A 121,068-nucleotide genomic window follows, 5' to 3' on the forward strand; every position below is an offset into this window, starting at 1 on the left:
TTGTTTCTAACTTATTATATAAAATGACTTCAGTTTTTCCTATTTCAAACTTTCCTATTTCAATCACATCTTCAATCTCAAACTCCATTGTCCCTATAAAGCTGTAAAAAAAAAAAAAATGACTGAAGAAAAAAAAACTCATCCCAATATCACCGAAAAGCTTAAGATAGTGAGAATTGAGAACGAAGGTGATGACAGATTAGTGTCAGAGAAAATGCTCAGGAAAAAAAAAACAGTTGTGCAGTTCACTCACGTGTTCGGTATTGTACGCTGTCCTAGAGCCTGCCCTCTGCCTGAGTGCCCTGAAGCACAGCAGATCAGAATATTCGTCTGAAAGAAAAATTGAAGGGTCAGGAGTAACGGCTGTCTGCTTCAATACAGCAGTCAGGATGAGGAAGTACTGCAGGCTGCCAACCGCTGTGCTGTATGTGCCGTTTCACTCTCTCTCATACAGAGAGGAAGAGAGGGACGTTTTTCTCCTCACAGTTTTTCCAAACTTTTTCTTACTCGTGAAAAACCCACAGCAAGAAAGGGAGAATGGACAAGGACTGGAGGAACAGATCTCCAACATATGGCTTTGAGACTACTGGGCCATGCGCTGTCTGAATAAGGGTAACATTTTTATTAGATCACACAGCCCAAAACGCTGTTGTTAGACATGCAGGTGTCTGCACTTTCTTCTCAGGACAGTTGTTTGCAATTTCATTTAACCTAGGACCACGTGTGTCTGTGGTTTGTGGGCGGGACACAAGTGTTCCATTGTATTCTTAAATTAAAAACCACAGCCGTGTCAAGCAAGTACTTGTGCCGCTTAGGTGAAATGTTTGCGCACTATGTCCGATAATGTCTGTCTAGTTAAATTAAACTGAAAAGATTGATTTATGACATTGTTGTGAGCTCTTTATTTCCAAAGTGATCTGTAGGCTGTTTGGGCATAAACAACGAACACCACCAACACTGACAAAGCCAGTCTTTGTCTGAGAAACACGTCCTAATGTGAGGGTGGATCATTTGTGGAGGGGTCTGCATTTTATGCGCTACCATACTGGTCTAATTTGGATCCCACAACGTATGGCATGCCAAGGCCATAGAGCATGTGGGTAGAAAGTGTACTACACTGGTCCGGGATGAAACAGGCTTCAGTTTGTGGCAAGTGGTAAACTGAGGAACTTGGCCTGACCACACCCATACACCACCACAAAAACAGCTTTTTTAAATGGACGCTGCAAAGGGTTGATAAATAGTTCAGAATGCTTTTCCAGGCACCGCATGCTGTCCCACCCTGCCGACAGATTTCGTGTGCGATTAGACGTATGCTGCATGCTTTCGACTACACTGATTCTGTAATGTTGCCACTGGCGGACACTACTGTATGTTATAACCTTGCTAAATGCTGTCAAAATGTGATTTTTCACTGCCAATGGTTCCAGTTTGTATGGCAACTACCATGACCACAGAAAATACTTGTTTCTAATGTTTAGAAGGTCTCTGTAGAAATGATCTATCATAAATCTCCAAACATAGTTCTAGAAAAAAAAACTGTTTTGATTTTTTTTTTCTATAATGAAAATGGAACGCATTCTGTTGAGACAGGCCTACAGTAAACAAATGTGACTTTGTTTTCTGTTCCAGTCTACCTGTGATGCTGGACAAACATACCTGAGAGCATATTTTTAAAATCAAGTGTTGTGAGCTTGCTGAAGAGGTGAAAATTTCCTGCAATAGCTGTCGAGACATGTCATTCAAAAGCATGCTAGATTACTTTTCCACCACCATGAGGTTGGTGCTAGATGAAAAGTAAGGGGATCAGTTGACCAGACAAACTTCTGGGAGTCACCAGTTCAGCCAAAAGTACATCCCTATTCCATTGGTAAGTGGCCATACAGTAGTTGAACAAAAACACAGTGCAAGGTGTCCAAATATAGAACATGGACTGGGAGGAAAAGCGAAGAACCACTAGAGACCAGTAATGACCAGCATACTGACCATTTCTCAGCCATAAAAACAGCCAATTTAGGTATGAGGACATTTCTAAGAATTTCCAACTGGAATAAGCTTCTATACTGCCAACATCCTTTGTATAAATTAAAACTGAACACTTGCTGAAAGGGTGAATAAGGAAACAGCAGACCCCTGGAGTAGAGTATGAAACAGGCAAAACATTAATAAATAATGATGGAACATAAAGCCATGTGGCTGGATGCTAACTAGGTGAGGTGGCAGCCGGCACGCTGAAGGACCTAAGCGCCGCCTGCTTCTTATTCTCTTCCTTTTTCCTTCACAGGAAAAAGCACTGAGTCAGTCTCTCCACATAGACACAACACGATTCGGAAAGGATGTGAAAACACATGTAAAATGTGCAATGATGCCATGATAGTGAGTGTGTGGCTTAAAATACTGCTTTTTCCATGATCACTGAAAGTAGAGGCCACTCTTATTATACAGTCCCCACCAAATTAAGATTCATTTGTAAACTGTTGGATTACAAATGTAATGTCAAGCTACACTTTTGTTACAAAAGCTACACCATTCATTTTATACTAACTGTGGAACATTAAAGGTCCCAAGACATGGTGCTCTTTGGATGCTTTTATATAGACCTTAGTGGTCCCCTAATACTGTATCTGAAGTCTCTTTTATATAGACCTTAGTGGTCCCCTAATACTGTATCTGAAGTCTCTTTTATATAGACCTTAGTGGTCCCCTAATACTGTATCTGAAGTATCTTTTATATAGACCTTAGTGGTCCCCTAAACTGTATCTGAAGTCTCTTTTATATAGACCTTAGTGGTCCCCTAATACTGTATCTGAAGTCTCTTTTATATAGACCTTAGTGGTCCCCTAATACTGTATCTGAAGTCTCTTTTATATAGGCCTTAGTGGTCCCCTAATACTGTATCTGAAGTCTCTTTTATATAGACCAAAGTGGTCCCCTAATACTGTATCTGAAGTCTCTTTTATATAGGCCTTAGTGGTCTCCTAATACTGTATCTGAAGTCTCTTTTATATAGGCCTAGTGGTCCCCTAATACTGTATCTGAAGTCTCTTTTATATAGGCCTTAGTGGTCCCCTAATACTGTATCTGAAGTCTCTTTTATATAGACCTTAGTGGTCCCCTAATACTGTATCTGAAGACTCTTTTATATACACCTTAGTGGTCCCCTAATACTGTATCTGAAGTCTCTTTTATATAGACCTTAGTGGTCCCCTAATACTGTATCTGAAGTCTCTTTTATATAGACCTTAGTGGTCCCCTAATACTGTATCTGAAGTCTCTTTTACATAGACCTTAGTGGTCCCCTAATACTGTATCTGAAGTCTCTTTTACATAGACCTTAGTGGTCCCCTAATACTGTATCTGAAGTCTCTTTTATATAGACCTTAGTGGTCCCCTAATACTGTATCTGAAGTCTCTTTTACATAGACCTTAGTGGTCCCCTAATACTGTATCTGAAGTCTCTTTTATATAGACCTTAGTGGTCCCCTAATATTGTATCTGAAGTCTCTTTTACATAGACCTTAGTGGTCCCCTAATACTGTATCTGAAGTCTCTTTTACATAGACCTTAGTGGTCCCCTGATACTGTATCTGAAGTCTCTTTTACATAGACCTTAGTGGTGCCCTAATACTGTATCTGAAGTCTCTTTTACATAGACCTTAGTGGTGCCCTAATACTGTATCTGAAGTCTCTTTTACATAGACCTTAGTGGTGCCCTAATACTGTATCTGAAGTCTCTTTTCCGAAATTCAGCCTTGGGGCAGAATTACAGCCACTAGAGCCAGTCCCACAATAAGCTTTCCTTAGTAGGTGCCGTTTCTGTGTCTGCAGCTATTAAGGAGGAGGGGGGGAGGGGGGCAAGGTGGAGTGTGAGGGTGTGGCCTTGACGAACTGCCACTTTGCTCGTTTGAAAGCCATGGTGTCTCTCTCTCATGGGTGGGCCAAATTCTCTGGGCGGGCAAAGCAGAGAAAGGGGAGGTAACCTTGCTCCCTATGACCTCATAAGGAGAAGATTCCAGATCGGCCCATCTGAGCTTTCATTTTCTCAAAAGGCAGAGCAGGATACCCAGGGCTCGCTTTACACCTGACACCATTTCTAGCCACTGGGGGACCATAGGCAGGCTGGGGGAACTCATATTAATGTTAAAAAACCTCATAAAAGTGAAATTTTCATGCCATGGGACCTTTAAGTCAGCTGCAAACATCTTTGAAGATCTAGCAGTTCATTGATGTTTTGGCTCCAGTCTAATACTATTTGCTCTTGAGCACTGGACTTTAAAGCTTCATCCATTAACACTTCGGTGAACTAAAGGCCTCTGGTTGTGAATCCTGATTTTTTTTGTGAAACTCAAAATAAGGAAAGATTCAATAAAGGTGTTTTTGTTTACAGTCACAGTAGGCACTTTCATTTGAAAAATGGATCTCTGAGAGGATAAAGTTGTGCACTGAGCATGATAGCTTTGATGAGAGACTTTCACGATAACCTGCTATTTTACATTTTAAAACGTATACAAAATGAAGATGAACTGGCTAAGCCAAACAAGATTTCATTCAACTGTTCTGTTTTTCCTGCTCTGCATCAAGACAATTTAAAGATGGATTAATATGAGAGTGCAGAATTTATTTTAATCTACGACAAACTTACATAATGAACTACATCTGGCTACCAACCATAGTGTGTCGAAATACTGCCAATAAATGTCTTCCAGCCACAAGCAGCTATTATCTTTGCTTCTGTTTCTGTTGGTGTTTATTTTGATATGTTGCTACTGCTGCTACTGATATCACCTTCCCATAATAGCAGCTGCACATCTGATCAACATCTGCATGACAGATAATGTGAGTCCAGGCCAGATTACTGTTGCTACATAAACATATAGTGTACTGTACGATCAACACTTTACTTAATATCGGTCTTACCTGACACAATATGTGTAATGCATGCATGCATTAAATGTATTAATTGTGTCTGACTACGTCGACAGCTCTGAAGCATCTGTACAGCACCTGGGTCTAAGAAAGCGGTGTGTGCAAAGTCATTATCTCAGCTAAAATGAAACAGGAAGTGTGTGGGATTAGTCTGTAGCCCATGCTGTGAGACAGTCTCTGCTCTCCCTATGGTTTTCCCCTTTAGTCTGAAGGGATCTGAAACTAGTACGCAACAGGGCACAAACCTCCTTCCCAAAAGCGGTATCGGCGAAGTTGCAGCCTAATTTGGCACACAAAACAATGCAGCAAATGTGTGACATTTTCTGCAGTCAGTAGCAATTTGTGAGAGATGAATGTGAGCAAAGCCAAGATGCCAAACACACTAGAACGCCTACAGTTGTACAAATATTAACAGACTTTAAATGGTTCAAATTGCACTCCTGGGCATAGAGAACCCTAAACCTACAGCTAGGAAGCAATATTTCATAAGTGGTTTGTATTCTTGTACGTATTGTGTTTCAGGCTATTGACTATTGTGCCAGCTGCCTTTGTGCGGAGACTTTGATGTAAATTATTGCTAGAGTGAGTAAAGCAAGAACCATATCAAGCCTTCTAGTACAACACTATATTTTCTTAACCAAAACACAGAAAAAAAACTACGTCGCAGTTTTTGAATATGAAATGGCCCAAAGAGTAGAGCTGCTGCTTACATCAGCATCTTTTAGTTCAAGAAGAGATGAGAAGAACACAGAGTTAGTGAGGAAAGTGCTGAGTTGAGTATTTCCTTTGATCTGGATATAGACATTGGCTGGCCTTTGGGCCTATACAGCAGGGGTTCTTAAACTTTCAAAATAATAAGTGCTTACTATGAGATCCTGGCTTATTAAATGTGACAGTTCATATCCAAAAAGAGATTAAGACATGTTATACAATATTCACACTTCAAAACTTTGTCATGATATTTTGATCAGTATTTAGAATTTAGTAGTTATGCAATTTCATTCACATTGTGTTCATACATTTAACTTTTAAAACAAACAAACTCTATACAAATAAACAGCTTAAGTCTAAAGTTTCTAAAACACATTTTAAAGTAAAATGACTCACGCGCATCATAATTATGGCTATTAGCCAATATTTGTAATTAGTGTACATATACAGTAGTATAGTATCATTTAAATTAATTAGCCAAAATCCAAAGTAGTTATACTGTAGTAGTTATAGTGTGTAATAAGGGCTGCAACTGATTATTTTCATTATTGATTAATCTGCCAATTATGTTATCGATTAATCGTTCTGTCTAGAAAATGTCAGAATATAAAGAAAATGTCCTTTATAGTTTCATACATCCTAAGGTGATGTCTTTAAATGTCTTTCTTCATCTCATGTATGGCAAAAAAAGTACAAAACCTTCACATTTAGTTTTTGAACTTTTGCTGTTGGATGATATTACTGAATCCTGTGGAATTCATTATCTCGATAGACATAAACAAAATGAATCCCTTCATAAAAACTGGCTAAGCATGCACGTTCTGATCTATTTGGCCCAATCTAAACACGGAATTACTGAACTTTGCCATCCCGCAGCAGTTACAGCAATCCACTACTCCCCAACAAAACTGCTCTGTCCTGGATTCACGAGGCATAAAGTAGTAGGAGCTGATATAGATACAGCCCTTATGCATATTTCATCTGCTTCATCCTCTGTTTCATCTTTCTCAGAGCCGGGCTCCCTCGAGGGCCAAACTTCCTGCTCTGATGGTGTCAAAGTTCTTGTCTGATAAACAGTCAGAGCCAGATTGCAAAAAACTTCAGCTGCTTTCCTGTCTGGCTACTTGTACAGCAAGTGGGCGGATTCCATAGAAACACTAGCATAGAATCCATGAGAACTGCTAAGGGAATAAAAAGACCATTTAACAGAGCCCAGTGATTTTCCACAATGGAACATCATAGTATTGTGCTACTGAGTAGAATTACTGTCCAAACTAAAAGAACTGAGCGGCGAGCGATCCCTGCTCTGTGCCTTTTGAGTTTGCAACAGGACACAGACATGTGGCATGAGAGCTATTTGATGTGCGCTGTGGGTGTGCTCAATGTAACCTGTATGATGAGAGACCACAAAGACATCAAATACGTCAAACCTTCAGAAAGAAAGACACTCCCAACGTATGTGTACACGTCACACACGTAAACTCGCTCGTCCTGTTCACCTGGATGGGATAACTCAATAATATCAAATCATCTGTCTCATCCGTGTCTTACTTATCACCCTTCTACAAGACACTGTTCTTGCTCTTAGGCTAAAGTGGAAGCAAAAAGAAGCCTGACATTCATATTAAGAAAAGCCATATTTCTGCTTTACCTCAGACGTGGCCCAGATGACCCATTTACTGAAACACTAGCATTCCTTGGAGCCAGTGAGCTAGACTGTGATGCTTGTCAAGTATGCAGTCTGTTTCCTGGACGTTCTTGAACTAAAAAAAGAGCAAGAGGAAAAAGATGCTTGGCGATGCCTTCCTTCACAGCTAATCTAGGCTAAACACCTCTCATACAGAAAACATTGCTGTGCCACTGTGGTGTGTTTCTGTACTGGCCTTTTGATAGATGACGCTTTAAACTGAGTGGAGATAGCTTGGCAATGCTGTGGAGGCTGAGAGCCATCTGTGCCTTTGCAAGGAAAAAGCATTGAGTTAAAATATCACACGCTAACAGCATACTGGGAGGCCTCCTATTCTATCAGAAATAGGGGCGCTTTTATTTATTCAACTGACTGAATGCCACAGCAGTGCTTAATCCTGCTCCAATCGGTCCATCTCCTCTTATCTCCTCAATTTAAGCATCCTCCACTGCAATAAAGGACGTGCCACTCCAACTGTATGTGGACCAGACCTCGCCTCTTGAGGACAGATAACAACTCTTTCTTCTCGAATCACAGAGTGCTTTTCCCTGAATGTGTGTATAAGAGACTGGGTAAGACAAATGTGTTACTCACCATATTATTATTTTCCTAAGATCCCCATGCTGAATAGGGTGAAAGCTAAAGCTAATGCTGTTACAAACAAGAGGGTCAACATTCACACCTATAAAGGCTTAATAAAGTTAGGTTAGATAGAGACAAACAAGAGTGCTCTGGCAAAAAAAACAACTCACAAATCCATTATTTAAGCTACTGTATATGCATGAAGTGCTTTAGCTGTTGTGTTTCATAAACAATACCCAGTCAGCGCATCTTTTTGGTACCATCAACAACCGACCAAGCAACGACATACATATATACATACATATATATATATATATATATATATATATATATATATATACATATATACATACATATATACATATATACATATATACATATATACATACATATATATATATATATATATATATATATATATATATATATATATATATATATACACACTACCAGTCAAAAGTTTGGGGTCACTTAGACATTTCCACTCCATTACAGACAGAATACCAGCTGAGATCAGTTGCATTGTTTTTGTTAACCAGTGCAGCAGTTTTCAGATTACATTATGTGCTTACATAATTGCAAAAGGGTTCTCGACTGTTGTAGAAAGAAGTGGCTGATCTTTAAAGCGCCCATATTATGCTCATTTTCAGGTTCATAACTGTATTTTAAGGTTGTACCAGAATAGGTTTACATGGTTTAATTTTCAAAAAACACCATATTTTTGTTGTACTGCACAGCTCTCTCTCTCTCACTGCTGTAGATCCTCTTTTCACCTGGTCTCTGTTTTAGCTACAGAGTGAGACCTCTTTTCTTCTTCTGTACTATCTTTGATAGCACTCGCGTATGCGCAGTAGCTCAGATGTAGATCATGTCAGCTAGCTAACTCTAGAGACAGTAAAAGAAAGGCTGTTTCTCCAACTTCGGTCAGTTACAAGGCAGGATTAGCTGGGAGACTTCTAAATGAGGGCGCACATGTAAGTAGTTCTTTTGTAGATTATGGTGAACTTGTGTGTGTTGTAGCACTGCTTTGCTATTGAGAACGAGGTAGCATGCTAGCTCGTTTCGGATTGTGACGTCACAAGCCGGACCGATTTTGACCAGCTCACCAGGAGACTAAAGGCAGGACATATTCAGAAACTGTATCTCACTCAAAACAGCATGGATGGATTTTTTCAAAGTTTGTATGTGTGTGGAAGCACCAGAGACACAAAATAACACCCCAAATCCCAGAAAAAAAGTGGGGGGTTTTCATAATATGGGCACTTTAATGCAATATCTACATTGCCAATTATCAGCAACCATTCATCCAATGTTCCAGAATCACATTCTGTTTACTAATCTGATATCATTTTAAAAGGCTAACTGAGAAAACATTGTAGAACCCTTTTTGCAATTATGTAAGCACATAATGTCATCTGAAAACTGCTGCACTGGTTAAAAAAAACAATGCAACTGATCTCAGCTGGTATTCTGTCTATAATGGAGTGGAATGGAAATTTCTAAATGACCCCACATTTTGGACCGCTAGTGTATATGTATTATACATTATCTATTTACCTCTCACTTTGAATCAATACAAGAGATAGTGGGCGTAGTTTACATTTGATTCTTTAAAAAAAATACAATAGGCACATTCAAGGAGAAAACTTGCATCTTAAGCAACACTTTGCCCCTTAATTCCTAATGGCTTTACCTGATAATGTATGCCAGGAAAATTGTTGCTAAGTTGATCCCCTTATGAACCAGGACACACTCTGTGCACTTGTTGACCTGCACAGGCTTCCAAAACGGCTCTGCTTTGACAAAGCCAACAGGAAATTGAAATTTACTCGTGAGTTTGTTTAGCGATAAAGACATTTTACCTCAAACTTCTGCAAATAAAGATTGCTTGTCATGCCTAATAATGAAAAATCACAAAGCTTATAAATGAGGCCATTTCTACTGTGAAGAGACCTGCAGAATATTTTGGACACAAAATTCTAAACACAGAATTGGAACATAACACTGATTGACAGCTCATTAGAAGCCAACACTTACACTACACAGCAACAGCTGGACTTGATGAACTTAGCCCACAGGTTGAAATTGGAACAGCTCAGCAGCCTCCACGATCCTAATTAAAGTGTCTTAATGAAGATGGGCATCTCACCTATGGGTCCTTGTGGCCAAAGTTTCATGCAATCTAAGTCTGGATCAACGACAGAAAATGCTGAAAATGCCACGTTTTGAAGAAAATTTGGATCGTGAAACAAGGCAGGCCTGCTTGGTTCTTTCGGGGAAGAATATGTTTACGGCATTTACTCTCTTATTGGGACATTTTGAGACCGATTGGGCATGGATTTGCTATGGACAAAATACACACGGCGATACACTTGTAAAAGCAAATTACGTTTAACCATGTATCTAGCTAATTTAAATAGCTTGCATTACTGTATTGTGCAAACAGGTAACTTAATTTAATATTTCATGTGGCGTCTTTTGTGGGGTGCAAATGCACCACCAAAACAAGTTCCTTCCCGAGAACATTTTGCAGAGCCACCGGCTGAATCTCACTTGCATCCACGGTTCCTCCACTTTCTTCCCTTCCTCGCGTCTTAGTCCGCCCCACTGAGGAAGCATGGGAGAGACGGAAGGAAATCATGAGAGGAGAGATGAAAGGAGGAAATGTGTTTTAGAGGGATTAGACGTCCTTTCCTCTGAAACGTCACATAAATTTGTCAGCTGTAGAAGCAGGGTCAGCAACGCCTTTCGGCTGCATGGCTTCCGGGAAGGCTGCTCTCGTGTATTCTCGCTCATAGCTCCTTGGAGATCCCTCACAAAGATAGTGGGCCTGGTTTACATCTGATTCTTTGAATAAATGTGCTTGATCCTCGCGCCTCGGAGCAGGAATAAGAGCTTTGAGACGGCCTTCACGAAGGACGGACAGAACAACTTCCGGTTCAACCGAGGAGCTATCAAATAAGAGAATTGAGATTCAACCACCGTCTCTGCATCCAGAGCTTAGTGCCGCCCAAGACCATTGTGATTGGTTTAAAGAAATGAAAACAACACATAGCGGGGTTTTTTTCCTATCCCAGAATGTACAGTATGTGTGGAGGAGGCAGACCTTACTCCACAGCGCTGTGGAGATAGGTCTGGCAATGCAAGAATAATGCAAGCTCAACTTGGTGATCGTCATTTTTTCAGTCAAAGTAAGGATTTATATAAGTCTAAAGTCTTGATTTCATCTTAAATGAAAAATAAATAAATACCTGATCACTATTTCTTTGACTAAATAAATTAAAAAGGTATGTCCACATATGAGGACATGGAAATTGCAGACTGTATCTCTACGCAGCTTTTAGACTAGTCATAAGCACATTTCTTGTTGGTTATATTGGGGTACTGGTGGTCCCCATGCCTGTGTGTCTTTGGTTCGAGCCAACAAGTCATTATTATAGTGGTATCTCCTTGGTGGTATAGAGAGTAACTAAGAAGTGAATTCATTCATCTGAGCATCGGAAGGAAGCAGTGAGCATCTGATGTACATGGTAGAGGACTACATCACTGCAGTATCTGCTTTTCACCCTTATCACTCTTCTAACAGCTGGACAAGGTCACTGTAAGTGTTCTTACCCCACCCCCACCCGACTCATTTCATATGTCAGTTACAGCATGTGGATAAAAGACCATTTTCTACTCACATTCCCTTTGCGTGTAGTTAAAAAAGTGAATCCAGGACACCAGCACTGGTAGGAGATATTCCTGAGTGTGTTGGACCGCAATGAGGAGACCATGAATATCCTTTAGATTGGTCATACATTCATATATACATTTACTTCTTCCCGTTGAACAGAATGGTCAAGGAGAGATCACCAGGGATCATTTTCTGTCTAACAAAAACAAGCTATATACCACCGCTGGCTGTATAACTGGATATGGGTGATCCCCACACAACCTCTGGCTATAAATAGCAAGCCAATGATAGGAACTGCATGGCTAATGAGTTGAACAGAGGATGAGAGCAGCTATAGAAAAAAAAACGAGGGAGATCCACTGCTTCAGGCTCTGCAAGGACATGCTAAGTATGAGTCCAGGCAAGAGAGGCTAATGACCAACACAAAGTCATGAAATCAATAACAAATTCAAACAGACCGATTGCAAATTTAGCAATCCTATTAGTTGTTGTCAGATGGGTTTCCTAGCTTCCATTACTTACAACAGACATCATTCATAGACACAGAAAAGACAGGAGCCTCTTCACACAACACCTACCAGTAAATGTCAAAAACAGATGTATCCACTTTGCGTAGTGCTATCGTTTGACTTCCGACCATTACACCGATACAGGACCAGCCTCCCTTGGTGTTTTTTGTGTCTAGCACAGCCTGTCCTGAAGCCAAAGACAGATTTCCAACTATTTCCCCTTCTTGGACAGCTAACCATGAGAAAAACAAAGGGTATAATTACCTACAAACAACATTCACATTGACTGCCTCATAAATGACTGGTGCACTGCTCATATTTGAACTATCCCGTCTCCTGGCATAATCAAAAGGAACAGAAGAAAGTGAAAGCTGTCATTTGTTGCCCATGTGGTTTCTCTCAAAGGACCAATGCATGTACCACTGCAAGGCTGGCCTCTTCTATAAACACAAGGCTACAACGTAAGCTCTGCAATTGGGATATTCTACAACTTTACTTTACCCTTTTGTCCTTATTGCAATGTCCAATTATGCTGCACAGCAAGCTATGAAAATAGAAAAGGTTTATGATTCAAGCATCACTAGATAGTGGGCTGTACACTTTGGTAGCCTAATGTAGGTTACAAGTAAATGTTACATGGCAAGAGTAGAATTACTAATTACAAGAATTACTATTATTATTATTATTATTATTATTATTATTATTATTATTACTATTATTACTATTATGTTGTATTAAGCATTAAGAACCTATTAAACAGAACATAAACAACATTTCACAAATAACTACATCAAACACAACAATGCCTTTGAATGCTTCACATGGCACTGATCTAATCAGGAACAAATGGCTGGCTGATCATGTGAAGAAAAACTGCTTGGAGCGCACTGAAGTGGCTCCAAAGGCAACTTGGCAATGGCAATAAATGGGAAATGTACATAAAAAAAACAAAGCAGTACAGCTGGAAAAATGTATTGTACATTCCTGGGTTTCTTTTAAAAGGAAAGTACGATAACCTCTATGAAGAAGCTAAAGGTGCTAAACAGCGCCTAGCTACTGTACATAGAGATCTAAGAAGCAAACTTTCATTGATTCAAATGCTTGTAAGATATTGTTAAAAGAAGGAGTTCAGGGCCACACTTACCCCTGGGGGCCACACGGTCATGTGCTCTGTATTTCCGGGGAGAATTTGGGGCTTTTAGCAACCTGAGGGGAATTGAAATTTACATTTGACTACTTTTAGGCCAACAAAATAATAAAATAATGAATGAATGAATAAATAAATAAAAGCCACAGCATTTCTCCTTTTAGATATGTATTCCTGGATGTGTGGATAAGGCTTTGAAGCAGCATTTCATCTTGGAAAATACGATTTAAAGAAAATATAACGGGCAAAATCAAAAATAAATCACAGACTTTCATTTTAGTTTCTGGATTTTCTAAGGGTGGTTGTGTGTAAGCTGCAGTATCTTCGCTGACCTCTCAGATAGATGGACATGTCCCTCCACACAGGTGGACATTCATAGAGTTTTCAGGTAAAAGACCACACTAACAAAAATCCCTTGGCAACGAAACACTATCATTAGGCTATATTAAGACTTTTATTAAGTTAATTGTAGTGGAATATGAGTTGATCCAATAAAAGGAATGTTTATAAAAGCAGATGGGGAGTATATGATCGAGAAAGAATCCTGTTGAACTCACGACTTCGCACGGTGCAACGTTAGCAAGTAAACTGGAAAAAAAAGCCATGTAAAATGAAAATAATTGTCCTGTATCCGCCAGTGACAATTCCACTTATTTGCTTTTAACATCACAGTCATAACAGTGACACACTTGTGAAAACAACCTCTCCTTTGGCTAATTTTATGACAGACGTTGTCGTATCAGGAAAGACACGTCTGCTTCAGAATGACTAGTCGTTAAATTAAAGGAACAGAGACGTTTACTGTGACTGTTTAATGTTGCTAAAAAGCAAGCGGTCATCAAAGTCAGTTGAGCGACTCTCTCTCTCTTCCACAGCTTGGTCAATGTCCACTGACAGCAGCGTTCGACGGTAAAGTTTACACATTTCAACTCAGCAGACTGGTGAAAAGGTGAACAATGCTAGACTGTCAGAAAGAAACGAGTATTATCCACTAGCGTTATCTCACCTGTTCAGTATTGCGGCAGTGCTGCTGTTGTTTGTTCAGGATGCTGCTGCTGCTGCTGCTGCCGCGGACACGCGAGTCATGAGTGTCACCGCAAACCGGACTGTGCTGTTACCCGGTAGGTGGAGCGCGTGAAGCCATGTTTGGCGCAGTGCTCGGGAAGATTTCTGGGACATGTAGTCTTTCTTTTGATTAACGCAATTCCATTTACTTAACGTAAATAGGATGGATACGCAAATCTCTGACACAGCTGCAACAGAAAATTATAGGCTACATTTAGGCTGAACAAATGATGATTTATTTATATGATTCATTAGGGATACGATGTATTTTCTCAGATTTAAAATCCATTAAACCAAGCCCTAGGTGGAAACACATGTACAGCGCAAAACAACTCAGCTACACACCCGTTATCATAAGGTTTCAACAAAACAAGCAGCTGCCAGTCACACTGGCAGGTTGACTTTGTGTCGAATGTGCTGACACGAATTATAAAACAAAAACAAATGAGAGAATAAAACCTAACGCATTACAGTATATATGTTTTCTGCTGCTGTTCATTATTATGTGTATATGTATCTGTATATGGTCATATTATTTCCGTTTTCCGACATCAACAGACGTTACAAAATGTAACGAATCTGCGCCCGCTCGTCTTTGACTACATTTACCTACAGCACTGTGTCATTGACAAACATGGCTGCCTCCACGGGTGCTGCAAACTCTGCTGCCTCCGACTTACAAGGTCCAGCTTCGGCTGGTTCGAGTATGGACAGCCCACCGATTCAATACAGTATGATTCTGGACCATCTTATCGGGGACAAGCGGCCCGTAAAGGAGCTGAGCCCCGGCGTTATGGGGGGGCTGCCGGTGCCTTTTAAAAGCGACGAGCAGAAGATGATCGAGAGGGGAATGGAGAGCTGCGCCTTCAAGTCGGTGCTGGCCTGTGTGGGAGGTAACACTAACATTATAAATACGTGTTGTTTTGTGTGTGTGTGTGTGTGTGTGTGTGTGTGTGTGTGTGTGTGTGTGTGTGTGTGTGTGTGTGTGTGTGTGTGTGTGTGTGTGTGTGTGTGTGTGTGTGTGTGTGTGAGACTATATTTGTGGGGTCCAACAACCGAGAGTCCAGTATACTTGCGTGGTCCCGACAGCTTTGTGGGTCCAAAATGCTGGACCCCACAACTTTAAAGGGCTGTTTGAGGGTTAAGACTTGGTTGTAGGATTAGGGATAGAATTAGGTTATAGTAAGGGTTAAGGTTAGGCATTTAGTTGTGATGGTTAGGGTAAGGGGCTAGGGAATGCATTATGTCAATGACGGGTCCACACAAAGATAGTGCCACAAACCGTGTGTGTGTGTGTGTGTGTGTGTGTGTGTGTGTGTGTGTGTGTGTGTGTGTGTGTGTGTGTGTGTGTGTGTGTGTCTTAAGGGCAGTAATATTTCTCAAATCAGTGGAGAGTAGCTCAACAGTATGCATTCATATGCGTTTATTCCTCAAGTCTGTAAATATTGTTGTGATTTATTGTGCAGACACTCATGTTGGTGTTTTTTGTTCTCCACAGGGTTTGTCCTCGGAGGAGCTTTTGGTGTTTTCACTGCTGGCATCGATACCAATGTTGGCTTCGACCCCAAAGACCCTCTGAAAACTCCAACAGCACGAGAAGTCCTCAAAGACATGGGCCAGAGGGGGATGTCGTACGCCAAGAACTTTGCCATTGTGGGCGCCATGTTCTCCTGCACAGAGTGCATCATAGAATCAGTATGTGACTCACACCACTTCTCTTTATTATCTTTTCATCATGTGGGGCTAGTGGTGGTGGGGTGACACATACTGATGTTGGATATAACCACACAGCTTCATAAGCTCCGATAAATCAAGACTTTGGAATCTGGTGAATATGATTTTACACGCCACTCGGCTGTGTGCTAAGATTTTTAAGGATTAAATCAAATTATATCCCATTGAATTCTTTTTAAATTGCTCTACAAGAATACTAAATTGAGCAGAATGTCTGGCAGGAGCTCAAAACAAATGAATAAATGAGTTCAGATGGGGAATAGACAAAATAATGTAAACGCTTAGTGTACAAGAATTTAAACTCAATCTTAATAACTTAGGTATCTTATTTACAATTACAAACTGCAACAAGGCTGCGTCACATTAGTCTTGATGGGAGCTTTTAGAGTTACATGATTTTACCAACGCAGCACACCCAAATACATAATTTGTGGTCAAATTATAGGGGAATTAGTAAAAAACGCTGCAGAATTATTTCATGTGTCACTGTGAAGGTTGATAAATGATAAGTGATCCACCTTTGCTGATGTTTGTAACTGTGATTACTCACTCATCTTTTAGGAATTGTACATATGATTTTTTGACTTGAGAGCATTATATTTATTTGCTTTATGTTGTAAAAATGCACAGGGATAACGTAACAAGGCTTCATGTATTCTTTGGCTTCTCTGATGGCACTCGGACAGAAATTATAAAGAACAGAAAAAGAGTATTTAAGGAAATGCTAATCGCCATATTGTTTTTGTAGAGATATTTTGGGAACAGCATGGTAGTTGTGTTCTGCTTTTTTAACCTCCTCAAAATAGTCTGATAGCGCCCTCTGGTGTTAAATTGCTGTTTAAGATTTTCCAAGTGATGTGCTGAAAAAAACACCATTGATCCAAATGATTACAGTTCAGATATAACATTATGCTAACTGGTAATTCTAATTGACACACACACACACACACACACCACTCCCCTCTCCATTTTATGTGCACAACAAATGTAACTTATTTCTTGTGTCTGTTTTCCATTTGTAGCACAGAGGTAAATCTGACTGGAAGAACGCAGTGTACAGCGGTTGTGTTACTGGAGGAGCCATTGGACTTCGTGGTATGTAACCTGGTATATTATATATTTTATGTTTTAAGTTAAAGGTAGTATATTTCTTGTGTCCTTAAATGTATTTTTTTTGTTTTGTAGCTGGTATGAAGGCTGGGGTGCTGGGATGTGGAGGCTTTGCTGCATTCTCAGCTGCCATTGAATATTATTTACGGTGAACCACTAAAGACTGGCGCTATGGACTTAATCGATGCACATGTGGACGAGCCCTGTGAGAAATCCAACCTGCACATGGAGGACTGCTGCAAAAGCAGAACAGATGTATTTGGTGGAAGTGACAGGTTCCCGTTTGTGTACAGTGGGCTGAAAAAGACCTGTATGTATTTTCCAGCGACTCACTTTTGCCATCTGGACATTTTGAGCAAAGCAAAACAACTTCACGTGGACAATCTCCAAAAACTGTACAGAGTGGATCTGCTTCGGTGTTGAATATATAATGAGAAGGAAATGTTGAACACAATGCACCTTCACTCTGAGTCATGACCACATTCCAAATCAGACTCAGATGAACGCTGTTCTTGGCTCTACTCAACTAATCCACATCATAATTATTTATATTAAACATGTTTTTTGTTAACTTGTTCAGAGGATTTTTTTCTTTAAGTTTACAAGTGTCGATGACCATTAAATCTTGCCTTTTAATTATAGTCTTGTTCCTCATTTGGATTTATGTAAATACGTTTATTTTATAATTTATACACAATTCACAGACCATTTCCCCCCATGACTGATGTCCCAGGCCTTACATCAGGAGGACCAACAGAGCCTTTACAGAGCTATATATATATACATACATACATAGACAGTCAAGCCCGAAATTATTCATACCCCTGGCAAATTCTGACTTAAAGTTACTTTTATTCGACCAGCAAGTCTTTTGTTTGACCGGAAATGACACAGGCTTCTCCCAAAAGATAATAATACGATGTACAAGAGGCATCATTTGTGGAAAAAAAAAAAAAATTACACATCTTTTATTTACATTTGAGCAAAAAGTGGCATGTCCAAATTATTCATACCCTTCTCAATAATCAACAGAAAAGCCTTTATTGGCTATTACAGCACTCAAACGCTTCCTATAATTGTTGACCAGCTTTTTGCATGTCTCCACTGGTATTTTTGCCCATTCATCTTTAGCGATGAGCTCCAACTCTTTCAGGTTGGAGAGTCTCCTTGCCATCACCCTGATCTTTAGCTCCCTCCACAGATTCTCAATTGGATTTAAGTCAGGACTCTGGCTGGACCACTGCAAAACGTTAATGTTTGTCTGCTAACCATTTCTTCACCACTTCCGCAGTGTGTTTTGGGTCGTTGTCGTGCTGAAATGTCCACTGGTGCCCAAGGCCAAGTTCCTCTGCAGACTCCCTGATGTTGTAGAGAATTTTGATGTATTGCTCCTTTTTCATGGTGCCGTTTACTGTGATTATGTCCCCTGGTCCACCAGCTGAAAAACACCCCCAAAACATTAGGTTCCCACCACCATGTTTGACAGTGGGGATGGTGTTCTTAGGGTTGAAGGCTTCTCCTTTTTTATGCCAAATGAAGGCTACATCATTGTGGCCAAACAATTCAATTTTTGTTTCATCTGACCATAAAACAGAAGACCAGAAGTCTTCTTCTTTGTCCAGGTGAGCATTTGCAAAGGCCAAGCGGGCTTTTGTGTGCCTTATCTGGAGAAGTGGTGTCCTCCTTGGTCTGCGTCCATGGGACCCAGCGGTGTGTAGAGTCCGTTGGACTGTCTGCCTTGAGATGTTGCCACCAGCAGAGTCCAGATTCTTCAGGATGGCCTTGGTGGTGATCTTTTGATTCTTTTTTACCTCTCTCACTATCCTCCTGGCCAGCACAGGTGTCACTTTTGGCTTCCGACCACGTCCTCTGAGATTTTTCACAGTGCGGAGCGTCTTGTATTTTTTTAATAATACTTTGCACTGTAGCCACTGAAACTTCAAAACATTTAGATATCGTCTTATAGCCCTTTCCTGACTTACGAGCAGCCACAATGCACAGCCGCAGGTCCTCACTGAGCTCCTTTGTCTTAGCTATGACTGTCCACAAAGCAACAGCAGAGAGCTTCTGTTTTTCTCCTGTTGACTTGATTAAAACAGCTGTTCCCAATGAATCGGGGTAATTAGGATGCTTTACAACAACTTGGACTATTTGGAATTATCTTTTGGGAGAAGCCTGTGTCATTTCCGGTCAAACAAAAGACTTGCTGGTTGAGTAAAAGTAACTTTAAGTCAGAATTTGCCAGGGGTATGAATAATTTCGGGCTTGACTGTGTGTACATATATATATATACATATTTGGAGCAGGTGTTTTCCATACATTATGAGTACAACCCAGAAAAAAATCCCATTTTGTTCTAAATACAATTTTTTTTAAACTAGGTGAAGCAAGTAGTTATAGATAATATAGATAGCAGCATAGATAACATGTAACTTTTTGAATATCATTAAACAAATTCAGTTCAGAGTATTCATTATTTCTGTTATAGGTTATAGTTTGCATAGACTGAAGAAACAACACAAACCTGCTCATTGATATCAGAATACTGAAAAAGGGAGCCTTCATGCTATATTTTTGATTGGAACATTTAATATGAAACGTGCACACACAAACACACTCTCTGTCTACAAACGTGTCAGTGTTTTACTATCAAAATGTTTATGTTAATGGAGACATATGCTCATTTTCAGGTTCAGGCTTATATTTTGTGTTTCTATTATAGCATGTATACTTGCTTTAAAGGTCCCATGGCATGAAAATGTCACTTTATGAGTTTTTTTTACATAAATATGAGTTCCCCCAGCCTGCCTATGGTCCCCCAGTGGCTAGAAGGCCACACCCCCACCCTCCAACTTGCCCCTCTCTACTCCTCAATAGCTACAGACACAGAAACGGCACATACTAAGGAAAGCTCATTGTGGGACTGGCTCTAGTGGCTGTAATTCTGCCCCAAGGCTGAATTTCAGGAAATAGACTTCAGATACAGTATTAGAGGACCACTAAGGTCTATATAAAAGAGACTTCAGATACAGTATTAGGGGACCACTAAGGCCTATATAAAAGAGACTTCAGATACAGTATTAGGGGACCACTAAGGTCTATATTAAAGAGACTTCAGATACAGTATTAGGGGACCACTAAGGTCTATATAAAAGAGACTTCAGATACAGTATTAGGGGACCACTAAGGTCTATATAAAAGAGACTTCAGATACAGTATTAGAGGACCACTAAGGTCTATATAAAAGAGACTTCAGATACAGTATTAGGGGACCACTAAGGTCTATATTAAAGAGACTTCAGATACAGTATTAGGGGACCACTAAGGTCTATATAAAAGAGACTTCAGATACAGTATTAGGGGACCAGTATAAGGTCTATATAAAAGCATCCAAAGAGCACCATGTCATGGGACCTTTAATGTTTCAAAAGAAACATTGTTTTCATATTTATATGAGAACATCATACTGTCTGTTTGAATATAATTTTTTTTTATTCATGCTCCGTTTTAGCGCCTGTCTCCCAAAAAGCCCATATATATCCTTGTGTCTGATCTTATTTGATTTGATAGAGAGAGAAAGCGATGGTGGGGGGAGCGGAAGGGTTATGTATCTGTGTCCAGGGGCCCATTGTAAAATAATAATCTGCCTATGCCCAGTACTAATATAATAATAATATACTTACAATATAAGTAGTTTCTCTTTTCCTCTTAAATAACACACAGGTAGCTACAAGTAGGAACTGGTATTTTATATGTACTGTTACAGCTGTAAGCAGTCCAAAAAAATGGAGCCACGACGGACTAAACACTGAGAGATGAAAAACACTGTGACATGCTTAAGATCCAATTTCAATATTTTTTTCCTCCCCACGTAAAATACAACTAGTACTGCATTTACCAAAATACCATATAACTTTGCGATGCAAATAAGTGCGTCAGTGCGGTCAACAGAAAGTGTTCACTCCCAGGCTCACCCCGTCTCTGTCAAAGCCCAAATCCAGGTGATCAGCTCTAACCTCGGGGAACACGCCCACCATATCAGTGCATAATCTAATAATCAATGAATAATATAATAATCAATGAATAGTATAAATGAGGCCATCAACATAAACATACAGGAGAAACATGTAGCTCCTACATGTACTGTTTCTTACGATGATACTACACTGTAAGTTAAGAGGACTAACACGGTAAATGTCTGGAAATTACATTATAAGTTGTGGGCTGTATTATAAAGCGTAAGTAAAGATGTATTGTTAAAGATTGGGATGTGTAAAAAAAAGATATAGGAATTTTGCTAGGGTGACCATTTTTATCAGGTTGACACGTCCCGCGACAGATAAGAGAAGCACCCCCCCCCCCCCACCCCCCCTTACCTACTACTGCTACCATTATTACCAGATGCTTCCTTATAACTGTATCCTGTCATTAACACCACTATGTTGGGTAAAATGCACAAAGAAGAATATGTGTCCACAACTCATTTGCATGCCAATTCTCACCCACCCACCCCCTTTGCACATCCCTGCTTGTAGCACACAAACATACATAGTTTGTTTCGCCAATGAAAGATTATTTGCAATAACCTTATTTTTAGAGTAGGCCATATTAGGAATTTTATCGCAATATTAATCGTGTAGTAGGCTAGAGTAGGCTATAGGCCTATACGGTCACTATAAAGTCAATGTGGATTTATAGGAGTAGGCCTATTTATCATAAGGCTACTGCTCCACAAGTTTTATCAGGCTGAGCATAATATTAGTATTATTAGTAATGTATACTGACTGTATGGTTCCTGGGCTTATATACTAAGTCTAGTGTGGATGGGTTATTATTCGGTTTGATATAGATAGACAGAAACGAAGAAGATAGAAAAAAAAAATTAGTAAATGTGTGTGTGTATGCACGTATGTATGCATCTGTGTTTATGGGAGTGTAGTATAGGTAGATATACGGTATGTAAACATGTCTAAATAAGTGAAGCATCAAACTGTTTTGTATTTAACTAAAGGATAAAAATAGAAAAAGGGGGTAGGACCAGAAAAGTTTTTTATGAACTTCTTCCTACTCCTTTTTGAACATGGGAATTTCTTATTTGAATCACTTACAATAATTTTTGAAGATTGTGCTGAGATGTACATGTCCTTATTTAGTTATTTAAATTTTAATTATATATATATATATATATATATATATATATATATATATATATATATATATATATATATATTTACATGTTCAAAATAAACTACTACTACTACAATAATAATAATAATAATAATAATAACATATCCACCGGTGGTCTCACAGTGGTCTTTTTGAGGAAACGGTGTCGGTGTATCTCAGCCCCTCTCTCAGTGGGTTTGCCCGTTTTATGACAAGTAGCAGTTGTATATATCAGCTGGGAGCCTGGAGCTGCGGTCTCACTCGGGTCTACCGTGCTGGAGGAATGGCAGGCTGGGGAGGCTTCTTCGTGTCTCTCCTCAACTACAAGACAGAGAAATACGTGATCGCCGAAAACAGGAAAATCGGGATATTATTTAGACTCTATCAACTGGCCGTGCTGGGATACATAATCGGGTGAGGTGCAATGCATGGCCTCTCTCTTCTCTCCTTTAGGCATGTAATAAAGTCACCTTTTAGAAAGTGATTCACACAGTTAAAAATAGCTGAGCTGGCTGAAAAGGGTTGACTTTGTGACTGTTAAAGTGGCAGCGCCGCAGAGTTTTTAACTTTAAAAACAAATGTGTCTCAGGAAGAGTTATTGGTTGGTTAGCCTAATTAATGTGTCAAATTGGTGTAGAGAGAGCCGGGAAGTTATCTCACTGAGCGATGTCACGCAGATGTAGCCTACGTAAGGGGATAAATGATGAAAAGGGAGCAGGTGACTGGGACAGCCGGTGCGAGGCTTGATAGTTTCTGGTTTGACCTTTGAAACTGAATTGTTTGTGAAAGTTATTTCAAACAAGCAAGATGGTAAATGTAGTGTCTGCAGTGTGGTGATAAAGTCCTCTATAAAGCTCTATGGCATGTAGCCTAGGCCAGTGGTTCCCACTTCCCACCCCTGAGGTACAAACTTAAGATATGAAACTTGAAGGGTTAAAGACAGTGTTGCCAACAGGGACGTAGAGCGCCCTCTGGTGGACAAACTATGCAAAGCCAACGCTCATAACATGGTTGAAAGGTGTTTCATCCGTTTAAATTTAATTTTTTGAAATATTCATTTATCGGCCATTATAAATGCCGATGCCAATAGTTTGGAAAATGCCTAATATCGGCCCACCGATAAATCGGTCGGACTCTAGTTACTACTACTTAGAATGAAGCTGAATATTTGACAGTTTAGCCACTAACTTTGCTTTTACTGTGAACAACAATTACAACCATTTATCCAGTACTTATAACTAATCATTTGAACTGTTTAGCCATTACTTTTAGCCACCTGTTAAAACATAATTCTGTGCTCGCTTGCTAACTAGTTTTCTCTTACATAACTGCAACATGTAGAGTTCAGGTGTTACACTTGACTTAATGTCAATATGTGGATATATTGTTTTTGATCACATCATAATTTCAAATTTTTCAAATTGCAGTAGTTGGATACAATCTTTCCATGTACCCCCTGGCAACTGCATTAGTACCCCCTGGGGTACACGTACCCCTGGTTGGGAATCACTGGCCTAGGCTACTGTACCTTATGTTCATATACACTACTTTTATTGCCATGTTATGTTTCTGACACTTTTGCTCTTTTACTACTTTATGCTACTGTCACCTTTAGATGTGTGTATATGCAAAATAGTTCAATAACGTTCCAGTAGAGAGATGCATGAAATGTCAAGGATACATTTACACATTAACATTACCGCTTTCATCTGCCATGCTGGTGAACTCACTTAATGACAGTTGTCAATAATGTGTGTGCTGTTAACTCCGGACCACATGGTCACAAACAGGCTCCTCAACAAGAAGGGATAGCATATGCTATACTGATGCATCATCGCACCCATGTTGATCATCAAAAATGTCCAGATAACTAAACCAAAATAAATTATGAGGTTTCAATGAATGTCTCAGGTGGGTGTTTGTGGTGAGGAAAGGTTACCAGGAGAGAGAAGAGGCCATCCAGTCCTCAGTCATCACCAAGCTGAAAGGTGTGACACTGACCAACAGCTCAGAGACAGGGCTTCACCTGTGGGGTGCTGAGGATTATGTCATACCCCCAAATGTGAGTCTATCTATCTATCTATCTATCTATCTATCTATCTATCTATCTATCTATCTATCTATCTATCTATCTATCTATCTATCTATCTATCTATAAAAAAGGGAATCTTCTTGCAGAATACCAATATCTATGTCAGAGCATTCCCCAATTACTCTCCTGTCATGGGAGATTATGAGGCTAATGAGTATCTGCTTTAGTGGATATCATTAGCCTCAGCATCTGTCTCAACAGATTTAACAATATTGAACTTCTCAGGGGTGTAATTTGTTTAACCTTTTGCTTCTCAGTCTCACTGTCTGGACCTAATTTCATTTTGTAGGGTGAGCAGGTGTTCTTCGTAGTAACAAATTACATTGAGACCCCCAATCAGAGGCTGGGGTTCTGCGCTGAGGTGAGTATACACAAGACGGCAAATGTCATTATTGGCTTTTAATTGTGTTTTGTTTTTTTCCTCCATCCTAATATGTAAAAATGACTGTGCCAGATTACCATGTCCACACGATTGCATTTTCATATCTCACAGAGTTTCAAGGTGCCAAATGGACGATGTCAAAGTCATGATGACTGCGTGGAGGGGGAGACTGTCATAGCTGGTCATGGTGAAGATCATTCATTGCACTCAACTCAAAATCTGAATAGTTTTTAAATGTTAGCCTCAATTACAGGTTTACATAATATTCATCTGTGGCTTGAACTCTTTCATATTGGTCAGTGACTATCTTAAAACAATACTTTTCACATAGACCATATGAATCGCTAATGTCATGGTTTGGCTACTACTCCAAAGTCAATGCTATCAAAAAGTTATAAAATAAAAAAAAATGTTTAGAACAATATTTTCACTCAGATGAATATAATACGTTACACAAAATACCAAAAGTATTCCAATGTGTCTTATTTTAGCATAAACTCTCTTTTAAGCTCCACCCAGCCAAGAATCTTTGCTCTCTTCGTCAGGAATAAAGACCGGCTTGTGTTTAAACAGCACTGGGACCTGTGAGATTCGTGGCTGGTGTCCTGTTGAACACAGCAAGAGACCCATGTGAGACCCCTCCTCTCTTGCAGAACTTTGGAAATGTGCCATTTTGTGCTACTACACTGACACTCACCCTGATCCTTCACAGGGACCGAGATATTTCACAAGTTCTATTTATTACTAATGCAGCCTGTCAGCTCCACTTGGTTTGGTTTTATTCACACAGCTGCCTGTCTCTTTCACTTCCAGAGAGCCCTTACTGAGCGAGGCAGAAAACTTCACCATCTACATCAAGAATTTCATCCGGTTTCCAAAGTTTGAATTCTCTAAGTAAGTGTTGCTGATTGCTGGTGTGCCTATAGTGTTCAAGGCATTGTGACATACGTAGATCACTGAGTGAGCTGAAGGGGGATATACATATCCTAATGGCTGCTTTGAATAGCTTTACGGTGCAGAGAGCCTTCTATTTATACCAGCCTGTGCACTCAGCGAGACAGTGAAACAGTCATCTGAGACGTCCTTGACAGCGGGCCTTCCCCCCTGGACAGGTGTCCGATCAGACGGGGCTAGCCCATGGAGCTGTACTGCTGCCCTCTAGATTTCTAGGTTTCTTTATTTAAAAGGGACAATGCACATTAATCAACATGAGCACAAAGTCCAAAATGTAAATGTGCCAGATTTAGCCATGCAGGCTAATTTTCATCTGTAGTCCCCAACAGGTTGATGGCTTAAAAGAAAAAATTTTGATAAACTACAGAAAAACAATACATATACACATAAAACAAGAACACATACACATAGACATGTAAAATGACACAACCACTATTCCAGATCATGACAGCTAATAAGTTGATGGCATGAGAAAAAAATAACAAGAAGCCTATAAACACAGGTAAAAGTGCATAGACGCACATTATAACACATTAGCACCAAGCACCTACTGTAAGCACATACCGAAACACTACTAGTAGCGACAAACACATTATTCTGGATTATGGCATCATATTTGATTTGTCAATAACCAAGGTTTTATGGATTTGGAGAAGGATTTGTAATCTGTTCAAGTCCTGCAGGAAAGCTCAGAGTTGCCACAAGCTGCAGCTAATTCATCAGTCAGGATCTTATTCTAATTACAAAGCCATCTCTCATATGTTTCCTCACTAATCTTCATATGCTTATACTTAACGGTGATTGCCTGGTAATGCAAATCCCTCTTAATGGGTGTTACTCAAAATGGCTGGCAACACTACACGACTTACAGTGTGACCCCTCCAGTTACACTCTAAGCCAGCGGGCGTAATGGTGTAGGTTGATTGACATACACATACTGTGTATATATATGCTGCTGTTGGGTATGTACGTGTAGAGGGAAACTTTCAAGCAAAGGTGAAGCCCTTCACTCAAAATCCAAAGAATCAAATTTAGTCATGTTTAGATATCAGCTGTGTATTTTGACACATTCTGCATATCTAAGCTGACAGTTCCATAAGAAATAATATTGAGCTCCAAGTAAGAGATTGTAAAAGACGGTGCTAGAGCTAAGCCCCTTTCCTTTCACACATGCAAACCTGAAAAAAAGATTAAGCAGTAATGGTGTCAAAGATAAGCATCGAAAGGTCAAATATGATAATATGAGAAGTTGAGAGAATTCTGTGACTCTGAATTGGCAGGACCAGTTGTCTCTTAGTCTGTTCCAGTCTCTCCAGCACTACTTCTGCCACACGTGACAACCTGATCACTCCAACTTCTAACTCCTGTGGAAGGTTTACATGTTTTTTTCCTGAAAGGTTAAGAAAGAGCCTTAATAAGGCATTAGCTCCCCTGGAAATTTGTGAAATTTTGTGTGTTCTCTAGTGGCATGCATGCTACTCTTGCCATCACCATCAAAGAATGATGGTGCAATATCAAAAACTTCACTCACATGAACTCAAAGATCAGAAAAAACTAACTTCCTTACTCCCACTTTGTCTGGGTGCCGACTCACTCTGCAGAGTATACTGTTTCCTGCTTTAATTGGCTGTATTGTATCATACTGTGGTGAGGATGATAGTTTTGATTAGAGGTTTGATGTGGTCATTAACTGATTATATATCAGATGTGCGGACATAAAAGCAAGGCACGTGCAAAAAAAAAGTAAGCTCACCAAAAGCCATGGTATATTTCACACACTGGATAAACTAAACAATACCAATGTGAAATAAGACTGTTTTCCATAATTCCTGAAAATCTTACATATGATACATGTGCTAAATGTCTGCTGTATTTGCCTGTTAGGTCCAATGTTCTTGAAACATCAGATAACAGCTACCTGAAAAGATGCTCCTACGACAGAGAGAACCACCTGTACTGCCCCATCTTCCGCCTCGGAGATCTGGTCAGCTGGACTGGGTATGACTTCCAGGACATGGCTGTTAAGGTAAAAAGTTGAATAATGTGATAATAGACCTTTTTCACGGCAGACATGTTGACATGTCATAGTAGGAAAAGCACAGGTGTATTTAAAACCATTACTGATGGCTGCATTCCACTTAGGAGAGGTCCTGGTATTGTGCATGCTGACTCACTGAAATAGCTCACTGGGACACTTGATGGAATTGAGCCACCGTTAAGGTTATCAATTTCAGCTGTGATTTTCCAATATGACAAGTCAAAATGTCTGCTGTGAAAGGCCCATTAAGACTGTATGTGGGAGTAGGGCTGAACGATTAATTGCATTTGCAATAATATCGCGATATGTTAAAATGCGATTTCCTAGCAAATCAGTCTGCACTTCACAGAGAAAACATCAACTTAGCACGCTAACGCTACGCCGTACCTTGAGCAGATTTTCAAAACAATTCAAACAACTCTGAGTTGTAGTTTAAAACTTTTACAACCATTTTAACAAAATTAAGGGTTTTATTCGGGCCCGAGTCCATACATGCAGTGTACAGGCACGCAGAACTGAAGGCTCGGTTAGCAACGATTAGCCCTGATTAGCGGTTAGCTCCAGTTAGCTAGCTCCGTTATAAAGATATTGAGTGGAGGAGACTGCCGTGGAGAGGGGTAACAACCAGACTCTGATAAATGACGTTCGGGGAGCTTTCACAGCAGCGTGGCCGCGTTGTTTCAACGGTTTTATTAGTACAGTTAATCCCATGGCAAGACCAAGGGGGTAAGCTTCGCTTCAGAACTCGAACCTCCTATGGCGCCATTTTGATGCTACAAAGCGATCACCTCCCGTTAGCATTCCACTGACTGTCTTTCATTGTGACGTCACTTTGACAGCAAATAACTTAATATCTGAAGCGTTTAAAGACTCTATTTCTCCATTGTTTATTTCTAAAGAAACACGACAATGTATAAAAGGCTCCATTACCTTGTACCTCACGTTATGGCTCCGTAGCAGACGTTTTTGTAAAAATAGACTAACGATTGTGTCATCACCAAGCGACTTACTGGCAGGCAGTTTCGACTTAAGTTAGCTGTTTAGGTTTAATTACTAAGGTTAACTAGCATGTTAGTTAGCAATAATTAGCCTGTGCCCATGTTATCTCCTTACATAGGCTATACCTACAATCTTTGTCTCTGCAAGATTGGGAATGATTGAGATTTCTCTTGGCACAGCTACCAGAAGACTTCCAACTTTCAGACAGGTTGCTCTCTCAGTTGGAGGCTGCGCAGTAATGCTCAGCGCTCACTGGAAAAGTGCTTCTAATATCCTTCACTGGTCTCCGTCCAGAGCAACGGGATCTGTTGGTCCATTCTTATATATTGTCTATTGGCAAGACCACCAGCAGCATGCTACACCAAATGTAACGATAGCCTCTTTGAGCAAGTGCAACGTTGACGCTGTCATGCACGCAGCACGCAACTTTATGAGGGGAGGGAAGGGCTGGAGGCAGCTCCTCTGTGTTCCGTGCACTGTAAATAAAAATACACCGTTGTATATATATGCAAAATTATTACTTATTTAACTGTCTAGTGTTTAAAAAGTGCAATCCACATGTTTACATATGTTTATTACATTAAATAATTAAATAATGTAAATACTACTATGTGTGGTAAAGCCACATATTTGTTTTTATATTTCTGCAATCTCCACTTTAGTTTGTGTGATTTGTTTCTGACTTTCATATGAATGTTTACACCAAGCTTGGTCAGTGCTCAATATACTACTGTGATTGAAGTAGTTAAATAAAAGATGTCATTCATATAAATTCATGCATCACCTAATTTCATCATCACATACTGGCCTGGCCTCCAGGAAAGAAAAGTTTGTTCAATCTATCTAATATTGTGTTGTTCATACTATACAATGATTTATCGCTTGTCTTTGTTGAATAATACAGAAGACAAAGAGCGTAAAAAATAATCGCATATTAAATTGCAATCGCAATATTGGTGAAAAAAATTGCAATTAGATTATTTTCCAGAATCGTTCAGCCCTATGTGGGAGTGATTTCAATTAACTGGTTTCCTTCCAGTAATTTGATAATAAACCATAATAGACCATCACATTTTAAATCACAGTTTTTCGCAGACCTCCGCCTATTACACAATGCAGTGTGAATTTTCCCAGTGGGGAATTTTTTTGATTATTCTGACACCACATGAATACAGCACTAGCACACTCACATTTTGTATATGACTTATTGACACATTGCTTGCTGCACATGTAAGAGAAGGCATACTGAGTGTCAGGATCCCACAGTTTTATCATGCTTCCTGGTGATGCCGCACGTCTTATTGCCTGTATTCACTTTGTCTTCTTAAAGGCTTCGGTTTTCAGTTTGGCATCCCACCACACAGCAACTTTTAGGCATTTTTCTGTTGCTTTATAGCACAGTGGTTCCCAAAAAATGTTCACATCAAGGACCCGTAAACTGACACAAATTAGACCACGGACCCCCATTTGAAAAGATTTCATCCCAGGGTCCCCCATCTGATAGGATTTCTGCTTTTAGATGTTGTATTACAGAAAGTGTATGAAACCCATGACCAAAATAATCATATAATCTGTAATTGTGTTACTTATGGATGGAATTATAGAGAAAACAAATTATTCCCATTTTTGCTGTGGACCTCCTGGAACAACCCTAAAAGACCCCTGGGGGTCCTCGGACCCTATTTTGGGAACCATTGTGCTAGCAGACGAAATTGACAAGGAGGCACCTTTACGCAATACAAAGTTAACGGAGAGTGATTCATTGTTTTCTTCTCCGCTGTGGGCGGGACTTTAATATGCTCTGTCTCTACTGCTCATGCTGACTCACTGTCACACTGTCCTTACTGGGACACTTAAATAGAGCAGAGCCATTATTAATATGTACCCTGTGCTTTTTCTATTATGCTATTATGACAAGTCAAATTGCCTGCTGTGAAAGGCATTTTGTTTGTGAAAAGGCATATTGTTATTGGTTCATTTGGTGACATCACATAATTCCCATTTTAGCTCCACCCACCTTCAATCTGATTAAAAGTCTGATCAGCCAGAAAGAAGGGTAACAAGACATGTGAACTAGAGTTTAGAATTTAAAGGAAACAAACATGAAGTCTGTCAACACATAGCCAAGAGCTGCAGTAATGTGTGAGGCTGCACTCATATTCACAAAGTGACTGTTTTTGTCCATCAGGGTGGGTCTGTTGGTATTGTTATTGAGTGGAACTGTGACTTGGACAAGGACTCTACACAGTGTAATCCACAGTACAGCTTTACTCGTTTGGACTTAAACTTGAACAGCTCGCTAACATCAGGATACAACTTCAGGTATGTCCCTTCAGGCATTCAACAAGAAATAAATCAGCCCACCTCCTCCACTCTGTTTTCTAACCCGTTTTATTTTCATTATTTATCAACTGATTTTTGCGCCCCTACAGATATGCCAGGTATTACAAGGATCAAAATGGCGAGACCTTTCGCACTTTGTATAAGGTGTATGGGATTCGCTTTGATATAATGGTCAATGGCCAGGTACAGCAGTTTATGATTTTTCTAAGGAAAGTAGCCTACGTACATGATACCGGTAATAGACTTGCCGTAAGTGCCTGTTATTGTTTTGCAGGCTGGGAAATTCAATATTGTACCCACAATAATTGCCATTGGTTCGGGTGTTGCCCTGCTTGGTGCAGTGAGTAATTTACTAAGATATTATGTTGATGTGACTGTGGATAATTAGTGACATCTTAAGTTTGAAAAAATGGCATATTACAATGCTGCTAGAGGGCAATGGATGTTCACAAGTAACAAAAATAATGATGATTATCTGCAGCTTGGGAAAATCCAGTTGTTTTTTTTTCTTACAGGGAGCCTTTGCATGCGATATGATACTGCTGTACATGATGAACACAAGCTCCTTCTACCGAGAGAGGAAGTTCGAAATCATCAACTTCAAGTATGACTAACTGTATTTACACACACGTTGATGATGGGCCTTTTTAAATCAGCATTTTTCCCAACCTTGATCATCACATTCATTGGCACATTTCTCTCATAATGTATGTAACAGAAAAGACCCGACCAAAGCCAAGGACGGGAAGACAGGACACCGGGAAAGGAGATCCAGGAAACCAGCTGCAGAGAAAGAGGCCGCCAACTCCAATAAAAAGCCAGAGGAAACTGAACCAACTGCAGAGAGCCAGCTGCCTGTGGACAAACAGGGTCCCACCATTCCACGCAACACAGGACAGCGATACTCTGCCCTTCTCTCTCCCCAAGGTGCAGAGCCAAGGCCTCATATCACCTTCGCTTCACAAAATTAAGTTTGCAGCAAGAGCAAGACAAATCACCTGCAGTGGTCTGCCAGAGGTGGAACCAAAAGTCGGACCGATGTCCATTTCTCACCTACTGGTGAGACTGGACAGCTGGCATGCCACTAGCTTGAGTGATGCTTGACCTGACTAAAGATATGTTGGTCCAGAGAAAAGGGAATGTGCAGGTGGGCCAGGAAAGCTGATGTAGAAATACACAGAAAGGTGGTTTTCAGTGGCTGGGTCAGGGTCCAAAGCTGGGATGTGGAAGACTACAACAGGTCCATAAATAATTATATGCAAAAGTGCTGTGGTAATGCTGATGCAATTAGCAGAGATGTCAAATGATTCATCTAAGACTTAAAGTGAATTGACAAATATTTGCAGATTACTGCTTTACAAATGCAAGTAATTTATTGTGTCTTTGTTTCATGTCACAGAATCAATACTTAATAGCTTTCTTGGCTGTTGATCAGACTAATTAAGCATCATTTCCAGTTTGAGTAATATATGATGGGCCTTAAGGTATAACAATTCCAGCAAAAATACTAGACATAGATTCATGAACGAAAACATCTATCTATATATCTATGAACCTCAAATATAGGATTGGATTAAGTAAAATAGACTGTGGATTTACAGTATAAACTGTAAAATGATTTTGGCTAAATCAGTTTGCAAAATACCTTCTAAATGATTTTGTATGCATGGATTTAAAGAGAAAATGTAAAAAAAAAAAAAAAAAAACACTTTGAAAAAGAAATGTAAATAAAATGAAATGGTTGGTATTTCAGTCATGTACCTGTTGTGACAGGAATTCAGGTGTGCTGTTAAACACTGCTGATGTGTTTCCTCCTGTATGTTGACGCTGACATCGGCCGTGGAATGGCTACAACACAGCCTAATTCACGATATAATTCACTCGTGAAGCTGGGGGACGCAGTCGTGATGTGCTACGAGACTGCTGCGGGTGGACAAGTTCACTGCTGACGTACTGGCTGATTGTTAATGAATGGTGCAAGATATTGAAGTGCATGGTCTCCTTTTTTTGTTCTTGCATATTTATCAAATGGTCCGTTTTGTTGGAAACAAATGTATTTGTCATTTTTATTTCATGTCAACAAATGAAACTTCCTAAAAGACAAACTGATAACACATACAAGTTGTAAAGAGGTATTTATTTATTTTGATCAGTAATCAGACTTGTTATAATTTAACCATAGTACTGTACATGAAATGTAATGAAAAGTGCTTCCACCTTGTAATCTGTTTCGATCTGTTACACTACAACCTACTCTACGACCTACATTAACATAACTGTGGTCATACTGGTATGAATGATACTGAGCACTGAGTGGGACTTACAGATTAAATAAATTCATAGTCACTGCCCTGGTGTGTAGCAGGAAAGAAAAGAGAATATTTGATTCTGCATACTATAATTATTTAAGAATCCTCCATTTAATCAACAGTTCATAATGGAAGAAGTATTTTACTAATGGCCTATCTACAAACAGCAGGACAGACAAATAATTGGTTTATGTAACATTAGACAGGATTAATTCAGGGTTATTTATGCTAGGTCATGTTAGTACACATGCACCATTCCGTAGAGGAAAGTCCAGAACAGGACGTAAGTGAAAAGACCTCCGACGAGGCCCCCGGTGAAAAGCAGCCGCCGCGACTTAAAGCATTTGTTCCATCGCCGTCCGGCCTTGAGAATGAGCAGCAGAGAGAGGAGAAAAGAGGCGAGGAAATAAAAAATGAAGCCGTACAGTCCAGTCAGCCCGAGGATGCCAGCTGTTGCTCCGGACAGAGCGGAAACAGAGGTGCGGCAGTAGTCCAGGACGCCGGCGTTTCCCCTCACAGCTACTTCGCTGATGAACTGTGGTCCCTCACGCTTGGCTACAACTCCTGTCATCTTGGCTCTGGTCAGCTATCACAGGAAGGTGCTCCTGATTCAGGAGAGATGCAGAAACACAAATGCATACATTTACTCAAATGACCCTAAACCCAGTACAAGAGTACAGTTTTCAAACACTTTGTTTTACTCAACTACATTTATTTCACATATACAGTTATTTTGTTTACAGTTGTAAAGAACATGTATGTCATGGCAGTTTGAGTTTCCAATAAGTAATACAACTCTATTTTTCTGTGATGGAATCATTGCAGCACATACTTCTTTGTCACAAAAATGTGGGCCTTTTTTGACTTTATTATGAGTCTCCTGAAAATGTGACCAAATCTACTGGGTCAAAAATATACATACAGCAATGTTAATATCTGGTTGAATGTCCCTTGGCCATTTTCACATCGATCAGGCACCTGTCAGGCACCATCCACAAGCTTCTGGTTGAATCTTTGACCACTCCTCTTGACAGATTTGGTGCAGTTCAGCTAAATTTGTTTCTTCTGCAACGTCCACATGTTCAAGTCAGGACTTTGGGAAGGCCATTCTAAAATAGGGCTGGGCAATATATAAATATTACATCGATATATATGAGGCTAGATATCGTCTTAAATTTTGGATATCGTAATATCGTGATATGACACGAGTGTTGTCTTTTCCTGGTTTTAAAGGCTGCGTTACAGTAGAGTGATGTAATTTTCTGAACACACCAGACTGTTCTAGCTGTTCTATTATTTGCCTTTACCCACATAGTTATTATATCAACATAACTGGTGATTATCAAAAATTTCATTGTGTGCATATTTTGTGAAAGCACCAGCTGTCAAGCTTACAATATCGATAGAGGCATTTGGTCAAAAATATTGGGATATTTGATTTTCTCCATATCGCCCAGCTCTATTCTAAAACCTTAATTCTAGCCTGATTTAGCCATTCCTTTACAACCTTTGATGTTTGTTTGGAGTCATTGTCCTGTTGAAACACCCAACTGCGTCCAAGGCCCAACCGTCTGGCTGACGGTTTTAGGTTTTCCTGAAGAATTTGAAGGTAATCGTCCTCCTTCATTAGTCCATTCACTTTCTGTAAAGCACCAGTTCCACTGGCAGCAAAACAGCCCCAGAGCACAATACTACTAATACTGACAAAGAAGTATGTGCTCCAATGATTCCATCACAGAAAAATAGCAGTTGTATTAATTGGAAACTCAAACTGCCATCACATACATGTTCTTTACAACTGTATGTAAACTTTTGGCCACAACTGTAGAGACTAGTTACTTTGCAGATCAAGATTTGAGATAATCAAAAATAATGTTACAATCCAGTCCACCTCTACCAGCGAAATGTTGCAGAAATAAACTACTGCTTACACCCTGAAAAACTATCTCAAACCAATCTAAACATTTGCATTAACACACATTACTGTATCAGTAACAATATTAATATGACATATAACACTGACAGGGCCATTGCTACCTAATGCTTACTTTTGCTTTTAATATTGATAACAGTATTATTCTTAAATAAATAAAAAATACATGTTGAATGCTGGACCTTTACTTTGGAGTATTTTTACACTGTCGTATTACTTTGAATTGTTTAATGAATCGTAATGCCTATTACACTACTGGAACGCAAGGCCATTAGGCTACTACATTAGAAAAGCTCATTTGTACGGGCCTAACAGTTATCACTGGGTGTAAGGTTAACGTACCTTAATGCATTCAGTTCAGAGGTATTCATATGAACCACAATTAGAATAAAAAGACAAAATATCAAACATCTCAATGCACTAAAGCCTCTAAAATGTGACAAAGAGAGAAGCTGTCGGTCAGCCTTGGCCGATGTAGCTAAGCTTAAATAACGTTAGCTAACGTTAGTTACTGTCCACAATAAATCCCAGTAGCTAGCTAGCTAATATCTCCCAACATAAAGCCTTGTTCCGGTGACAAAAACACGCACATAAAACATAAAAAAGAGAAAAACGGACGAGACTCTAATCAGTAGAGCCTATTTTTTTTTAACTAAATGAAAGAACTGTTAACCCTTGGTAGCCTATGGCGCTCATAGATATATAGCTATGTATGGCGCTAACATGCTAGCATTGCTAGCTAGTTCTCCTCCAGATGGTAACTGACGACAGATTCTCACCGGAAATATACGCAGGGACTCGTCAGCTCCTCACAGCGGGATTATAAAAACATAATCTGCAAGAGTAACTTCACAAACTTGGATATTAGGTTGTTTTTAAGGAATGTCAACTGATATGGCACCGAAACAGCACATTCATTCTCGTTTGGATAACACTCCTAGGGAAGAGACGGCCATGTTCCTTCACAGTGCATTGTGGGAACAGGGTAATGATCAGGTGACAATGTGATGCGTTCTCAGTCAATTAAGAAGTAGGAAATTACACTATTATGATAGGGGAATAATACTTTCAAGCTTAATCACTGTTATCACACCCAACAGAGCAAAGCTAAAAATCTAAGCAGCTGGAAACAAATTTAAATTGCTTTTACTATTAAAATATTTTTTTTAAATTTCTGTCCAAATTTAACCGACATGCTGTAGCTTTAGCTGTAGCACAAGTAATACAATTTTACTAAGGGCCACAAACGTTTTGTTTTCTCAATTTTTTCTCCCAAAATCTATAGGCCTATCTCATAGACTATTAAAACGAATAAACAATAAAGTACCACGGACAGGCAATCCACCCTTATGAGTGAGTCATTTAAAGCACACATAGGCCTCTGACTAATGAAATAAGTAGGGCCTATGACTTAATTCATTCAGGTGTGCCATCAAGGCAGTGAGCTGGGATACACAACAGACCTGGCACTGGGCTCCACACTCTAATATACTTTTAACATTGTGCTCTCTGCTCTCCCTATTGTGTCACCATTTTTTGCCTTTCCTGTGTACATTTTCTGCATGACACAAGGACATGCTCAACTGTTTCAGCCTCCTGGCACAAATCACAAAGACCTGTTGGATGCTTTCCTATAATGAAAAGTGTAGGCCTACTGCTGAGGTTGCTGTGTGCCCAATTCTCAGCCTGCTTACTGTTACTTGCTCTTTCCGTTGTGTTCCCCTACGTCGTCTTGTGTTGTCTTCCAGTCAACCTTGAAAAAAACGTGTTTGACGCCTTTTTTCACAGTTTTTTTTTGCTTTTTCCAGCGTTTTAAATTGTTAAATTTTTCTTCTACACATTTTCAGCGCTTATTTCTACGTCCCATATTTTCTGATATAAAACAAAAATTGAAAACGGGTCAATTTGAACCGAAGTCAACACAATGGTTAAACATAGCCTACTTCTTGTTCTTTGGATTGAGTGAAAATGTCTCCCTTTTATTGCGTTATCCCAATGCTGATTTACCTTTCTCCACACTATGCCTTTTCTCTCTGATTTTGATCATTTCTCTCTAACGTTTTGCTGTGATTTGCAGTATTTTAGTGATGGAACTAATCGGTTATATAGTCCCTAGAATAGAATTTCCGATTGCCTGTTTCCCCATGAACGCAGCAGGGTTGACTTTGCCTTGATGATGCCATCAACACCGTACAGCTGAGTGCCAACGTTTCATCAGCAGCAATGTCTACCTATGTCCTGGGTGTAGATGTGGGCACCACGTCGGTAAAAACCGTTTTATTTGAAACTGGCTCCAGATCGGTGGCTGCGAGTCACGCTTTGCCTACTACGTCTGATATAATCGATCATAACTTGATAAAGGTGAGTTCACGTACCGCACAACTTCATAGTTCAACTCAGCAACATGAACATTGCTGTGCGTTTGATCCGAGTGTAACGTTAACCTGGCTACGTGTCCATGCCGCGCAGGCGAAAGAGCAGGAAAGTGGCCGGATCATAGACACTCTGAACCGGTGCCTCGGCCTGCTGCCCAGAGACAAACTGCAGCATGTCATCCGCATCGGGCTGTCCGGACAGATGCACGGAGTTTTATTCTGGAAAGCAAAGAGCGGTAAGACTACTACCTGGCTGCCTCCTGCATGCATGCACGCACGCTGTTGCATTTCACAAGTTGTGCTAAATTGTGAAGCAACGGCTGTGAACATGTTTGAGCAGGAAATACACTTGTATAGTCATTTTGAAGTGTTAAATTCAGAGAGGACTGTTAAGACATCGTAAAGAGAGATTATTTTCAGACCAAGTTTGATGGTCCTGGCCCCCAACATGAACACACTTGTGCACAACACTTTGTAATTACAACCAGAATAGTGCTTATGCAGATGCAGAAGTAAAAACAAATAAAGAACCATATGACCCTGGAATAAAGAGGGGCCCCAGTTCAGAAGAATACAGGACCTATATGCCATAAAGCCCTCAAGCTACTACAGTGTCTGCTCTGGTATGTAGGAGCCAAATTCCTCATCTCAGAAGATGGAATTTGGGTTTAGTAAATGGGTTTACTATTATATTTCATCATGGAAATCCAATCTGGAGCCTTGCCTGGGGCTACTCCCCTTTTTTGCCTGCCTTTACCACTGCTATGATGTAGGCTATAATATGAGGACAAGTAGCCAGAGCTCAGGTAGGTGTGTGTGTGTGTGTGTGTGTTGTGTGTGTGTGTGTGTGTGTGTGTGTGTGTGTGTGTGTGTGTGTGTGTGTTGTTGCTGTTGTTGTACAAAAACATACTTTGCAATACATACTTTGCAATACATACTTTGCAATAAAAAACATACAATGCAATTGCAATTAAATGTAGTTAATCATTTAAATACGCTGGATCTCTATCGTCTTTGTTTTGACTCTCAGAGTGTGTCTACCTGCATACATCTTACCTGGAGCCTTAAGATAAAGATTTAGATTGATTTTCCCAGAGGGATATTTGTTTCCACAGTCAGTAAGGCAAGTTTGGCCTATAGGATTGCCTTTAAACTATACTTGGCCAAGAAGCTCTTTAATCTTATGATCCCTGGAAGGGCCCCAATATAAGGGTCCCACATCACACTCTTGTAGCTCTTTGAAACGTTTCCAAAGAGCTACATTAATAATGTATTTCATACATTCAGTTTTCTCTTATATTGAAAATAAAATGGTTATACTACTGGATCTCACGTTTGAGTAGTATTAGTGTTTCAGTATATGATGCACGTACACTGTTAATAAGAGCTGATATTGCCTCAGAGCCCTTAAAATGTTACTCACTACCTGTTAATTTGGTCATGTAGCAGATGGAGGGGGCTGCAGACAGACAACAATAGCAGTATGTTACACACAAGTCTCTATGTTAACATGCATAATGAAGATTAAAATTCGACATCAGGTAGAGTTCATATCACAAACTATTTTATCTAGGACATTTTGAACGTGTTCAGAATTCATTATAACCAAAGCAAATGTTATCTCCAGTTTCCTACTATATATACAGTACTTTTTATTATTTAAGTATGATTCCTCTAGATAAAGTTGAGTTGTTTGTGGAAGAGAATGTACATATATGACTCTTAACATTCCCCTCTGTCTTTAGAGACTAAAGATCATTCACAGTTTGATTGGGACAACAGTTCCCATAATGTTTAACCAGACCACAGGCTTTACAAAAAAACATTCAGCAGTAATGGCCATGGGGATCAATAAGAGAGTGAAGTTTTCAGACTGCTGAATTACACTAGAGCTATAACAATTTCAAATGTTACCGTACAAATAGTTGTCTCAGAAATAATTGTCTCTTTTAGTCAAATAAAAAAAAAATTATGTATTACTTTTTCAGACAAATTAAACTTTTGAATGAATCCCATTAAACATCTTTTTGTTATATCACAGCTATGTGACCCAGATAATGTAATAGCACAGGTACACAGCCTATGAAGTAAACCACGCCTCTTTGTTATCATAAAACCTTGTATTTTTTTCTTAAATGAACATAAAATTGACAATAAACACCAATAATCACTTACGCAATCACACTAACGAATGCAATTTGGCACATCTAAGCAAAATCAACAATTACCATCAACAGTCATACCCCTTAGGACCTTAGCTCATGTTCGCAATTAATTGCGGAAAAACAAAGAAACGGCAATTACGTAAAAAAAAAAAATTGCAATTAGACAATTATGTAATAATTGTTACTGATTCTCCAGTCTGTAACACAGATGACCTTTTTAGGATGCTTTTTGAAAATGGATTGAGGAGCTGGGCAGTTAAAGGTACTGAATTCTTCTTATAACTCTGACAACTGGTTGGTCCATTGTAGGTATTTTACAACTATGCTGCCCTCTGCTGTTTGCATCCAAAACCTGATATAAAAATAGGTTTGTAATCATAGTAAATCTATGCTACTGGAAATAATAATAAGACTTTATTACGGATTCATGGTCCAATAAAATGACAGCACAATACACACAACACTTACATACATAAATAATCCCAGAGGCATTATACAATTTCATTATATAAAATATAAAAAAAAATATATATATTTAAATACCTCATCCATACTCTTAAAAATAGGCATTTGTGACAGTGTCTCCATATCTGAGACTGACAACAAACAGTACTGAATCTGATGTTGGATATGACCAAGATAATCTCATTCATACACACATCAAGTACACAGATACATTTATACACAAGATTTCTTACTACAGCTTCAAGCGTATTAACTCGTGTAAGACACAAAAAAAAAAAAAAGTGACCTGCAGTGACAAAAGCACGTCAATAAACTCTACATGTGTGGCCCTTGGTGTGATACTCTTTTTCCAGTGTGGCCCTCTGGGAAAATGAGTTTCACACCCCTGATCTAGGCCTTTTAAGTAGTATTCTCAAAGTATCATTATATGCTAGCTGTAATCTTCTCATGCTTCCTTTCTGGAAAGGTTTTTGTAAAGTCAGATATAATTTATCTGGTCTGCTGTGTTGTTCCATTGCCCCTCTCTCGCAGGTTCTGATTGGTCCAAGAGGGATTTCTTCACAACCACAGACACCAGTCAGCTGGTCACCTGGCAGGATGGGCGCTGCAGCAGTCACTTCCTGTCCTCACTTCCAAAACCACATTCACACATCAGCGTGGCCACTGGGTTTGGCTGCGCAACAATCTTCTGGTACATGAGACACAGGTCAGCATGCACTTTAAAAAAAAGAAATAAAGATAAATCCCATGTACTACTGCGCCGCTTGGTTTTGTGGTATGAAAGTGAACTTCAAGATGCGTGGTTTCACTGCAGGCCTGAGTTCCTGGAGGACTTCACAGTCGCAGGTACCATCCAGGACTATGTGGTTTCCATGCTGTGTGGTTTGGATGGGTGTGTGATGACGCCACAGAATGCAGCCAGCTGGGGCTTCTTCAACACCTCCTCCAACCAGTGGAACATAGACATGTATAAAGAACTTCCTGTTTAGGTCAAGTACTAAATGCATGAAATATGTTCTATAGTTTGTGCATGCTTGGTGTTAAACTGAAATCACTAATCACTATGGCAGTGTAAGCTTGTAATGAACTGTTGTTATGCGTAACAAGCTATTGTGGGTGTGTGTGCATGCTCTAGTCTGAAGGGTGCCGGCTTCCCTTTGCACCTGCTTCCTCAGTGTGTGCCATCTGGTGGCTTGGCGGGACAGACGTGCTCTGACTGGCATGGTATCCCTGCTGGTACGCCAGTAGGGGCCGCCCTGGGAGACTTCCAGAGCTCCGTCTACTCCTGCATGAGTGCGCAAACAGATGCAGGTGAAACAGGAAGTTCAGTCCTTTCACTCAGGGCCAGGATCACACTTAATGCAGTGAATCCATACAGACACTTATGGTGCGTTCTTTTTGTCCACCGAAGTCGATCTACGAGTCGTTTTTCGGAGTTACGAACCGGAAGTTGCAAAAAGAACGCCCCCGAGGTCGTATATATACGACTCGTCGAGTCGTCTGAACTCAGAGGACCCCGAGTTTGTTTCTCGTTTTTCGACACGGATGTCACGTCACACTCGAGCTACTAGTCGCGATTACAAGACAAAAAGAACGCACCATTAGACTGTACGTGCACTTCAGATGAAAAAATCCATTAAGGCTGTGCCATGATATCACATCCATTAGATTTCTTCTACTTTTGCAGTACTGATAATTAGGGGTGGGACAAAATATCAGTATGACAATATGTTGTTGTCCTTCTCGGTGCGATGCGATAATCGTATGCTGGCGCCAAATATCAATATTTTAATTAATAAAATGAGGCGCTCTAAATAGATTTCCCTGCTCCCAGTGTCGCTACTTCATGGCTCCTCGGGGTGGCGCTCAACACATGAATGAGGAAAACTTGAACATAAGTTAACTAGCCAAAGAGGAAGAGGTTTTCAATGGGATGGCAGACAGGAGTTTGAAAAAAGAAAAGAAAATGCCCCTGCCACATTTAAGTCCAAAGTATGGACCCATAGGTGCTCTATAGTTCTGTAATTTTAATTTACAGACTGAAAAACTGGCGCTGCAGAATTGTTTTCTAACCGTTTGGACTTGCAGTGAATAAAGAGAATAAAACCTGCGCTTAACCTTTTCACGGGCATTTTCTATTCATCGTTAGACCAATATCATGATGTATCATGATAGGATTGTGTAGCAATATATTGGTTATCGCAGAATTGCTGTATCATGATATTATCGGTAGTGTGAGCCATGTATCGCGTATCGTGTGGTGAGGTACCCTGGGATTCCCACCCCTACTGATAATGCTTAATTTTACTGTAGTTAACAGCAAAAGGAACAATAACAAAGCATGAGAAATGTTTAACATGTGAATGAAAAAGACTCAACAATAACAAAAAGTACACAGCAGTAAATACCCATGTCTTAGTTTGTACTCATTATGTTTGAGCACACACAGAAAACGAATGCATTGTGGATCAGATGTGATCCTGCCATCAGTGTGTCTTGTTTGGAGCTGGTAGTTCATATGCCTTAGATAACAGTTTTGTATTTTTATCCTAATTTCTCAGTTCTTAACATAAGCACTTCAGCCCAGCTGACCTTCGCCATGCCAGCTGACTTCAGACCTCCAGATTCTCCTCAGCCTGCCTCCTCCATCTCCTACTTCCCCTACTTTGAGGACTCGTACTTAGCGGTGGCGGCTTCACTCAATGGAGGGAATGCACTGGCCACTTTTGTGGAGATGCTCACTTCCTGGATGAAAGAGCTCGGTATGTATTTTAAAGTGCTCATGTTATGCTTTTTTCCTTTTTCCCTTTCCTTTATTGTGTTATGTATCTTTTTTGCGCACGTTATAGGTTTACAAAGTGAAAAAGCTCAAAGTCCACCCCAAAGGGACTTCATTTCCAACAGAAAACACTGTTCACAAACTGCTCCAAACAGCTCTACTGTAGTAGATAATAATCTATAATGCTCGCCTAGCTGCCAGCATGGAACTCCCTCATACTCTGCTTCTGACTGGCTAGCAGTCCTTACCTAGATACTGCGCAAGTGCGACTCCCAACAAAGATGGAACAGAAGTGAGATGTCTCACTCTGTCGCTAAAACAGAGAGAGAGAGCTCAACACACAGGGTGAAAAGAGGAGCTGCAGCAATGTGCAGTACAACAAAAATATGGTGTTTTTTGAAAATTAAACCATGTAAACCTATTCTGATATAACCTCTAAATACAATTATGAACCCGAAAATGAGCATAATATGAGCACTTTAAGCCATGATAGTATTGGAGCTCTAGGGGCAGCAGTGTCAGTTTACTACTTTGGTCCAAACTAACATATTACAGCTATTGAATAGATTGCTATGTTATTTGGTGGAGGAATTCCTGGGCCCTGAATCAAATATTCTTAATGACTCTGGTGATCCCCTGACTTTTCCTCTAGTGTCACCACGAAATGGCATATGTGGTTTTTATTGGATTGATTGCCATGAAGTGTTGTACACAGGGCCTGAAATTAACACCGCGTCAAATGCAGGTGAATTTTGCCATTGGCAGGTGAAACCGCCCATCTACCGGCCTCCTTGGCGTGTAGCTAATGAGTATTGAGGGATTCATCAGATTGTTTTTTGCCACTCTTCTTACATATTTCAACCAAGTCCTTGGATTTGAGCTTTAAAATGTTGCGACACATTACTGGGGTGAAGAGGCCACCTGGAACAAAGCAACCAACAAAAAGATGAGGATGATTCAAAGAAAAGTAAAAGAATACCTTTTATTACCAAGTGGGCAGTAGGGCTGGGCAATATATCGATATTATATCGATATCGTGATATGAGACTAGATATTGTCTTAGATTTTGGATATCATAATATCGTGATATGACATAAGTTTTGTCTTTTCCTGGTTTTAAAGGCTGCATTACAGTAAAGTGATGTACTTTTCTGAACTTACCAGACTGTTCTAGCTGTTCTATTATTTGCCTTTTCCCCACTTAGACATGATGTCCACATTACTGATGATAATCATCAGTAATGTGGGGAAATCTAAAATCTAAGTGTGAAGATATTTTGTTAAAGCACCAGTTGTCAACCCTAGAATATCGCCGCAATATCTATATCGAGGTATTTGGTCAAGAATATCGTGATAGCTGATTTTCTCCCTATCGCCCTAGTGGACAGTTTGCGACAATGGTAAGGTTCGTGAGTGGCTGATTTACGACAGAACAAATGTACTGCAGTGACTGTTGTGTGTATGGCTCAGAGAAAGCAAAGTTAAATCCTTTTGTAATCAGGACTAAAAACTTAAAATGAGAAGCGATTTAAGGACCACAAGTCATCAAAAAACCACCTACACACGATAACAAACGCATGCCAAAGTTGGCTGGTAAAAAGCCTGTGGGGACAGTGGATTTTAAAACCCATTTGCCACAGTGGCTGGTGGCCAAAAAAGTTCAGGCCCTGGTTGTACACACATTCATGTTCCCCTCAGGATGAATTGTAATCACTTCACAGAGATCTTCAACAGGGGGTCCTGGACCCCTAGGGGGGTCATCAGAGTTACTGTAGGGGGGGCCTCCAAATTATTGTAATTTTTAGGAAGTTTTCTTTCAAAAACTAAAATTTCTTAACATGAATCCAACATTATTAGCAAATATAAATAATCCTTTTTGTGGGTCCCTGATCCGTCTCTTTCAGCTAAGGGTTCCTTGGCTTAAAAAAACGTTGAAGACTCTACTCTAGCACCGTCATCAGGTCAAACTTTAATGTGTCCAATATTTTGGTTTATTCTATGCTGTTTTCTACCATTATAAGGCTTTGGTGCAACACCCAAGTTGAATGAATGTAAAATCAATGTGAGCATTAAAATTAATTAAATGACTTCTCTCATATCTAATGATTGTAATTGGTCCGCAGTGGACTTCTTAGGTAAGTTTTTGCCTTCAAGCTTTTTGAGTGTTATTTATTTATTATCTAGTCTAGCTTTTCCGACATTTTAGACACAAATATGGTGATGATAATTGTCCAAAATTATGTGGAATTGCATTTTTTTTTTTTTCAATTGAAAAACATAACGTTTTCTTGAGGGAGGACCCCTAAACTCTCTGCCAAATGCGTGCGCCTAGTCTTCCACAAACCTAGGGAAAACAATGCATTATTTAATTTTTTTAACCCAAATGTTAAATTGCTCCTCTCGTGGTCTCTCACAGGTGCGGAGATGAGTGATTCCTGCTTATATGAGAAGCTGATTCATAGCGCCCTGAATCAGGAAACGAGCGACCTGAGGGTGAGTCCCACTATCCTGGGAGAGAGGCACGACCCTCTCTGCCTGGGTCAGGTGACCAACATCTCCACTACCAATCTCTCTCTGGGTCATTTGACCAGGGCACTGTGCCGCGGAATCCTGGACAACATCACGTCCATGATGCCTGCTGAACGTCTGCAGCAGGCGGGGGTCCGCAGGATTGTGGGCAGTGGGAGCGCCATCGCCCGCAATGAGGTGCTAAGGCAGGAGGTGGAGAAGGCGTTTGCTCAGCCGGTGGTATACGGACAAAACGCGGACTCTGCTGTCGGCGTGGCCATGGTCCTCTGCGACCTTCTGTGAAAGTAATCCACGGGGGAAATCCCTGTCAGTTTACACCATTAATTGAGAATTTTTGCACATCGGAGTACCTTATCGAATGGCATCGCTTTGTTTAGGAAAAGAACAATCAGAAATGCTACAACATGTTTTGCTCTCTGTAACTAAAAGCAAATGATGTGTTTGCCAGGACGGGAATCAACAGACTTGTGTAAAGTGTATTTGTTTTCAGATAACCTGATACTACAATAAGAGCATAATTTATAGCATAACACAGAGGTGCCATTTTGCAAAGATGCTCATCATTTATACACTTTTTGATAAATGATGATTTATTTAAAATATTTTTTTCCACTGACGGCAACCATATTAGAGCGATATATAGTGCAACAACACAATTTGCTCTAAAGGACTTAAAAGCAAAAAAAACCCATCCTGCTATCGTTTAGCTTTACAGCTGTTGGTTTCTGCACCAAGAGTTGAATGCGACAAGTTCATGCTCTTTCCCTGCGTTGCTGAAAGGCATCATATAAAATCCATGAAGTAGATTGAAATCACAGCGCTGCTGGAATGCTTTGAAGACCACAGATTAAAGATCACAGACTTATTATACATACTGTGACAGGATCAGGGCGCTTCTTTAAATAAATCCCACAGCTACTGCATGGTTCATCAGTAAGGCCAGTGAGATGAGGTGTAGCAACTATTAACATGTTAGCATTCAAGCAGAAAATAGGCTATCAAGGAAATGCCTTTTTAAAACTTTCTTTCACTTCCGTCTGTCTCAGGGTTTCTATGTCGTTGCATGCAAGGAGCTGATATTCTTTTAACTTCCATTTAGGCCTATCTCATTGAGTCTAAGAAGATGTAGTATTCAAAAGTCCCCACATTAGCCTGAGCCTAGGATGGAGTAAGACACTGACACTGTCAGGGGTCCTGTGTGTAATGAAAAGAAAACTTAAAGCTTTAGTGCGTACGTTTTTTTATATTAGTGAACAACTGTTACATTCAAGCCATTGCCAAATGAGTTGCTACAAAGCTGATTAAGACTATCAGCTCCACACAACTCTCTCTGGATTTCTCAGTACGGCTATGCGACTTTCTCCCGCGCAGAAGCTCGAGTGAACATAATGACCTCTTCTGAAGAGTCCACCATGTTTTTTAATCCTCCGTGTCCTCCTTGGCTACTAGCAAGTGTGTGTGTGTGTGTGTGTGTGTGTGTGTGTGTGTGTGTGTGTGTGTGTGTGTGTGTGTGTGTGTGTGTGTGTGTGTGTGTGTGTGTGTGTGTGTGTGTGTGTGTGTGTGTGTGTGTGTGTGTGTGTGTGTGTGTGTGTGTGTGTGTGTGGACGCGCCGACAGTGTTGTCATTACTCATGGGGGGAGACAGAAACTACGTACTATAGCTTTAAGTTAAATATAGTTAAGACTGAGGGTGACAATGTAAACAGACGATAGGATATTTGCCGATGTCACAAAGTCTGCCAAGATACGATTTTGGTTCAATTCAAATCAGGGCCCTGTGATCGATATGAGACAATATCACACGATCATTTACATTTATATCCACTCACGAAAAAGCAACAAAAATATGATTTGACAGTTTTATTACCGAGCTCTTCCAGAAATTTAAATATAAAGTGGGAATTTCAAAAATAAAGGCATCTTAAAGGTGATATGTATCGATAGTTTCACTTTGTATCAATGAGATTTTAATGTTGATCATTAAATCGATATATCGATCAGATGCAGTTAATATGCATCTCTAATCACCATTCATTGAACAGTTGCAGTGTGGTAAACTATCTTTGTGTTTGTTAGAAGCCTTGTTTTATTACCAGATTGGATACATATTCCTTTAATCGCATCTTCATCATGTCACTTTATTGTAAACTCTGTACTTTTGTATTATGTCTGACTTTTTTTACATTTCTTTTTCAGCTGATTGGTCATTTGTGTAAATGTTTTGATCTGATTCTCTGTGCTCATTCACTGTCCCTGCTCCGTTTATCCCAGCAGATCCTCGGATTCAAACATTCTGCTTATATATTCTTTAAGTGTTGTGCCTCCAGTGTCTCTGTTTCAGGAAGGAGAGCAGCTCTAAGTTCAAGGGTAATGATTTTTGTTGTTTTCTATCAAGGTCTGGGTCTAGACTGATTACTGCCCGATCTTAACAGTCTTTTGATTTTAAGTCTTAATCTCCCATTTTGAACTTATGCTACTCACAGAGTGGGTAAATGTTTTTTGTCAGTTTCTAATGTTAATTGCCAACTTTATTTTCAAGAAGACGATCTTAATTTTATTAACCGTAGTTGAATTTGTGGTGCCTCTGCTGGTGCTTTTTGTCGTGATTGGATGCTTGTTTTTAATACATATTATTTATATGTATATTTCACACATATTTGTTCTGAATCTTCCAGATATGCAACTCAGTACTATCAGAGGAGGGGGTTGAGGCAGATCATCGCGAACCAGCATTACATGTGGAATATTTCTAGCAGCAATGTTTTTATTTATTTATAACAATGAGCAAATGCAGTTATGTTTCTACGAGTCGTGACTGTGACAAACGCACATGACATCCCTGTTATTAGTATTGCCATGTCATTCATTGTAATTGGGCAACTTTCTGTTGGAATGACTACAGCTATATGTAGTTGTTTTTCTCTCACTGGGCCATTAGTTCCCACCTGATGTGATGTGACTATATGGTACAAATAAATCAGATAATAAATTTTTGTCTCAAATCCTAAATATTTTTGAGTGAATGTCACAGAATTTTAATATTGACGTCTTCTTGAATGAGTCACATGGATTCTATTCTGGTGCACTTCAAGTTGTGAATGGAAGGCACTATACTTGCATACAAAGGCACACAATATTGACAAGTCCAGATAGGAATTGGGGATTAAACACTATCAATATCGGATATAAAGTTTTAGTTTTTGTTGTTGTTGCCTAATACTTAAACCATCCTGTGCCAATGGTTACCATCTCAGTATGTGAAGGCCTGTGTGTCCTGCTTAAATGTGAAAAAAATGAAGTCATCTTAAGAAAGGAAGCTGTAAGTGAGCACATGAACACAAATCTACAGCCTGCACTGGCAGGCAGAAGCCCTGCAACCACACACTCACAGTCACAGGACCAGAACAGCACAAAAAACACACCACCACATGTAAGTGAAACTACGAAGAGGCGCAGCAGACACACAGGAAGCACACCAGCAACATTATGGACTAAAAAAAGAGACTTAAGAAATATCAGACACAAACCTGAATAAGAAAAGTAGCATTTAAAAAAGGGTAAGTTATCATTTTATCTGTTATTCTATTTCTTGATGGGAATTCTTTCCAGCTAAGTTCTGCAGTTGATTACCTTTTAAATTAATTTGAAGGTTCCTGTCTAAATGCCATGGGACATACAGTATTGAACTGCTCTGTAGCTCCTTTTCTGATGAGTTCATCATGAAACACATCTGTTGTGTTCATGTCAGATAATAAACTAGTGCTCTGAATTCTGTTGTGTTGTCTTTCGCTGCCTTGGCCTGAGCAGAATGGGTCAATACAGCATCCTTTTAAGCACTCTGGACCCTAGTAATGGGCTCTGATATTCTCTAGGGTGTGTCACTTTATCTCCCTCTGGCTTCTTCTTGCAATCTCTCACCACCATTACATGAAATGGACCGGTTAGGATGGAGAACAATAGGACTTACACACATGCCTCCCTGCAAGACGCTCCACTGTAGTTGTGTTTTTGACTTGCGGATCAGATTTTTAATCAAGAAGACAATCTGAAGCAGGAAAACTTACTTCTGGTGAGTCAAATGATGTGTTATGGTTTTGTTCACCAGTTTTAAATCATTAGATTGCTTCTGGAGAGTATTGTCCAAATATCTGTAGCATTAGTGAAATCCTCTTTGTTTGAACATATTTTTAATGTGCATTCTCACATCACGCTGTTGCGATTTGTTATCATATATTTTGTACATTTGAACGTACAGCCATGCAGCCAATTAAAACGACGCAGTGCGCTGCTTGGTTTTGTGATTGTTTTATGCGATGTAATGGGGATATGGGAAATTGCCACACACAATTGAACAACAAAGAGGTTTTAAAATACAGTTCTGTCAATGAAAACAAATGTTGAATTAATTCAAATGTGATGCCACTAAATAAAACATTTGTGTTTCATTGGTAAATCAGCTTTTCTAAAAAATAAGTACAGTACAGTACATACTTCTCTGTTTTTCCATCCTTTTTTCTTGCTGCGTTACATATTCCTCGTGATGATCATGGAGTCTTAAGTTTACAGAGTTTCTACTGAGGCACAAATTCCCCATTTCGTGACTAAAAAAGAGGAACAAGAAGCCACCAAAGATCAGGTTCCCATTATCCTTAACATGATCATTTAGATTAAAACATCATATATATGTACAGTATATATCATATATCCTTTAATGGGGATCATCTGAACTTTGCAGGAATATTTGCAGATTGTGTTTCTGAATAAACCATACTGTACGTGATTCGATTATTCTGCAAAGATCAAGTGTGTACTGTTGTCATGGAAATCTCCTTCTAAATACACTCCTTGTTAGTCACTGGGGGTAAAAACATCACATGTCTGAAAATATGTCTGTGCCCTTAAAGGCCAGTGAGGTGATCCCCTGTGGTAAACATCTTTCAGACCCAGCTGATACAAAGACATACTGTAGTAACTCATGTTAAAGCACTAACAGGAAAGTCTCGTCCTGCATTATTAACACAGTTGTGAGCAGTGAGAATGCTTTTCGATTGAATAAGGTTAAAGACGATTAGAGAAAACATTTTGTCAAGCAGAAATGCTTTTTTTTTATTTATTTCCATAAACTGTTTTTTAGTTTTAGTTTATTTCTGTGTCATGCCAAACATTTGGACCATCCCACATAAGATTAATAGACATTTAACAGACGTCTTCCAGTCTCGCATATACAAATCATGTTGAGAAATACATTAATAACAAACGCAGTACAAACTAAGACATATCTACAGTCCATTTTTTTTTTCACTTCTCCCAGGCTTTCTCAAGTTTCTCAAGTTCCACATGCTATTAACAGCCATCTCAGTCTTTGAACATCACCCATATTTACAAAATCAATATCTGTGTTTATCTTAATAAACAAGGCATCACACTGTTCACAATAATGACAGTAGACGACAAAAGTGGAACTCATTTTCTATTATCATTTAAAGATATAGTGGGTGGGTTAGTGTTAGGAGCCATCCAAGGTTCCTAACCCTAACCCACCCACAAGTTGGAAACCACTGGTCTACGGAAAGTAGTTTTTTTTTATACAAGATAGCTATTATTAAATGGAAATCTCTAGCTCCACATATGTACCTCTAGCTGTCAAATTAACTTCACCGGATCTGTTGGATGTTGTCTGATGTGCACTCGGGCTGTATGTCTATGCAGACCACTGGAGCAAGAGGCGAAGATGGAGAAGTCAGAGATGTTTGGCTTCTCTCTGGAGACAGACGACAGGACGGAGGAGGAAAGAACGCAGCAGAAAGCGCCAAAGAAGGGCGGTGTGTTTTCTTCCCTGGGTTTGGACCAGGAGTTGCCCAAGGCTCCCATGGACACTGATTACCAGGAGGAAATGGAGAAGACCAAGCCTCAAGTCAGATTCAAGTGAGCCTCTCCATGCAAAGATAAAGTGCCTTTTTTTTTTAATACTCATAATACCATGGGTGCTGTGTATTATCAAGCCCCACAATGTTGATTAATGCAGAATGTGAAGCTGCTTGCCCTTTTGACCCACATTAATCTCTTGGAACTGTGTTATCTCTAAAATATTTTGTCGATAGAGGGATGCGATGTGAGCAGCAGCCCGGCCAGAAGAGAGACAGCAAGACGTTCAACATTGATAGGTTGTTTGAAGCCGTGGCCAGCCGGGATGTCAGAAAGCTGGATGGCCTGCATCAGTACCTGCACCAGAGCATGAAGAAACTCTCGGACTCTCTGTGTGAGTGTGAGACCCATGATGCAACAGCTGAACCACACAGTAAGCTGTAGACCTGTGTGTTATCTCCCTGAATGTGTGGTTGCACCCGCAGATCAGTCCTATGGTAAAACTGCCCTGATGAAGGCTCTGCTGCACCTAAGGGACGGCGAGAACAAGACGGTGGAACTATTAATCGACATTTCAGAGAAGATGGGCGACATTAAAAAATTTGTGAATGCAGCCTACACCAACAGCTACTACAAAGGTAAACTGTGTATGAAGCAGAATTTCTGTGAGAATGAACTTTTGCAACATTCTGCTTTTTTTTTAAAATACGTATTGATGTGTGACTAGTCTCGCATTGCCAGACCTACAGTATCTCCACAGCGCTGCGGAGTAAGGTTTGGCTACACCACAGATACATTCTAGGATAGGAGAAAAAAAACGCTTGTTTGCATTTCTTTAAACCAATCACAATCGTCTTGGGCGGCGCTAAGCTCCGGATGCAGAGACGGTGGCTCTGCAAAATAGTCTCAGGAAGGAACTTGTTCTGGTGGAACATTTGCAGCCTGGAACAGAAAACGCCACATACAATATTAAAGGTCCCATGGCATGAAAATTTCACTTTATGAGGTTTTTTAACATTAATATGCATTCCCCCAACCTGCCTATGGTCCCCCAGTGGCTAGAAATGGCGATAGGTGTAAAGCGAGCCCTGGGTATCCTGCTCTGCCTTTGAGAAAATGAAAGCTCAGATGGGCCGATCTGGAATCTTCTCCTTATGAGGTCATAAGGAGCAAGGTTACCTCCCCTTTCTCTGCTTTGCCCGCCCAGAGAATTTAGCCCACCCATGAGAGAGAGGCATCATGGCTTTCAAACGAGCAAAGTGGCAGTTGGTCAAGATCACACCCCCAGCCTCCACCTTGCCCCCGCCCCTCTCTCCTCCTCAATAGCTACAGACACAGAAATGGCACATCCTAAGGAAAGCTCATTGTGGGACTGGCTCTAGTGGCTGGAATTCTGAACCAAGGCTGAATTTCGGGAAAGACACTTCAGATACAGTATTAGGGGACCACTAAGGTCTATATAAAAGCATCCAAAGAGTAGCATGAAATGGGACTTTTAAATTCATTCATTCATTCAAACCTTTATTTAACCATGATAAAAAACTCCTTGAGATTACAAATCTCTTTTACAAGAGTGTCCTGGCAAGTGGCAACAGCGTGGTTTCAAATAAATACAAAGACAATAACAAGTAAAAACATAGACATACTTTCACTCATCATATTCAAACAACGTCATCATAAAATTACATTGTCCTAAATCGATTTAAAAACAATGACAGACAGACTGCCTTTCTGCAAGGTCCTTTAAAAAGCCTTTAAAAGAATAAAGTGAGACCAACTCCTTCAACTGTAGTTCATTCTGAAGCTGATTCCATGCAGATGGTGCTGCAAAATTAAAAGCCTTTTTGCCAAAGTCAGTGCGGGCTTTAGGGACTGACAATAAAAACAGATCCTGTGAATACAAGTGATATGTCCCTGCACACCTCGGGAGGATGTAAGCGTTCAGATAAGGAGGGAGTAGTCCTAGTACTGCTTTATAAATAAAAAGATGCCTAATTGAGAGGGAGAACCACTCGACCCGAGAGTACAGCAAACAGTGATGAGTATGAGATTTTAAATTTGTGATGAATCTTAAGGCTCCATGAAAGACACTGGGAGGTTGAATACATATATAAAATGTCACCATAGTCCAAAACAGACAAAAATGTTGCATTTACAAGTTGTTTTTTTGCTTCAAAGAATAAACAAGACTTGATTCTAAAGAAAAAACCTAACTTCAACTTCATTTTTTTAACCAAACCTTGGACATGCAATGTAAAAGATAGTGACTGATCAATGATAGTGCCCAAGTATTTGTAATGTGACACTTCTTCGATTTCTGTACCTGAAAGTGTACAAATGGTTGGGACATTGTTTTTAGATGATTTTCCCTTAGTGAAAGTCATGACTTTAGTTTTTTTAGAGTTTAGAACCAATTTTAAAGTAGCCAGATTATGTTGCAAGATATTAAAAGCGAATTGTAAATTTGTGATTGCTTGACCTAAAGTGGACCCAGAACAGTAGAGAACAGTATCATCAGCATAGTAATGATAGTTTGTATTATTTATATTATTGCAGAGGTTGTTTATATAAATGCTAAACAGAAGTGGCCCAAGGATTGAGCCTTGAGGCACCCCTTCTGAAATATTTAGGGAGGCAGAAGTGAGACCATCTACTTGCACACATTGTGTTCTCCCTGATAGATAACTGTTGAACCATCCCACTGCTTGTTCTGATAGTCCAAAAGAGGTGAGTTTTTGAAGAAGTATTTTATGGTCCACTATGTCAAAAGCTTTTGACAAATCAATAAACAGTGTTGCACAGTGCTGTTTATTGTCTAAGATTTTGACCAGATCATTTACAACTTTTGAAACAGCTGTTATTGTACAATGTTGTTTCCTAAAACCAAATAAAAGTTAACTGTTCCCACAATACAGTAACGTGAGCTATTTAAATTAGCTAGATACATTGTTAAATGTAATTTGCTCTTATCAGTGTATACCGTGTGTACGTTCACAGCAATCGCCACCAATCGGTCCTAAAACTTCCCAGTTAGAGAGAAAATGCGGTAACGTTAAACATTTTCTTTGTAAATCTTTACAATCATTTCCTGAAAGAACCAAGCAGACCTGCTTTGTTGCACGATCCAAATTTTCTTACAAACTTGCGATTTTCAGCATGTAGCTTGCCAGCTCGAGGTTAGTTAGTTAGAGTTTGAGAATGGCAACACACAGAGAGCGGAAGGCGGGGGCAATTCTTCTGGAAATGTACTTCTGTTGATCCAGGCTAATGTGTGACTGACAGGCCAGACCGCTCTCCACATAGCCATTGAGAGGAGGAGTTGTTCCTATGTGAAGCTGCTGATCAGTAAAGGAGCAGATGTCCATGCCAAAGCCTGCGGAATATTCTTCCAGCCACATGATGGCCCCAACTTCTACTTTGGTGAGTCCATGCTGCCGCAGGAGATCACACAACTTACATTTCACTAAATGTTTCCAACAATGTTCATACACCCAGAGAAATCTGGAATTTGAATCAATGACACGGAGCGTGGTACTTGTTCGCCTGTCACTGGCGTCATATAACCTTTGACCCTGCCATTTCCAAAAAATTTGAGCAAAAGTTTGAGATGAGTGAAGTCTTTTTTTATTTGAAATCTTAAGCACATCTGTTAATACGTACATACCATTTAGAAGACTAATATTATTAATTATATTGGAAACATTTCCAGATATTCTGAAGAGCCCTCACCATTTAATCCTCTGAGACACATTTTTTTTTGTAATTTGTAGAGGGGACAGGGGATCTTTAGGGGGAGATAGCAGGTATACAGTAGATGCCACGTACAGTAAACAACATCTGAAAGCTGGGAACCTGATTCATTTGAGAGGTTTTTCTAGTCATGAATCTGTTATTTGCACAAGGGTTTGCAGATGTTTCCTAAGTGAAAGGAAGGATCCAAAGAAAAAATGAAAAAAAAAACACAAAAAGAGTTCACATAGACATAATGTTCAGCACCCCTCCCCAGACATATCATTTTGATGCATAACGGACCACGATTAGTTATCACAAAACCATACTTGCATACACACATTCAGACAGAGATGCATTTTAATCAGTTACACAGATGAAAACAAAGTGAACCGGGTGTCTCTGTGTTGTCCTCAGGTGAGCTGCCTCTGTCTCTGGCAGCCTGCACCAACCAGCCCGACATGGTGGACTTCCTCATTAAGAACAGTTACCAACAAGCGGATGTTAAGAGCAGGGACTCCAGCGGCAACACGGTGCTGCACGCCCTGGTGGTGGTGGCTGACAACACTGAGGATAACACACGGTTTATTACCAAAATGTACGACCACATCCTCAAAACCACAGCCAAGTTGGACTCCAAGCAGAAGCTGGAGGACATTGAGAACAACAAGGGGCTGACGCCTCTCAAAATGGCTGCCAAGACTGGCAAGATTGGGGTAAACACATACTACAGAGTCACTTCAGACACAGCCGAATAGAAATTAGATATGGGACGATATGCTTTTGTCCCGATTCGCATATTTCACGATACATGGGTGCCAGTTCGATTTGTATTTCAGGTCTAGAAGTCTTGCAATTTGATAGTTACATTACATTACATGTCATTTAGCTGATAAAGTGACTTACAATTGCTATATATGCCAGAGGTCGCACGCCTCTGGAGCAACTAGGGGTTAAGTGTCTTGCTCAGGGACACATTGGTTGATGTAGCGCAGTGGGAATCGAACCCGGATCTCCCACACCAAAGGCTTTTCTTTTCGGAGTGTCTATTTGCACCCCCGGTACGAATAGCCTCGGCCACACAGCTGAGCTATTTACACCCTGTGACGTAACAACAAAAAAACTTTGCTCGCGTGCACCGAAATCATGGCCGACGTTCATCTTCCATGACCGCAGAAACTGGCATATTAAGGAAGTTTTGTCTCTAAAGTTTATAACAATTGAATTTCTAGCGGAAAATGGATACTACAGTTGCGCTTTCTGTCTTCAGTGAAAGCATACAACCGTTAGTTTGTTAGTTAGTACCTATTTTTTTGTATACAGTATAGTTACCTAGCAACCGAGGCTTGAAGAAACCAAGTGGTAAACAGTTGCTTAACTTCCTGAGAGAATTGCTAGGTGAGTGGTTAGTACACTTGCTTTTGGTATGGGAGTTTGGAGTTCGATTCCCCTGTGTGGTGATCTTATTTTTTTAAATTTGGATTGGATAATTTGCATGCAATTGCGAAAGTTTTTTTTTTTTTTTTTTTGCAGGGTGGTAGGGGAAGACTCATGAATATGCCTGCTCTGGTTGGGTTGGTTAGGTTTAGCCAAGAGGAGTGGGATGGTTATGGTTAGGGTAAGAATGTCAGGGCGATAATATTCCCAAAAGGTGTAATACATGAGTAGTATGGATAACTGTGTGTAAATATATGCCAAGGTACTGTAAATGCACAGGGGTGCAAATAGCATACACTGCTAATTGTACCAGGGGTGCAAATAGCATACACTTCTAATTGTACCAGGGGTGCAAATAGCATACACTTCTAATTGTACCAGGGGTGCAAATAGCATACACTTCTAATTGTACCAGGGGCGCAAATAGCATACACTGCTATTTGCACCAGGGTACAAATAGCATACACTTCTAATTGCACCAGGGTACAAATAGCATACACTGCTATTTGCACCAGGGTACAAATAGCATACACTTCTAATTGCACCAGGGTACAAATAGCATACTGCTAATTGTACCAGGGGTGCAAATAGCATACACTGCTAATTGTACCAGGGGTGCAAATAGCCTCACCCTTTTCTTTTCCTTCTTTTACAAAAACTAAAAGTTGATTAATACACTTCTAGAGACAATTTATGATGAGACATTTCTAAAGACAGTCAGTCAGTCATTTATTTAATTTGTAAAGGTGTCAGCGGTACCTTATAAACAGAAAATATTTAGGTGAATGAATCCCTGGTAAAGAAATAAAATAAAAATATCAATTCTGGGGAAAAGAATCGATTTTAAAAATCAGGAAACACACATGAATCGATTTATTTTCCCACCCTTCATAGAAATATATTTGGGGCCCAAGGTCAAAAATATACTATTGGCTCCCAGCTTCTCTGACAGCCCAGAAGGTGATGTTTTGGTGGGCCCTGTGAGTTTCTGGATTGGGGTCTGTAGTTTTTCAGGCTAAAGTGGAGTCACGTATGCGTCTACAATTTCAGTCCAGATGTTACACTACCTGGATGACTGTGATTTACCATTCCCAGACATTATTTTACTCTGACTTTCCTTTCATTTGTCTGCAGCTTTTTTCACACATCCTAAAACGGGAATTCCAAGAGAGTCACACCAAACATTTGTCCCGTAAATTCACCGAGTGGGTTTACGGGCCCGTCCACAGCTCCCTGTACGACCTGGCCTCTGTGGACTCGTTTGAGGAAAACTCAGTCATGGAGATACTGGTCTACGGCAGTGACATTCCTGTGAGTGCCAGCATTGTGAGCCCAGTCAGAGCAGCTGCTGCTGTAGTTACTCTGTACTCAAACATCTGTCTCCTCTCAGAACCGCCACGAGATGCTCCAGTTGGAGCCTCTGAGCCAGATGCTGGAGGAGAAGTGGAAGACGTTTGCTGGCCCAATGTTTTTTTTTAACTACCTGGTTTACCTCCTGTACCTGATCATCTTCACTGTGGTCGCCTACTATAGAGAGGGTGGAGAGGGTGAAGAGGTGAGCTGGCTGCTACAAACTGTGTAACTGATCTGTGTAGCCATCCCAGACAGACCTGTGCTGATGTTGCTTGTGTTTCTTCTTTCTGCCCGACAGCTGCCGTTTCCCATCAAACACACCCCAGTGGGTTACCTGTATGTCTCAGGCCAGCTAGTGACAGCGCTGGCAAACTGCTATTTCTTTCTCATGGGGGTATGTAAGTGCCCATGCCTTTTAAATTAAAATTAAAATCCAGGGGCTCATATCACCAACCTTGTGGAAGTTGTGCTCCAATTATGTGATTTATCAAAATCCTTATCTAAATCCCTAGATCGTAGACATGAAGAGGAAACGCCCGAAGCTGCAGACGTTGCTGATTGATGGATATTATGAGATTCTTTTGTAAGTAGCAATGTTTATCTCCCAGATGTGGTCAAAAATGAAAGGTATCCTGGAAAGAAATGTTGTAAACGAACAAGATTGTTTTTAATCCAATGCAACATTTGCAAAGCAGATTTTTTTAATACACGCTCACAGGCATGCATGTGTGTCTCTGAGCTCAGAGGTTAAACCACCAGAGGTCAGCAAAACAACATTTTTCTGAAGTTACATTGCTTTTAAAAAATATTCAGCTTGGGGATTAGGAGCAACTTCCTTCACAAGATCCTCACCCACTGAGAAAGAGTTTTCAACATATTTAATAAAATTATGTTTTTAGGAATTAATAGGAAAAATTGTGTAGAATCATTTTTACACCCAAAGTCAGGTTTCCATACAGTGCCTATAAAAAGTATTCGCTCCCTTTTCATGTTGTCGTGTTTTACAACATTGACTTAAAGTAGATTTAATGTGTTTTTGTGGCCATTTTAAAACATACTTTTCACACTATTCACACAGAGCAACACACACGTTAATCCAATACATTACCACAATTAACTGGCATATACTGTAGAATCAGGTTACGAAGAAATAAAATTAGACAAAACAGGAATGAAAAAAGTGGAGCTAAATCCGCCCAGACAGTTCCACCCACCTTTCTTGCTGCTTTTCTTTTCATGAAAACTTTCTATGTATTTTTTTATCCAAAAGGAGCATATTGGACTTGGAATAATCTTTAACTGACAGCATCTGCAAGATGATAGATGGTAACTGTGAATAATTGAACCATAGCTGTTGGTGATGGTAACTGACACTGTACAACTCATGCAATTTCTGTTGCATATGTTATAGTGCTTTTCAGTCACCTTTTGCTTGGAGTGTTCCTTTGTCATTTTGCCACAATACTTACCAGCGGTGGAAGAAGTATTCAGATCCTAAAACCACACTGTAAAAATACTCTGTTACAAGTAAAAGTCCTGCATTGAAAATGTTACTTAAAGGTGCGCTATGAGTTCCTGCATGGTTTCAGCGTGATTTCATTGTTGTCTCAAATTGTAGGCATCTCTCCTTGATCCGCTAGCTGCCTGGCCCCTGAATACACGGTGAAAAAGCCCGGTCTCGGGAGACAACACAGGGGTCGTAAACGTCAAACAAACACTAGGGGCACAGGCTGTGCACCAAAGTACAACAAACCACGTTCCAGCCAGAGATCCCTACAATTTGAGACAAAAATGAAATCGCACTGAAACCATGCAGGAACTCATAGTACACCTTTAAGTAAAATTATGCAAGTATCATCAGGAAAATGTATTTAAAGTACTAAAAGTAAAAGTAATCAATGCAGAAAAACCCTCACATTTTCGAAACTGGAAACGATCCAAACAGCTCTGTCAATCAACTAAGTGATTAATCGACTAATCATTTCAGCTGGACCTGTAGGCCGTTATATTGGGTAGTTAAATTTTATAATAAAACATTGTATTTTATAAACAACAACCTTAACTTGGAAAGTAACTAGTAACTAAAACTGTCAGGTTAATGTAGTGGCGTAAAAAGTACAATATTTCTCTCTTAAATGTAGTAGAAGAAGAAAGTGGCATGAAAAGAAGAGACTCAAGTACCTCAAATTTGTACTTAGTACAGTACTTGAGCAAATGTACTTAGTTACATTCCACCACTGATACTGACTCACCAAAACTGTGACCTTCCAGATACACTTGTAATTATTCTGAAATCAACTGAAACCCCTCGACTACACACAGATGATCTTGAATGTGTGTATTTTATATTTGTAATTAATGTAGATCCCTTTGTATAGATCTGCTTTCACTTTGACTTTAAAACAACTTTTCTGTTAATCAGTGTCAAAAAAAAGCCACATTAAATCTTCTTGATTGATGAGTGTGAATATAATTTGTGAATAGTTTTTATAGGCACTGTATAATCTTAAATCTAGTAAAAGAAAAACCCATTATAAAACATAATTTGGTGGTTCTCTTGACAATGCTTAATCACCAAATAACTCCTGGGATTTATTGAACAGCGCAGATGATCTGAGGATAGGTTCGTCTTTTTTCTTCTGTGTCATTTTGTGTTTTGAACTTCCACACTCTATAGTAAAATCCTAATGTTTTATAGTACACATTTGCATTGTTAGCATGTAGCTGTGCAGGATCACAGTGGCTTCTCTGCTTTTGGTAGTTTTGTGCAGGGCGCCCTGTTCCTGGCCTCCACTGGGCTGTACCTGTCAGGGCGGAGGGAGTACCTTGGCTTCCTGGTGATGTGTCTTGCTCTCAGCTGGGTGAACATGCTCTACTACTCCAGAGGCGACAAACACATGGGCATCTACAGCATCATGATACAGAAGGTATAGAATCCACACAGGTGGCACTGCACCACAGTGAACATCGCAGTCAACAATCTGATCCCTGAAGTCTCTTTTCTTCTCTGTAGATGATCCTTTGTGATATCCTGCGCTTTCTTTTTGTCTACATCGTCTTCCTTTTGGGATTTTCAGCAGGTATTTCTCCTGTGTAAAGATTCATTAAAAAAAAGACATCTACTACTTATGGAAGAGTATAAGGGCCACATGTGAAAAATGTATTTGTGTTCTGAGTTTAAAGTCAGAATTTAAGTTTAAAGTAAGAATTCTGAGAAAAAAAACCTTGTTTACGTTTTTCACGTGTCCCTAATCTTCTTCCGTTGCTGCTCTTCCAAAATGCTTTTTTTTACAAGGTAATGTTATCAAGAGTTTTACTAATCTTAAAGGGTAATTCCCTTTTTTTTCAACCTAGTTATTGTAAAATACCTTTTTCCCATCCGGTGCTTGTTTTTGTCGTTTACCAGCAATTTACTGGTGAAATAAGTCATTGTAAGTTATTGTCATTACATTATTAATCAATCATTTCATTTTGACCATATGGCCTTAGCAATAAACAAGCCGTTCTTTAATATTGCCAACTGTCATTTTGTGCTCCTTTTTTATATTTTATATTATGTACATTATAAATATATATATTTCGGTTCAGCACCGTTTTAAAAGTATCGTTTTAGTACCGGTATCGGAAAAAACCCAAACGATACCCAACCCTAGTATTAAGCGAAATAGCAGTGACCAGCAACGCAGACCGGGGTGCAATATAACCATAGGGAAATGTGCATTGTCAATTTCGTCCACTAAAAGTGCTGTTTCTGCCACTGACAGGCTCAGATTATTGTTGTAAGTGTCTGACATTATGGAAAGGATCCCTAGAGAGATAGGCCTTTTAAAAACCAGAAACAGCTCTGAGATCACTAGCACCAAACCCACCAGAAAAAAAAACAATAAAGCAAACATATTTTCAAATGTAAATCGGTAAACTATGTGTTTATTTCAACCAAAACTAGAGTTGTGATGTCAAAACAGATTTTCATAGTTCATAGTCAACTTTGAATTAAGTGTTGGCCTATTTTACGATGCTAAGATTACTGTTTATTTATAGATTCTGGTGACCTTAGCAAATGTAATTTCGCGATGTTTTTATTTTTAAAAAAAGGATCATACTCTTTAACTGAAAGGTCAACCTCCTCAGAAATCCTTTCCATAATGTTGTCAAAACAAGCATTTTTGTGAACGTAAATCTACGGTGCACTGCCCTATAACTCACACTGTAGCTTGTTTTGCTGACTGCTGACTGCCGACTGCAACGGTCTTGCTTAATACTGGACCAATTTCAACAATGAATGTAATAGGGTCCACGTTGAGAAATAACTCAATTTAAAGGTACAGGCTACCCATTAAATTGATTTGAAACACACCATGACCACATTTTTAAGATCTATTACTTTCCTAAACAAATAACAGGCATTTTGAGATACAAACTTAATAACACTGCTATTGTCAATATGCCATGAATGGAGGATGTAACCTACAAATTGCTTCCCATCTCCCCCCTGTCCTAGCGGTGGTCACATTGCTCAAGGAGCCTCCTAAGGGGCGCGGTTTCTTTACTACCGTTGCCCCTGGTTCGGAGTGTCTAAAACCGTACTTCAGAAGCATCTCCTTCACCATTCTGGAGCTCTTTAAGTTCACCATCGGCATGGGCGACATGGAGTTCACTGAGGGCTACGAGTACAAGGAGGTGTTCTTCGTGCTCCTCATCGGCTACATCATTCTCACCTACATCCTGCTGCTCAACATGCTCATCGCCCTCATGAACCGCACCGTGGAGAGGATCACCATGGAGAGCACCAGCATCTGGAAGCTACAGGTGAGGCGTCCACGAGGGCTCCGTGGTCCAGTGTCTGTGTTCAAAGCAGCAGTGGTTTAATGAAGTCCTGTGACTGTTTTCAGAGGGCTATCACTATCCTGGAAATGGAGAAAAGGCTGTCTCGCTGTCTAAGGAAGAGGTTTCGCTGCGGGGTGGAGAAGAACCTCCACACTGCTCTTGCAGATGACCGTCGCCGGTGTTTCAGGTTTGCTTCACGCAGTTCAATGACAACACAGTTAGTGACTGACGTGTTTCGAGAGGCTCCGTCAATAGCTGCATGTGTACGTCCTGGATCACATGACAAGTGACGGTTCTAGACCATTTCAAATGAAGGGGCCATGCTGATTTTAGGGGTACCAAATATATTAAGCACAATAGTTACATACCACCAACCCTCCATAGGTTTGGTTCTACAAAAGACTAAAAATACACATCTAACAATAAACACAAGAATACTCATTCAGTGTTAACCTACGTTTCATTTATCACAGCACATGAATAATATTCCCTCTTTGGGGATAAAGGTGGGGTTAAAAATGTATGAAATAAACACAGTTAGGGGTGCCAAAGTCAAGGCTTAATAATACGGGGGCACTGGCCACCCTTGGCCCCACCTAGAACCGCCACTGGACAGGACACAACTCAATAATAAATCTTTTGGTAATTTGCACCACTAAAACACATATAAACAAGGGACGGCAATGTTGGTCTGTTGGTCGGTCTGCCACTTTTGTTCAAACTGAAATATCTCATCTCTGACATTCATCTTCCCTTAGGATGATTTGTAAAAACTTGATCCATTAACTTTTCATCTGGCCCCCATCATAAGATCTAGTGTACATTTAGTTTTGCCCAATAATGCTTTAGTTTATGACCAAACACCTGCAAAACTAAGGACATTCCCATAAGCCTCAGCTGCACTTTGTGTTTAGTGCTAATTAGCAAATGTTAGCATGCAAACATGCTAAACTAAGATGGTGAACACTATAAACATGACACCTACTAAAACTCTCGCATGTTGTCATGGTGAGCAGGTTAGCATGCTAAATGCTAATATTAAAGGCAGGGTTGGTAATGTTGAAAAATTAGCAAGATTTGAAAGTAGCATCTCGTCAGGCCTCCATCTAACCCCTAACCAGAGCAGAGCAGAGAAAGCACCGCAATTTGACTTCATGTTTCATTCACTGGTAAGCAAACACCTAATATTATCATACCGAATGTTTAAGACTAACAGGAAGGCATTTCATTGGTTCTTTCAAAGCGGACTGTGAGTAGGTGATTGGTGGGTGTTTTTAAAGGATTACAGCAGCTACAGATGACTGATCTTTTTCGCTCCTTTTTCAGAACCCATAAGTTATTTATTGCTGTCGGCTTGTAGTGTGTGTGCCTTTAACTTCAAGCGTAAAGGTACCAATTGGTTTTCAATGACTGTGGGCAAAACATAATGAAGCCAGCATATGCAATCTGCCGAGTGCACTGTACCTGACAGGAACTCAAAGGCAACAGGATACATGCTCAGTGCACATGGCTCCCTAGCAGATTAATCCAGGGCTGGAGAAAAGAGCATGTTTGCTATGTTTATGATGGTTGAATACCCAGTAGTACTTATTGGTGACAAGCAGAGGCATGCTTTCTATTCGTTTCTACTGCTCAGTAGTGGTCCCCTATTGTGTCCAGTTATGCTGGATGTGTGTCCAGAAATGGTGGGTTTGTATAGGCGGTTTCCTGGTGATAGGAAGGAGTACCGTGAGAGGTTTACTTCTGAAGTTGTTTTCTGACTTACATTTTTCGGCAGGTGTGGTCAATTATTGGACTTGGTTGTGAGACAGTCTGCTACGTTAAAAAAATCTCTTGTACATGTCAAACCACCTCTACAGGCTGATCCTCTGAGCAGCGAAAGAAAAATCAAGCAAGTAATAATACCAAAGCAGAAAAGAAACAAAAAAGGTGTAGGCGTGAATATTTCACAAAAGATGCAGCTGTGTGAGCAGCAACAATTGACGCGCAGCACACCGTGTTCATCACTAATTTGCCTTCTCTGACAGCTGAGTGATGCATCACAAAGCAGACAGTAATTGGAGCATGTGTCCCCCTTGTCGTCTCAGAGTGGAGGAAGTCAACTGGAACAAATGGAACATCAACCTGGGCAAAATCAATGAGGATCCTGGGTGCTGTGATCGTGCCCAACAGTCCGCCTCAAACACTCTGCCGGACAGACCAAGCAGAGGTGCAGAAACATGAATGCTTTTTTTTTTTTTTGCAATTAGAATATGCTTTTTAAGCATTTCTCTGGGACAGGAAAGTAATCCGTGTCTTGTAACATTTTCCTTCTGTATCCACAGGGAGGAGCTGGAGAGGCTTATTCACGGATGGCAGTCGGCGGGGGCGGCAGACATACGAGTCCACAGAGATGAGTCCTCTGGGCGCCTCGCCGGTCTAAAGAGACAACAGAGAGCTTCACTCTGGCTGCTCAACCTGACTGACCAGAGCATCGAGGCATTCAAACCTGAGAGACAGTATTCAGTTTCAGTTCCCCAAGAAATGTAACTGTCAAATGTGTGGACTGCCTTTCTGACTGATATTCCCATGCCAACTTGATTTAAAATCCCATCTTTGAGGCAATATTTCACTGAGATGAGCAGTGATGAGGAAGATATTGCAGAGCTTTGTTCATCTGACTGACACAATGGCATAAAATAGAATGTATCAGAGCTGAAAGCTGCATCAAGTGCTGCTTAATTGCCAAGTCACATGTTTGCAATACATTAAACATTTAATCCAAAAGGCTTTTGCACATGCGGTTTCTACCACCACCTGAACAGGATGCACATCCTCTCTGCACAAAGGCCAAAACCTGCCGGCACCTCTGACATCGCTCAAAATCCTTCATGGAGTAATACTGATTACTAAAGGTGCTGATCCTGCTCTCCTGCTGTGTGCCCTTTATACAAGTCCCATTTTCATCACAGCCAGACAAGCTAAATCTACTGCAGCCAGATAGGCCTGTGGATTTCGCAGCTTGCTTTGTCTACTCAACTTCCTGTTTCTATTTGGCAGAGGAAGGCTCTGATAAATGGCATGAAAGCACAGCAATCAGGTGCAATAATCGCCACCTTCAGCAATAGCCGTCTCAGTTACAAATTGCATGCGGTTTAGGCGGCCCTTTTGAACCGTTTAGCCACTTGTAAGGCTGATTATGTAAGACACAAATCTGTGAACAGTAAAAGACCCGAACTGTCAGGACAAGATGACAAAAGTTGTCATTCTCATGCAAAATGAAGGGAGCAGGAGAAAAGTGCATACCTTTTTTTCTTTTTTTTTTTGTTGCTGAAAAGTGCACACCAGTTGTCAGTTTGAATCAGTGTTGCAGATAATCCAAACCACAGTTCAGACTAATTTCAAAGCATAAATTAGAACTTTATTTTATTATTACAATATTACAAAAAGAGTAGCACAACTCTCACTCTCTTGCCTCTTATCTGTCGTACAGAATGACACAAAAGAAAGGCTTGTGGACCTTCTTCCATTTCACAGCAATAGTACAAGAAACAAAGAAGGAAAGAAATTTTAAATAACAAGCAAATCAAGTATTTTAAATAGTCACAACTGCAAACTGAAGCTTCGAAACTTGGAAAAAAAAATGTTACAACTCAGTATCTACACATTGCTAAAATATATAATTACAAAATATTACTCCTTTTTCTTGCTTTCTATTATAAAGAATATCTAAGGAATTGCTCTGTCTATTCAATAAAACAAAAAGAGAAGAAAAAAAAAAGAAACCAAAAATTGCTGTTTCTGTGTATCCTTACCATCTTCTTTCTCCTTATTATTTGGGGTTTTCATTAAAACCATGCTCATTTTCAAGGGAAGTCCAAGGACCAAACACTTAAGGCTTTTTAAGGGCTGTTAGGGAGTTAAGTGAACAAAACATGGGCGTCTCACACACACACACACACACACACACACACACACACACACACACACACACACACACACACACACACACACACACACACACACACACACACACACACACACACACACACACACACACACACACACACACACCCTTAACTCTACCCACATCAGATCAGCAGGCAGCATTCACACACAATCGTTAAACTTTAAAGTTACAGTAGTCTAGTAGGTAAGCCAGTGTACAATAAAATAAACAATGCATTTGCTGTTTCACTTTAAAACTCGAAAGTACGTTTTGTTTACCTCCAAGTGATCTTGCAAGTGATCAATTTGGTCTTTTCAAACCGACTTCACATCAGAATCAGTAGCAACTACACATAACTTAATTCACTTAAGTTCCTGCCGTCAGGATCAAAACTCTGGTGAGGCTCGTAGTTGGATGCTACAGGACCTTTTTTAACACTATCATGTCTTCTAATCCAGAGTTTTGTCCTGGTAACTAACCTACCGCCTTCAATAACTGCAAAAAAAAACACCAAATAATCTTAACATTCAAGTAATACGTTTGTCATGATAACAAAAAAACGATCTGAAAAGGAAACAAACACAAAATGGCACATTTTCATAACAGTGTGTCCTTGTTTACATGACTTTGGCCATTTTAAAAAGGTATCAGAGTTAATCTTTCATGACTTTTTTTTTCTGCACTAAACTTTTCACGATCTTGTTGCCAAACCTTCCTGGCATTGACAAAAAGTTTTTTGTTGTTTTTTTTTTTAAACACCTGAATTCATTGCAGCATTTTCAGCAGGACAGAGCATCACCTTTTCAACACATTTGCTCCGTGCTGGATCTTGACTATGTACAAACAACCTGATTACATGCTTCCTAAACTGACAGAGAGGAATCAACCTTGAACAATCCTATTATACAAATAAATAATTACATGTAAAAAAAGAAAAGAATAAAACCTACCTATCCGTACATGTGCATACAGAAAGCTTTTCTGACTGTACTTTGTCGTCTCCAGTGTCTGGTGGCTTTGCACTAAAACAAAGAGCATTACTTTCTTCTGTCCTCAAATGATTGTGTTTAATCTTGAAGTTACTATGAGATTGGAGCAACAACACCAAAATTAATTTAAAATGAGTCACTTGTCTAATTAAAACTAGTCTGAGTCCGAGTTCCTGACATGACCCTGTAAGAAAAACATCCATAAGTAGATGTTGACGTTTTTTTCAGTGAGGGATCTATCTGTTCTTCTTCTTTCTTACATGCATAAGAAACTGCTACTGATAGGTCTGAAGTAGAAATAACACAGGATCTGTTCAGATCCAGGCACACAGATACAGTAGAGGAAGGAGGGAATGACACAGTACAGATGTGTATACACGCACATAAAAAAAAAAGTTCCCTAAAGTGCCAGGTAAAAGCACTCATTAACAAAAACATAAGTAGCAATTGATCACTTGCAAGATTTATTTTCAACAAAAAGAACCCAAAAAAAAATAAAACCCTACTGTTCTCCATTAAATATATTAATTTACCCTCTTTAACATTAGCGGTCATTTGTTTAAGTTATCAATTACGTTTTATTCATGGGTTTCCTTCCTTAAGACTAAACAAAGGGGTTTTGATAACTGTTGTGTAGACAAGGCCATAGCTTATCTGTACCCTGGGTGCTGGATGAGAGCGGTTCTGCCATCCCCAGCCTCTGGACCTACCCTGCTCACAGGAGGCCTGTGCATCTTGCCCATCAACCCTAGATTCTGATCGCGGAAGTAGGGCGTCTGGAAGTCCCCACCCAAGTAATCTGCTGTTTGCATCAGATTAGACTGGGCGGAGGAGGTGGAGGAGCTCGTTCCTAGCCTGAAATGGGGAGCCCCAGGGGGCCCACAGTCTAGTGTGGTGCACCCCCCTGGGCCCGCACCGTGGAATGGCATGGCTATGTCCTGAGACCCGGAGCTGTCACTGTTGGGTGTGGGTAGGATGCTGCTGTTCCAAATGTGGGACTGGAAGTAGTGACCATTAGTGTAGTGGGCCATGGGGCCGGGCATGCCGTTGTTGACAGGGGGAGAGGGGGTGGGCCTCTCTACGGGAGGTTTCAGTGTGTAAGGCTGACCCACACACACCTCTGCAGGGTAGCCCATGCCGTTAAAATGGAAGGCGGGGTCCCTGGAAGGCTGCTTGCAGAGGTGGCTCCCACCGTTCTGAATGTGGGGTACGTGAGCCAACTGGTGCTGATTCCAGGAGCGCATCTTCTGCTGCTGCGCGTTATGTTGAAGCTGTTGTTGCTGCTGATTCTGTTGTTGGTGCAGCATGTGGTGGTGCTGCTGCTTGAGATCAGTGTGGTTGGAAGGCAAGTGGTTCATAATTGCCACGCTGTGTGGGGGGTGAGCTCCCAACGGGGCGGGGGCTTTCTCTTGAGAGCCAATAATGCAGTTGGGTGGGGGAAAGCCAGGGGTGGCAGGGTTGCTGTGCATGGACACCCTGGAGCAGGCGCTGATAAGCAGGTTGCGACTGATGGGGCTGGGGTTGGCGATCTGGCCCTCACACATGGAGGTGGCTCCCGCACCTTGGGCCCGAGCTTGGCAGAACTGGTTGATCTGATGCACAATGGAGCTCAGGTCAGCCTGGCGGCCCTGGTGCAGCCCGGCAGCCATGGAGAGTGGAATGGTTGAGGTAGAGACGGTAACATTAGGCGGTGCGTCGCCATCTGGCAGCTTTCTGCTCCCGTGCAGGCCAGGTGGTGGCTGCTGCTGAAGGTGCTGCTGCTGAAGCATGACGGTAGTTGGCCCCTGTGGGTGACCAAGGGCTGGATGCTGAGACAGAGTCTGAAGTCTGTGTGGGCCCTGAGGGGGCTGGGCCATGGGGGGAGGGTGTCTGAGGCTCTGGGTGTGACCCTGCTGCTGAGGGAGGGGCATCTGTAGAGTCTGAGGTGGGTCCTGTGGTTGGAGGGGTAAGCTCTGCTGGAGCCGGGTAAGGTTCGGCAGAGGTGGGTGGTGGTTTAAAGTGCTGGTCGAAGCCACTTGGTAGGGTCCGGCGTGGGGGTTCATGATGACTTCAGGGTGCAAGCGAGCCCGGCTTCCGTCAAAATCTTTCAGGATGCCTTTGACTGTGGGCACCTTGATGATGGCGAGGAGGCCTGTCTTGGCACTGGCCTGAGAGGAAGGGTAAGGGCTGTAGCGCTGGCCTGACGTATCCAGCCCGTTGACTGTGCGGCGCACGTGGTTTCGCTGCGGCACCTTGACGCTGTTGGGGAAGATCTTGATGGTGAGGGGGTTGTTGGCAACCTTCTTAGCATATGCATCCAATTCTGCAGGGGTTGGAAACGGAGCGGATCTCATCCTTTGTGTGGTGTCCCCTGGGGCGGAGGAAAGGACAGGTCAGAGGTGAGACAGAAAGCAAGAAAAAGAGAATGGGGGCGGGGGGTGACCAAGAGAGGGGGGGAGAGAGGCACAATGAGAGGGACAACTTCATCCAGGCAGAAGTGTATATAGTACAAAAGAGCACATCAGTTGTAATCTGAGCAGCTGAGCGGAACCGGATTTGGACAGCGCGCTCATATTCCATACCTCGCTGTTTTTCTCCTAAAACCCTCGCAGATTCCGTCTCATGACAACAGAGAAAGAGAGATTTCCAATCTCATTCTCAGGTCAACTACTGCGGCGGACACATTCCGAGTCTCAAATCAAATTTTGCGGCGGCGGCGGTGACTTTGAGGTCAGGAGCTTTTAGTGACCTTAATTTTCGCAGCATCCGGGCAAACAATAAGTATGCATCTGAGGGGGGGGCGGGGGTTGGGGGGCTGTGCTGTTTGCTACTGAATCACAAACTAAACAAAGAATGAGCAAGGCAGTGTTGGTCCCCCGTGGCTGCTTTGGGAAGAAGGAAGGAAAGAAAGCGATTGACGCAGAGAGCAGAGCTCCATGACAGCAGACAAGTAATCAGACACAGCAGCAGCAGCGTGTCTGATCTGCGGGAACACCTCCCAGGCCTCAGCTCGCAGACATTTGTTACACCTGCTAAGCACCGTGGCTAAATTTAACAATGCCGAAGCGACTATGTCAACACGATTGTGCGTTTGTGCATGTGCGAGCGCGAGGGTATATATGCTTTATGTGTCTGTTTAAAAATGTGCGACAGGATCATGCAGGTGTTGGTTAACGTGTCAGTGTCTGTGCGCGTAATGGCCGTGATCACATGTTTGGAGTTAACGCAGTGTGCTCGCTTCCACTTTATTCACCAACGCAATAAAAGTCAGTGCTAATTGTTTTTTAGAGAATGACTCTTCTCGCTGCTTTTCTCAGTCTCACTGTCCCCATCACCTCCGCCTCGCCAGTCTGACCTACTTACACCACAGCTTTCGCACTGATGGACACGAGCGGAGCGGATCTATGAGAAGGATCACTAGTCTGACTAGTTACTGAGCTACATTTAATTTACTTTCCTTTACTACAGTACACGCTGCGCTACTAAAATCCAACAGTAGAATCTGAACTCAAATGTGTATATTCTCCTTGTATGTATATAAGGAGAATATACACATTGAGTTCAGATTCTACTGTTGGATTTTAGTAGCGCAGCATGCACTGGTGTACTGTAGTAAAAGGAATCCACGACATTAAGTTTAACATCAATCACTACAAAAAAAATCCAATACCATCAGGTGTAGTAAAACCAGTTCTGTTGTACTGCATTGAAAACTACAATCTGTGCAAAACCACTCTGATGATAAACATCAGTTGATATGACAAAAACATGCATGACATTTAAGTATTTCTGACAAAGTCATCATAAACATATGCTGGATCTATTGATATTGATTTTTTTTTTTTTTGAGCAGGGGACTTTAGGTAATATAGTTATTATCATTACGGCATACAGGCTACGTCTCGGTTATTGAGTGAGCGATAATTTGAAAGGTCTGAATTTCTGGCAGAGCTCTGGGGTTTCATGTGGCCATGGCTGTATGCTCCGTCTCACAGCAGGCTGACTGGGCTTGAGGGATGATGGCACAGAGCTGAACTGCGAGCTCTGACACCGCAGCACCAGGAGTTGTGCCAACTGGCTAATTAATTCCCGCTTTATTTGTGAACAGGAAACAATGGGCAGCGATGTGCGAGGCCGGCATGGGGCGGCACACAGGGGGCTGCTGTGACCGAGTGTTCAGCCTGCTGATGGCAGCCTCATTAATGCAGGGGTCTGGGCCAAGGAGCTGGAGCTCGACACCCTCCATCACTGAGGCCTAAATGTCTGTCGCTGAATCAACGCCAGGGTAAGCAAACGCAGATAAATGAACACGTAGACACAAGCTCGCAGACGCGCTGAGGATGGACTTCACCTGTCAAACACAGGTGATGATTAATGACCTGGTTGGAAATGATGGTTTCTATAGTGACATAGAAGCTGACTAAATAAATACAAAAGGCAGTTCATCATCAGATTACATTTAGTATGCAATACATACCATTTTAGGCAATACAACTACACTTTGATAAATCTAACTTGTTTGCTTTCAGTATTCAAGTAGTATATAGTAGTATATCAACGACGTCTCATTTACGGGATTGTTCCGGTGCCGCCGGATGTTTCTGACGGATGTCCCTCATTTTCGGATGAATGTCTCGCACATTCCGTTTTCTTTATGTTAGCATTCTAAACTCTGGTTGATTCGGGAAACAACCTCCGAGCTAGAACAGACAATCACATTTTTTGTTTTAGTTTTTTTTAGTAAAAGTCTCATCACTGGACAGCCACTTTTAATTCCAGACCTCGCCTCCCTACGTGCACACGTTCCACCGGAAAAAAGTTCCTTCCTGATGCTCTTTCGCAGAGGCACCGTACCTCCTTCCCGCACATAGCGTCGCCCAAGACGATTGTGATTGGTTTAAAGAAATGCCAATAAACCAGTTTTCCTTCTGTCCCGGAATGCGGTGTGGACTAGCCAGACGTTCCTCCGCACCGCTGCGAGACTAGTGTACCAGACATATCTAGAGCTTGTGAGATTGTGGCACAGCCTCCTTGATCTGCAACTGTTGTCCAAAACACGTATGCCAATGTAGCTGTAGAAAGGGTTGTAAGTAGATATGAAGAGAGTACTATCAGCTGTGGCAATGAATACAACAGCTTTATTTTTTTAATCATTTCATGGGAATAAGATTCTTCTGGATGAAAACAGGATTGTGGACAGCGTGGATGAATGTTTAAGACCACAGGTACACTTTAAGTGCAGCATCATCTTTCAGGGTTTGCTCCGTGTTCGGAGAAAAGCAGACGAGCTGCTTGGGGATAGAAGGGTACACACTGAGCCAACGGGGAAGGGCAAAGAAGGGGGAATTAATACAAGCAAGACTGGTTGATCAAAACAGTCACACTTAAAGAGCTTCAACAGAGACAGCAAGTTGGGGTTTCTGTATAGGTTCTCTAAATCGGGTCAGACTGTAACAATTAAGTCCTATTTATACCAACTGTTCACATGATAGACCCATATGAAATGTCTTAATAATATGGCCCAGGCTTTGTTTGGCAGAAAATACCTAAATGTGGACATGAGCTGAATGAATTTAATATATTACCAAAAAGAAATGATAAAGAATTATAAATGTGTGTATAATGTCATAATGGTATTTAGGAAAATTAAACAATGTTAGAAATATAGCTTTCACACGCATTTAGATTGAGAAGTATAGGAAGAAAATCTCCAGCGAGCATGTAACTGTGCACAGTTATTTCGTTGCCACTGGCACTTGTGTAATGAGTTTTATACTTAAGTTGTAAGACTCCGGCAAGTAGCAAAGAAAGCAATGTCAATGTCTGGAAACTGACCAATCCATTAAATTGGAAAAGGGATTATACATTGTTAACAAAGCCTAGGCAGGCATTTTGAGAATAAATATAAATAAATAAATAAAAAGCAAATCAGAATGAAGGGTTTAACAGAACTGCTGTAAAATGTGTAGCGAAAACGGTAGATTGCAGTTTAGCATTGTTTTCGCCCAAACAGTGGATAGAATCGACCTCTTGCTGTTAGTTTAAGGGTTCTGGCAGCTGTTGATTATGGGTTCTAGTAAGCAAGTGTAGCGTATTAGCATTTCAACCTCAACCTGAAACCTGGATTAGTTGAACAGCTTTAAGTATCAAGGGAGGGTTAATTAGAATATGAGTGAAGTTTGTAGGCGGCTGCTGGTGGCTGCGAGCATATCATCTCTCAGATCTCCAACTAAGCACATTCCCAAGGAGGGAACAGGGGAAAGAGGCCAGTCTGGCCATGCGTTAATTACCCCGCTGCTAGCTAGCTAGCTGGAACACAAGTGCACAGTCAGCAGGCACTAATTAGGGTTTCTTTTATTCAAACTACTGTTTTTATTGAACAAGGTTTAAGCAGCAGGGGGCAGGGGCTCATGCTGCTGTAAAATGCAATTTTCACACAGGCGCAGGAAATTAGGTCTGAAGCTTCGGCATCAAATTAGACATGTGAATTTGGTTTCCAAACGAGGCCGCCTCCTTACATTTTAAAGAGGAGGGCTTCCCATGCCGATAGATCAAGACCGCGAGACCTTTGAAAAAAAAAAATGTAAATATTATAATTAGAAGGAAAAAAAGGTGGTTGCTTTTTGATCTGCGATGTGAAAATCAGCCAAGTGGCCCAGCTGTACATACACGGTTTGTTCTGCCTGGGAGAACTAATGACCAAGGACCACTTGGTGGTACTTGAGACATCCTGCCTGGAGGATGAGCAGTTTTCTTTGTGACCCACTGTCTCTTTGCGTACCTAATCTATTCCTCCGACAGCCTTTACATTTCACAGGCCACCATCTCTTAACAGTCGATCCCTGATGATAAATAGCGCAGCTGATCTGGCCTTGCCTCTGACGGCAACCTGAAAGCTCCTTACTTTTAAATGACTCTCCTGTGCACAGATCCACCTGCAGGAGAGGAGGCAGTGCACGGCAAGCCTGACGATCTTTTTGTGAAGATAGAGGAAGAAAAGGGGCAAGGACAAGTTTCTGTAACATAAGACTCAGCATTAGAGTGCACTGAGTAGCTAAAAGGATAACGCTCAAGCATAGACAAATGGGAACACAAATTGGAGTTATTTATGTAAACCCTCCATCTGAGCCTTTTTTTGTGTGTGCAAACTTGTCAGAGTATTGAATAAAGATTTCAAGTGACAACTATAGTCTATGAATTTCACCTAAAAAGCAGCCAAGCACACATCTCATGATGTTAAGCTATCAAATTATCCTCCATGCTGGGTAAACAACTCTGCAGAGACAAGGAGTCCTGTGAACAGCCAGGAGGGAGATGGCAGAGTGTGAGAGTTGAGGCCTGCTTTTAGCTGTGTGTGTCAGCGTTCAGGGAACACGAAACACAACCAGGTGGCCCAAACTGTGGACATCCAGAAGGTGATCTACAGGGGCTGGATAGTATGCAGCAAGAGAGGCGACTTTTTCCTACGGCACTTTGATATATAAAAAAAAAAAAAAAAAAAATTCAGTCTAAAATGAAAAACAGCCCCACGACTTTTGATGCAACACCCAGTCTCGGAGCAGATGAAAAGGAAAAGCATCATAAGAGAATGACGAGGAGAAAAAAAATATATAAATTAGATTGAAATTACACTTCTAGGATCGTTCATGCTGTGGGGAAGCGCGCTCCATCACCAAAATGGATTACAGCGTTGGGCAGAAAAACAAATTGAACTCCAGTTGCGCCTCATGCTCTGATGTGTCTTACTGTGTCACATAAAGGAAGAGCAGAGAAACGGTGAAGCTGATGGCTGCACTGTGTCACCAGCCTGCCTGAGTGAGGCAACAGACGTTGGCACTTAGCAGACTCCCTCACACTTGCCGATCTCCTGGGGGTTGGCTGATTACTGTGATTCTGAAATTACAGTCTTGATGAGCTGGAGCATTTTACAAAAAAGAAAAAAAAAAAAAACTGCTGCAGAAATGGGTCATGCAGGAGCTGAGTTTCCACTCTGAGAGAAACAGGCAGGAGGAAAAGGAGACTTTATGATCAAATAAATAAAGCTGACCAACTAGAAAGGCCATAATCAATGTCTGGGAAGTGACTAATCTTTTGGGTATATATATAAAAACCTTGCTGTTGGAGAAACAAAGAAAAACTGATGGTATAGTATATGTAGGCATCATTGAGACCACACATGCATTATTACAAAATGTAAATGTACATTTGAATGTATCTAAAAAGTAGGGCTGGGACGATATGCTTTTGTCCGGATTCGATTCTTTCACGATACATGGGTGCCGAGTCGATTTTGTATTCTAGAAGTATTGCAATTCGATAGTATCGAGTATTGCGATTTTCTTTTCCTTCTTTAACAAAAACAAAAGTTTTATATCATGAGACATTTCTAAAAACTATTTTCTAAGAAGAATGAACATCACATGTCAGTCAGTCAGACATTTCTTTCATTTGTAAAGAAGAACATGAATTTTGGCTGGAAACAGATATGATGTAGTCGCTGTCGGCGGCACCGTATAAACAGAACATATTTAGGTAAATCGTTGGTTAAAAAAAAAAAAAAAAAAAAGATTCATAAAAAATATTGATTCTAGGGAAAAGAATTGATTTTAAGAATAGTCCAAATAAATCACGATACATATGATTTGATTTCCCCCCTCCCCACCCATTCTAAAAAGTGATAAATGATCATTACACTTTTAACACTGTTGCATTTCCATTCATCCGTTTGTCATACATTAATCACGAGAGCCAGTAAGATGCTGCCCCTCACACTGTAAACAGTCCAAGTTTGTCAGCAGTTAAGTTGTGAAATTCAAACACATTGAATTAACTGGGCCAGCTCTGACTAGTCCGCTGTTAAACCGGGGCAGCAGATTGCTTCTTAAATTCACTCTCATTACAAGATCATCAGGGCAAAACCACTCAGCCGCAATCCATCTGCCAGTCTGACAGTGACTGACTCTCCCTGATGGCGAAAAGTATCCGAGATGGTCAGATCTCAGACATGGATGTGGTGATAGAGTTTTAGTACGCACACAGGACCGCACTGTTGTGGCAGACAGATCTTTTGGTGGGGGGGAGCGATGGAGCGATGAGAGAGGGAAGGGGACAGTTCTCTGTTCATCAGCAAATTAATGGCGCAGTTCATCCTAATTTCCCCTGAAGACAGATTTATGGTCCTTGAACACAATTTTTTTTTTTTCCTCTCTTTTTGGTTTTAACACAGAACTGCAGAAGAGAATCAGGCCAGGGTTGGCATGGACATCAGACGTGGGGCAGGCAGCAGGATTGTAACAGCTTGGTTTGTTGTGTGGGATGGTGGTGGTAGTTAATCGTGTGTGTGTGTCCCGAGATACTTACATTTCTGATGTCCAGTGTTCATCTGCGTGTGGGGGAGAAGCTGAAGGGGGAGGTCACCTGGCCCTGGCAGACAGGCCAGCATTTCACACAGACACTAATGCAACATGGGACACACACTTCTCCTCACACTGCAGGGAGAAAGGGAGAGAGAGAGAGAGAGAGAGAGAGAGAGGTCAGCAGTCAGACATAACTGCAAGGCAGCACATGGTGCGTGGTGATACAGTGGCTGGGTTCAGACTAATGCATAGAACTCTTTGGCCGATCCCCGGAGGCACAGGGCTGAGGGAGACATAGTTACCTTTTCAATTAGAAACTGATTCACACCTGGAGCATCAGGTAAGGTGACATTTGATGCCAATAACAACTTCAATTAAACATCAAACAGCTGAAGTAAAAACGGGCAGACTGGGCCTGAGGGACTGGCAGCTTTTAAATCGACTCAGTCCCTCCTCCAACTCGCCCTGCATGTTAGTCAGCTAGTTGGACCCTGCTACCTGCGTTTTACCTCTCCGCCTCTACCAGACCGTGGCGGGGGAAATTAATGACTCCTGTACAATCCAAAAGAACATACTCGAGAGGCCCAGCCGCTGACAAGTTAGTGAGTCTCTGATCGATACCGAAGTCCTCCAGACCTCAAAGAGGCCTTTATTTTGGGGACATTAAGCAATGGAGCTGGCGCAGGATGTGGTGAAAAGAAATGAATAAACAGGACTACAGCCCCAATAAATGCCTGCCACTTTGTGCAATAACCTGATGTAATAGAGAGCGGGAAAATGTTTGCCATGCTCCACTTGGCTTACCGCTGTATTCAAAAACACCACAGATGCTTGCTTAATCAGCACTGAAGAACAGTCAGGGAGCAAATTAAGTCTACAGAGTCCGTGGCCTCCCCTTTTGCTGTGTGGCATCAGAAGAGGGCGGCAAGTGTGCACTGACAAACAGCGCCTATGAGAGAGGCAATTACCCACAGAACAACCTTGGCATGCCTGTCTGCCGCAGGGTGATGGCTTAAAAGTGTCTTCCCCCCCCTGCAGGGAGAAGAGACAAGTGGAGGAAAGAGTGACAAAGCGAGAGAGAAAGGTGGAAAGAGAGAAAGACGGGTGGCGGGTTTGAGGGTGGTGGGGTGGGGGAGCTCAACCTGCTATAAAAAAAGCAGGAGCTCTAAAAAGGTCAGGAAGACAGCTCATTTAAATCCTCCCAGCGAGAGGAGAAAAAAAACAAGCCTTAATGAAGCTGCCAGTTCTACACAGATACCTGAGAGCGTTGCACCTTGGGGCGCTGCAGGGGTAGGGCGGCAGGGGAAGGGAGGAAATGGGTAGAGAGAGGGGAAGACTGGTGGGTGGGTGGTGAGGCTGCAGTCTTGCCACAGATCTGATAAGGATTTGGGGGTGTTTTGTGCAGTTGATGCTGCGTCACCCTTTCTGTTGCCCAGCCTCCCACCACTCGCATCCCACCCCCCCACCCTTTCCCCTGCTTTCTGATTTACAGCCTGGACCGCCATATGGCAGCAATCCCTGCCCTCGATTCAACATGTCACCATGCATTAACTTTAATTGGCCTGATATGTTATTCTTTTCCCTCTGCCTTGGAAGGATTTTAGGTACATAGCGCCTTCATGTCAGCAGGCAAGATTTCCAGCTCTGTCTCATTTATCAGGGTGCCAAGATTTCATACAAAGATTACAGCAATCTCTTTGACAAGAGGCAGGTTTGGGGTGGAGAAAAACTAAATATCAAATGGTGGCAAGAGACTGAAATGATGGGGTGAAAGAAAAGAAACCGCAGCATGAACTGTCAGTGCATTTGTTATAAGAACACACATCAACGCACTACAGGCAAAAAAACCAAAACCCCCCCCCCCCCCCCCTTCCCCCCCCCCCCCCCCCCCCCCCCCCGAAAGCCAAGAAAGCTATGCAGGTGCCCCTCCCCCCCCCCCCCCCCCCCCCTTTTTTGCAAGCGCGCGGAAGGGAGGAGGCAAAGGTCAGCCTATGGTAATGCCCCAGCTGACAATCTGCTTTACAGAGCAGGAGGAGATGAAACCCAACAGACAGAAGCCGGACGTCTACTGACTCGCCTCTTAGCACCGCTGCCACGGCGACTTCAAATATACATCACACGCCAAACAACTGGTGCTTTCTACAAAAGGCACCCGCCCCCACAAAGGCTTTTTTTCTATATTTCTATCAGGAGCAGGAGGAGTACACCTGATAGATTGTCAAGTCCAGACAGGGACTGAACTTGCTAGAGTTGGAGGTGCTTCTCCTCAGGTCGTAATCGGCACGTGACCGGCTCGGCTGGTGGCTTCAGCTGAGTCCTAATTACCCTCTGGTGACCATGCAGTGGGTTTAGCCTGGTCTTGGCTAGGGCTTGTCTCTCCAGCCATCCACACATCCAGGCAAATAGGTGTCTACCCTAATGGCTTAGTAGCCTTCGTGACAGAGAGACACAGCCCCTCCTGTCCTGAGTGGAAACAGAGTTGCGCCTGTGAAGGCCAGGCCGAGCCAGCTGGGCAGGCTTTTGGTGGAGTATAGCCAGGCGTCTCACACTATCAGCCCCGTGCAGACAGACACGACAGGGTTCTCAGAGTATTAGGGGGGCCCCCGTGACTCGGCAAGTCTCCACCAGCTACTTATAGAACCGTAATAAAAGTGTGCGAATAACTGTGTGGCTTTCATTATAGACAAATAAAGGCGAGCAGACAAAGCAGGACTTGAGCAAGTGATGTGCATGGCTTGTGTTATGTGTCAAATTGCTCCCATAAAAGCTGACCTATATATTTTATTTTCATTCTGTGGTGGGGAAGGAGAAAATAAAGCCATCTGAAAGTAAAAAGAGTTAAAAGAAGGGAAGGAGGTTACAGGACAGACGGAAGCCGTTTAGACCAGCTGACTACATTTTACGTCAAATCTTTTGATCAATATCCTTCTCATCAACTATCTGCATTTGTTTGAAATTTGGGAATTGCATCAGGCTAATTGCATAGGAAATCATCTATTAAAATACCCACCAGCAGTAACGCATGAGGAAACGCGAGGATTGTGCACCAAAAATAAGCTCATTAGAAGAGACACGTACAACAATATTGGAGGAGAAAAACAATAAACGGGGAAAAAAAAAAAAAACAAGGTGAGAAACCAGTTTGGTTGCTGGTTGAATATTAACAGCTTTTCTGTACCAATTAAAAACAAAAAGCAATTAGTAGAACCAAGACACCATGTTGTACATTGCTTGTGCTAACGGCTGAAGGAAAGGAGAGTGGAGGAGAAAGCAGGCTGCTGTTATTCTAATTGCATGTTTACCCCCAGGTTATGGGTCTGAAATAGAGCCAAGAACAAATGTTGCAGGAGAAATTTAATGCAACTTCACTGTGTTGATTCTCTCAGGGACAGAGAGAGTGAAATTACTTTTCTTTGCAAGCCAAGTCTCTGAATAGGAGGTAAAGAAAGAAAAAAGGAGCAGGAAATAGAGAATAGCTTTTTACCCTTGAATACCAAGCCAGAGTGTTCTGTCAAAAGAAAGGGGGGTGAAAAAAGCCTTGGCTCTTGAGCACATTAGGAAGAAATGACCCATCGGCACGGTCTTCATTAGCCCATCAGGCTTTTACAAACAACAGAGGTAAAAAAGGATTTCTGATGCTAGCAGAGGGCCACGGGCATGTTAGGCTTTGTCAGGCTGGTTCACAGCCTCACACAATGGATCCTGATGACCCCAGCACATCCCGAGGCGTTTGGGACAGGCGGTTTGCTCTTTCAGTCAGCAGAGACCCCCTCATCAACCCGGACTGTTATCTCACACCAAAAGCGAAAGGGCGAGAGAGTGGGAGGCGGTCAGGATGGTGAGAGTAAGGCGAAAACAACCAGAAGACGACCAACCCAAACTTAAACTCGCACACAAATTGAGAGTCTGTAAAATAGTGGTTTCCCAGTTGCTAGTCAGTGGGTGTAGGACATACAACTGTCAAACAAGGAAACTGCTGCAGTAGTGTGGGAGAGAGGAAGACAGCTACTTGAATCTACTCTTCTTTAGAGGGAGGGAGGGGTCTGCGAAACAACTTGGAGGCTGTATGCTCAGCAACTAACTGATGAAAAAGTGACAGTTCCCTGAGGTGAGATGGTGGATATGGAGCGGAGAGAGACAGCATGCTCCTGGAATAATGCATAGACCACAGCTGGATTGGCTAAATCTTTGCATAAGTGTCAGATACGGAAAGTTGGATTCCACACTGAAAAACGCTCCTGCCCTTAGAGGAGCTGAGTAGCATGAAACTAAGAAAAGGAAACGCATTTCCAAGATACCTAGGGCCTCTTCTTTTTAGAGCGACCTCATACATCCACTCTTGTCTTTACATCAGTGGATTGAAGCCTCTTGGATGATGTCCACTGCTCCTCACGGTGGAGAAGATGGCAGTAATGGCGGCGAGGTGAGAGGATGAGAAGATATAGGGCAGTAAGTGTCCTGGCTATCTTCATCAGAGCTATGTAACGGCCATTACCCGTCCCCCCACATCAGTGCTGCAGGGACATCCAGCCAAGGTCCATTCTCCAACTCAGGGTCAGTTTCACTAACAGCCACTTAAGCCTACTTGCCTACCCGAAGAGCTCTACAAATGTGGAAGGTAGAGCTAAGTGTGCTCAGTCATGTCAAGCCTGGCCAAGGTCAGACGAGCAGACAGAAAGGGCTGGCAGCGCCGCAGGCATTGCGTCATGAATGCCAAAATGCCGGGGCCCCTGGCTGTGCCGTTTGACAGACATGTTTACACCTGATAGAAAATGCAGTGTGGATGGCCTGCCAAAACAGAGGGGATCCAAAGTGAGGGGTGCCAGCCTAGTTATTTATTTATCTGCTGCAAATCCATCCAGAGTGCAGCCAGAAGCTGGGCATGCCTCAGTGAGGAGTAAGCCAGCCTACTCTCAGACATGACAGTCTTAAACCACTTGAGGGAGAGAGAGAGAGAGAGAAAAAAAAAAAAAAAAAAAAAAAAAAAAAAAAAAAAAAAGATCTGACATGTAGTAAAAGAAAAGGAAAGCAAAGAACTCATGAAGCAGCTTTCAAGATTGGATTTGATTTACTCACATTTGCTCTTAAAACATCTCACAGTAATCAATGATTAGCGCACAAAATGAGTCAAATTAATCAGAGCTTATTCTAAAATCCTGAGACTGGGCCTGTTTTTACTCAGCATTGCAATTAAAAACACTGACTAGGTAGTTGGACTTGGAAGCAAATGTCAACAAAGTGAGTCTGTAGCTCAACGAAATGCTAACATCAGCAAGCTAACATATACCTCACAATAACAGTGCTACCATGCCAATGTTGCACTTTGGCTCAAATCTGTTGTTTTTAAATGTGCTTTATAAATAAAGTTGGATTGGAATGTTTAGCAGGTTTGCCATGTTCACCATTCTAGTTTAGCGTGTAAGCATGCTAACATTTGCTAATTAGCAGCACAGCAGAGGCTGAGAGGAGTGCCATTACCTTTGCAGGTATCCGATCATAAACCAAAATATTTGGCAGATTCAAATTGGGACCCAATGATGGTGCTACTAATAATTTCTGTACCAAATGTCAGTGAAACTGCTGGTGACGCTAGAGCGAGTCAGGGAATCATTAGGACACATCAATATCTGAACAAAAGTTTGTGCCAATCTATCAAGTAAATGTTTAAATATTTCACCGGATAAGAGAAACGTTTACCCGCAATTGGTGCTAGAGGGAAAAATCAAGAGATCACCAAAATCTACATGAATGCCTGTGCAAAATTTCTTGACAAAATAGGTGTTGAGATATTTGGACCAAAGTGGTGGACTGAGCAACGATGGTCCTGTGAGTGCCGCAAGCTGACTCACTAGCCTAGGACCTCAAAGTTCCTTTGTACTCAACACAAAACGTCAGTAAATACAAGTCTTGAATCCAAAGCTTCTTTTGACTGTTTACTTATGAATTTCAAAACATAAAAGTATAACAAACTTAGGATCTTTACTTTTCTTACAAATTAACTGTGGTTCTGTGTAGGTCAAAAGACTGTGTTGCTCCAAAGTCCAGTGGCTTCTGGCTGTTTCGCACGGTTCTATTTCTTTTATACTAAATCTAACAGCCAATCACATTATTCTAGCTCACTGGTCAACTGTGTACATAGCAATTTCTTCGTTCCATTTGCAACACAGGTTTTCTCAGATCTTACAAAATAAACTCAAAATATTATCACTTCCATAGAAATGGCTTCAACAGGTCCAAAGGACCAACATTGCCGTCCCTAGAGCCACACTACACTAGCTTGGTGTACTGGATGTGCAAGACGACAACAGTGGAGAAACACTGAGAAGCACAGGAATGCAAGCAAACACCATGGATAAGATTCTGTTCCCTCTGGAGAAACTTCAGCCTTCTGCCATCAGATCACACAACTCCGAGACGTCGCTCACACATATGAGCGCAACACTGCTCCCTTTCATCTCCTCGGTGGTGCCGCCGCATCGGTGTTATCTTCACATATCCCCATATCACACCAGACAACAATGTGCTGAGTCACATGCTGCTGTGTCAGATGCCAGACTGTGGGGTTGGGTACAGGACTAGGATGGCATGGTTAGAACAACACAGACATACAGATACCAGGCTACCGTTAATCTACTATCTGGGTATGTGCAGCGATAGATTGTCAGACTTTAGGCAGCTGGTTTTTCAAGTTGCTTGCTTGTGTGAACGCTTAGTTATAAAATCGCATAGTTGTGGAACAGGCAGGGTGAAACTTAAACAAACAGATGAGCCTGCGTTGAACTGATCTACTGCAGATTTATAACGTACAAAAGAACATGAACTACATGTCCTGCCCTGTAAACAAAAATGACAAGAGCCTTGTTCTTCTGACAACCAATTTAAAGCTGGAAATACACTGTGGCTAAGAGTAAATAATGCAATTAGCCTTCTACATTTAATTCCTTTCAGGTCTGAAATAGAAATGAGCCCAGTTGCCCAACAGAGGTTTAAAAGCAGACTTCTTGTCCTAACTATTTGACTGTAAGTCGGCCAGGCCTTTTCCCTGGTTAGTTAGTGGGAAATAACTCAGCGTGCTGAGAGCTAGAGCGCGGCAGCATTGTTCCAGCTGGCGGAAAAAGGGGGAAATGAAGATGGAGTGGTTTGATTTCATTTGTTAGCAGGTGCATCCATTTTGTGTTCTTCCCCACACCCACCTCGCCTCTCTCAGTCAAAGCGCTTATCAGAAATTGGACACCCCAGTGACAAATTGAGCCTGCGATTAAAGGGAGAAAGGGGAAAGCTTTGTTAAGTGCTGCTGATTGGGATCCCAGGCTGCCCTCACACATCAGGTGTGTGTGTGTTTGCTTGGTACAGAGCCAATAGCAGAGCTGACACCACCACCTCCTCTTCTCTCATTTTCCCCTCTCTCCAGGTGTTCCCACGGCTTACATTTCTGCTCAGAGTACTCAGCAAACAAAACCAAATCAATGCAGCTGCTCCCCCATCACACACACACACACACACACACACACACACACACACACGCTCACGCACGCACGCATGCACGCACACACACACACAGGAAATTCCACAGGCAAACCATATACACCAGTGATTTTTTTTTTTCCCCTGCAGGAATAATGACCTTCTCTGGTATTTCCAGTGTCTTCTTATCGACATGTACGCTGTGTTTAACAGAGAAAAAAAGTTAAGCATGTGTGTGTTTGTCACACCCAGACCCATATTATTGACCCAGCACTAACCAGCCCTGGCCTGTTTGCCAGCGCAGCTAGGCTGATTTAAGAGGGGGGTCAGAGCAGCTCTGCTAGGCAGAACTGTGCAAGCGCTGACTCTCACAAATCATCCTAAAAGGGCTTAACGCACAAAAACAGCTTCCAGTGTTACACAGGCCTGCTGTGAGAGATTTATCCACTTTGCCATTACACTAACTGGCCTCTCTCCCATATGAGCTGCTGCATATATACCAATTCTCACACACACAAAAGAAAAAAAAACCTAATTAGACTTTATGCCTTGTCCAACTCTGCAGGAAGACTCACTCAAAAAATTCAACCTTTTATTATTCTGCATTAAAAACATCTTGTTTACCATTAGTCTTCTTATTTATTGCTGACACGCTGCTTAGCCTACATGCTGTTGGTTTAAACACCTTCATGTCTTAACTCGGACTTGTGACATATAATGAAAGTGTGAGCGGTGTCTACATCTGTAAAATGACCATCAATTTTAAGAATTTAGATACTGTAATAACTCTGGGATACTTGATCATTCATGAACACTGATGAATTTAAGTAAACCAGCTTCATCTTTAACTGTGTGTTATTTTATGTACAGTTGAATGGGTTATTGTTAGTTAATGACACTTCTGTGGCATTAGTTTTCTAATTTTATGCATAACGGTTTAATGCAGGCCCAAGGAAAAGATTAAGAGAATTAAGAGAATTAAGAATTGAGAGAAGAGTGGATTACTGAGATGCAGGTCTGGTGGGTGTTTGCTCTGAACTGGTGTGATCCACAGAAATGGTGGAAATGCATATACTTAAATATATATCTATTCTGCTGCCGCCACACAAGTCAAAAACAAATACCTACTCGCCGATTCCAAACCCTGCTGTGTACATGTTCGATAAAAGCTGATCGTTCTCCATCCTGTGTCTACGCGAGGTTGGTAAGGTCAGCTGCCTCCATGGCAGCTCTGACATTCAGTCTGGCCTCCAGCAAAACCAAACAAGTCCCCCTCGCACCTACAGACCAGCCATAAGAGACATCTTTTTCCAACCCGACAGGGCTGTGTGAGATGCGCTCCTTTTCCCCTCGGCGAAACACACAAGACATTTGTGGTCTCTCCTTCATCTCCGCCCCCCCAGTTCTTTTCCCCCAGCAGACACTGGCTCAGGGCACTGGGCAGCCAGCTGGGGACTCTGTGGAGAGCCAGGCAAACACAGGCCCGGCATGGCAAACATCGCACCTCTGTGCCTGCATGGGAACATCTGGCCCTCCCAGGCTCGCAGGGCCCTCCGTCTGTCTGCCTGTCGGACTATGAGCCTACACATACTGTTGGTGTGTACTGGTGTTGTCATGGCACAACGATTTTTACTCCTACACAGGTACTGGTTTAATATACAAAATCAACTACAATACCAAAGCAAACAAGCCAAATGTCACACAACAACCTCAGCGCTATTCATGATTATGCAATTACTGATTTAGCAGCTCATTAGCACTGAAATTTTGGGATGTCAAAACTATTTAGGTTTTATCCATATTTTGCCCATGACCCCAGTTATGACAACCAGTTTAGGTGGATTGAGATTAAATTCAGAATTCCACAATGGCTGGATATTTAACCTCAATATGTCTAGACACAGACCAAAAAGTGTTTATTTTGCAAATGAGTATCGAAAACTGTCAAATACCGAAAGCTAGCATCAAATGCCTGGTCAGATTTGTTATCTTGGTTACTTATTCTTTGATCAAATAGTTCATGGTTAAATATCAACGAAAGATTAGCTTAAAATATTCAATCTCTTCTTCTGGCCTGTACCAGTGAGATAGAGTCATATGAGTAATAGTTAGCCCAGATGATAAAACTCCTTTTCCTATCGCTCACTCACTCTTGCTTTCTTGCATCATGCCTGCTCATACAGATCTCCTGCGGCCGTCCAATGATTCAAGACTGATGAGGCATGCTCAAAGGTCTACGCCATTGAGCACAGCATTAATGCACCCAGCAGCAAATTTTTTGCCATCGACCCTCGTTCCCTGCAATAAGGACAGAGCCATCAATCAGGCCGAGATAGCAGACACCCGACACGGGCTGATGAAGTAGGGGACTTTGGAGCTAATGACAAATGGATCGCTCAGACATGGCCACAGTCTTCTACGACAGTCCGCCGAGAACACTTGACCTTTAGCAAAAATCCTGAGCCACTTTTTGCCAACACTCTGCAATGCAAAAATGGAGAATATGCAAACTGCTGTTGCTTTTAAGAAAGTGTGGTTATTGTGTTAGAACTCCTGGGTCCGGCTGAGAGTCTCAGCCCCGTCACTCTCAGAGCCGCTGCTGCCCGGCCCAGACCTCCTCTGTTCTCACACCAAAGCTCTGGGAGTGACCTTCAGGAGGCCTGCTGGTCCTGCTAATTGGGGTCTCTACAGAGCACAGCAATCCCCACACATACATACACTCCACTGGAGGAGGGGACTAGGGAAAAGGGAAACGGGGGAAGAGATAGCAGGGGCCTGTGTTATTTGCTTGGTGGGAAACAGACACAAAAAATGGAAACCTGGGCTTAAAAACTGAACTTTGAAATACAGAATCAAACTTGGGCTGCACTGAAGGGAAACCAGTAAGATAACCTAAGAGTCCTTTGTAACATGGATGCTGAATATATATAGGGCTGGTCTACAACATTGACCAAAACTTATTCCTCCGATATCAAAATCTATCACAAGTTCTCCATAATTCCAAACATAAGATTTCACAATGTTAAGAAAATACCACTATATGATTAACGTTAGAAGATAAATACTCGCTATTGATGGATTGAACATACCTCACCGCAGTCACAACAGCCGGCCAACACTCCAAAATTCAAAAGGTATTCAGTAATAACAAATAAGCCAGAGAAAAGCAGCTATTTCTCACAGTTAAGAAGCTGCAACTAGTTTGTTTTGTGCAACTTGAACAAATAATCAGTTATTAAAATAGTAGCTGGCTATTTTTCTGTTGATCTACAGCCTAACCTCACCGCAGTTACAACAGCTGAGCAGAGGTTTTTGCGAATGTGACATTAAGATTCAAAGATAGCATCGCCAGAAGCAACAAAGTGCTGTGGGTTAAAACAGTGGTAGAACAAAGTAGCAAATCAAATAAATGTAAACGTCATAGTAACTATTACTGCACAATACTAGTGCTGGGCGGTATACTGATTCACACCGAATACCGGTGTATATTTTTGTTATGATAGGAATTTTTTAATATACCGCCATACTGGTGTATTTGATTACAACGTTCGGAGCGCTACGCAGCGCCGCGTGACACTGTTTCAGATGGGACCCTTTTCAATGTTGCACTTCTAAAACACGCATGGTGCGACTGCGAGGCGCGTTGAGGGTAAACAGTAGTGCTCTGGTGTTACGTTACGGTGAAGATGGATAGGATAGACATTGAAAGTTCTGAAATCGAAGCTGCAGAACTAGTAGAACATGATGACACAGAATAACTTGTTGTGTCTGTTTGGAGTTTTTTTGGTTTCAAAAAAATCCAACGTCGACCAAACAACCATTTTATGCAAGTGTTGTCGTGTCGGGCTAAAGTTGTCGCGAGCAATTTGCTCCACCACCGTAGCCGCAAGCACGTCTTGGAATATCAAGAACGTATGAAGTTAAGGTCAGCGCCCTCCACATCAGCAGGTAACACAAGGGAAAGCAAAAGAAAAGTCGAGCCAAATGTCACTTCAAGACGTGTTCGCTAGAGGAACTCCCTACGACAGAAAAAGCAAACTGTGGATCGAGATCACAAACTATCACTGTCCACCTAGCCAAAGCCATGGTCCCGCTTAATACAGTCGAAAAAGAAGGCTTCGCTCGGCCGTGCTAACGTTAAGACCTGTCACCTCAAGCATGCAGCGGAGCAACCCAATGAACGCAATAACAATCCACCTCCGGTCCCGCTACAGACCGTCGAGAAAGACGGGTTACGAGCAATGATTAAAACACTGGATTTAAGATGTCTTGCCGAAATACTTCCGCCAAACCACTAACGTTATTAACACCGAAGCAACCTGACAGCGGGGCTACGCCCACTTTTCTACAACAACCTGACGTTACCTGTGGTCAAGGTAGTGCTTAAAACAGCAATCTCACAACTACTTTGTTTTGTAAAGGAAGCACGTTAAAGTTGTTACGTGTATTTATTTAATTTAAGTGCATTTTACTACTTTGTATTTTGCACAATAAAAAAATAATTTAGATTCTGTAATTGTTTCATGCATTCTCCTTCATATAACATTATTGTATAATGTTGTAATAAAGGAAAACCTTTAGTAATCAAAACGTTTAGTAAACATGACGACATTGAAACGTTTTTTTTTTTATATTCTGACAGTAGTGAATACTGACAGTAAAATAAGCCACTATAAACCAGTCAAGCAAAAGAAAAGAAAAACCGTGATATACCGTGAAACCGCCAGAATCTTAAAAAAATACTGTGATGCTAATTTTTGGTCATACTGCCCAGCACTATACAATACCAAGTAATATTAGTGAGTGAACAAGAATTGAAAATAAAACATCTAACTTGGGGAAGAAATAGAATGGTATTTGAAAAAGTAAAAGGGCACCACAAAGAGGATCACAGGTTTCTAAAAGGGAACGTGGGTCGGGCAGGTGGGTGCTCTGCTCTCAGGAACACGGAGGAGACAATGACACAGGTAATTTAGAGCAGGCTCAGCCAGGCTGCACCTGTGCACTTGGAGCTTGCCAACACATCATCATATCAGGGCCATTTCCTATCAGTGTGACCAGCACTTGAATAAAAAGGGGAAGAAAATGTACAGGAAGTCATCCTGCAGAAAAGGTTCAGAAAAGCCTTTATTGTTGAGGGGCTTGGTTTTTAAGAATGCGTTAAAGGGCAAAATACACACTTTTCTGAAGGAATTTAAGGACATGAAGTGAACATGGTGCCCATTTTAAAAGTAGGTGTGTGATAGATCCCGTGAATGAGACTTTGAGCAAGGGTGGCCATGAATAGAAAGGTCTGCATTTAATTTGCTAATCCATCATTCCAATTGTACTGCGCAACAAAGGGAGAGAAGAGTGGTGGGGCATTCAGAGGCAATGGAGCATGCTGAGGGGTGCGTGTGTGGTTCTCCATGGAGCCAGAGAGGCCGTGGCCCTTGGCCCTAAAAGCCCAGCCAGCGCTGGGGAGAATGGGCTCTGATGAGCTCAACGCAGGCAAGACTAATCCCTCCGTGTCCAAAGAATTGTTTAACTATGTTTGACTGATTAACCCAAACCTCTCGATTGCGCTTACAATCTATTTGCTCAATCAAGCCTCCTGCACTCATCATGCTGCAGTGTGTGGGTGGTGATGGTGAGGGAGAGAAAGAAAAAGAGAAAGAATGAGACAGAGAGAGAGACACAAAGGGGGCTGCAAAACAATCCATTTGGAGGGAGCACACGGAAGTCAAAAGGACAGCTTTTTGGTTCTACTTGCAATTCTCCAAATGCACATAGCACATGAGTTCCTGCGAACCAGCTGTTGCTAACATTGAAAGGTCAGAGAACTCTTGCCTTGAAAGATTTCACGTAGAAAGTCAGCCGCCGCGTGTTGGCATACCGCACTGGCGTGCTGGTTCTTTCACAAGCTTCATGGGAAAAGGAAATTTAAAAAGGCACTCTCCCCTGCGTGGAAAAAGAGGTTGCCAGGAAGATTAACCCAGCTTCCTTTTATAGCCTCTGACAAGAGGTTAAATCACACATTACACTGCCTGAAATGTCTCCTAGTAATTAGATCAAGAATATTACTCTCTCTTCTTCCCCTTGCAGACTGCAGCTGATCAAAGCCTAATGATGGTGTCAGTGCCATTGGCAGTGCTGGCTGGGTAAATCTCCCCATCGGGATGGCAATCTGTCAGGGCCGCAAGGCTCGCTAAACAGCACAGGACAAGAGTACAATGGCGCTCGACACAAAGTAGACTAAATGAGCCGCGTCTCTCACCAACAAACTATCCATCGGGCAGTGCACCATCCAAATTCACCGTAATGATGAAATATCTCTTTGTTTTGGGTCTAGGACTGCAAACTTTACAGTATACGTACACACTCGGCTGAGATGTATACAGTGAGAGAGCTGTTGGTGACATCTGTGATTTTTATCCTAATAACCGTGAAACCCACCACCAGCGTATCCGCTGTCTTTCCATGCCAGAGCAGATCGAAGCAGCACCTGGTCCCTTGATGGGGGTGAGGGGGCTACTGGCAGCGGGCAATACCCTCGCAATGAGACCCTGGGACGTCAGATACAGAGCAAGACGAATGCTTCTCTGTCACACAGCAACATGACCTGCCTCAGGACTCTTTACACACGAGCACTTTCAAGTATGCCTTTCAAATTGCGGCCCACCCTTCTTCCTCTGCCCCCACCCCGTCTCCCTCTCTATCTCAATCACATTCTGCGGATGTTACACTACTTCAGGGGATATTTTTCTGACTAATGCAAAATGGTTGTGCAGTAGCATGATAAAAGTTGGCATTTTCCTTTTCTGATTCAATGCTTCCTTTGTAAACAACCTCGCACTTTCATGTGCGCGCACTTCCACGCGCACGCAGGTTGCAAACACGTCACACATAATGGTCAATTTCCATTATTTGCGGTCGCAAACAAAAGGGGGAAATGGCAGGAGATATGCCAATCATTTATCGTTGAAAGATGTCTGACAAAAGAGGCCCGTAAAAACTTGACAGCTTTTCTTTTTCACGTCAGTCCCCAGCACAACCGTCTCCTGAAAAAGGGGCCCCAGACAACAGACTCCTGACCCCAATCTTAACCCCATACAGGTGGCACAGTGTGAACACAGGAAGCAGAAGTGCTATTCACAAGAGGCAGGGAGAAAATGCTGTTCTCACCCAAAGACCTGCTCTCAGAGATCATTTACACAGCCACAAAGACAGCTCGATGCCAGTAAAGCGTATTCTAAGGTGCTGAAAAGCAAATCCCCTTGAACACATTAATGGTAAAGACTCGTTCTCAGTGTAGACTAAAAGCATCTGTTTAAAGGGGGTTTTGAGAGTCACGACGTTAGATAAAACTGTACAACTGTGTAGCAACACTGTATAATGCTGTGAAGGCTGTTAATCTTTGTGTGTTGGCAGAAACGTTGTGGCTCAAAGTTTAAATAGCGCCTTTTAAACCTATTAATGTGGGGGGGGGGGGGAGACACCCTCCTACTGTGTGACCAACAATCTTCATAATAAAAACCCTGTTACGATCATATCAATGCACACAAACAGTATTGTCAAGTGTGGGCTTCTAGCTCAGGAGAATAATGCGACTCCTGTCCTATTGCTGCTCAACTGAGTCCAACTACAGAGTTGAACTATGAACTGTGATTACAGCCAGCATCGCATCACCCCCCCTCCCCCCCACAGAGCGACAATTGCATCTCTGCACATTCCAGAAAAAGCAGGCAGCTGAAGACAGCAAATACACCAGAGAGGAGACATAAACAACGTAAGCTAGTTTGAGAGCTGCACCGATGTTTACTGTCTCATTAAGTGCATTTCATCCCCACTGCTTTCACAGCAGCGGCGGTATTTCGGCATGCAGTACAGAGGGGCTGCTGATGCCACAGGTCTGTGTACAGAGGGCTCAGTCACAGGCTGGAGAGACTGTTTGGACAATGTAGGTGTCAGACACACTGCCTGTCTGGAATAACGATTCAGTTCAGCCGCTACAAAACACTCTCTGGTTCCTTTATAGTGGAGGTTACATAAAAAAAAAAAAAAACTAACTTGACTGTTTTCCGAGTGTAACTGTTGAAAACCTAATAGGAATTGTTTGCCTTGTTTGACTTGGTACGTTGCAATCAGTGAGAAAGGTCTGCATTCGCTTCAAACAGGCACCGAATGACATGCCAGAGATTAGCCACTGAAGGTCACAGTCTTCGCCTATCCTTTCAGCCGCTTTTCACAACACAACCCTGGGCCCTTTTGAACAACAGGAAGAATGTCATCTGGTTACTTTTCAAGGCATGGAGATACCATTCACTGTGGCCAACAATGGCAGCAAACAGGACCAGAGGGTTAAGAGGTTATAAAAGGGCCCCATTCTAAGCGCCGCTCGATCTCCAGTACGCCGCACGCACACAGAAAAAACACACCCACACACTGAGGCCTGGAGAAGTGGTGCGAGTTGATAAACTGAGGAGGGTCATGGCAAAGTGCCGTGCATTGACCGCTCGCCTCAGCCTCCGTCCCTCCCCAGCAAAGCTCTTAACAAAGCAAGCCTCCGAGCGTTGACTGCTTTGTCAGGGCTTCACAAACACTCACTGCTTAGTCATTTCGGAGAATATAACTCCATCTTTCGGGTTATTGTGTCTTGCCAAAGGTTACAGAGTAAAAAAACAACAACAACTATGTTTTATTACCAATTTCACAGAGCTACTCTCTTGGAAAGAGAATAAAACACTGGGATTTTGACTTTCAGAATAGTCAGAGAATGTAAGATAACTAGGCTTACAGTTAGGCAATAACTGTGAAATGCAACCATGTAACATAACTGAAATTCTGGTATTGAAGAGTAACATTTCTCCAAACACTATACCCTGTGTTCAATGACAAGGCATTAACAAAAAAATGATCTGCCATTATTCAGGTTGTAAATCCTGTTCCAAACAGACTCTTAGTCTACAGCCTGAGCTGAAATCCTCAACCAATTTAGTCTCTAATGAACTCTCTGAAATATTAAAAATAAAGCCCAATTAGCCAACAGCATTTTACATCTCCCTCTATAATCCTCTGGTAGCTTAGCCTTATCTAATGTCTGCACCAACTATGGCACTTTGAGCTCACTCTCCCTCTATCCCCTCCACTTGATATCCCCTACAGCTTTACTGGTGCTTTGTTGTGGCATTCTTTCTGACCCTGCAGACCGGGTCAGACTCAGAGCCTCTCCGGTGGTGGCTAATGATGCCCGAGATATGTACAGTTGGCATGGACGTTGGAAAACTGCAGCAATAACCGCAGACATCCTAATGGCGTCTATTAGGATTACTTAAGAGTGATGTGGGACTCGCCTGGCAACCTCCTATTACAGAGGGTTGGTATTGGTGGTGGAGAGTGTCAGTGGAGGGTCAGTGATCCGATTGAGGCGGCCTTATCTTGTGCCATAAACGGATAACGGTATCTGCCCTACTCTTCTGCTGTTCCTGTGTGATGGAGGTGGATAAAGAACCCTGTTGTCTCCAGTACCTCCGACAAGCCTGATCAGACAGATGCTGGCCTAAACCAAGCCTTGTTCCTCCTGCTGCTATGACTGCTGTTTTTGCCGTGAATGTCACCGGGAGGCTTAGATTCTTTCCTGATTGCCCTCAAGCTGAAGACACAACAATTTCAGAAAGCCCTTTGGTCTTGGGGTTTGTAACTTCAGGTTGCAGCACTCCCTGGCTTTAAGCCTCGGGTTTTCTGATTACGCAAACTACCCAGCAAGAGTAGGGCTTTTTTGCCCTAATTGGACCTGCCGGCTAACATGCAAATCCATGCAAAAGAAAAAAAGTCACAAAGAACACAAAAATTCAGCAAACAAAGACACAAAGTGTATCTTAAAATCAGGCTTAGCGCCTGTAGTCATTAAGCACAACATAAGACAACCCATGTGAACAAAACTAAATACCATCCCAGCTAACCCACAGCCTGAGCCCTGCAGGTCAGTCCCTTGTTCTCAGAGGTATCCAGAAGTTGCCCATGGATGTCCTAGTAAACACCTTAACTGGATGCATCATGTGGTCCCAGTTCTCAACTGCCAGCGTGGCCTGCGTTTGACCCTCACACTGGGTCTGCTGACTTTGACACAAACCAAACATCTGCCTTTTGTCTGAAAACAGATTCTTACAGCCAAGACGACATTGGGTGGCCTCACAGAACGTCTCTCCAAGTGGTGGGTGGCTGAGTATCGGCTGACAGCTGCCCTGGTGACTGGAGGATTGAAAGGTGGAGCCGGCTGGCACATTATTGGTACCTGGGATGTCTCTGCCCTGCTGTCCGGGACAGGGGGTCAGCCTCATTTAGCAAATGGATGATATTCAACAAATGCAGCTCAATCTAAAACTACTGGGGTGAGGAAAATAAAAATCTGATATGCACATCAAATTCCCAGACAACACCTGCAAGTGATTTAACATACACAAGCCCCCGCTGGAATATGAAAGGAAGAAATGGATTGCATTGAGAAGAGCGTACCGTTACACATTTCCAATTCAAGTACCGTCTCTAAAATGCTACATCAAATGACTGGCTTTGAATAAACCAAAATGAGCCTCAGCCAAGTGGCTCATTCCAGCACAGAAAAGCATTGCATCAAAAAATGTGCTGGTTAGTCGAGCCATTTCACAGTCAACAATCACAGAATCAGGATTGTTACTAATCAATGTATTTTAATGAGCACCCTGTGAATCCCAACAACAGCTGAAACATAAAAAAATGTGCTCAAGTTCTCTGGTTCACTCTTTGTACCTTGTGATCTGTTATTCATAGTCTTGCTATGAAGTCTCTAAGAAATAAAGCAGAGCTTTGATGTTATCCTCTTATTACTGCTGTCTGAGATGAGCCTAATGTTGGGAATCAGATCATTTGGCTGTCACGTGGAGAACCTTCTGCAACACAGAAAACCCGGGATTCAGAGTAAGGTGCTCAGAATGATTGATTTTGCTCTGTGAAACCAATTATCACTCACTAATATCTGCTTTGCCATTTGCTCACAAGAACGTTTGATACAGTGAGGATAGTATCTAGAAAACTGTGTGGGCGCGCATATTACATTCACACTGAACTCTACTCACTAGTCTACTTTAAAATGTACCTTAAATACGTAGGTGTGTATGTTCTCTACGATATGTATTTTTTCTGCAGTAGTGTAACATCGTCTACAGGCAACGCTAGACTGAGAGGCTATAGCAGCCAAGACGCTAAACAAGTATTTTAGAGGTAATTACGCTCCTCTGCCCACAATGTAAATCAATATGTCCCAATATATCTGTCAGCGGTTGGCTGAAAGAAAAGAAAAAAAAACAAAGCAACTTGCTTTCCTGTCAAGTTGCCCTCAGCAAAGACTCTGGGTTTGCGGTGACAGGTCAAAGAGTCAGCACATGACTCACTGGCAAAGGAGGAGAGACACTTTGAAAAGCCATGCAGAGATCTAATTAACACATGCATTCAAGTGGTATTTCAATTTGGCGCGACGCTGTAATTTTCTACAATGCTGACCAGCAGGACATGAACAAACTAACCAGATGCTCCTGACATTTGGGCTTATCTGCTGCCATTAGAAGTAAGATCTAACACACAAATCAGACGTCAATAAAAGTAAATACATACATACTTTCTTTTCTGATACTACGCTGTAAGCTACTGCAAAATCTATACATTTACTGTTGTCACAATATCTCATGGTACCTTTGAAGCAAATTCTCATTCTTCTACAACTGTCAGAATGCTGTCATTAGAAGCGGACTGCATTTTACAGATGGGAAGAGGCTTAGCAGTCATTTGTTTTTAGGACCTAATTAATCTTCATTGTGCTGGGACAGATAGCACCCCAATGCAAAAAGGGTTCATTCTACACGATAATTGCAGGGAGTCTAGGGGCCTGAGTTTCCCAGACAACAAGGTCTGAAATTTAATTATCTGCTCTTTGGAAAATGTAGGGGTAGAAAGCTACATTGCCAAACTGCACTTTTGGGCAAGTAATGTCAAGGATCTTGTTTGAGTAAGCACAGGATATCACTGAGCACATCCTCCCTGCTGCCATTAACAAGACAGTGTCACCTTTGTTAATGTAAAGGAAATAGAATGGCTTCTTTAACATAACGACAGATTTATTTGAAAAATTGTCATGCAAATGTAGACTAAACAGTTTTCATGTCTCGACATTACTCAGTTTTGTCATCTTACCATGTGCAGAGTAAACCCGATCACTTCCATAGTCCAGTCAGTCACAGGAGGGTTGCTTTACTGCGGTTTTTTAATCATATCCGTCAAGCTCCATGACATTATAGACCGACTACAACAATAAAGCCAGACTCAGAGCGGCCAAAGACAACACGGACAGGCTGTGGCAACATTAACATTCCGCCGTGTAAAGATCAGGATTGGAGGGGGTGAAACATCGATAGGATCCCATTAGTTAAGTGTGCCCTTAGGTTACCTGAAATTTGATCAGAGACAGACCTTTTCCTTCCAGACACGAAGCATTAGACGCTATGGCAAAAAGCTGCTCTCCTCCTCTGAAACTACTCCTCCTCCTCCTCCTCCTCCTCCTCCTCCTCCACCTCCTCAGCGGTCGAGGTTGTGCGGCAGGATCAGGATGAGCCCGGTGACGTCAACCTTTTGTTATCACCTTTAACACTTGCCTTTGCAGGTGGAAACACTTTCCTCTGCCTTTAAATTGAGAGGTGCTATTTGCAGACACGCTGCGAGCGAGGAGCTCACACAACGTTTGTATCACAAGTGAACACGACTGACACTCTAAATATGGATATATGTATGCATGTCTATACGAGTATATCGGATACTAGCAGTGGTTGACAACTTAGCGACATATATACCATACTTTGAATAGCATAATATAACTTCATCCGCAGCTGGCTTCTTCCAGGAAAGGAACTTATCATTTCTCTTTGAGGGGTGACACAGAACTATCTGCATCATGTTCATGGAAATCATAATGATGAAGATGTAATCATGATGATGATTTGGCAAGCAAAGGGAGCTCTGCTTAATCCTCACTGGTTGTTGTCATAATGCAAAAAAACAACTAGCTTAACAGCTCTACTACACAAGCACAGTTTCATTCAGGTAACACCAGCTTTGAACAAGAATGTACGGCTCCTTTAGTGCCTGAATAAACATGGTTGCCTCATAAAAGACAGTTAAGCCGCGAGGGTTTACAGTAGCTATACAGACAATACAGGGGACCAGCACAGTAGCTATAAACCTGCATGTTGCCAGTCAGTGTGCCAGCTGACTGCCTAGGCTCCTGGCTAGCTAACCTAGCCAGCCAGTCTGAAACATACACAGTCCCATTGTTGCCTTCGTAAGCTTTCCTAATATGTATGCCACAATTTGAGAGGATGTCACACAGTGTCGGGCAGCAGCCGTGTTATCAAAATACAACTACTTACTCTCCGTTTACCTCTGCGAAAGGCATCGTTTAGTACGTCGCCATGGTTTAAAACAGACAGATTTTCTCCCGTTGCCCTGCGCTGCCGAATCACTGCTGGCTGGCTGCTGCTGTCTGCGGCAGCAACTTCTGGCGCATGCGCAGTAACTGGGACCGTTCCAGACTGCGATGTGCGCTACGCAGGACAGCCGAGCGGTTTAAAGGTACAGTCAGTGTGAAATTTAATTGGACGTCTAAATATTTGTAGGAGGTTTGCCAAGTGGGAGGTGAAATTGGTGAAATAACATGTTAAATCATTGTGCCAGCTGTAGAATATCAAAATACATGCAAAACTCTAGCAAAATAATAGTAAAAATACTGATAATTTCATGGGGTGTTATGGTGCTAAATCAGCTTTGCAAATAATGTGACCAGAGCTGGAAAGTAACAAAACATATTTAGTCAAATACTGTACTTATGTACAATTTGGAAGCACTTAAATTGAGTATTTCTACTTATCCTACTTCTAATCTACTATATTTCAAAGGGAGATATTGTAGTTTTTCTTTTATCAGAACAAGGTACATTGAAAATATTCAGTGACAAACACTATTAAAGGCTTTGATTTTTCAATTTTTCCACATACAGATTCCCATCCCAACACAACAACCCCAGAAGCACAAACATAAATAAATAAATAAGAAGAAGAAATTAAAAAAAAGGGGTCCTCAAATTACTTTAAAGAGGGAGGAGTATATTCTTTTCAAAATAGTTTATTAAAGGGTCCCATTTTTTGTAAAATGTTCTGGTTGATCCCCTGAGAAAATATTTAAGTTTTTCAGTTTTTAGAAACATCCTTAGATCACTAAGCCATGATGACATATTAGGTGGATTGTGTGATTTCCACTCTAGGAGAATTCTTCTTCTAGCTATTAAAGTGGCAAAAGCCAGGGAATTCTCTTTATTTTTAGTTATTTGGGAGTCGTCACCTCTGACTCCAAACAGAGCCATTATTGGGTTGGGCTGAATTCTTAATTTAAAAGCTGAGTTTAAAATCTCAAAGACTAAAAATCCAATATTGTCTAAATTTAGGACATGACCAAAACATATGGGTTAGATCTCCCTTTGATGCATTGCAGCGGTCGATATTGTACTTTTTACTCTGCTAGATTGATTTGACAGAGATGTTATTAGTTGGCTCCACCTTGCCTAGTTATGACATCAAAATGCTGTTTAGCCTATATGTTAATGCACTAATAATAATAATAATAATAATAATAATAATAATAAAATAATAATCCCATCATATCATATATACAAATTTAATATTCTGAAAGAGGCCATTCTGGATAGTGAGTACTGTACTTTCAGTATATTTCGCCAACAATACTTCCATACTTTTAGTTAGGCAAAATTGAATACAGGTCTTTTACTTGTAAAGGAATACATTGTGATATTGTTAGGACCTGAATACCTCTTCCACAAATTTAATGTGAGTGCAATTTAAAGTTCACCCAAAACCTGAGATATATTCTACAATTTGTTTTGTTTTTAACAATTAGTAATTCTTCTCATTGCACTTAGACAGACAAATGACAGAAAAGTCAATGTTCTCAAGATCAATAACACTGTGTTCCCCTCATGATTCACACACAGCTGCACAGAAGACGAAACTCAATTATCCCAACCTTTGAAGATGAGAGTGTATGATGAATTCTTGGGTTGTAATAAAGTAATGATGTAGCATTTAGTAAGCAATAATGGGCTTAATAATGGGAAAAAAAACCTAAACATGTCTTAATAAGGTACTTAGCATCACAAGATTCTCCGAGATGATAGATGATTTGAGTTTTGATGATGATGATGATGATGAAGATGAAGGTCTAACATTTTGCTCTAGAATCTCCCATAGGTGTTCAGCTGAGATGACCTGGTGGCTGTGAAGGCCAGGGCCTATTCACATAATTTTCATACTCATCAATCTAGTCTAATCTTGTATTCAGTGAGCCAGTGTGCCCTAAGGAAGCATCTGCATTCATTCTAACTCATTCAAGTTTTTCCTTATCTCTCCAAAAGTAACATTGATAAAGATCACTTGTATGTATATTATTTTGAGCAACATGCCAAATGTTGCCTGCAAACCAGAACATGAAGCCTAAATCACTTGTGTAGTTAGCAGGGATACCAAAAAATCAATTTACTTCCATTTTTTTGGGTCGGTGACCGTGTTTTTTGAAAGCATTTAAAACCGACACCATCTGCATGGCTCTGTACCACTAGGGGTATGTGGGGAAAATATTGTGATTTGGGTGAACAGACCAAAAAACCCCACTGAGAAACCACCAAATTAGTGTCAAGGATGTCACAAATCTCTAACACATTCAGTCATGTATATGGTTACCAATCATTCTTTCTTGCATCAACATCTTCTGTTTACCTTTTTAAAAAAATCCAGCTTGTCTATGCATTTTACTGGCCCAAATGTAATACTCATCTGGTACACGGGCACAGGATTTTTGGGTTGTATTGCTCTTGCATTTTGCATCATTGTGCTCTTCACATATTGTATTATGAATCTTGTTGGGAAAGATAAAACCCAGGGAGAAGACTCCACGGTCAATAGTGTCACATGCTTTGTGATTTGATGAAAGGTTCTATTTGTGCAGCCTGATGTGTATAGCTCCCTAATCAAACACTTATATTTCTGTGACAACTAAAATAAATTACTCAATTTCAACCACCCACCTGCCCTCTCCACAGTATTGATATCATTTTATTACCAGAGAGAGACAGATGGACAGCACTGCATATTGTGGCAAGTTATGGGAATGCTGGAGAATGTGTGCTTGCAGCCATATCTTGTCAGGTTAGAACCTGCACAAAAGTAATCAAATAAGATGATGAGAGAGAAAATTACACAAGTTTAACTCCACAAACAGTTCAGATATAAAGCATTGTGAAGGATAACGCCACGGCCTGGGTTCCAGATCGGACTGGGTTTATTATAATACTCCAGCCAATTTAGGGCTGCAAGCTTCACTTCCCCCATCATCAGCAAGTGAAAGAGGGGAGAATTTGGTCTGAAAGCCCAATCACACACAGCGCTCTGAGTCCAGCAGGTGGGGAAGTAGCAGCACCAGGCTCCATCATGCAATAATACAAAGTTAATGATGCAGAATGGTGCCTTTCTCCATACCAAAGAAGACGTCAATACAGGATGTTTAAGAACGCTGTTCCTAATTACGCTTTTTAAATTCACCGCTGATGTGATTGCTGATTTCAAAGAGAGGCACTATTGATCCACTTCACAGACAAGTCCCATCGATTGCAGGTCTAGAATGAATCAAAGTTTGTTTTCCCTTTATCTTCCCCACTGAGCGAGAGATTGTACAATCAGAGCATCAGTGTGACCTATATGAGTAGTTTGGGAGCTAAATCACCTCTTTTAAAAAAAAAAAAAAAAACAGCCTGCATGAGCAAGGGCGTTTGGAGCCGTGGTTGTTGAATCCAGGGACCTCGGAGGACCTTTGGGGCATCACGTAAGACCTAAATGTTAAATCTCACTGTTTTTTTCATTTATCAAGTGTGGAAATTCATCCATCCACTCATTAATCTGTGGGATCCTTTACAAATATCTTATCCGCGTTGGAGTCCTCAGCATGAAGAAGTCGCTGTTTTATAGACAGTCAGCCAGCTGTGCAGCATCACGCCTCTCACTGCAATCAGCGGTGATGGAGTGATGGATGCTCCGACGCACTGACAGATTTTTCTTTCCCAACCCCTGTTAACATGCCCCATGGCTCAAGCTTATTATTCTATGAACTTTGTTATTCCTCATGAGCAGCCAGATCTTCCTATTAGTGCACAGGCTGCCAGTTATTGCATATCTAATCCCAGCTAGTGTGTATTAGCAAATCAACAAGAGAGGCTGCCAGTGCACAGGCTGATGTGGCAGAAAGTCTGACATCACCTGCAGAAAAAAAAAAATCTACATATTCAGGGAGATTGGAGGTACTCCCTATCAATACAAAGTGTTCTGTTAGAATTACAGAAAACAAGATTGATTAGGAATCAACAGTGCACTGAATTGCAGCAGCAAAGGGAGGTTTTCCATCACACCATGCTGAATCTCATTGGCAAGTGCACTTCAAAATGGCAAAGTGGGCTACAGCTTATGATTAACTGATCTGCAGGCGAAGCCTTTTTGTCTTCTTTTTTTTTTTTTGAGAGAGAGAGAGAGAGAGAGAGAGAGAGAGAGAGAGAGAGAGAGAGAGAGAGAGAGAGAGAGAGAGAGAGAGAGAGAGAGAGAGCTCTTTCTGAAGGCCAAAGTTAATACAGTCATAGAAAGAACTCTGATACACTCCCACGTGAAATGGCCATGTGAGGAAAGCCCGGAGGGAGAAAAGGCCTTGAATGAATTTGAGAGGAGAGAGAGAGGGAGAGTGGGAGGGAGGCAGATAGAGAGAGAGTTCAAACATTACTGATCCTCAAATATCCTTTTGGTTTCTGGTTCAATTGGAATTCGGCAGTAAGTGTCTGCTAAAAGCTCCATTTTTGTTGCCCTTCCATTGCTGCTGAGCTTTTAGAGTTAGATGATGACAGATTGTGAGCTACCTGATATCCTTCATCATCCTCCAGTGGTGGGGTTTGTCTCGCCCCGAGCAAGTCCTCGAGGACTAACAAACAGCCGGCGTGTTTTGATGGACTACAGGGAGACATCTGCTGTGCCTGGCTTTGCCATACAGAATGAAAATAACATGTTACAGTAATCAATCAATATGCAAACGGTGTCCTTTTAGCCTGCTGATTAACCTGACAGACTTCATGGTTATCAAGTCATTATATCAGCCTGTCATTGTGAATTAGCACTGAAGAGCTAGAGGGTGGGAGTAGGACAGCATGCATAGTTTTCCTCAGGTCGGCATATTGCTTTAAGCGTAGATGTTCGCTATAACCTCAACAACATTGTCACAACTGTGCTTCGAGCACCCTCGGGGATATGCTCGCTTCTGTGTTCTCAGGAGACAAGAGGAAAAGAAAAAGTCTGCACAGTGCAATCTGATTTGTGGTTATAGGCGCATCATCCCTCACAAAGTAATCTAGAGAATTTCACCCCAGCCAAAAGATCCTTTGAGCGCTGTCATCCATTATAAACTGTGAGTTGCTCATGTCGGCAGATGTGTGTGTGCATTGTGATGAGCTGATTTGGAATTGCCATTGGCTGATTTTAGTCTCTGAATATCTTACCTGCTGTGGACAGGTGGCTTCAAAACTGGGACTGCAGGGTCGGGGGTCTTCCTGGGAGTTACAGAGGGTTTGCTGCAAAATTATGAATTAGATGTCATTATTTTAGATATTAATGTACATGTACATTTCAAATAACCATGTGATTATTTTACATGTCAAAATGCTTTTAAGACCATTTTTGTCTGATGATGATTTCCTCTCTTACTCAGCTTCTAAATTACATTATCTTCTATCTCATTCCTTAGACCCTTATTTTATTTCTTTCATGGGTGTTTTGCTCTTATTTTGATCGAGGAACTAAAGCTTATTCTAATGGTGTAGTCTTTCTTTTTGTCTCAAGTAGTTAACATGCTTTTTGGTAATGGGTGGGAGGATATAGTTAAAAAAAAACTCAGTCAGAGTCACTATCTTCTTTTGTTTGTAACTTGAATTTTGTATCGTACGGTTTTGCTCTTCTTAAATACATAGTTGTTTAAATAAGGTAGTTGCTGCTTTCTGTTTATTCCACCCCCACCAAAAAAGAAAAACGCCTCCCCCCACCAAAAAATAAATAAATAAATTAAATTAAATAAAATTAAAAAACCGCCACTGCCACACCAGCCGCCTAGATAGGAGGAGTGTAGGCACATATTAACGTGTAGGCTACATGTAACAATGTTCATGACTGATATCGTTCGAAGTGTGCATTGGTAAATGGTTGGTTTAGATGAGTGTATATGTTTAGGCTATATGTCGTGAGTCAAAAATAAAAATAATAATAAAAAAAAAAAACACTGACTGAAGTTGCGTCAATCAGGAGACATTTCAATGTGTCCTCCTGTTGACAAAACTCGTTAAACCGGGGAGTAGTCCGTGAACAAATTGGTATTTGACTTTAAAACCTTTTGTTACGGATACTGGTAGGATGGAGGGACATGTTGCAGTTGGCACATCGGTCGCCATGGGGCGGTGTAGCTTCCACTCGAACCTCTGTGAGGACCCTCTTCATAGCGGAACACGTTTCTCTTTGGCCAAAGCAACATGGTTTCACCCTGTGGCCAATGTGAATGTAAACAAGCGGCTCACCTCTGAAGCGACAAATACTGTCCTACCATCTGAGTCAAAGCTCCATGGCTTTCAGAGTGTGTAGTCGGTTTTTCAGAGACTCCGCCGTCCTCTCCAGACTGGTCGTCGTGTCTGCTCGACAGGAAAGTGCGTCATGGCTTCTCACAGCGGGTCAGTCCCAAACAAGTGCCGAACGGCTGCTCGTCTCTTTATTATTTCTCAGCAAATACAAGAAATTGGGCTGCTAGTAAAAGCATGGGATAAATACAAGCTCAGTCCAGTGGCGTAGACTGACGTTTAAAGGGAGCACGGCGATAAAAATAAACCCGGGCACCTCTTTGCTTTTCTGAGGCACATACAATCAGCTAAAATGTTAATAAAATGGTATGCTGCTTTTAATTACCATCACTGGCCCTTTTTCACAGCAGACATTTTGACTTGTCATTGTAGGAAAAGCACAGCTGAAATTGATAACCTTAACGATGGCTCAATTCCATCAAGTGTCCCAGTGAGCTATTTCAGTGAGTCAGCATGCACACTACCAGGGCCTCTCCTAAGTGGAATGCAGCCATCATTAATGGTTTTGAATACACCTGTCAACATGTCTGCCGTGAGAAAGGTCTATAACGCCCGTGTCGTCCGAGACGATGTGTGGAATGGTAGACAGGGTATTACAGGCAGAATAAATGACAGAAAATGACTAGCTACATGTGAAGTGAAAAAGTTGTGATTTTCTCCTGTGATACTCCTGGGACTTGTGCAAGACACTGCATCAGCCTGGCAGAATTTAAAGTCTCCCTTCCACTCCCAATGTGTGTTTTACTTATTGTTAATTCGCTTGGATGTTTGCGCTTCCCTGTGCACAATGGTGTACGTACTGAGTTTGACACCATAAACGTTGTTTTTACATTCATCTGCTGAATGAGGACCGTTTCGCTGTGCTAACCTTAAAGAGTACACACAAGCTGGTTTTTGTGACATCACAAAGGCCAATCATGGGCCAATAATGCAACGTACTGTACAACAACAAACTGTATTTTTCAAGGAGGGAGAAGGACTGGAAGTCATTTGAGGTAATTAGGCAGAGTATATTTATATGTCTGAAGGGGATCTTTTCTGAAGATTTGTCAGGCTCACATGCTGGGTTTGAGTGGGTCACCCTATACCACATCCCTGCATTAGTTTGAACTAGGGCCACCTATTTTCATTATGGAGGCAATCTATTTTTTCTAACTAATGAAATAGTCATTCAGTCTATAAAATATTTATATTTTAAAATGGTTAAAGCTGTCCATCGCAAGAAGGTGATGTCTTCAAATTGACCTTAGCGATATTTAACCTTTATGTAATTTACAATACTGTAATAATTAAAAATAGAGAAAAGTAGTAAATCTTCATTTTTTTCTTGATAAATGACTCAAACAATTAATCGGATATCAGAACGATTGGCAGTTTTCTGGCGATTGATTAATCTGCTGATCGATACTATTCATAATAGCAAAAGTACTTTTTTAGCAACAAGCAGACTTTCACTAAGCTGTGTCAGTTATGTGTAAAACAGTGTTACAGCATTCACAGTAAAGTTTCTATGGTTCCCAAATGACTACTAAATCTGCACAATCACTCCATAATGAATCACAGATGGTTCTGTGATTAATTTAATGAGTTTTTGAGGAGAAACATCTGAATGCAATATTATGCTGTGTCATATTAACATCCAAGTAAGCACAATTAATCAGTTACCTTGCAGTCCTGCTGGCAGCCAAGTGACGGAGATGTTGATTTCTTTACAGGAAACGCTGCCTGCAGCCGAGGAGGGAGGAACACATTTATCTTCACTCCTGCTTGCTTTATTACATCGGAGGCATTTCTCAACAGACTGATGAAAGGCAAAGCAGCCGAGGCAGACGGCAGTTTTTATCGCCTTCCAGCCTCAGTTCCGCCGGACAGCGGTAATCAGACCACTGCCTCAGAGATTTACATCACTACACTCATCTGATCATTCGGGCCCAGCCTTTTTCCAAATTCTGCCGACGTCATCCTGCCATCAATCTGATCTAGTTTTTATTTTTATTGTCTGTCTAATGATTTGTTTTGTGTGTTTTTCAGGTGAACAATTATCTTTGTTACTGAGACATCCAGATCAGCCTGACAAGCCAAAGGTTTTAAAAGTTGCCATAATAGGTGCCCCAAATGCTGGGAAGTCCACATTGTCCAACCAGCTCCTTGGCAGAAAGGTATTTGTCTTAAGTGTCCTTTTCTTTAAACCTACACGCTATAATAGATCTGAGGAGGAGAATGAGGTGGCGGCCATTTTGTAAAGCCAATGATTATTTCTTAAAGGTGTTTGCTGTTTCCAAGAAAGTACACACTACGCGGTCACGTGCCCTGGGCGTCCTAACAGAGGATGACACACAGATAGTAAGAACTTTCTCATGTCTCCTATCTATGTCTGTTATTATGAACAATGCTATTTTAAAAAAACAAAGTTTAAAACATATGTGTGTGTGTTTTGTAGATTTTACTGGACACTCCTGGTCTCACCACTGTATCAAAGGTCAAAAGGTGCCTTTCTTTTTCTTCTTCTCTTTTCTTTTTTCTTCTTTCTTTCTGTAGTCTACGTGCAGTATTATTATACAGTGTAATCTATGAATGGGCCCTCTGTTTCCACAGACACCAGCTGGAGAAGACTTTGCTCGTGGATCCCTGGAACACAGTCAAAGAAGCCGACCTAAGTATGATATAAATTCACTCTGAGCCTTTTATTAGTTGAACCTGAGCTGCGCTTCTCTTTTTGCAGCTTTCGTATAACAGATCTAACACTAGGAGTGAAGTATAGTGCTGAGTTTCAAGGGGTTTATAATTGGAACTGTGTCCATTCCCAGTGGTAGTCTTGGTGGATGTGGCGGACAGATGGATGTGCAGCAGGCTTGACCTGGAGGTGCTCAAATGCCTGGCCCAGCACCCTGACACCCCTGCAATCTTGGTCCTCAATAAGGTATTCTTCCACAGAACGATACTGGTCGGGCACTGTAGCTTTCTGCAAACTTTACTCTGCTATTTGTGGGACTATTTACAGGCGCAGATTAATCAGCTTGGTGTTCTAGTATTTACAGCAGCAGGCAATTCAATTTTATTTATAGTGTCAAATCACAACAGACGTTATCTCAGGACGCTTTACAGATAGAGTAGGTAAATACAGAAATATGACTCGTAATACTTATAGCAGTGGGTATAATGGAATGATGACAGTGTATGTGAAATCAAGTCAAAATAAACTAGAAGAAACATGTCACTCAGTGTGCAACAGTGTGGCTCATTGATGTGTTTATAATAGTTTTTGGACAGCAATGGAACTCTATGAGGAATACGCTATTTCAGGATTTGGATACGTGAGCAATAATTAATTAGTATAGGAGGATCAATTTGTTGTTGGTTTTGGTCTTTTCGTGGGATCTGTAGACAACCAGAAAAATATAGAATATCACCAGACCTGAACATTTCCCAAAACATTCAAAGAAATGTTCACCTGCACTGAAGAGTCTTACCGATGTCTTCACTGATGCTCCTCTGTTTTCCAGATAGACCTGGTTAAGGCTAAGGACAGGCTGCTGGATTTCACAGCAGAGTTGACGTGCGGAGTGGTGAACGGACGCAGAATGCGGATCAGGCCAGTGATCAAGCCTCCATGGGCTGAGAAGAGGCCAGAGAGGGAGTCCGAGTTGCCGCTGGACGAGGACCGCGGGGCCCGAGGGCAGCGCTGAGCCAAACTCTGTGCTGAACAAAGAGCAGCTGAAGGCGCTGAAGAGCCGGCAGGGCTGGCCGCACTTTAAGGACGTCTTCATGCTCTCCTCTGTGGACCGAGATGACGTGGAGACGCTGAAGGTACACGTCAGATTATGGTCACAGCAGGGACAACTGTGAAGTATTTTATTTTTTTAGGTTTATAAGAAAGCTCAACTTCAGTATTGGTCTCATTTCTGTTTTTGTATCAATCAGAATCAATCATTTTATTCAGTGAAAATAAGCTTTCTTTTATTTCGTTGTCGAAGAGCTACTTTATGGCTGCGGCGAAGCCAGGATCGTGGCAGTACCACAGTGAGGTCCTGACGGACCAGAGTCCAGAGGAAGTCTGCGCCAACATCATCCGAGAGAAGCTTCTGGAGTATCTGCCCCAGGAAGTGCCCTATTCAATGACACAGGTGAACCGATTTGGCAGGGACACTCTGAGTCACACGTGATGATAAGCTGACAGCTAACTGACTACACCCATCACCTCTCACTGCACTGACTCTGTGGCTTATTTAAAGCCATCCATACTCCCGTTCACTCTACACGCTGACATGTGCTTTGATGCAGCTTTTGGCCCCAGCCTCCATCTGCTTCACTTTTGCTTTTCACATGCACCCTGGAGGGCCATTTTGTATACGCCATGTCCCATTCAGGGCATTATTTCCATTGCTCTCTGCGTGTTATTTATCATGTTGGTCTGTATTAACTGCTACTGTAGAATTCCTGCATCCACAGGCCACACCATCAAGTCAAACTGTATTACATTTGTTCATTTGTTATGGGTTTCTGTCAAACTAACAAACACATGAATAGACATTGCAAAGCACTGGACACTTAGATATCCCAGTCAGGCTCATCTGGAGGACATCTTTAATACACATGCAAAGAACTCTGGGATATGTAGTAGTGGTCACTGCTCTAAGCCAACAGCTGGCTTCCACATTGACCAACACTTTGACTTTTGTAGAAGTGAGTACATTTTTCTGTTTTGTGATTTTAACAATTTTTTAGTTTTTTAACAACATACAAAACATACGGCTCGCTACATGAACACATCGGCCCCCCCCCTCCCTTTCGTCATCACCACCCACCCAGACAAAAATCAAGAAAAGATGACACAGTAACTACAATTTTCAAGACCATTCAACAAAATGGACAATAAGCCGTAATCGAAATAAACATAGGACAACACCATAAGCCCATCTTACACGTCTTTCCCCAGCAATGAGCTTCTTAGGAGTCCTCCAGAAAGCGCAGGTACCTTCCCCATTTTCTAGTGTAGACATCCAATCTGGAGAACCGTTTATATGACATATTTTCAAATGCCGCCACCCTAGCCATCTCACAAGCCCCCTCCTGGGTTGACGGCACCCCTTCCTTCTTCCATCCTCTTAAAATAATCTGTCTGGCTATCATTTAACTAGTGAGTACATTGTTAATGTATTTAAATGTTTCTGTTTCAGTCTGTTGAACTCTGGCAGGAAGGAGAAAATGGCGAGCTCAATATTTCTGTCAAACTTTATGCCAAGAAAGATACTCATATGGTAAGTGCTCTCCACACATTTCTGTTTTTTTTTTTTAAATGTGTTTTGTGTTAAAAAAAAAAAAAAAAAAATTCAGGTAAGTCGATTGAGAACAAATTCTCATTTGCAACGACGACCTGTCACATTCACACAGTTCCCCATTCATTCCTGGAAGCTGCCCGGTCCAACCACAGTCTGATCTGCTGGCCACTGAGCAGCTCCACTGGAGCGGTTGGGGTTAAGGGCCTTGCTCAAGGGCACCTCAGTGGTGCTAATGAGGGAGGGCGCTGCTCTTTCACTTTCCCCACCCGGTCCCAAGCTCGCTTCTTAACCACTAGGCCACCACTGCCAAGAAATTTAATTTGTTGTTTTTTTTCAATGTCAAGGGACGTATATCTAAGCCTGCAAAACATTTTTTGTTGTTTTAGGCCCTTTGTTATCCCGATCAGGACACTGAAATGTTTTGTCCCGTTCATCAGTTAGATGTAATAGGAATGCAGCATGAACAAACTGCTCAGTAAGAGATACCACAGTGTGTCGGCCCTGTGGCAGGGAAGCGCGTGACTGGAGGAAGTGAAATCTTTCCCTCCACCTTTAGCCTCTCTGATGGCTTCTGATATTTATTTGCCGTCCCCATACCTCCACATTCCTTTTTCCTTGTGTTTTTAACTTGTAAATATTTGAGTAGCCTTTCTCAATCATACATATTTGATGTGGCAAAGAATATCTGAAGCTACATCTGTGGTGCCGAAATGATTCGAGGCCAATGACCTCCCAGAAGACTTGACTCAGACCATTCTTTAGCTTTTACATTCAACACAGGAATGACTCCAGAACTGTACATCGGGTAGAACTCCCAGGGACAATTGACCAAAGAGATCAAATCTATTTTATCAATATTTTCTGGTACTATCTTATCCATTATATATATATATTTTTTTTTGACTACATCTAAAATGACTTTTTTTATTTTGAGATTTTGAGCTCAACGCAATCTTTTACAATGCCTCAGTGAGGGGGTAAAAAGAGTGTATAGGTATTTAAATGAATTATCCATACAAGAAAATGCAAATGCACAATATAATAAGCATATTTTATCAAAAAGGTTTGCCAAGTTCTTTGTTAGGTTCTGATTTTAGTTATTTCTGCTCAGATGCTCCTGCAATCACACCGTTGTAAAACAGAATACAGTTTGCATGAATACAGTTAAGGCATATTTCACATTAAGAAGTCATTTTGTAAACCTGCATTACTCAAATACACAAAATAAAACCCATGGCCCTGTCTATTCACTGGTGCCTGATGTTGCTGTATTTCCTGTGTCTACAGAGGATGGTGATAGGCACAGCCGGCCAGATGGTAGCGCGGATGGCCCGAGAGGCTGGTGAGGACCTGAGCCACGTCTTCCTGAGGGAAGTGAAGCTGAAGCTTTCAGTCAAGCTGAGGAAGTGAAGAGGATGGACGGACTTTAATGATGAAGAGGTGGAAACTAGGGCTGCACAATATGTTTGTTTTTTATCATCATCCTGATATCAACTGGTGTAATAATAAACACATCGCGAAAGACACTCAAAGAAACATTAATAGGAAACTTCACTTTCAAATGTAACTGTAGATTATTTATTTTTTAGTGGTGCCTTTTTATATTCAGTTCAATGTTCAATTTGTTCAATAAAACAATGTTAGAAATGATTTCCTTTCATTTATTTTGAATTCAACACGCAATTTGTTGTATTTTAGCAGAGTACTGAAAGCAGCAGAAATGCAGAACTGAGTACACTTCATTATCTGTTTATGTATCGCATGTAATGTCGTTATCGCGATATTCATCAACATTATTGCATATTTTCCTCATATCGTGCAGCCCTAGTGGAAACAGATTCTGCTGGATTTCAGATGACTCTGTGCAAAGGACGGACCTGAAGAGTGGAACAAAGGATAAGATCTCATCATGACTCAGCCTGTGGAACTGTGAGGTGGCATATATCCACGGTGCCAGAGCTCCCACTGAGACGGACCTGTTAGAACACACGTGTCAAACTCAAGGCCCGCGGGCCAAATCCGGCCCCTTGCAGATTTTGATCCGGCCCGTATATCAATTTAGGTTCACAATACATTTTGGCCTGCCTAGTTTTTGTAGCTATTTCTGAAGTTTTTGTCACTTTTGCAGACGCTTTTGGTACTTTTTTTTCTGATGTTTTTGCCACTTTTTCTGACGATTTTGGGGCCTTTTCTGGTGTTTTTTTTCCAATGTTTTAGTTGCTTTTTACGTCATTTTTTTGTCACTTTTTTCTTTGACGAGTAAGTTACTTTTTTGGGGCTCTTTTTTTAAGAGAGAAGACTATATGAGACACTGCAATAATCCAGTAAAAGATCCTTGACTTTTTCGATGAAATAAGAGCATGTGAATAAACTAAACATGTCTGGCCCTTGATGTCATTCTTAGTTTCCAGTGTGGCCCTCTGGGAAATTGAGTTTGACACCCCTGTGTTAGAAGGACAGAAAGAACTCTTAATGTTGACTTGCATCCTTACATGCCGTCTCATAAGACATTATTAAAGATTTGTATGTAGAGGCGTTACCTATAGGGTGCTGTTATTATGGTGGGGGAAACCTGAGGGGTGCCCCGCTACTTTGAGGAAATTTGACACATCTAAATCACTAGTGGAGAAAACATGTCCCATTAAAAACAGCTTAAACAAAATAGAATTATCGGCATTTATTTAGCAAAGACGCATTTTAGGCAACAAACATGACACAGACTCTCATCAAATGGATGTTTTGACACAAGTTCTTCAGCGTGGCTGAGCAGGTTTGGCGAGCTGTGAAAAGGCCGATGGTTTATCTTTGGCTCTCAGAGCTTTTTACTTGGCGGACGCCTCGCGCCTAGCGGGACCTGCACAGTCATGTTCACTCAAATGTCCCTGATGTACCATCCACCCCCGTTCCCTCCACTCCCACATCACTTTAGCCTTCTCTACTGCCTTTGAAGTGTGGCCATCCATCCCTGCGACTATCACTTTCTGTTCCGCTGCTTTCTTCCCTTTTTCTCTCTCTCCTCCTCCCTCTGCTTTTTTGGCTCTTATAAAGCCCAGCTCTGCCCCCGAGGGCTGAATTGTCTCCCTAATGGATGGCAAAATGGAGCACTAACCTGATGCTAAAATGGGTCAGATAATGGTGATTGGATTCATTCCCTGCTGCCTGAGAGTTAACTCGGCGGTTACTCTATCCGGGCCATCTTGATGAATAACCAGCTAGTGGCCTCAAGCGAGGGCGACAGGAGGGAGGGAGAGGCCTTGAATGTCTCACAGAAGCTGTGTCAGCCCCTCAAGCTCTCCCTGCTCTCTGCGGCGGCTGCTTCCCAGTGATTAGATAAGCCCGTTGCACAGCAGAGATCAGCACTTAGACAAACCAACTGCTGCTTGAAAATATTACAGCTGACGTACGTCAGCCGGCACATTAAAGTAATCCTTCAAACACAAGATATTTAGAATGCTCACACCCTGATTTAGATGTGTTTTTGCCAAAAATAATGAGGTATAGTCTTTCGTTCGGGAGCCATAAACTTTATTTTACATGCATCCACAAGTACGTCTCAAAGAATGGGATCTAAAGATGTCTTGGATAACACATCAATCACCAACTTCCTCCATCCTCCCGCTCCAGATGACATTGAGCGAGGGCCATATAACCCTTACCATTGCTGAAACTCAGTAATGGTAACGGTTTGACGGCCCTCCTCTGCAGCGTGTGCGCGGCCTACCACAGTCACTTAGGCGTTATAGTGCCGGCAGGGGGGAATGAAACCCTGGATAGTACATCATCTATACTGTAGTGTCTCTTTAATAAACTTACAGTATAAGATGATATCCTGTCCAGGGCACAAGACAGAACAGTAAGCAGCGAGTTCCAGCCGTGTTTGTAACCTGCGAGGCAAAATGTAGAAAACTCAGTGACGCATACAGTGAAGGTTAATGTCAGAGGGTAAAGATGCTATTTAAAAAAAAAAAAAGAAAGAAAGAAAGAAAAAAAAGACATTCAGTGCCAGTCAGAAGAAAATTCCCTTTTTACTAAAGTGTAATATTAAAAAAAAACATCCTTTTTCCTGCACCAACAGCTGCAGAGCCATGAAGCTCCATGAGGCCTCAGAGACTTCCTCTCTGTATTACACACTCACCTTTTTGCATGCAGTGTGGCAGTGACATCTTTCACGCCCCGCTGACACTATCCATCACGTGTTCCTTTTTTTTATGGCTGCTATGTGTCCACGTCTGGAGCTCCTAAACTGGTACGCCTGCTGGGCTCTGGCACTTAAAGGCCCCCGGGCTCATTAGCATACTGTGATGACATCTGGGGTGGACCAGACAGCACAGGGTGAACTTTTTCCTTATCTGGTCCTGACCTGATTGCCTCTGGTATAATGATTGCCCACACCCTTATTACACCCTGCTGGACTTTGCAGAAAAATTACATCCCCCCCCCCAACTGCATAGACACTTATTTCAAATGAAAACTGTGGCCAGAAGCAAGGACCTATGCACAAAAAACTGTTTGGAGAAAACGTCTTTTATCCATTCATTGACATCACAGGAATACGTTCATTCATTTACCTTTTTTAAATTATTTACAATGTCGTTTTGTCCCAAAGTTGATTTTTATACATGGATCGGTTTGACTTAGCCGCAGCAATGTAAATGCTTTCCTAGAAGCACTCAATATGTCTCATATTTTCCCAAATATTCTTCACGGCCAAACCCCTTTACAGAATTTAGTTGTGAGTTTTGACCTTTCTCGGTCAAACGTGTAATTAAAAGAACCCAGCAGTGAGCCAGTGAGTCTTCATCATCTATTAAAAAGCTTGGAGCTTTATCTCACAATGCGGTAATACATCCTCTGAATCTCATAGCCCTTGGATTTATGCGTGATGGTTTCATGGATTGGAATTTAATGCTGCGATATGTCAGCTGATGTCATGTTATCTGACTTATTAAACTCGTTTTCATGCGCTCAGCTAGATTCCAGGACGTGGAGAGCTCAGATCTGTTTTTTATTGGATATGTCATAGGGACACCGCACGTCAAATTCACAGCATCAAATGATGCCTGGACTGTGATAACGGTGCAGTTTGTCTTTAATCCCTGACAGTTTGTCCCTTAAATAATAGAGGGGGGTGGCTTTTGCTCTCTTACCTTCTGCTAGAAACTCTGGAATCTGGAGAGAAAGCTTGTGTAGTAACGAAGTAGTGATGAATGTACGTGCTCCAACACCAAGTCATTAACATAGAAATATCCACAGCATACTCACGTCTTCCACCTCTACTTTAAGGTCAAGTTCATTTATCACAGTTAGTGTAAAGCTACAGAGGGACAGGGACTCTGCTTCTTCATATTCTAACAATTTGCCAATGGTGCAATTCAGTAGCCACGTTTTTGTTTATGGATGCTGTGTACGAACTGGGACATGTTCTTCAGCAAGGTCCGATTTAGGTGGGGCATGGCAGTTACCATGGCAACGCACTCCCTAGTTAGGGCGTGGGAGCTGGTTCGGGGTGTGAGAGGTCCTCCTGTAGGCACAGATAAAGATGGAGGTAGGACTATCTGGGCGGTTGGGTTTTCACTCCAACTCTTTATCTGCTGCAGAAAGGCAACACTGTGCCTACAAATGGCCATTTGCGTTCATAAGATAAGTTTTTTTTGTTTGTTCTTCACCACATGTAGAGACAAAAAGGGAGGAAGCTGTCGTCACGCAACAGGTCGGTTTTATTCAGAGTAATCAGGGGAAACTTGTTGTTGGTGGGGGGGGGGGGGGGGGGTTGGATTAAAACTGTTTAGGTGGTCAGTTAGGGGAAGGGAGAAAAGCTTTCTCTTTATTTGTTTCTCAAGCGAGCAGTGAATGCAGTCGTAATGCCATTGCATCACGTACAGTAGTCTCTACCACGCTCGCCCAGCCCAGACTAACAACAATACAACACTGTGGAAATACGTTTTTATGTAAGCATAGGTCAGTGAGAGTCGGGGGAAGGGAGGACATTATTAAAGAGTTGATTTTGATAATCCCCCCCCCCGGGGCAACATGAGTATCTGGAGTTTCTTTTTTCATTTGAAGTGAAAATGTGAACCTTTTTGTCCAGTGTAGTCGGTATTAAACCTCTGGCCATGAGTAAGAATTGTCAGGAAGTTAATGCCTCTGGGACATGACCAGTGTGAGCGTAAAAAAATGCTTATTTCACACTTATTTCTTATTTATGGTAAACAAAACAACAACTGGCATTTATAAATTAAATTATATCACACCACGGGCAACTCCATACAGAAGATGAGCGGTGGTGAAAATATAATAAATATAACATTTACCAATGTTGAGGTACTGGTGTTCTACTATGCTACTTCACACCATTATGTATGGAATGTTAATTGCAAAGAGGCTGATTTTAGGGCTTTGGAAGTCAGAAGCAGTGCCACTCTTCAAGATGTGGCTAACAAAACTCACCTCTGTGTTACATAATGGAGAAAATCCGATATGGCATGATGGACAGTCTTAAAAAATTCTACAAGACTTGGCAGCCATCTTGCTCAATTTGATGGAGACCTTGAACAGTTGTGAGATTCACAATACGCCACTCGCCTCTTCTTTGATAAACTCAGTTTTTTATTTTATTTTAGAGTATCGGTGATGTAGCAGTACATTTCATTGTTTATACGCCCAAGGTTTTTTGTTTTTTATTTTTATTTTTTTATTTTCTCCTTTTCTTTTCATGTTGGCACACTATTTTACTCCTAATCTTTGCCTTTTTGTATTATTCTACTTTGAAAACACTCAATAAACATATTGAAAAAAGAAAAAGTATGCTACTTTATACTTCTACTCCTACATTTTAGAGTGAAATATTGTACTTTTGACTTCACTACATTTACCTGACAAGTGTAAATACTAGCTACTTTTGATATGAAGATTTGACATAAAAAAAAAAAAAAAAAACAAATGATGTGGCCGGGTTGACTCGTGTACTTGGAGGTTTGTGCCTCAACGCAGAGGTCCAGGGTTCAAGTCTGACCTGTGACGTTTTCCTGCATGTCTTCCCCCCTCTCTCTCTCCCCTTTCTCACCCGGTTGTCCTGTCAAGTGGGGGCGGAAAAGCACCCCAAAAAAAAAAAATAGTGATAAGTTTATAAAATCCAATACATTGTAAGAAGATAAACCAGTGGTTCCCAACCTGCTTGTGACCTCTTAGAAGAAAAAGCTTACAGAAAAGTAAAAAAAAAGGATTGAATATAAAGTTGTCCAAAGTTTTTCCTCATTAATTATTATTAATTATAACATTAATCATCTCTCAAGCTCTCAGATTGATCTTGTGACCCTGACTAAAGGAACAACTTGACTATTCTTCCTAACTGTATATAAAGAAGTTCAAACTAGCTCCACCTCAACCAGTTACAGCAGTAAAATGCTGCTTACACATTGACGCATCAGTATCAACATTATATTATAATATATCAGTCACAGGGTACACGTTACTGCAGAACTAGTGTTTAACATTTTGTGATTGTACTTCTGTAGGATTTTGCAGGCAGGCCTTGGAGTATATTTACCTTATTGTATGGGTACGTTGACTTCATTCACCGCTGAAGACGAGTTGTCTGATAGAGGGACCGTGTACAGTAGGCCGTGCGCACAAGTGAAAGTCTTTTCTAAATGAAGTGTTTTAGTGTCTATGTAGGGACTGGAGCTGAGCAAAGATTTGGGAGTTCAAGAATAAACTGGACGATCAGGTCTCCATTTGAATCCATTCGTGCATTTTGAGCTTGATCAACCAAAGAAATGTGCTTGTAATCAGTTATATGAATCAATGTGTTATCGCAATTATTATTCATAATAGGCTAGTAGAAGTAGTAGTGGCACTGGAAGTAGTTGTAGTATTATTCATAGGTTTTATGGTTTGTTGCTGGACTATCTGTGTCCTCTGTTAGAGTTTGTGAGATGACTGCCCTCTTCATATGACATATGACATATGTCATATGTCATATGTTTATCATGTATAACTGTCTCTGGGTCAGGCTGTACAGTCATGTCCTCTATCAGCTGTCCAGATCAGCTGCAGCGGGACATGACAGTTCATTCCGACTTCAGACAAGACAATACTGACATCAAAGCCTTACTTTTAATGTCTGTGTTCCCTATTTATACGGACTAAGCACATTAATCAGCATTTCTGTAAATGTGCCAGCGTTAGCGAGCCAGTTCATTTCCACACTGCAGTCCTTTGGCGAGATGCTCCACAACTAATGAAGTGACTGATTAAGAAACACAAACAGCACAGTAAGATGCCAAAATGACAACAATGGCAACAAAGTCAGCCCTCTCAAGAAAGTGCCTAAACCATGCAGAAGAACAGGAAGCAGCCGAACAATAATATGAATGCACTATTCAGTATATGTAGCCGTGCAAAGCAACTTGCACACATTAGTCAATGCAGAGCAGCATTAGGGAACTAGACATTAAGCACAATGTTACCAACCTATGATAGCAATCATAATAAAATGCTAATAACAATTGTTAAAGTCATTGAAATAGTAACATTACACATTAAACATGCAAGCACAGTCATAACTGAAGCATAATGCCACATTGTTAATGAAATACGAGTAAACAAAGGGCTGGCCCTAGACTTTTGGGGGCCCTAAGCAGGATTTGGTTTGTGGCCCCCCCCCCTCATCGTAATGTGTTGCAGACATAATGGATACACAATAATTATATACATATCACAATGTAAACCCAAACAGTAAACAGTGACTGAAAGGATTAGGCTGAAACAAAAGCTCATATATGTGTATCTATGTTCTCATCGATTAGATCCACCCACCTCAAAGGAAAAGGAAAAGAAATACAAAACAAAAAAACAAGATAGTAGCAAAGAAACAAGAAAATTAACCACATATGTAACCCTCAAAAATAGCATTACAAAGCATTTTCTTAAAAACCAAAAGAGAGTTGCACATTTTTTAATTTATTTTGGCATAGTTCCATAATTTTACTAGACTGGGTAAACCCAGCCCGATGTGCCGGTGATTTGATTTCTCCCTGCAGCTCGGGCTGGAAACCTGTACGTTTATCTATCCTGCTTCCGTTACAAATTTGCGGGAACCAATCACAAACTGGCTTACCCACCTGGCGCGCTATTGGCGGGTTTAACACGATGACGATAGAGAAGCGACCAAGCAGCTTCTTGTTTACATTCAACAAGGCGGCCACCGAAGCGCAGCAACCGTTGATGCCGCTGTCGCTGCTACGTCACCCAGATCGATGGTCTGATTGGTTGAAGGACTATCCAATCACGTACAGAGTCATTTGAACTAGGCCCGTTGATCACGCCTCTTGTGCAGTAGAAACTACAGAGCATGTTCAATTTTAAAAGACTGAGCTTGGTCAGGTGATAGCCAGACTATAATTTTACCTCAACAATAGAAATACATCTCCGTTTCATTTCTTTGTTTACTTTTTAAAAAGTAAACTTAACAATACCTCTCAAATCATATTTAATTTCATATATTGAGAAAAAAACAACTTTTGGATACAGTATGGAAGGGATGCATTGGATCAGTTTTCCAAAGGCCAGTGTAACATGAGAATAGGAACCAAACCAGTCTCTCCCTCTGAGCTGTTTGTTTTGTCACTATATGTTGATAAAAATGGCACAAAATGTTTTTGTTTAGGAAGTTCACTTTTTTTTTTATTATCGTCTCATGTTCATTAAAAAAAGAAAAAATCTTTTCTAGGCAGCCCCCAGAGACCAGATCGCTTAATGGGTTGGCCAACTCTAAGTAAATATGTCCATACATACCCAAGCCATGCATTATATTTGCTATATCATTAAATATGGATAACATTTTGAGGATATGTTTTTACCTCTCACCAGCATCCTGACCTCTGATAATGAGGAAGTCCAGCTAATTGGAGGACACATTTGTTCCTGCTCACCCACAGCTTTCCATCTCTACCTTAATGTTAATTTTACAATACTACGTATTGAACAATATTCAGTACGTTGTGCTAGTTTTCTCCTCAGATGCCAAGTCAAGCCTTCCAAATGTAATATTCTGTAACAGACAGACAGCGAGGCCAACAGGAAGTGGTATAACATTTATTGTAGGGCGGCACACAACACAGAATAACATGAACACATGCTTGAAATGCCATGCTGGATCAGTCTTCCAAAGACCAGTGTAACATGAGAAGCCACAAAAAAAAAATCCACAATATAGTTTTAATAGAGATTACAGATTATTTCCAGACGACAGATGAAGACAAGAGTTAAGGCGCAGGTCTATAGTGTTTGGTCACATTCTCCTCTAGAATGCCCCATGGAGCAACAGAAAGTTGCCTCTATTCTTAGACAATGCAAATCAAAGTCATTTTGGCACACAATAGAATGGCCAAAATAAGGAACTTAACAGACTTTAAGGATGTCTAGATTCCAAAGGAAAAGATGTTGAATGCTACCCAATGCTACATTTCTATTTATCATCTACCGATCTGTGTTCCTCGGTGCATTTGCAGTACAGAATGTTGTCAAGTACATAAAACAGCAAAGGTAGAAAGAGGAAAACTTACAGCGGAACACTACATATGTGTAGTGTTTACACATTCTACAAATCAGCCTGTTTTACAGTAAATTCATGAAAGGATATCCCATACTTCCATGTGTATGATTAATAGTCAAACTGCACACTTAGGTATAAATGGCCTCTTTATTATACAACAAAAGGCACTGAGCAAAGAAACATCTACTTTTCTAAATAAAAAAAAAATAAAAAAACAGAATTACAAAGTAAAATACTAAGTTGTTAACCATTTTATTTTGATTGTTTTAACCTTTGCTCAGTCTGGACACAACACCACTCACGGTTGATTCATCTCAAATAAAGAACATCACGGGAGTTGCCACTTTTTGAATTGTCGTACGATTCTGCAACTGTACCATTTCTCATCTTGAATGTATTTAGAAACTACCTTAGGTGGGTAGTTTTGCATTTCCAGATCAGGGTTTTTATAGCCTAATGATATAGAAAACTGCCAATCATCTATTGTGCAGCAGATTTCAAATCCCTCTGATGGACCACACTGAAGGGCAACCGCTGGCTGCAGAGAGTTCTCACGGTTTGACACTGGGACAGTGTATGCATCATCAGGTGATCTTTGTCAGGTTTGAATCGCTAATGGCTGATATTAGATGCTGCTAATCACTTGTGAAAAAAAGAAAAAGAAAAGAAACACTGGCCATTTCAAATGATGTCAAAGAATATTACACATCAATAGCTTAATAATATTATTGTATCTGCAGCAAGCCAGGCAGCCAACATTTACAGTGGCTAAAATTGTTGCAGAAACACATTTGAAACCTGAAAGAAAATTGCAACATTCACATCAAGAACAGAAACAAGATGACATTTGC

The 121,068-nt window shown here is 41.3% G+C and overlaps 8 protein-coding genes and 1 long non-coding RNA gene across 23 annotated transcripts in view; 5 read left to right on the forward strand and 4 right to left on the reverse strand.

The window, feature by feature from the left end:
* Window positions 1–14,353, reverse strand: part of specc1 (sperm antigen with calponin homology and coiled-coil domains 1) — a 90,158-nt gene extending 75,805 nt beyond the window's left edge. The window contains exons 1-3 of one of the 6 annotated variants that reach the window (XM_039776807.1): window positions 14,246–14,353; window positions 13,237–13,298; window positions 254–330 (exon numbers count right to left, since the gene is read on the reverse strand). The gene's annotated coding sequence lies outside the window, so the exon portion shown is untranslated. Of the gene's footprint in view, window positions 1–253; window positions 331–11,590; window positions 11,670–12,593; window positions 12,613–13,236; window positions 13,299–14,245 lie in introns of those variants that run through there. The other 5 variants (XM_039776806.1, XM_039776809.1, XM_039776810.1 and 2 more) reach the window with 5 other exon arrangements.
* A 557-nt stretch (window positions 14,354–14,910) lies between these two features.
* timm22 (translocase of inner mitochondrial membrane 22 homolog (yeast)) lies at window positions 14,911–17,789 on the forward strand. Its single transcript, XM_039776814.1, has 4 exons — window positions 14,911–15,197; window positions 15,803–15,999; window positions 17,061–17,133; window positions 17,224–17,789. The coding sequence occupies exons 1-4, from the start codon at window positions 14,939–14,941 to the stop codon at window positions 17,298–17,300; spliced, it is 606 nt and encodes a 201-aa protein (XP_039632748.1). The 5' UTR covers window positions 14,911–14,938; the 3' UTR covers window positions 17,301–17,789.
* Window positions 17,790–22,507: 4,718 nt separating this feature from the next.
* p2rx5 (purinergic receptor P2X, ligand-gated ion channel, 5) lies at window positions 22,508–33,240 on the forward strand. 2 transcript variants are annotated; one of them, XM_039777411.1, is made up of 12 exons: window positions 22,508–22,728; window positions 24,226–24,376; window positions 24,696–24,767; window positions 24,900–24,975; window positions 25,298–25,418; window positions 25,602–25,682; window positions 27,627–27,768; window positions 30,968–31,101; window positions 31,212–31,305; window positions 31,397–31,462; window positions 31,638–31,726; window positions 31,841–33,240. In XM_039777411.1, exons 1-12 carry the CDS (start codon window positions 22,523–22,525, stop codon window positions 32,091–32,093), a joined length of 1,485 nt encoding a protein of 494 aa, XP_039633345.1. In that variant the 5' UTR covers window positions 22,508–22,522; the 3' UTR covers window positions 32,094–33,240. The 2 variants fall into 2 exon arrangements, with proteins under 2 accessions (XP_039633345.1, XP_039633346.1); XM_039777412.1 differs by having other exon boundaries at window positions 22,542–22,728; window positions 25,334–25,418.
* Window positions 33,241–36,352, reverse strand: emc6 (ER membrane protein complex subunit 6). Of its 2 annotated transcripts, none has more exons than XM_039777413.1 (2): window positions 36,144–36,352; window positions 33,241–34,036 (listed from the first exon to the last, which is right to left on the reverse strand). In XM_039777413.1, exon 2 carries the CDS (start codon window positions 34,000–34,002, stop codon window positions 33,670–33,672), a length of 333 nt encoding a protein of 110 aa, XP_039633347.1. In that variant the 5' UTR covers window positions 34,003–34,036; window positions 36,144–36,352; the 3' UTR covers window positions 33,241–33,669. The 2 variants fall into 2 exon arrangements, with proteins under 2 accessions (XP_039633347.1, XP_039633348.1); XM_039777414.1 differs by lacking the exon at window positions 36,144–36,352 and adding an exon at window positions 35,707–35,729.
* Window positions 36,353–37,381: 1,029 nt separating this feature from the next.
* Window positions 37,382–48,666, forward strand: shpk (sedoheptulokinase). Of its 3 annotated transcripts, XM_039777425.1 has the most exons (9): window positions 37,383–37,725; window positions 37,834–37,975; window positions 40,901–41,075; window positions 41,184–41,336; window positions 41,505–41,680; window positions 42,931–43,131; window positions 45,565–45,641; window positions 47,951–48,043; window positions 48,352–48,666. In XM_039777425.1, the coding sequence occupies exons 1-9, from the start codon at window positions 37,588–37,590 to the stop codon at window positions 48,427–48,429; spliced, it is 1,233 nt and encodes a 410-aa protein (XP_039633359.1). In that variant the 5' UTR covers window positions 37,383–37,587; the 3' UTR covers window positions 48,430–48,666. The 3 variants fall into 3 exon arrangements, with proteins under 3 accessions (XP_039633358.1, XP_039633359.1, XP_039633357.1); XM_039777424.1 differs by lacking the exon at window positions 48,352–48,666 and having other exon boundaries at window positions 37,382–37,725; window positions 45,565–45,961; XM_039777423.1 differs by lacking the exons at window positions 47,951–48,043; window positions 48,352–48,666 and having other exon boundaries at window positions 45,565–47,009.
* A 112-nt stretch (window positions 48,667–48,778) lies between these two features.
* Window positions 48,779–66,262, forward strand: trpv1 (transient receptor potential cation channel, subfamily V, member 1). Of its 3 annotated transcripts, none has more exons than XM_039777417.1 (17): window positions 48,779–49,233; window positions 49,549–49,745; window positions 51,386–51,601; window positions 51,778–51,935; window positions 52,027–52,179; window positions 54,824–54,961; window positions 55,688–55,986; window positions 57,842–58,018; window positions 58,098–58,262; window positions 58,359–58,454; window positions 58,573–58,643; window positions 60,822–60,987; window positions 61,074–61,140; window positions 62,562–62,869; window positions 62,953–63,074; window positions 64,975–65,096; window positions 65,212–66,262. In XM_039777417.1, exons 3-17 carry the CDS (start codon window positions 51,408–51,410, stop codon window positions 65,307–65,309), a joined length of 2,334 nt encoding a protein of 777 aa, XP_039633351.1. In that variant the 5' UTR covers window positions 48,779–49,233; window positions 49,549–49,745; window positions 51,386–51,407; the 3' UTR covers window positions 65,310–66,262. The 3 variants fall into 3 exon arrangements, with proteins under 3 accessions (XP_039633351.1, XP_039633352.1, XP_039633349.1); XM_039777418.1 differs by having other exon boundaries at window positions 49,622–49,745; XM_039777415.1 differs by lacking the exon at window positions 49,549–49,745.
* A 3-nt stretch (window positions 66,263–66,265) lies between these two features.
* Window positions 66,266–98,190, reverse strand: fam222ba (family with sequence similarity 222 member Ba). 4 transcript variants are annotated; one of them, XM_039777421.1, is made up of 3 exons: window positions 98,048–98,190; window positions 77,144–77,271; window positions 66,266–70,154 (listed from the first exon to the last, which is right to left on the reverse strand). In XM_039777421.1, exons 2-3 carry the CDS (start codon window positions 77,223–77,225, stop codon window positions 68,455–68,457), a joined length of 1,782 nt encoding a protein of 593 aa, XP_039633355.1. In that variant the 5' UTR covers window positions 77,226–77,271; window positions 98,048–98,190; the 3' UTR covers window positions 66,266–68,454. The 4 variants fall into 4 exon arrangements, with proteins under 4 accessions (XP_039633355.1, XP_039633353.1, XP_039633356.1 ...); XM_039777419.1 differs by having other exon boundaries at window positions 98,037–98,190; XM_039777422.1 differs by lacking the exon at window positions 98,048–98,190 and adding an exon at window positions 97,061–97,082.
* A 6,053-nt stretch (window positions 98,191–104,243) lies between these two features.
* On the forward strand, window positions 104,244–111,312 carry eral1 (Era-like 12S mitochondrial rRNA chaperone 1). Its single transcript, XM_039777426.1, is given in 12 exon segments — window positions 104,244–104,476; window positions 106,099–106,257; window positions 106,415–106,542; window positions 106,649–106,726; window positions 106,824–106,870; window positions 106,979–107,040; window positions 107,191–107,303; window positions 107,887–108,044; window positions 108,046–108,190; window positions 108,358–108,507; window positions 109,561–109,641; window positions 110,950–111,312. Coding segments are annotated over 12 exon segments (1,350 nt in total). The 5' UTR covers window positions 104,244–104,370; the 3' UTR covers window positions 111,073–111,312.
* A 1,858-nt stretch (window positions 111,313–113,170) lies between these two features.
* On the reverse strand, window positions 113,171–113,915 carry LOC120543973. The gene is made up of 2 exons (XR_005636418.1): window positions 113,798–113,915; window positions 113,171–113,546 (listed from the first exon to the last, which is right to left on the reverse strand). It is a non-coding gene; the product is annotated as an uncharacterized LOC120543973 (long non-coding RNA).
* Between the last annotated feature and the right edge of the window lie 7,153 nt (window positions 113,916–121,068).

Source organism: Perca fluviatilis, chromosome 16 (assembly GCF_010015445.1).
Source record: "Perca fluviatilis chromosome 16, GENO_Pfluv_1.0, whole genome shotgun sequence".
In the NCBI taxonomy this organism is placed as follows: Eukaryota; Metazoa; Chordata; class Actinopteri; order Perciformes; family Percidae; genus Perca; species Perca fluviatilis.

Excerpts from the sequence above, each read along its gene's own strand:
- timm22 (XM_039776814.1), top strand. The coding sequence starts at position 14,939 with ATGGCTGCCTCCACGGGTGCTGCAAACTCTGCTGCCTCCGACTTACAA. Across the intron at positions 16,000-17,060 it reads CAGAGTGCATCATAGAATCA|CACAGAGGTAAATCTGACTG; the intron begins GTATGTGACTCA and ends TTCCATTTGTAG. Across the intron at positions 17,134-17,223 it reads AGGAGCCATTGGACTTCGTG|CTGGTATGAAGGCTGGGGTG; the intron begins GTATGTAACCTG and ends TTTGTTTTGTAG.
- p2rx5 (XM_039777411.1), top strand. The coding sequence starts at position 22,523 with ATGACAAGTAGCAGTTGTATATATCAGCTGGGAGCCTGGAGCTGCGGT. Across the intron at positions 24,976-25,297 it reads GACTGTCATAGCTGGTCATG|CTCCACCCAGCCAAGAATCT; the intron begins GTGAAGATCATT and ends CTCTCTTTTAAG. Across the intron at positions 31,102-31,211 it reads ACATCAGGATACAACTTCAG|ATATGCCAGGTATTACAAGG; the intron begins GTATGTCCCTTC and ends GCGCCCCTACAG.
- emc6 (XM_039777413.1), bottom strand. The coding sequence starts at position 34,002 with ATGACAGGAGTTGTAGCCAAGCGTGAGGGACCACAGTTCATCAGCGAA.
- shpk (XM_039777424.1), top strand. The coding sequence starts at position 37,588 with ATGTCTACCTATGTCCTGGGTGTAGATGTGGGCACCACGTCGGTAAAA. Across the intron at positions 37,726-37,833 it reads TCGATCATAACTTGATAAAG|GCGAAAGAGCAGGAAAGTGG; the intron begins GTGAGTTCACGT and ends CATGCCGCGCAG. Across the intron at positions 41,076-41,183 it reads TTCTGGTACATGAGACACAG|GCCTGAGTTCCTGGAGGACT; the intron begins GTCAGCATGCAC and ends GTTTCACTGCAG.
- trpv1 (XM_039777417.1), top strand. The coding sequence starts at position 51,408 with ATGGAGAAGTCAGAGATGTTTGGCTTCTCTCTGGAGACAGACGACAGG. Across the intron at positions 58,263-58,358 it reads AGGGTGGAGAGGGTGAAGAG|CTGCCGTTTCCCATCAAACA; the intron begins GTGAGCTGGCTG and ends TCTGCCCGACAG. Across the intron at positions 65,097-65,211 it reads GCCGGACAGACCAAGCAGAG|GGAGGAGCTGGAGAGGCTTA; the intron begins GTGCAGAAACAT and ends CTGTATCCACAG.
- fam222ba (XM_039777421.1), bottom strand. The coding sequence starts at position 77,225 with ATGCTGGCCTGTCTGCCAGGGCCAGGTGACCTCCCCCTTCAGCTTCTC. Across the intron at positions 70,155-77,143 it reads GAACACTGGACATCAGAAAT|GGGACACCACACAAAGGATG; the intron begins GTAAGTATCTCG and ends CCTCCGCCCCAG.